This window comes from Pecten maximus, chromosome 11, assembly GCF_902652985.1.
Source record: "Pecten maximus chromosome 11, xPecMax1.1, whole genome shotgun sequence".
Lineage (NCBI taxonomy): Eukaryota > Metazoa > Mollusca > Bivalvia > Pectinida > Pectinidae > Pecten > Pecten maximus.
In genome coordinates, this window is record NC_047025.1 from 9,229,340 (window position 1) to 9,344,827 (window position 115,488).

General features: G+C 36.5%; 3 protein-coding genes across 3 annotated transcripts; 2 read left to right on the forward strand and 1 right to left on the reverse strand.

Moving 5' to 3' along the window:
* Positions 1-1,110: 1,110 nt before the first annotated feature.
* Positions 1,111-21,402, reverse strand: LOC117338420. The gene is made up of 8 exons (XM_033899774.1): positions 21,280-21,402; positions 20,835-20,912; positions 20,489-20,539; positions 19,726-19,823; positions 18,943-19,413; positions 2,755-2,862; positions 1,811-2,173; positions 1,111-1,251 (listed from the first exon to the last, which is right to left on the reverse strand). The coding sequence occupies exons 4-8, from the start codon at positions 19,813-19,815 to the stop codon at positions 1,111-1,113; spliced, it is 1,173 nt and encodes a 390-aa protein (XP_033755665.1). The 5' UTR covers positions 19,816-19,823; positions 20,489-20,539; positions 20,835-20,912; positions 21,280-21,402.
* Positions 21,403-24,648: 3,246 nt separating this feature from the next.
* Positions 24,649-26,364, forward strand: LOC117338667. Its single transcript, XM_033900038.1, has 2 exons — positions 24,649-25,319; positions 25,858-26,364. The coding sequence occupies exons 1-2, from the start codon at positions 24,716-24,718 to the stop codon at positions 26,280-26,282; spliced, it is 1,029 nt and encodes a 342-aa protein (XP_033755929.1). The 5' UTR covers positions 24,649-24,715; the 3' UTR covers positions 26,283-26,364.
* Positions 26,365-37,542: 11,178 nt separating this feature from the next.
* Positions 37,543-107,077, forward strand: LOC117337929 (sodium-dependent neutral amino acid transporter B(0)AT3-like). Its single transcript, XM_033899077.1, has 10 exons — positions 37,543-37,967; positions 88,998-89,302; positions 97,159-97,320; positions 98,149-98,259; positions 98,621-98,822; positions 99,989-100,110; positions 100,983-101,184; positions 102,401-102,560; positions 104,617-104,779; positions 104,991-107,077. Exons 1-10 carry the CDS (start codon positions 37,607-37,609, stop codon positions 105,222-105,224), a joined length of 2,022 nt encoding a protein of 673 aa, XP_033754968.1. The 5' UTR covers positions 37,543-37,606; the 3' UTR covers positions 105,225-107,077.
* The last annotated feature ends 8,411 nt before the right edge of the window (positions 107,078-115,488 follow it).

A 115,488-nucleotide genomic window follows, 5' to 3' on the forward strand; every position in this document is an offset into this window, starting at 1 on the left:
GTCCGCAGATCCCAGACTGTCCATGAACAGCACTCCACATATGGCATCTAAAATTGTGTAGTACAACAACTTGTATGCTCTATATGAGTTCTTTACCTTGCCCTTTACACTTCTGTGACCAAGAAGGTTTCTGTAGTAGTGTACTGTGCCCAAAGGGTCACCTGCCAAGTCGGTACTGTATGTCAACTTAAAAATTGCCTGAAATAGATTTACATTAATTGAAATAGAAAAAGATAACACTGAATCTGAGGTGATTAAATAATACACTTAAAGAAATGAAGGATATTGTTATATTTGCAGATAATGGCTAACTAATACCACCCTATCCCATCCTACCCCTTTACGCTCATGGATATGTATTACATTTTTTTTTTAAACACACTGCCAAATTGACCTTGCCTAACATTGCTGTGTACGTAGAGTTTTATTGCAATTGGTTCAGTTCACTAGTTCAGAAGGAGTTTTCAGGACAATTTTTATCTGTAGACTGACAGACAGATCGATAGATAGACAAGTTAATAAAGGAAGCTGTTAGACTTAGATACAAAGATATTGTACGACATTCTTTAGACAAGTTATATACACTACTCACTTCAAGAAATTCATCAGCCGATGAAAGTCTTCAGATTTGGAAAAATCCCTCCAGTCTCCCTTTTGATGTTTGCGGGTCTTTAAGTGCAACTTGTGCACACTGAACCCGCTCATCAGTCAAACGATCACCTGAAAATATGAAAGTATGCCTAGTAGCCATTTCCCCTACTGGGCCTCGCCCCTCTGGCCCCATAGAGTCACTATACCAAATCAGTTACTCTTTCCTCCAGGATGCTTCCGACTGAATTAGGTTCAAATCCACCAATAACTTATTTTATGACTAATATCAATTTAAAGAAATTGCCTCTATTTCCCCTATTGGGCCCCACCTAGATGTGTTTATATTTTATGTGAGCTGACATACACCTAAACATACATGCTTCTCTCAATAAAAGTAAAATTTATCTCTTAACTACTCCTTTTATGTCCTACCGATACATTATTTATTGTTTTTTTTTCATGTAATGAAAGTGTTACTATTTATAAAATCAAAACATTAATAAACTCAACTGTTTTTAATCAATAAAGTTTATCTCCAAAGAAAACCGCATCAATGACCTCTTCATTCCTTACTGGGACATATAGATCAGTTAGAGTTTTCAGGAGACGGATCACTTCATCAGTCTTGTTCTCATTTGTGTCATAGAGTCCAAGTGGATACTGCAAAACAATAATAATAATAACATATGAAAACTTTACAACTTTACATTGTATTAATAATTTTTGGAATGTGTATGCATCGGTTAATGAAAGAGTAAAAGAAGCTAGAAATGACATTTAACCACTTTCTGGAAATCTCCAGTTCTTGTGAATTAACATATAACTGTGTTCAATATCATACTCTCCTCTAGTGAACATGGTTAATGAGATATTATTTTTAACAAATTCGACACATGTGAAAATACTCTCAATTCAGTTACCTTTATATTACACTGTTTTTTTTTCTGAATAAAGGATCGAGTTTAAAGAATTTGCTATCAGGTTCCTGATGTGGACCCCATACACCTCCCCAACTTTAGGGGAGATGCATTGTACATGTATACAACATCAAATTTCCTTTCTCAATCAATGTTTTGACCATTTTATCAAAGTTATTTTTTGTGTGTTCAGGATTAGCAGTAATCTAAATGAAATTTTGCTGGTTGACGGACACACAGATGCTGCACTATGACATTTATAAGCTCATTGACTCTATCAGGGCTTTAAAAAAAACATGTACCTGTGTTGTTTTAATTCCTGCATATTTACTATGTTTATGGTCCAAATGCTGTGGGTATGTGTTATCCAAATACTTTGATACATCAGGGATGTTTCTGATGATGGCTGTTGCAAATATGAATGTAAGCTCATTCAGTAGTTGCTTCTGTTCTTGGACAGAAGGAATGTATACTAGGTTATTTTCAAATCCATTTGACCCCACTGGACTTGTCGGAGAAAATCTGTCAACAATGGCATACATTTGGAATAGGTGGAGGCTCTGTGTTTTCCGATCTGTAGTGCGATAGGATGGGAGAATATCCTTATCCCAATTGTCACCAACAAGCTGATATTTATGTGAAGACTCATTGTCTGTCCATTTGATCTACAAATAAACAACTTTTTAATTCATAAATCAATGCACCTGTATAGTTCATAATCAGATATATTGATCGATTTATCACCCTGTCAATAACCATGGCCATTTTGAGGCAGGGTCTCCATGTAGTATCTGGTGACTACCTCCCAGGGCTTTTCTCATTGGTTTGGGATGGGGCTTTTTTGTCTCATTTTGGAAGAAAATTTGAAATGGGGCCCATTAACGCCCTTGAAAAGCTTTGCTAACTGAACAACATTTGACAGGTCTACCAGATGCCATCCAAAGGGGGTCAGACAGGGCCAAAACTGCCATCCTACAGATGTATTGTTAATTCTTACCAATTTTGAATATTTCTAATTGCAACTCAAGAAAAGGTGCTCAAATATGTTATTTCACTTACATAAACTATGGTAAAAATACCCCTCCCCAGGGGATACCCAAGGGCCATGAAATTCAGTTTTTGTAAAGCTTCTTAAGCCACCTCTAAAAGTGAATAGTGAAAATATGTAACTCATCACGAGCCAGGGAATAAAACATCATATCTCCCTTGAGTGCGTGCCACCAAGTGGACAATAAATGTACAATACCTTTAGAGCCTTGAGTTCTTCATCTAACTTGTCTTTCCACCCTGCCAGTTTGTTGTGCAGTGTTTTGGGATGGATGCATATTCCAGCCTTGCAAAGTGATTCCATGGTCTAAGATGAGATATATACATGTACATGTACATTTTGTATATATACAAAGATACATTACAAAATGTATAATTTACCTAGGCTATTCATTATATATATGCTAAATGATTATATATATTTTGACACCGAGTCTCCAATGACCTTGAAAGTTGGTCAATAGTAACTTATAGGGCACTGACACTTTCTTTAATCAATAAAGATACCCTTTGCCACATGCAGGTTATAACACTTCAGCACTCTGTGCCAATAGTGCAAAGATACATTGTTGCAATGCAACATTATTTCGCTGACTGAAATATACATACACCATCTCAATGGCAGTTTTGAGAAATTAAGCTTTGTTTTGATTAATTTTTCTAAACCTAATTTTGAAAGTGAAATAGTTGTTTTAGACATTTTTAGTAAGTTACAATTATGTTCAGAATTTCTTAAATTTTAATTCTGTGCTATTTCTTTATAAAACCAACAAAACATAACCACGAAATCAGCTGTATACAAACAGAACAGAAAAATTTCAAAATATTTTGACAATGTAATTTATAGGCTAATTCATTGAATTCCTGTACATGAAATGATTCAACATTAACTCCCAAATGAAACAAACTGAATTTTCAAAGTTTTTCACAAGAATATTTCAACAGTTCAGGCTTAAGCCTAGAATATTTTATTCCGATGTCGCGACGAAGGAATGTGTATCCGACCATTTTGGGTCAAATCTACCTTCGTTTTTCAAATGCCAGCGAGCGTAGTTATTAGTGTGTCGAGCTATGGTGGAAAACTGATTCTCATTGAAGAAAGGTAGAAATAATCATGGGACTTGCAGTATCAACATCAAAGGTTTCTGGAAGTACTGGCCCCGTTCCCTAACAAAATCATTTACTGTGATCGCGCGAAAAATCTCGGTCAACATTACCTAAGGGCCACACTAAAATACGCCATAGGGAAATATACGCCATAGGAGTTTTTCGCACGCCATAGCAAAATGTAACCGATATATACACAAAATACTTGTTTTTTTTCATTGATATACCTATTTTACAGGTTCTGATAAAGTTTCATTTCAAACAAATGTGTACTTTGTAGAAAATCGGTCTTATTTGCGTAGTCAGTTTCAAGCACTACAGTGCAGACCGTAGGAATGAACACAAAGTCACATGGTGCCGGCGTTTGATTTTCTATTCAAGGGTAAATCACAGCGACCGATCACCCTAAATCCCTATCAGGATCATGAAACGCGTCATCGCGATCCCCGGTGGTAATGTGTTCATCAAATCCGCGGTGATCGTTTCTCCGCGAAACATCAAAGCAATTTGTCCGCCGCGAATCCTGATGATGCAGCCGGAGGGCCACGATTACATTCAGCCCTCGGTTTTACCTGTGGTGGTGTGGCTCTCAGTGACCATTATCGACCCTTATCGTTGTACGTGTACGATTTTTTACCGCTAGCAGTCGAGACGATGGTAGATTTTGTGACTTACATGCAAGTTGTCCTATCCCTAATGTAGACTCGAATTCGAAGAGTGAGTACGGGTTCTCCGTGACGATCATGGGTATAACTAAATAAAAAAAAACATCTGGATACCGTATAGTGAGTCTACGAAATTCCCTTAAACGTCTAATTGCTGCTGTTGATAATGATGGTTTAAATGACTGCAATTCAATACTGTATATAGGCCTATGCATTTAATCACTACTGATTTAGCTGACCTGTTTATAGATGGCGCTTTGTGCATGACCTCAGATGCCATGACCTCGGAGAGGCCACATAAGGGGCTCGTTATTTAGTGAAAGATCTCGGACTTATTTTTACGTGATCTAGCAAAGTCCTTAATTGCATAATTTAGTCATCACATATATCTGAAGTATATAGCTAGTAAGATGTCTGTTTGAGAAATGATCCATATACGTGTACGACCTGTGACGGATGAGAAGACGATAAACATTGATAAGATCATTACTGTCCTCGCGGGGACATAATGTATGTTTTTGGTTTCCTAATTGTTTGAAGAAAACCAATTTTATCCTGAATACTATAGCTTATAATTATTTCGTCTGACTTTTTGTAGCGGGTTTCATACATAGACTGTACAATTATTTAAACATTTCGTAGTTTAAATACACGACTTAAAGACGTTGTGTGTTTTTACTATCATTATTTATGTTGATATATATGCTACTTGCAGTTTACAGGGACGATTCCGGGGTGGCTAATAGCATAGACATACACTTGGGTGCATTCAAATTACCTGTAGATATAGAAATCCATGCTCATATTTTCCAAACTATATATATAGTGTTAATCAACTTCATTATTCATTAACAGCCAAATTGTCCACAGCAAATCATTATGCGAGGTCTCTTTTTTTTTACATGCATGATTGGAATCTATGTGTGTATACTATAATGTTGTTGTATATTGTTAAATTGGAATTGTCAATAAATATTGTTTGAAATACATAGACTACAGAATGATGTGATGTATAGTCTGATGTGCCCTCTTTATTGTGGAAAACAATACATTGGTGTATGTAATAAAGAAATCTATAAAATACATTTTAACATATTTCAATTAATTTAAGCATAACAGGGAATCTTTCCCGTCCCTTTTATTTTGGAAGCAAAACAAAATAAGTACTAACAATACAGACGTCACATTACGATAAAGACCTAACGTCCAAACAATGTGAACTATTTCGTCCTTTCTCTATCTACAGACCAGTCTATTTTACGTCCAACGACCTGATGATAGATCATGTAATTTGAAATTGTCCTTGAATGGTAGGTAACAAGGAGTTCCAGAAGAAACATTTTCACCTTCTGTGAAGAGAATGTCGGAGAAGAGTATAATAGATACTATTATATCATTATCGTGGTTTTGTTTTACCGCAATCATTGAAAATTCCGCTAGGAAATCATATATTCCAAATCGTTACCGTTTAAAACCAAATGAAATCAACTGAATGATCTATTAAACGGTCATACTTATAAATGAGTTATAAATGGTGTATCATTATTTTCTAGAAAAAAATCTCTATATCGCGTAATATAATCATAATTGAAGTTAGTGAAAGCGATATAGATTAATTTTCTATACACAGAACAATTACATGCCGTGTAATTACCGTTATAGAAATGTTTTCACCAACTGTTTAACACCTGTCAATCACATATCTTAATTACAATAGAGAGTATACCTTTTCGCAATGACCCCATCGGACCCCTATGGTTTTTTTTACCTGAGGGGAGTATATGTTGTATCCAAGAAGGATGTTAGGCTGTAGTTGGTCCATGTCTACTACCTGTATCTCACATCTTACCGTAGGATTTTTTTTTAAAATAAATAAATGAAATTACACGTTTTAAATCGCAACAATTAGTGTTCGTGTATTATCTCAATAATTAATAACAAAATACACGGGATAAACAGCTACCGTAATTATTTAATAAATATAAACTAATATTGGTGAAATTATACCTTAGTGTTTGGGCGACACTAACTCTAAATCCGTAGCGAGACTTTTTTTACAGAGAATTAATTCAATTTCAATTCAATTTCTTTATTGACTGTAGGCCATACGGCCCATAAGTACATAGTATAAACAAAACAATACATGATAATGGCATAGAACAGCAATGCTACAGTACAAAACAAAGTGGAGTACGGATTAAAGATATAAAGATCGGATTTTGTTTGCTTCAAATATAAATTTGCCTAAGCGACTTAATTCTTTGATATTTTGTACACTTAATAACTGTATTAATTTGTACATTGAAGGCTTTTGCCAATAGTATTTCTTAATGAGGCGTCTTCTTAAATTGGTATACTTATTACATATTAATACAAAATGGTATTCATCTTCTATCTCAATCGTTGATTTACAAATTAAACAGTGTCTCAAAATTCGATCAATATTGTTTTAAAGCGGCCAGTTTTCGATTGCTAAGGAATGCGCAGACATGCGTAGTTTTGATAAACATATTCTGAATTTCATAGGTATATACTTAGTTAAATAAAACTGAATAGAAAATTATCCACAATATGTTTATATAAAACACATTTCGAGGACTTTTCTAATGCATCTCTCAAATACTGTTGGGCTTGGTCAAAAATTCTTTGTCGTATACAAGGTAAAATAGTTTCAGAGTTATTTGGTGATTGACAGAACCATATTTCGCCGAAACCTAAAGAGCATAATAACTCCTTTACACCGTGTACCCAATTAAAACATAAACCAGTGTTTTTACTAATAAAAAAATCATATGCAGTATTCAAAATACAGTTTTTTGTGTCGAGTAGTTTGAACCAATATTTAATAATTCTATATCTGCGTGTATATTCTAAGGGCAAACGACCAAGTTCCCAGTAAACTGTTACATTATTTGTTGATTTTTTTACCTTAAGTAATTTCTTACAAAAAAGAACATGTACATTTTCAATATCTGGTCCTTTGGTCGAGCCCCACACTTCACATGCATAAAACAGAATACTACTTACATAAGTATCAAACAAACTCAACATGGTTTTACAATTTAAACTCATATTTGAACAATTAGAAAATAAAGCAAACATGGCTTTACGTCCTTGGTCCCCCAATTTTTTTTTGAAATTCGTGTTTTTATTGTTTATCAAGGTTCACAAGGGTAAAAAAATTCGTAAAACACTATAAAGTTTTTCCCCTGGTAAGTCCAGTTTCTTTTTTTCGAATTTTACCCCCCTTTCGGAAAACCACAACTTTTTTTTTTTCCTATACATTAATTTCCATTGTGAGCAATAATCGCCCGTTTCTATATTTTTCGGTAGACTTTGACAGATTCCGAAACAGGACAAATCATCAGCTTTAAAACATAAAAATAAATTAAAACTCTTAAAAATCAATTTGCTGTTGTTTTGAGTAAAAAAGATCAAAATCTTTAACTACATAGAAAATTAATTAACAAAATTTTGCGGGGATACCTGCATCGAATGGGGGGGACAGTTTTTACCTATGACACACAAAACCGGGCACGCCTCTATAGCCCGCCCACTACTCCAGTTTTGTTGAAATTGTGTTGACATGTCGATGATTTTTACAAAGGACATGTCGAAGTTTTAATCGTTTCGAGTCAGCACTTTAAATAAAAATTAAGAAAAGGTATAAACAGAATATAATTCGTTGTTACCGTACAGTACTTTTTGATAATTTAACAGAAGACGACCTGTACAATGCAAACTCGTAAGATCGGAAAAAAAATCAGACACCGAGATCTCAGTCCCGACCGCAGTGCAATTTAATTGGGGTGCATTGATTATTTTTTATTACCATATTGTTCAATTAACGCATTAAAACAACATTGTTATTGAACTTACAAAAGCAACCTGTCCCCGGCCGTATTTCATCTTTTACCATTTTCGTGGTCTTTTAAATTTGGCTACAAAAAATACGGTTATCAACAAAAAACATAATTGTCGTTACTAAAACCAAAGACATATTATTGTCTCTGCAAAACATAATCATTGGCATAAAACTTATTTTTGCTAGCCAATGTCTTCACATAAAAGTGGTACGCTTTCGATATTTTCATTTATATTTATACGTACCCTCTGGGAGCCCCAGGGCTTGCATAGAAAATATTATTTAATTTTTTTTTGAATGACGGGGTATGTTTAATCTGTTGCCCCTTGGTAGGCGTGATCAAAATTTTTCACTGCGTTCAAGAACCTTCAACGTACCTGTGATAAACGGTAGATACACAACTAAATTCACACATGTTCCAATATTTATTTGTGAAATTGTCTGCAGCAAATTTCAGGTACAAACCCCTTTTTTTCAGGGGTTTTATCAAAAATTAAAAGAAACCTTTTGGGGAACACAAAATGTCAAATTTTTTCAGAAAAAAAAAACCGAAAATAATATGCATGAAAAAAAAAATACTGGGAGAAAGTCCGGTCGGTTTTTTATTAAATGGGGAAATTTTTAAAATAACCACAAAAAAATCCAAGCAGGAAAAGTTCTTTTTTCGAGGTACGGAAAAAAAATTTTTCAGTTTGAATACCAAGTATACATCTATTAATTTTACTATACTTCATCCAATACCACACATGTATGAAAGGTGCTGTTCACGTCTATACATATACAACCGTATCATTCAAAGCAACTTAATCCAAAAGCTAATTTTTTTTATCCCTTTTTCTTTTCCTTTTTTGAATTGAATTTTTGTTTTTTTGTCCCATCTGGGATTGTTTTTTTTCATTGTTTTTTTAATTTTAGGGGAGAATCTTTTTAAAATTTTGGAAAAAATTTTTTACAAACCCTTGTCTTTCTGTTATCAAAAAAATATTTTTTAACAAAAACTCCCCAAACCGTTACTGGACCCGCATAACCCGGGCGCCGATACCCGGAAACTCCATCCGGAGGGAAATAGGAAACGATTTCCGTAACGTTATTTGTACTCACGAGTCCAAAAATTTTGGGATTCGTTTCCGGAAACCCTTTTTTGGGAAGGGAGCGTATTTTTCATTAAAAATTTTCCCTCAATATCCGGACGATTTTTCCCACGAGGAGAAAAAATGTGGGGCAAGCACCCTGTCGACACTGACAACTACCCTTGACCTGTCTATCATAGCCCCGTGCTGGTCTACCCCCGGGTTTTTCCCGTGTTAAAAGGTGTTTTTGTTTTTTATAACGGACATGTTTTTTCCCCTCACCTAATTTTACAGTAAAAAAGGGGTTTTTTTAAGTATAGCCGGGGTCTTGCTTTTAAAACTTCGTACAATACTTGATAGTTATTTTACAACGGATTTTTTATGGAACCATATTGCTTTTTCGTAGTTAGCAAAAATTTTGCAAAACTACATTGCGGATAATAATTTAAATCTAAAATTGTAAAAATTTATGATGGGTAATTAACATCAGAAAACTTTTTGGGGGAAAACAGGGTATCGGTTTTTGTACCCGTTACGGAAACTCTTTGAAAGAGCACTATTAAATTACAACCTTTACGTTTTAACAGGACACAAGAACGGGGTTTGATTACACAAAAATTATCATAGCGTTGATATTTAAAATTAATTATGTAAGCGTCACATTGTTAGTGAATAGGGTTTAATAATTTATCGGAATTTTGGGATTTCCGCTAGTGCCCCCGATTTTTAAATGATGCTTGGGGTTTCGGTTAAAAAAAATCATAAAAAAACGGGACTGGGGGTAATTTTAAAAACCGGACTTTATTTATACATAATACCCTCACATAGGAATGTGTAAGCTTAAATTACAATTTTTTACATTTACATCAAAACAATCCTATCATAATTTGTGCTGGAATTGCACAACAAAAATTTCAACTACTAAAAAAAAATAAAACAAATGTAGGGAAAAACTTTATAACTTAAATTATTGGTTTTAGCCTTTCTAATTTTCTTTTCCTTGCAAATTAATATTTTTAGAAAGTTTTGAATATTAATTTCTATTATTTTGTACAGCTCTTTAATTTGAACAGCTGGGTTTTATAAATTAGAGTTTAATGCATTTCTTTTCGAAAATTAATAAAAAAAAGGGACATTTAAAAGTGAATGAAATTGAATGGAGTGAAAACCTTCTTTCCGAAATTGATTTAATTACTGGTGGTCTTAAAGTTACCCGTACGATTTGCTATTTCAATTTTAAATTTTTTTTTGGATGAAACTAAAAATCGAAAGTCATTTTCACAGCGATTTTTAGTTTTAGAGTAATTGCGATTTTTCTCGAACCCAGCCGTTGACTACTTTTCGGTGACCTCACCTGTGACGTCGAGTTTAATGGGATCAGACCCGTCATATAGGAATATATTAAAAAAAATAACGTGCCTGAAATTAATCAATAGAAAAAAAAATAAAAGTACTGAAAAAATTTTTTGCTTTTTTTTTGTGAGTTGTTAAAAAAAAATGTTACCGAAACCAGGGGAAATAAAATTTTTCTATTATAAGCCAATACAAATGTAAATTTTATTAATTTTCTATTATACCGGGGCCAAATAAACTGTATCTCTTACTCTTTTTCATAAAAGGTCGTTTTAAAGAAAAATTTTTGAATAATTTTCTTTTTTAAGGGGTCGCTGAAACATGATGCTTTGAATAATGGGTTTTACAACGACTTCATATTACCTTTTTAGGGTTTTTCCCGGGTTTACATACCAATATTTTTCGTTTAATCTTCTATAATAAATTTTAAAAAAAAATTCATCCGATGTGAAATAAATTTAAAAAAATTGGGAAATTTTTTTTAAAAAAACGCAATATTTTTGTTGCAAATACCTTGAAATACCGGGTTTTGTGTTTTTGGGAAAAAAATTATAATAATTTTTCAAAAACGGGGGTTTTATAATGAGGAAAACTTGGGTTAATCTTTCTATAAAAAAACCCTTTTAAAGAACTTTTTTTTCGCTTAAAAGGAAACGAAACCCCTGTTCCAAAAAAAATTTTGATTTCAACAACTTAAAAAACCTTTCCCCCTTAACACCAATTTTTTAAAAATTCAGCCAAATTTCGTCAACAGTAAAAGTAAATTTTTTGGGAAATTTTTTGAATAAAAAACAAACGCGAAACTCACAGAATTATCGGCGGGGCCCATTAGAACACCCAAAACCTGTAGTCAGTGACAGGGGTGACGACTTGTGGACCATAATTCCACTTGTAATTGTTTAGGGTTATACAAGCCCCTCAATTTGAAATTTTCCGAACTGTTTCTAATCTTCTAAATCCTGTTTTTTAAATGAAGATAGACTTTGCACACGAATGGAAATAAAAACCCCAAGATCTCGCACTTCCAATAATGACACAAAAACAAAAAAAAATTTTAATGAAATAAAAAATAAAAAAATAAAAATTGAAAATTTTTCACAAAATATTTTCGGTTAAAAATTTTGTATTAATTTTGTTAATCACATGAACTAAATTTTATGTTTTCATATATATATAAAAAAACGGAAACGAAAAAATGGTTTTAGTAAGAAAAACCCATACTATTCCTTTCAAAAGTATCAATTTTATTTATGTTGCAATCCCTTTTTTTTAATTTTATGACAACGTCATATAAAAATTATACTTTCCCAAAAATGTAACGTCCTTATCCCCCAACCCAAATGTAAAAATACCCCCGGGATAAAATCTGTATTTAGAAGTTGTTTTCACTCCAACACTGGTATTCATACTGAGAGATTAGTCTTTGTAGATCTAGGGTTATAAAATATTACTTTCTAAATTTGTGTTCTTTAGACTTTTAAAGGGGGTTTTGAAGAATAAATGCTTAGATTTTATTCGGGACCGGCCAACCGATTTTGATGTGGTTCGCGAATCATTTATTGGTTTTTACAAAAAATAAATGTTTGAAATCGTTTTTTTTTTGGTACACTTTAACACCGATTTTCCCACTCGCATTTGAACCCCAAAATTTAACTCTGTACATGACCACTTGGTATTACTGAAATGACTAAAATTTTTTTTACAGTATGCTAAAAAAAAAACCCCCCATTTTTGTTAAAAAAATTTTTTTAAAAATTTTTTAGATAATGCAAAGAATTTCAAAATCATTCAAATACAAATTTAGTAATTCATATATTCTAAATATATAGTCTTGCAATATAGTCTTTTGGAAAAAAAATTTTATTTGGGGCCTGGATTTAAAAAAAAGAATGCTTTAACACTTAAAATTTAAATCACACGCTTCAAAAAAAATAAATTTTTTTTTTAAATTTTTTGTTATCACTAAAAATCAGCAAAAATGTTTTTATCTTCTAAAAACCACCGTACTGTCTTCTTTAAAAAGTTTAAAAAAATTAATTTTATTTTCAAAAAAACCAAAGAAACTGTTGATTTTACCATTCGACTTTTGTATGCGGAATATCACTACGAAATGGAGATATTTTACAAATCTGTGCTTTTTAAATGCATCTTATTGCCGTACCAAATCAAACAAACCCACAAAAACCGTACATGAATTAAAAAACTTCCACAATTTCCCAAGATCATGGTAAAATTTTTGATTATAAACATGTATTTTAATCGTTTGGCATAACTGATAAAAAACTTCGATAGCAAAACTTTTAAAGAATAGTTTCATTTTTTAAAAAATTTTTTCTTAAAGATTTAGCATATAAAAACAAGACATTTTTAACGTCTTGTAAATCTTCCGTGCACGGAGAAAGACTTGCAAACATTTTTATCAAACCATAAAAACGCGCAAAGCCTTTCCGCGGGTTTTATTACACAACAATGTCACTGAGGTTGACGAACTTGTGTATTCTTTGTTAAGGGGCTTGTAATCTAACCGATGAAAATTTGGGCCAAATATTTAAAATTTTATAAAAATCATTGAAATCACATTTTTGATAGAAACAGTAACCTAAAAAAGGCCAGATTAAAAAAAAAAAACCGTGACGGGAAATTAAAGTGAAAAGAAACTGCCGGTACTTTAAAACCCCTATTAATGGATGCCCCCAAAATACATTATTTCAGGTTTTTTTACTATGAACCCGTATCATTACCAAATTAGGTTATTCCCATTTTTTGATTTCATTGTGGGAAAAGCCAAGTTTCTATTGGCCTCGTCTGGCCACACTACGATATGAAAACGTGGAATTCTCCGACAAGCTGACAATAAAATCGGGAATGACATAACACTTACATATATGGATAAATGAGATAGTTATTTACCCCCAGTATACCCATTTAGTCCCATCTAGGTGTTTTATTCAGTCCTTATAGACCCTCGCTTTACGCTAGTCAATATTTCATTCTGGATTCGACGCCATGTTGCTAACTATACATTGTAGGTCGCGGTCGGCCTAATTACCTAACCATGTGCGATGATACAACTTTTATTTCTATAGATTTTACCGCTTATAATTAAGAAATTATGAATTTTTGAATTTAATATAACAGGTTTTGTGAAATAATAAGCTTAGTTTTCTTGATTCAAACTACTTTAGAAGAAAAACACAATAAATTATATATGGTCTTTTCGGTCCATTGCGTTCCGATTCGGGTTGTTAGTCGTACTGTCACTTACAAAATGGCAGGTCACCAGCGTGAAATTTTGACTAGCGTAAAGCAAGGGTCTATACTGACGGAAATAAAACACCTAGGTGGGGACTAAATGGGTGATCTGGGGTAAATAAATATCTCATTTATCCATATTGGTAAGATACGTGCGATTTCACACCGGTTTTATTGTATTTACACCTTATATCTTAGCGACACCAAACGGTGACGGCACATTCAATGTTTTCATATAGTAGGCTAGTGCGTTCTGGCCCTACACCCAGAAATGTATGCAAATTATATCCTTACTTGGATTAAAGTTGTTTGAAATGATAAATGATCATACACACAGTGATTCTTAGATCTACTACTCAAGAAATCACTTCCATCAAATCTACTTTCTTTTACCTGTCAGCGACACACAGCGGAATTTTTACAGTTCTTTATACGTGTATATCTAAATATACTAGACATTATTTATGTCCCCTCTAGACTACGACTAGTGGCAAAAAAAAAATCATCATATTTCAGGCTAAGTAAAACTGATGTTTAATTCTACGGCATTTATAAGAGATGGACACAATTAAAAACCAATGGCAAATGGTTATACCGTACGTCCCTGGTCACATCGATCATAGCGTTGATGGGTGTCAGTTATATACATGTAATTAATACTCCATACCGATTCATATTACAGGTAAATTTTATCGCATGAGTCGCACCGATGAGTCCTGCTGATCCTCTGTGATCCTCTGTGGTCCTCAGTGTCTCGATCGCGGAGGTTCACCGCGGCACGCTTGGTCACCGCGGATCTTTGATGATTTAACCCCGGTTGATCGATCGGCATAATTGGTCTATCACCAGGAAACACGGTGATTATGTCTCCATGTACACTCGTCACCATAAATCGCGGGGGAAAGGGTAAACGTATTAAAAGCTACGGTCCTTACTGTATACGCCATACGTGTTTATGCACGCCATAGCAAAGTTCAAGGGTTGTTTCTGCAAAATCAAAGAATTTTTCACATTGTATGTGTATTATACATGATTTAGTAAAGATTCATGAAATAAAAATGTGTACTTTGTAAGAAAATCGGTCTTATTTGCGTAGTCAGTTTCAAGCACTTTACACTACTAGATCCTCTACAGTACGCCATACGTGTTTATGCACGCCATAGCAAAGTTCAAGGGTTGTTTCTGCAAAATCAATGAATGTTTCACATTGTATGTGTATTATACATGATTTAGTAAATATTCGTGAAATAAAAAATGTGTATTTTGTAAGAAAATTGATGTTTTTGTCTATCGCAATTTCAGGTCGATTTCAAGGGAAGTAACTCTGCAAAATGATTAGAAGGACACTATTAATTGGTATATATATGAAACCAAAGATATATGTTGACATCTCTGAAATGATATATATATTATATATATATATAAATTATGTAATTTAATACAGAAAAATATTCTGAAATTTTCAGAAGATGAAAGATGGAAGCATGGAAGATATAATCTATATGTCTTAAATCATGTTTACTTATATATAATGAGCACTAAAAGATTTCAACTATTATGATTATGTTGCTCATCATTATTTTTCATGTCTTCCCTTTATGAAATTGTGTGTAAGTGAGTGTGAAAGGTGTGCTGTTTAGACTATGTATAATGTATTATACCTATCTGCAACCGGTCTATGGAAAAGACTTATATAGGGTAATCCTTTTGTCTGATCCTATTATTTCATATATATAAATATTTAAAATAAAACTTAACAACTGATAATAATAACATAAATAACATTTAAATTTCTAATATAATTATGTTTATTGATTGTATGTATATTGAACATGTATTTGTATATATTTGGAATAATAAAATAATTTTTGAATTGAAATGGAAGCATGTATTGTACAGACATTATTACACTACACCAGAGACATATATATATACATCTGTATATATGTCTCTGACTACACATAATATCATACATGTATTAAAACAACTTCAATTTCAAAAGGAATCACACATACAAGTTTTATTTTCAACATTTTATTTTGTGTTTTTTTTTTTTTTTTTCCATTGATTTCATAAAATCTTTTAATGTATACAACTTATTAAATAGTGACACACTTAAAGTATGCATGTTTCATAACATTGTAACAATTTTTCCACTGGCAGCATGTTTCCATCATCAAGGTACACTAGTATTTGTTGTTACAAGAATACTGAACACTTTTCATTACCTTTACCTGTACAGTTAACATCAGTCCAAATACTTAATTCATGTGTTAATGAACTTAGTGATTCAATGCTGTTCACCATATACACATAATTCCCAAACCATTAAACAATTGTGAACAGTGTTTTTCATTATTAATGAGAGTGGTCAAATAATGTGTTGTTTACTTAATGAATTAATATTTTCTAATAAGTGTTCACAATTACATCACATTGAATAGTGTGTAACATAGATACTCATAACAGGTTGATGAAGGATGTTGATAAATGAACTTAAAATCAGGACCTTCCATGAGCAATTAAAGAAAATAAGTTTTTAAAGGTAATTAAGCTGTCCCTGCATTGTGTCAGATGGTATAAATAAGACCCTTTTCAATTTCTGTTCATTCTATTACCTTCCCCCTACAAAGAAACATTCATACTCATCTATTACCCAGCAATGGCCAAGTTTGCAGTATTTGGGAGCAGCTATGTTACTCGTCTTGAGAGATATTGTCATGGTGATCTTAAGGTAAATAATGATAGCAAATGTGTTTGAGAATAGAATAAATATCAAAAAACTCTATTTGTTGGATAATTCCCAAAATGCAAGTAATATTAAAAAAAAAAAACAATAATAATAACTGTCAAAGTTGGTATTTGAATTTAATTTTTCAATCTTGTTCACTAATATGAAATATTATGCTTATTCATACTATTGTTTCTTATGCAGGTTCCTGGCACCGTCAGATTCTTCGGGAAGGGTGGCATGGCGTTCTGATTCGATTCCAAGACAACTACTTAGAGACCTGATAGAGTACAACCCTGATGTTGTACTCATCCAACTAGGAGGAAATGACATCTCAGCGACATCATCCCCCAACGACATTTTCCAGAGACTTCTGACACTGCAGGTGGACCTACATCATGCTGGAATTCAGGAGGTGTACTTTACAGAGATTGTGCGACGTGGTAACTTTGACAAGTCCCCAGGCCTGACAGCGACGTCTTTTGAGAAACAACGGAAGAAGATAAATCGACTACTGCTGACTAGACCGAGATACATCAAGATTAGAGTTAACTTTCCAGAGGACTATGACCGTGACCAAGTGCATTTCAAACGACTCAGGACTCAGGACCCAGTTCCATGCTTTGAGACGACCATTTTTTGCATAATTGATTGAAATTGATAAACACCTTTTATTATGTCATGTTACGCTTTGTAATTTTATAATATGTTTCAAGCATTAATCTTAAAAATGATTGATTTATTGATAATGGGTAAAAGAACAATGTTATAAAACATATACTTTAAGTGTGTCACTATCGCTAGATTTGAAAATTTATGACATTGTAAATAAATAAAAAGGTTGTATTAAATTTATGTAATTCATTTTGAAATAGAAGCTGTTTTGATATATATTATGTATATTGTTATAATGTATGTCATATGTTTCAATATTTAATCTGTTGAAAATGAAAATACACATGCATCATAATTCTATGTGTACAATAATGATTTCTTTAAATATATCATTTGTAGATTTGATAGTAACATGAATTTGAAAAATTAATATTTTTATTTTACTACAAAAAATAATAAGTTTTCAGTATTTAATTGCAACTGGTCATTTCTAATAATATATGATTATATCACAATTTATATTTGTTTATGTTATTTGTATTACTAAATACAAATTGTTTTACAAATGTTGTATATATTACATTATGATTTGTGTTTTCATAAATAAATAGGCCAGTGTTTCATAGTGAGTCAAATATTGTGTTGTTCATTTTGTAAGTGTAAGAGTTACTTCCCTTGGGATTGACTCGGAAAACGTGATGGACAAAATCATCGTTTTTCATACAAATACACATTTTTATTTAATGACACTTTTACATATCATGTATAATACATATACAATGTGAAAAATTCTTTGATTTGCAGAAACAACCCTTGAACTTTGCTATGGCGTGCATAAACACGTATGGCGTATAGTGCTTGAAACTGACTACGCAAATAAGACCGATTTTCTTACAAAGTACACATTTGTTGAAATGAAACTTTATCAGAACCTGTAAAATAGGTATATCAATGAAAAAAAACAAGTTATTTTGTGAATATATCGTTTACATTTTGCTATGGCGTGCGAAAAACCCCTATGGCGTACCTATGGCGTATAATTCCCTATGGCGTATTTTAGTGTGACCGTTACCTAATGGCGGCGGTACAACTAGTCGCCGTTCGTCCTCATTTTCGGACTCGTTATCTGTTGACAGTTCATTTAGAACATCGTTAAGATCAATATCTGACTAAATGTATTCAGGTCCAAAGCCATCGAACTCTAAATTATCATCATCGTCGTCAAAAATGTCGCGCAAAATCGTAGCCACAGCCGCCATCACGCCTCGTTGTTGTCACACTTTTCTACACTCATGACTCACACTTTCTAGGTTAATTTATTCAAAAACTTTCGTATGAATGACGTGTACAAATCTGATTGGTCGATGCATTGATATCTTCTTAAAATAGTATCAGGGATTTCCAGATAGGTGTCGCTCTCAATCACGGGATTTTCCATGTCTAAATTACCGAACCGGCATGGCGTCGAGAGGCGCTTACATTGAGATAACGTAGAGGCGTCGAGAAGCGCTTACATGGAGATAATGCAGAGGCGTCGAGAAGCGCTTTATATGTGGCAGAGACCTAGGTCTCTGCATGTGGCAAGGGGGTAAAGGCGTCCAGAGGCGCTTACATGTGGCAAAGGGGGTATATACTATAGGATTGAAAAAACAATATGACTATTCCCACATTATAAGATTAAGCATATCATGTTCAATTTTCATACATGTCCAGTGCTAGTATTACTTACTCGCTGAGTACATCCACCGCGGGCAAGGAAGAAAGCTATCATGTAATGGAGAACTGACATTTCTTGATTTCTTCCGTGTAAAACTGTAGCACTTGAAAACATAACATGAAAAAATGGTTTGCTAACAATATTTGGAGGTTGGCGCTGTACCGTTGATGTTATAATTGCCATGATATGAGGACATCTATCGAGGAGATCATCATATAAAGTCTTCCAATTAAAATTCTGGAAATGCTCAAATTTCTTGTTTTGTAAGCATGCGGCGGAACCTCGATAGCAGACATGGGTGCATTCATCTTCAATTAGTTTTGATACACCTTTAACTACAGCCATTGGATTTGTCTTGCATAATATATCAACGATAGTCTTTTCCATTTCACTTTTGTTGTCCACCATGGCTTTACAAATGACTTTATGGGAAGGAGAAGTAACAAGAACAGATTTCTTTCCACTGGGGTAATTGACTGACACCTACAAGGAATAAACAAAACAGCAATTATAAACTATCTTGCAACCAAACAAAACATTTATTGTACAAACTACATTTAAAAAAAAAAACCTAATAAATTCAGTATTGAAATCCATTGATATTTGTACTCTTTTATATAGTTGATCACTATAATCAAGAAAAAAAACACAGGAAAACATAGAATCAACAATCCAATATTGAATATAAGTTCATATCAATTAAAATGATAATGGTTTTACAATTAATACTGTATGGCCCTCATGATTTTTCAACTGTTACAGCATTTTTTAAAGAAGATAAAAACACAAACTTACAAAGTCTTTGATCTGGTACAGCCGAGACAATACTGAACACAGAATAACAGAAAATACATCTTTTTTAAATAACTCATGAACTCTGAACATGGAACTCTCTGGAAAAAAAAAAGGCAAAATTTCATTCGTAAACAAATACAAAATCTTGAACACTGTCAACCTTCTTATAAATAATGGAAATACATTTAGTATAATAAACATTGAAAACATTGAAAATCAACTTTTTTTTCGGACTTGCACAACTGAAAATAAGTCAATAAGCTGCTGTTTCACCTGACTGAACCAAGTTCCTAATAAAAATGTTTGCAGCTGTTTTCTTAAGAAATTAACATATGGAATAGATATTTCCTATTTCTGAGAATAAGCATGATTTCTTAGACTTGCAAAAAAATATGCACTCCTACAAAAAAAAAAAAAAAAAAAATGAAATATGTCTACAGGTGAAAAATGTGTGGTTGGGGTTCCCCAGTGTACTGTAAATGTCTGGATTACTGTCTTTTGAGTACCTGTTTGTTCTTATAATCCATAAAACCCATACAATAATATCATTTATCAGATAGGGAAAAATTCAAACTTTAATATGGTATAAATTTCACATCATTTGAAAATCAAATGAATGAATGAAGGAAGGGATGGTATCACTAGTAATAACATACGGTTGTAGTGTAGTAAGATATTTGATGTGCAGTCCTTAAAAAATCAAAATTCTTTTTGTCAATGAATATAAAACTGAAATATATGCATGCAAGTTCTTAGGACTCACCTTCACCTTGACCCAGAACATTGTTACTGAATTTTTTATCATGATGTAAATCTGTAAAATACATATAATACAAAATGAAACCTTGTTGTAGCACTCACCTGTAGATAACTACATCAGATATAAGTATACATGTAGCATCACACAATTTCCAATAAATAGAAATTTATAACATACCTGAAATATATTTCAAGAGTAATGATATTTTTCACAGGTGAAGAGCAATACATAATTTTATTACAGCTATATTATAATGATGGCTGTGAGTTATGATTATTTTTCAAATTTTCAAATTTGACAATATTCTAAACTTATTTTAAAAATAAATTCTAAACAATACAAGCAATACCTTCTAAGAGTCTTTGTTGAACAGTTGCATCAACAGAAGAAAATGTCTTTGACACAGGCGTGTGTTTGTCTTCATGGCCTGTAATGTCAATCAGGAAATGTACATATTCATACAGATAAAAGCTAAATTATACTGTCCTGTTAAATATATCAAAATAAGTTGGATAACAACATGTAGATTTAAGCATTTTAGTTATTTAATTATTGAAATTAGGCATCATGAAGATTCAATAATCAAAATATTAATTAATATTAGTTATAACTTGATTATCACTATAACAGACATTGAACAGTGACCTGACAGTACAAAAAAAGAAATTACATGAAATATCAATTAAAACTGATACATTGGTTTAATTCATCATGAACATATATAATATATATTTAATTAATCCAAGTTTTAGACATTGTATTTAACATATCTGTTAACTTATTCTATACAACACCTTCAGGGGTCCTTTGGTGAACAGTCCCATCACTAAAGGAAAATGTCTTTGCATGCACTGGTCTGTGTTTATCTTCAGGACCTGCAATGTAAATCAGGGCATTAAATGTTTACTATGTATATTTGGTATATGCTTTTAGACTTCAATTGTCTTAGATGTAAAATGTATAAATACCAATAATACTAACATTTTCACTTGTAACCATGGGGACTGGCCAGTGATAGGAAAATAAAAGACAGTATAATCATATGAAACCAATTAAAATGATACATTGTTTTTGACTTATTTCAAGTCTATTTTCAGCTTTTATTTTTTTTTAAATTTTTAAAATTCATTTTAAACAATACCTTCAGGGGGACTTGATAAACAGTTGAATCAGCAAAGAATAAAGACTTCCTCACTGATTTGTGTTTGTCTTCAGGGCCTGTAATGTAAATCAGGATAAATATAGATTATATATAATGCACATAACTTTGATTGATAATTATCCAGGATATAACCTATGCAAATTTACTATATCTAAGATAGTTCTAGGGTTATTATAGCACATGTGCAGAAATCACAAATTTAATTTAAATCAGATTGGTATTTTAAGACACACGGATTTGTTGCAAAAATATACTGATAAAAAAAAAGACAAAAAAACTCGGACTAGTATACCTTTGGACAGTGGTTAAAATATCTCTTTCTTTGAAATCAGCTAATTCCGTTGTTCCGCAAACATGTTTCGGTTCTGGAATAGACACCTGATTATAATTATTATAATAAATATGATTAAAATTACGTTATCTTAGCGTTAATATAATGTGTAATAGACCTATTAGATTATGAAACTCTTAGTATTCGTTCTGTTTTTGGTGGGTACGAACCAAAAAATCTTAGATATCTCCAGTATCCAGTGTTTTACAAACACTATAGGTCAACAAGTTTTTTTTTTTTATCCTTTTAACCATACTAAAAAAAGAATCTTTATATCTTTTTTAATCAGCGCCCCTGTGCACCCAAACTCCACGAAATCGTCATTATTGACGGAGGGGAGTAAACATAAGCAGAAGTAGGCTTAGATTATTACATTGTATTACTGAAGCAGCAATAAAAAGTTCACTATTCACCTGTGGGAACGAAGCACTCGCTTCCTGGTTGCCGATCTCGGGGATTTAGCTAAAAACCTCCTCCTACTTTCTTCAAACTTTGTTGTTATGATATTTATTTCATTTCGATATTTGATAACTTTTTCTACCTTAGCAAAACATTTCACGCATACACCGTCTGCACCTGAAGGTAACTCAATCACCTGTCGTACAACATTCACCTTTTCTTCCGAGAGTTTCACTTTCAATCTGAATAATTTTTTTACACAGCTGTTACCTTCATTGTCTATCTCTCGTACAATAAATGCAAAAACTGAATTTTCTTGTCTTTTCTTTTCTTTGTTATACACCGGGACGTTTTATAATTATAATACGAGGCAAAAGATGATATCACGGATCCAATCACAACACCGCGAAAACAACACGATATATTGTTAGCTTCGATTACTCACGCTATACAACGATGACGGAGACAAAATTGTATATTCCGATTAAGGGGCGACAACCTGTACTGAATAAAATTGTAAAATTATTATATGTGTTTACATAAATATATATATTTATATCACACATATATATGTATGTAACACCAGAAAAGATTAAAAACACAACATGGGGGGTCGAAACGACTAAGGGGCCGGAATGACTAAGGGGCCGGAACGACTAGGACGGACCGGTTAGGGGCCGGAACGACTAGGGGGCTGGTAGAGGCCGGAACGACTTGTACAACGGTACAAGTCGTTCCGGCCGGTGGTAGAGAATTTGTGTATCCCGAGCCGAGCCCGAGCTGAAGACCCGAGCCCGAGCTTTGGATATTTTCGTTTTTCTCCTTCATTACTGAATGGATTAAAGTGATTTTTTCTACAAAGATTTGATTTCAGGTTTTAAATCAATCCGTGAAATGTATTTTAACGTCCTAAATCGACGATTTTCATTTTTTAGGGGGAGAATTTGTGTAGCCCGCAATCAAGCGTGACTATTCATGTTTTTTGCTAATTATTTCCGATACATGCTATTATTGAGAAATATTACTAGATACAAACAACAAGTAAATATAGCTGATTCTAAAAATATAAATTTCAACATATATCTAATGTGACTTGATGTCAAATTTTGACATTTTTGTAACCGCGCCGACGATCAATGAACTCGCCGTGTTTACCGAGCTTTCACCGAGCCCGTGCTAAGGGCAGATAACTCTACCGATCCCGAGCTTTGTGACTGGTCATTAGTAAAGCCTTTAGTGATATATGTGAATTGATTGTGATTAAAACATAAAAATTGGCTTGAGATTAAACTTAATTCCAATTGAGTGTTATTGTTAAGACAAAAAAATAAATAAAAATATGTATAATTGAAATATCAAATTACAAAAATCATAGTATAGTGTAGTACTCTAGAGCTTATGTATCATTTAGAGGGTTATATTCATGAGTTAGCTATAGGTCCCGATCTTAGGTGTGTTTTAGGTATTCAGGAGTTATTGAATGAGTTTAATTTAGTGCTTCAAATAGAGTCTGACGAGAAGTTGTACATGTCTTACGACACAACATTTCAAGTAGGGGATTTTTATGTTTCTGCTTTAGTATGTAGGCATGTCTTATTTCATGGTTATAAAACCATCCCAGTAGCTTTTTTCATTCACGATAAGAAATCAACTAAGATTCACGATATATTTAAAATAATTAAAATAAAAGGATATGGGCTCTTTGTAGAACTGCGTCCTCGTCGCAGAGCCCGGAAACATTCTTATACCAGAATGGCTAAAAGTTCTACAAAGCTCGGGATCGGTAGAGTTATCTGCCCTTAGCACGGGCTCGGTGAAAGCTCGGTAAACACGACGAGTTCATTGATCGTCGGCGCGGTTACAAAAATGTCAAAATTTGACATCAAGTCACATTAGATATATGTTGAAATTTATATTTTTAGAATCAGCTATATTTACTTGTTGTTTGTATCTAGTAATATTTCTCAATAATAGCATGTATCGGAAATAATTAGCAAAAAACATGAATAGTCACGCTTGATTGCGGGCTACACAAATTCTCCCCCTGAAAAATGAAAATCGTCGATTTAGGACGTTAAAATACATTTCATGAAAATCCACTCACACGGATTGATTTAAAACCTGAAATCAAATCTTTGTAGAGAAAATCACTTTAATCCATTCAGTAATGAAGGAGAAAAACGAAAATATCCAAAGCTCGGGCTCGGGTCTTCAGCTCGGGCTCGGCTCGGGATACACAAATTCTCTACCACCGTTCCGGCCTCTACCATCGAGAAGTCAGCCATGTTTGCATATTTAATTCTGATCCTATGTGTGTGCGATTGTTTTGATTTTCTGGATGGGAAACAAATTGACCCCGGAAATCCGCCACGACCATTGCAGGACATTGACCCCGGAAATAAAACCGAAAAACTGGCAAGACCTCGTGAATTTCGTTAATCAGAAGATTGAAGGTATGGAACGTCTGCTGGCTGACAAGGACGAACGCGTTGACAAACTTGAATCGAAAGTCGCGTCCCAGGAAAGGTCAATTTTACAGAAAGATGTTATCATAGATAGTTTAGTAAGACGGGTATCGGACCTAGAGATGAGTGTGAAGTCGACGTCCTTTTCAGAAAAACAGCAAACGCGACACCATACGACATCAAATGTTGATGATTCTGTTCAGTCTCGATCAACAGTCAATGACACAGTCACCGTTCATAAAACTAGAGAACCTAGTATCTCCGTAAATAAACATCAAGGGGTTCAATCTAAAAGGATGCCATATTCTCAGTCAAATGTTGAAGCCATATCGGATACAAAGCCTCGCGTAACTGAAACCTCTTCCTCTCAATCAGATGAGCCCCACCAACAAAATGGAAACAACCACTGCCTTTGCCAGGCAGGTGGAAACAAAGAAGCCGAGACGTTCGTAGAGTTTTCGAGATCTCGACAAAATCGTAAGTAATTACAAATCATGACATAGTTTTGCTATAATACCAGTGGCCCTATTTTCTCTCAGGATTTGTCGACCAATCTAATCTCTCGGGGTAGCATGCGCAATAGCGTGTTTCCTGTTTTGTGTTTTTATACAACAGCTTAAGATTTAGAAATTTAGGTTCCTGCATAGAAAATCTGTATTTCTTCTTTAAAATCGATAAAAAAGGATAAAATAAATTATCCTTTGAGGCATTTGAAAAAAATACAGTGAGAATAATAAAGGGAACATTTTGTTCCAGGTGCATGCATGTGGTCATGGTGTGCTGGGGCTGAAAGCCTTAATAGCAAATTAAAATATCTAATATTTGCGGACCAGAAACATATATACGTTTTGTTGTTCTTTATTGAGTGAATTACTTCAGGGAAATATTCGTCGGAAGGATACTGTTTGTTGAAGGGCGTGAGGGTTCCTTCAGCCTATAGAACAAAATTTTAATTTACTGAATGGTTGTATAGAAACGACAGATCACTACCAGAAATATTTTCGTGTGATTTCAGGAGTCCCATTGATGCAACCAGTGGCGTTCCATGCGACTCTTTCTGACGGCAGATCTTTTAAAACTGATTCCGCTATAAATTTCGATCACGAGACAATTGACAACGGCAGCGGCTACAGCCCAGATGATGGTATATACATCGTCCCGGAATCTGGGACCTATGTCTTGACGTGGACAATGCTAGGCAGAGCACATCAAGAATTCAACACCCTTCTTGTAGTGAACGGTGCTGTTAAAGGAGCCGCTTTTTCAGATACATCAGAAAACGGCGATTTTTATCAATCTACATCAATCGTTGTTCTAACTTTGACTGAAGGGGATCACGTCCTTATACGCATGGGGTATACAGCACAACCGGTAGGGACCATTGAAAGTACAGATCATCGCTATGGGGTTTCTACTTTCTCAGGCTGGAAACTTGGCTGAAAAGGAATATGTTTTTACCTCGTGTGGTATATAATATTTTACCATTATATCTCGCATGGTAATAAATTTGTGCTACAGCGAACTTTGTTCAATTTGCAGTTCATTTATCAATACATCATTTCATTGTTTAGACATGAACTAGAATATTGAGTTTTGAACGAACATCTTCATCGTCGTCGTCGTTGTCGTCGCCAACATCGTAACCGCAATCAGAAGTTAGTACGAATATTCATACCCGGCCTTTAGCTTATACCTTTGCCGGGTATGAATTTGCCCCCATGTGCAACGCCGGAGTGAATCACTAAATCACTCCGGCACTATTTATCATACTTTATTGCTCTAAAATGCATTAATATAATAATATCTGTACTTCTAAAAACATCCATCAGTATGGTACATGTTTGACAGTGCAGTTTGTCCCAAACTACACTAAGATGTCATATCTTATCAGTTTTAAAGATTTATGGAAATGCATACCAGATATCCGTCATGTAAAAGTAAACTTGATTTATTTTACAATAATTGCGAAACAAGTTATATTAACTTATATTAATCACGCTTGTTGGCCAGGTTGGAAGCGCGTGATTCCCGTCATGTCCTGAAACGTAAATATATAAGGATTAAACTGTCTTTTTTTGGTGTCTATAGTCGATATAGATGCCAGAGCTTTGCAAACAAACGTCATATTGTGCGCTAGAACAATATGACATGTTTGTTTGCAAAGCTCTGGCATCCATATCGACCATAGACACCAAAAAAAGACAGTTTAATCCTTATATTTACATTCTCAACATATTCGTTTTGTTATATTTGAAAATTAGCATAAAAAATGCCAATATTCAGCGATTTCGTCAATGGAGTTCGACAAATAGAACAGCCTATTTTTTCAAAATTCATTTGTCACGTGCAGATTGGCAAACAAAAAAGTGCATTGAAATATCACGAAAAAAACACAGTCTGTTCAATGTTTTTTTTATTATTTGTGTAATAATATTGTATAAAATGTCTTTTTGATACTTTTTTTTATTAACATCAAAAACAATTTATGTTAGTTACAAGTAGTTCCAGTGGGTGAATATATTCGTGCGCGGCATGGATTGATGTCACGTTTTGGGTGTCAATTATGGTCACATAGACTGCAAATCTTTTTACTTAGTTTATATCGTGGCTTTGCCACCAAAATGTAAATATAAATGTATAGATAACGTCACGTGAAGGTCATTTATCAATGTATTGAACACTGTTAGCCTGATTTGATTATTTCTTATTACGGAAACAAACGTTTCAGAGAGAGAGATCGTCAATGATTGGGATCAAAAACCTTATAACAACAATCAGAATTACCAGATAAATTGTCCAGAATCAAAATTCCTGTCAAGCTGCCTTTCTCTGATTAAGATAATTGTGGAAACGGTATTTAAAGAGTCATCCGACCTATCTATTGTTGAGATCTTCTTAACGACAGACAACGGGAGTTCATCGCAGTGGTCTACACCGAAATTAGTCTCGTTAAGGCTGAACAACAATGGATACGGACATAACAAAGAAACCGTAATTATAACTACAAATCCATAAAATAAGGGGGGAAACGAACGAAAAATATAGATTCGAAATTCAATCCTACATCTTCGTTGTTGGTCTGAAACAGAACATGTATGTAACTGAACAGTGAAAACAAGCGGCTTTGAATTTGTCCGCTATTACAAGTGTTATTGTTCTTTTGGAAGCAGCCATTAACGCCAAACCGCTGTGACTAAACAGCGGTGATCATTCCTCAAGATTTTATCGTTAAACTAGGCTAATAAAACGAACACAAATCTAGTCACCATCGCAGTAATACTTGATTGATGTCATCTCGTTATTTCGTTCATTAAACACAGATACGGATGGAAAAGGCGATCGTCAAAATCCTCGTTAATTCATCGAGGAATTCAAGTATCGCCTCCCCCGCCCGTATCTGTATTAAATGAGCGAAATCCATATGCTCGAAATAAAGCTCGGACGAAAACTAAGACGCGTGTATTGCCATTTTCGGGCAAAACACACGAAATGAAACAAATGAAAAAATAAAAAATAAGATTACCGTACTCAGACCACATGGATAAACGTCTGACAGAAAGTAGCATTACGTTTGTGACTTATCAATGTACGAAATACAGAATGTAACAACCACTCACAATGTACTTGACACCGACGTATTCCAATGTGTCCTTATATCAGGTCATTCCACGTGTCCGTCAAGGTTTGACGGACGTTATATGACAGGCGTTGTCCATCCGTCTGCCTCGTCCAGCCGGCCGTCTTACGACCTTTTTATTTTTCCGAAAGTGATTTTTTGAGCAAAAATATCATATTTGGTTGAATCTTTAGTAGAAGTGATTTTTTCGATTTTTTTCTCTGTTTGTTTTGCAATGTATCAATATTTATACATGTCTATGATATAAGTAAGGTTCTTCAAGGCGAGACATGTACGTGTAATCACGTGTAATTCTCGATTAACTATATGTATTTTTTGTCAAACAATAAAGTCGAGTTTACACGTGGAACTGACTCATTTCAATTGTGGTTGATTGGTTTTCATGGTACAATGAGCGAGCGTCCTTGTAAATTCATATAACAATCTGTAATGTATATAAAATTACAAATTGTATAATTTGTGATATGGGAGGTAACTCTTACCAGCTTGTCATGAATTGACCAGCCAGATTTTAAAATTGTTTGATTTGGCGGAATTAGCTTTGTTTTCTTAATTATTTCCACTGCCACCTAACGGAGACACTTAATAATCGCTGTTAACTAGCAAAAATTTACAACTCTGGTCACTCATGTATTTCCCTTGGTTTCATTTACATTTAAGGGTTAACTGTAATATTTTTTTTACGTTATTGAGCAATAACACAAAAAACTGGGGTGTACTCTGAATAAACCGCGAAGCGGTTTATGAAAAGAGTACACCCCAGTTTTTTGTGTTATTGCTCAATAACGTAAAAAAATAATACAGTTAACCCTTATAATTTAATTAACAACGATAAGAAACATTTTCATTAAGTTTAACATGTTTATTTCGCTCCAGATATTTAAAAACACATCGAATACAAAATCCCGTGAACAACGATTACTCCGCTGACGTCACAGTCAACCAATTTTTATGTTATGAGGTGATAACATAATTTTTTGAGCCAATGAAAATGCTTGTTACAAGCAAAATTAAATTATTAAAATATATTCAATTATCTGTACGAACTGGTCATTTAAAGCAGACGTTTCTCAAATACAAATTCGACAAGGCGACTCGGTGCTTGGCGACGCCATTCCTGTTTACCTTACGAGGATTTGGCACGAACTTCAAACATACTGTCCATAAACAATAAATTATGGACCGTGCACGTGGACTGAAAATTCGTTCCTGTGTTTCACTGACTGACAATCCGTACGTAAGACACAATTTTATTGGACGCCCTTAAAACACCAAGGTACGATAATCCAAAATCTTAGAAAACGATTGTCAATCCACCAAGAGTGAATACGTGAATACGACATAAACCCTTGGATAGCGAAGATAGTGCGTCGAGTAACATCAATTTCACCGATTACTTTCTCGAATACCGACGCGTTGACGTGTTCCTGGCAGAGCACCGATACGACGTCATTTGCCAAATAATAAAACGCTGACGTGTTGTGTGTCCAAATTAATGTAATGTCTAGGTTAAGGTGAAATAAGGTGACACGACTCACGAGATGTAATTATACCCCATTGGTAGCAGACCACAGTAGGATAGCCTAGGTCTTTTTTTTTTTTTTTACTTTTTAGCAAATAACTCCTGTATTGTGATTTGCAGAAAAAAATAATTAAGGGAAAATATACAAGTTATTTGTCTAACATACACACATTATTTGTCTTACATACACACGTTATTCGTCTTACATACACACGTTATTTGTCCTACAAACACACGTTATTTGTCTAACATACACACGTTATTTGTCTAACACACGTTATTTGTCTTACATACATATACACGTTATTTGTCTTACATACACACGTTATTTGTCTAACATACACACTCTATTTGTCTAACATACACACGTTATTTGTCTTACATACACACGTTATTTGCCCTACATACACACGTTATTTGTCTAACATACACACGTTATTTGTCTTACATACACATGTTATTTGTCTAACATACACACGTTATTTGTCTAACATACACACGTTATTTGTCTTACATACACACGTTATTAGTCTACATACACACGTTATTTGTCTTACATACACACGTTATTTGTCTTACATACACACGTTATTTGTCTAACATACACACGTTATTTGTCTTACATACACACGTTATTTGTCTTACGTACACACGTTATTTGTCTTACATACACACGTTATTTGTCTTACATACACACGTTATTTGTCTTACGTACACACGTTATTTGTCTTACATACACACGTTATTTGTCTAACATACACACGTTATTTGTCTTACATACACACGTTATTTGTCTTACATACACACGTTATTTGTCTTACATACACACGTTATTTGTCTTACATACACACGTTATTTGTCTTACATACACACGTTATTTGTCTTACATACACACGTTATTTGTCTTACATACACACGTTATTTGTCTTACATACACACGTTATTTGTTTTACATACACACGTTATTTGTCTAAGATACACACGTTATTAGTCTACATACACACGTTATTAGTCTACATACACACGTTATTAGTCTACATACACACGTTATTAGTCTACATACACACGTTATTTGTCTTACATACACACGTTATTTGTCTAACAACCACACGTTACTTGTCTAACATACACACTTTATTTGTCTAACATACACACGTTATTTGTCTTACATACACACGTTATTTGTCTTACATACACACGTTATTTGTCTTACATACACACGTTATTTGTCTTACATACACACGTTATTTGTCTAACATACACACGTTATTTGTCTAACATACACACGTTACTTGTCTAACATACACACGTTATTTGTCTATAATACACACGTTATTTGTCTTACATACACACGTTATTTGTCTTACATACACACGTTATTTGTCTTACATACACACGTTATTTGTCTTACATACACACGTTATTTGTCTTACATACACACGTTATTTGTCTTACATACATACACAAGTTATTTGTCTTACATACACAAGTTATTTGTCTTACATACACACGTTATTTGTCTTACGTACACACGTTATTTGTCTTACATACACACGTTATTTGTCTAACATACACACGTTATTTGTCTTACATACACACGTTATTTGTCTTACATACACACGTTATTTGTCTTACATACACACGTTATTTGTCTTACATACACACGTTATTTGTCTTACATACACACGTTATTTGTCTTACATACACACGTTATTTGTCTTACATACACACGTTATTGTTTACATACACACGTTATTTGTCTTACATACACACGTTATTAGTCTACATACACACGTTATTAGTATACATACACACGTTATTAGTCTACATACACACGTTATTAGTCTACATACACACGTTATTTGTCTTACATACACACGTTATTTGTCTAACAACCACACGTTACTTGTCTAACATACACACTTTATTTGTCTAACATACACACGTTATTTGTCTTACATACACACGTTATCTGTCTTACATACACACGTTATTTGTCTTACATACACACGTTATTTGTCTTACATACACACGTTATTTGTCTAACATACACACGTTATTTGTCTAACATACACACGTTACTTGTCTAACATACACACGTTACTTGTCTAACATACACACGTTATTTGTCTAACATACACACGTTATTTGTCTTACATACACACGTTATTTGTCTTACATACACACGTTATTTGTCTTACATACACACGTTATTTGTCTTACATACACACGTTATTTGTCTTACATACACACGTTATTTGTCTTACATACATACACAAGTTATTTGTCTTACATACACAAGTTATTTGTCTTACATACACACGTTATTTGTCTTACGTACACACGTTATTTGTCTTACATACACACGTTATTTGTCTAACATACACACGTTATTTGTCTTACATACACACGTTATTTGTCTTACATACACACGTTATTTGTCTTACATACACACGTTATTTGTCTTACATACACACGTTATTTGTCTTACATACACACGTTATTTGTCTTACATACACACGTTATTTGTCTTACATACACACGTTATTTGTCTTACATACACACGTTATTTGTTTTACATACACACGTTATTTGTCTTACATACACACGTTATTAGTCTACATACACACGTTATTAGTCTACATACACACGTTATTAGTCTACATACACACGTTATTAGTCTACATACACACGTTATTTGTCTTACATACACACGTTATTTGTCTAACAACCACACGTTACTTGTCTAACATACACACTTTATTTGTCTAACATACACACGTTATTTGTCTTACATACACACGTTATCTGTCTTACATACACACGTTATTTGTCTTACATACACACGTTATTTGTCTTACATACACACGTTATTTGTCTAACATACACACGTTATTTGTCTAACATACACACGTTATTTGTCTAACATACACACGTTACTTGTCTAACATACACACGTTATTTGTCTAACATACACACGTTATTTGTCTTACATACATACGTTATTTGTCTTACATACACACGTTATTTGTCTTACATACACACGTTATTTGTCTTACATACACACGTTATTTGTCTTACATACATACACACGTTATTTGTCTTACATACATACACACGTTATTTGTCTTACATACATACACACGTTATTTGTCTAACACCCGTTATTTGTCTAACATACACATGTTATTTGTCTTACATACAGACGTTATTTGTCTAACATACACACGTTATTTGTCTTACATACATACACACGTTATTTGTCTAACACCCGTTATTTGTCTAACATACACATGTTATTTGTCTAACATACACACGTTATTTGTCTTACATACAGTTATTTGTCTAACATACACACGTTATTTGTCTAACACCCGTTATTTGTCTTACATACACACGTTATTTGTCTTACATACACATGTTATTTTTCTAACATACACACTTTATTTGTCTTACATACACACGTTATTTGTCTTACATACACACTTTATTTGTCTTACATACACACGTTATTTGTCTAACATACACATGTTATTTGTCTAACATACACACGTTATTTGTCTAACATACACACGTTATTTGTCTTAAATACACACGATACTTGTCTAACATACACACGTTATTTGTCTAACATAAACACGATACTTGTCTAACATACACACGTTATTTGTCTTACATACACACTTTATTTGTCTTACATACACACGTTATTTGTCTAACATACACATGTTATTTATCTTACATACACACGTTATTTGTCTAACATACACATGTTATTTATCTTACATACACACGTTATTTGTCCTACATACACACGTTATTTGTCTTACATACACACTTTATTTGTCTAACATACACACGTTATTTGTCTAACATACACACGTTATTTGTCTTACATACACACGTTATTTGTCTTACATACACACTTTATTTGTCTAACATACACACGTTATTTGTCTTACATACACACTTTATTTGTCTTACATACACACTTTATTTGTCTTACATACACTCGTTATTTGTCTAACATACACACGTTACTTGTCTAACATACACACGTTATTTGTCTAACATACACACGTTATTTGTCTTACATACACACGTTATTTGTCTAACATACACACGTTATTTGTCTGACATACACACGTTATTTGACTAATATACACACGTTGTTTTGGTCTAACGTAATACGTTATGTGGATACAATGTTATTTTCCAAATATAGATACATTGACTTTTTCTAGCATTTTATTTTGTTTGCCTTTTGCTGATTTCACGGAAACAGTTAACAGAATAACGTCCTTTTGTACATTCTAAACGAATATTTATTTTCGGTAGAGCTAATTGAATCTCTCCTTATTTAATACAACAGTTTATTGTATACAAACCTATATAGCGTGATGACGTCACTGTGACGTTTTTAGAGAACATGTATGCATTGATGAGGAAAAAATCAATTTCCCGTAAATCATTTATTTTACCTATCACAAAAGCGCGCCATATTAATAGAAAGTACAGTGTGGAAACTGCAATAGGAATACGTGGGTTGAGTATTTATACAGAAGTTTGAACGGCCCGGGATATGTTGTTTATGACGTAATGTCACGCCACATTTCAAGCGCGAGTTCCCCGGTGTGCACGTGTATTCTAAGAACAACATTTTATGGCAGACTTTGTTTCTCCGATATTGATTGCACTTCAAGCAAATCATCTCCTGTGATGTCCAGAGGGTCCCTCTGTAACAATTAAGAGTGTTCTTTGTTGAACAATATATTGAGCGGAGAATGTCATACAATATAGAGGCCCTTTACTAAGAGTAATGTAGTACGAAATTACTTATAAAGCATTTAGCCGGAATTCAAGTCGGTCCTTAAAGAACGTCTCCTTCAGGATATGACTACTTTTTAACCTTTAAAATGCATTTATATTTTTTGCATGATATGCGATGGGATTTATTGATTGTTTAATGTAGCTTGTCAATTGTTGCATTGATTTTTGTGAAAATGCTTTATTGTGTTTTTATGAAAATGTTTACATTTATTTGAATAGGGATGTTTACATGAATTTGAATGGGATTTTTTTTTTTTACAAAATTTACACACTGTTTAATTGAAATGATTTAGTTCATTTGGCGTTAAAAATGAATGCAAAACTCCCCACCGCAAAATGAATAATTATATCAACAAAAACAGGCAATATATTAGGAGGAAAATTAGACGAGTACCCATCCTAATCTTGGTAAACGCAAACGTAATAAAAATAGTATTAAGTCAATACTTATTGTACAAATAGTTATTATCATTAGTAAAAGTGTTTTTATTATTAATTAATTCATTAATTTTGCAAATAGGACGTTCCCAACACAATCTTTACGTAGACTGTTAAAGATACTGAGGTGTACAGAAGTTAAGTCTTTCACATAGACACAATTCAAACAAAACAATAAATACTTCACGGGGTAAAAGGCTCCAGCCATTCAGAAACCCAAATATGGTCCACGGTCGAAAATAGACGCACACCTACCAGACGCTGTGCAATATCTGGCGCGAAAACGGAACCCAGTATCCGGAATGTGGCGTTTCGTTAGAGGACTAATCGATCATGTAATTGGATTATGTATCGACCAGTTGGATAATGACATTTACAGTTATAAGGTACTGTATATCATGTCCTCTACCATGACCGGAAGGTGGCGGCACAGATCTACGTTTTTTTCCGCGTGTGTACGTGGACAGGCGTCTTATACACAATTCATCAAAGGCTATATGTTAAAGAATTTTTAAGGATAACTGCAATTTTGGAAATTATTTAGATATTTTACCTGATAAAGATAGAGTAATTTTTTGTACATTTCGTACTACTAGTCATAAATTTATTGTTGAAACTGGCAGATGGCACCAGATTGAGTATAAGGAAAGAAAATGTCCACATTGTAATGGTCAACAAATTGGTGATGAATTTCATTATTTACTTAAATGTACAGCGTTATCTGCTCACAGAATTTTATATATACATGTAGACAAATACTATTGGTTAAGACCAAATATTATAAAATTTAACAAACTTATGAATATAACTAATGTTAAAAAACTAATGAAAATGTGTATTTTTATCAGATGATTAATAACATGATTTGTCCTCCTTGATAATTAAGAATGAAAATATTTTGTTGTGAAACAGTGCCATGTATCAAATACGAACACTACTTGAATTGTATATATTATATTGTAAATATGTTTTTCTCTATACATCATGTCAATATGTGAAAAGAGAATAAAATGAATTTGAATATACATTGTACCTTACAAACGACGCCGTATATTTAAATACTAAAATATTCATTGAGAATTAAGATGTACACACGCCGTATTTTAATTGGACCATTAATCCACGTCGATGCCTTAACTACCTGGTATAATCTAATGGAGTTTCAACTAGTCGTACATGTAAAACATATATTTATATTGGGTCCGCCTGAAGACGCTTATGGAGGCAGCAAGGCGGTAAATCTTGGTTTTTGTATTATTTTTCTTACAATTATCCTTCGCAAGGACTTAACTTCACTTATTTAAATATTTGTATATACCTGTATAGTTTTAACTAACAAAAAAAAACATTCATCAAATGAGGTATTGTATGCTAACGAGGTTAACATTAATTAATTCATTTTACATCTGATGACGTTTACGTTTTTAAAAAACAAAAACCAAAACTGAGTTGTTGTTTTTTCAATTTGCTTTGACCGAAAACAAAAGTTTACGCATGACTGGGAAAAGTGGAGTTTTTTTTTAGATCAATGGAAACTATCGACCCTCATTTTATCAGGTGTGATAATGTGTATAATTCTTTACAGATATGAATCAAAGCGTGAAACATTAATGATGTTTACGATACGTTTTTAGTAATATAAACAACAACAACAACAACAACAACAACAACAACAACAACAACAAAACGAAAACGAAAACGCAAAAACAAAAACTAAATACGAAAAAAACAGATTCACACACCCACATATTCTCTCGCACCCTCTCACACACAAAACAAAGCACTAAGCCCATCATGTAGTCGATTTGTTTTCTTGATTTCACGCTAAAAGTCATAAGGGATACTATTATCGGCAACCCATCATCAAACAATTGCCGTATACCGTTAAATTCTATACTCGTCTTTGGCGTTATAAAACATTAAATGAATATAATAAACGTTCCCCACGTTAGGTTGAATTACATTATAAAATATCGAACCACTACAAAGTAAGCTTTCGTCCACCACACAACCGTCTAGTAGTTGCAGCTAACTCGTGCGTATACTCAAAGTCATACGGACAAAACATATCCATTGATTCATTTTTGCCCATTTTTCCCAAATACGTCACTGTGTAATATCAACGTCCAGATCTTGTCTGCAATACACACTATACGTTCATTATCATCATCAATTACGTTAAAATCTAGAAGTGATAGCGCCCTCTGTCGGTGAGCGGGAGAATCGGCCAAAGAGTGGCACTACAGATCGATAACCGACCAATCCGATACTACCGTGGATTCTTAACGTTTTCATTCCCACGGAAACTCTAGCTGCTTACTGCCTTTCACCGGGAACATGGCGAGTGATACGAGAGCAAATCGTGAAAAGATTGAGCTAGATAATTTGTTGGCCCCGCCCGGAGGGGTCGCGGGGGATGAGAACGGAACAACCCAGGAGGGTGAGGTCCGTGATGGAAGGGAATCGCTGGCATTGCCCAGCCCCGCTACCTCTTATGGAAGTACAATGAGTATTGGACCAGGAGCCTCCACCGCCAACCTGTTGAGGATAGATCTTGACAAGAAAATTTCCCGCCACACGGGGGAGGAGCGGGAAACGTGGGACAGTCGGGCGGAATTTATTTTGTCACTAATTGGTTATGCAGTTGGACTCGGAAATGTTTGGAGGTTTCCCTACCTGACGCAGAAAAACGGCGGAGGTAAGTTTTGTCACCTTTGGTAATTCATACAACCCCTTGACAAACCATAGTATGTACTGATATCCGCTTTAACAGTGATGAAACAGCATTAATTTAATATTGTATATCCCTCTCTATGTATCTTATTTTCAAAGGATTGTATAAAGGACATACAGGATATTAGAACATTTCTATACAAATTGAGTGTTTGGCACAGTAAAGCCAAAAGTGAATTAGACTGCATCACACAGCTGTGACGTCCTTCTGGGACTCGTCAGTGACGTTAAAGGTGTAAAAAGATCTTACCTAGAAGGCGAAATAGGAAACTCAGTAAAGGTAGAAAGGACAAACTCTAGAAGGGGAGGAACACTAGCCCCACCTTACATAGCAAAATACAATGCTATTGCATTGCCCAAAGAGACATGACCGTATATGATTTCAAAAACTTCCAAAGCGAGTTCAGCTTGAAAATCCCAAACGCGGCGGAACGTTCTACAATTTATAGGTAATAGGAAATGAACATTGCTGTAAGACGTTTAGTTTCCATGGTTACATTGGATACTTAACTGATTTTAATTATTGCTATATTAAGACACAGCTAAATGTTAAACATACGGAAAGTCTATAGCTTAACTGAATTGATTAGTAGCACTGCTTGCATTGTTTAGTGTAATTAGAATGTTCGCGATGACGGTCTGTCGGAACCCGTGGATGGACCTACCCCGGGTAAGGATTGCGTGTCTTACCACATTGATCGATATTAATCCAAATGCGTCATCTCTTCGCTAGCAATCCCACTGGCGTCAAAGGGTAATACAACTGAAAAAAGATGTCTCAAATGGTGCTACTATGAATGATTGCTCTTCTTTGCATGTGGAAAAAAAACATGTAAGAAAAAACAAGGCGGTTACATTTAAATGTAAATTTAGACTTTCAGGATATTTCTCGTTCAAATCTTAAAGCAGAACTATTATACGCTTTTATGTTAAAGCTGTATGGTATCATATCATAAAAGTTATTACATTATCAAATTGTATCTGATAACCAACGACCAAACACCCAAACTAGAAGTTAACACCCACTCACTCACTCATCCACCCCAATATACATCCACACTCACCCCCCACCCCCCACCCCCCCCCCCCCCCCCCCCACACACACACACACACACACTACACACACACCCACACACACCCACTCACCCACTCATCCATCCCATATACATCCACACTCACACCCTGTTTTCAATCGAAGTGTGAACCAAATCCAAACGTATGTAAACAATAACACGTGGACAGCGAATGACAGTTGTGATGATTTCACACAAAATAAAGTTCCGATTAGCTTTTCAAAAAGAACACCAAACACTCAGTAAACTCTGATAATTAATACACTTATTTTAATTTCTTTTGTGAATAATATTGATATTTAACATTCGAACGTTCCGGGTCAGGTCAAAGTGACGTCACCCTATCGAGAACAAGAGCACGTTCAAAGAGCACGTTTAGCTTGTCTTTTCCCTAGGGTGAGATAAGAAAATCTAAACATCTCACCCCGGTAAAACTGCGGATATCCCTGTCCAGGGTAAGAGAAAAGTCTGCCGTAGACTAGGTGACATCAAAGTGAAACACCAAAACCATTATTCCTTCATGACCACAACGCAACGGCCAGATATTACAGCGCTTTGCAATACAATGTATGAAGCTCCAACGTTAGATAAACATCCACTTCATATGCTTCACGACAAAAGTTATCCCTAGTGTAATGTGTGCGAGCGCGAGCGCGTGAAGTTTAAATATATTCTCTGTTTATCCAATACTTCCAGCTCTGTGAAGCCCTCTGTTTTTGCACCTGTTTACCTGTATTCGTAGTACACCATTATACCTGTTTACCTGTAGTACACCATTATACCCGTAGTACACCATTATACCTGTAGTACACCATTATACCTGTAGTACACCATTATACCTGTAGTACACCATTATACCCGTAGTACACCATTATACCCGTAGTACACCATTATACCCGTAGTACACCATTATACCTGTAGTACACCATTATACCTGTAGTACACCATTATACCTGTAGTACACCATTATACCTGTTTACCTGTAGTACACCATTATACCTGTTTACCTGTAATACACCATTATACCTGTAGTACACCATTATACCTGTAGTACACCATTATACCTGTTTACCTGTAGTACACCATTATACCTGTTTATCTGTAGTACCCCATTATACCTGTAGTACCCCATTATACCTGCTTACATGTAGTACACCATTATACCTGTTTACCTGTAGTACACCATTATACCTGTAGTACACCATTATACCTGTAGTACACCATTATACCTGTTTACCTGTAATACACCATTATACCTGTTTACCTGTAGTACACCATTAAACCTGTAGTACAACATTATACCTGTTTACCTGTAATACACCATTATACCTGTTTACCTGTAGTACATCATTATACCTGTAGTACACCATTATACCTGTAGTACACCATTATACCTGTTTACCTGTAGTACACCATTATACCTGTAGTACACCATTATACCTGTTTACCTGTAGTACACCATTATACCTGTAGTACACCATTATACCTGTTTACCTGTAGTACACCATTTTACCTGTAGTACACCATTATACCTGTTTACCTGTAGTACACCATTATACCTGTAGTACACCATTATACCTGTTTACATGTAGTACACCTATATACCTTTAGTACACCATTATACATGTTCACCTGTTTTACACCATTATACCTGTTTACCTGTAGTACACCATTATACCTGTTGTACACCATTATACCTGTTTACCTATAATACACCATTATACCTGTTCACCTGTAGTACACCATTAAACCTGTAGTACACCATTATACCTGTAGTACACCATTATACCTGTTTACCTGTAGTACACCATTATACCTGTAGTACACCATTATACCTGTTTACCTGTAGTACACCATTATACCTGTTTACCTGTAATACACCATTATACCGGTTTACATGTAGTACACCATTATACCTGTTTACCTGTAGTATATCATTATACCTGTTTACCTGTAGTACACCATTATACCTGTAGTACACCATTATACCTGTTTACCTGTAGTACACCATTATACCTGTTTACCTGTAGTACACCATTATACCTGTTTACCTGTAATACACCATTATACCTGTTTACCTGTAGTACACCATTATACCTGTAGTACACCATTATACCTGTTTACCTGTAGTACATCATTATACCTGTAGTACACCATTATACCTGTTTACCTGTAATACACCATTATACTTGTTTACCTGTAGTACATCATTATACCTGTAGTACACCATTATACCTGTTTACCTGTAGTACACCATTATACCTGTAGTACACCATTATACATGTTTACCTGTAATACACCATTATACCCGTAGTACACCATTATACCTGTTTACCTGTAATACACCATTAAACCTGTAGTACAACATTATACCTGTTGTACACCATTATACCCGTAGTACACCATTATACATGTAGTACACCATTATACATGTTTACCTGTAGTACACCATTATACCTGTTTACCTGTAGTACACCATTATACCTGTTTACCTGTAGTACACCATTATACATGTAGTACACCATTATACCTGTTTACCTGTAATACACCATTATACCTGTAGTACACCATTATACATGTTTACCTGTAGTACACCATTATACATGTAGTACACCATTATACCTGTTTACCTGTAATACACCATTATACCTGTAGTACATCATTATACCTATTTACCTGTAATACACCATTATACCTGTAGTACACCATTATACCTGTTTACCTGTAGTACATCATTGTACCTGTTTACCTGTAGTGCACCATTATACCTGTAGTACACCATTATACCTGTTTACCTGTAATACACCATTATACCTGTAGAACACCATTATACCTATTTACCTGTAATACACCATTAAACCTGTAGTACACCATTATACCTGTTTACCTGTAGTACATCATTACACCTGTATTACACCATTATACCTGTTTACCTGTAGTACACCATTATACCTGTTTACCTGTAGTACACCATTATACCTGTTTACCTGTAATACACCATTATACCTGTTTACGTGTAGTACATCATTATACCTGTAGTACACCATTATACCTGTTTACCTGTAGTACATCATTATACCTGTAGTACACCATTATACCTGTTTACCTGTAGTACATCATTAAACCTGTTTACCTGTAGTACACCATTATACCTGTAGTACACCATTATACCTGTTGTACACCATTATACCTGTTTACCTGTAGTACACCATTATACCCGTAGTACACCATTATACCTGTTTACCTATAGTACACCATTATACCTGTTGTACACCATTATACCTGTAGTACACCATTTTACCTGTAGTACACCATTATACCTGTAGTACACCATTATACCTGTAGTACACCATTTTACCTGTTTACCTGTAGTACACCATTATACCTGTTTACCTGTAATACACCATTATACCTGTTTACGTGTAGTACATCATTATACCTGTAGTACACCATTATACCTGTTTACCTGTAGTACATCATTATACCTGTAGTACACCATTATACCTGTTTACCTGTAGTACATCATTAAACCTGTTTACCTGTAGTACACCATTATACCTGTTTATCTGTAGTACACCATTATACCTGTAGTACACCATTATACCTGTAGTACACCATTATACCTGTTTACCTGTAGTACACCATTATACCCGTAGTACACCATTATACCTGTTTACCTATAGTACACCATTATACCTGTTGTACACCATTATACCTGTAGTACAACATTTTACCTGTAGTACACAATTATACCTGTAGTACACCATTATACCTGTTTACCTGTAGTACACCATTATACCTGTTTACCTGTAGTACACCATTATACCTGTTTACCTGTAGTACACCATTATACCTGTTTACCTGTAGTACACCATTATACCTGTAGTACACCATTATACCTAACAGTGCTCACCAGCCGGGTGTCAGATCATTGTTAGAATTACTTCAGTCCAAAAAACACAATTCCAAAGAGAATTTCCCAAAAACGAAGATACTGCTGCTACAATCGTTCTTCCATCATGTAGCTTGCCAAAAATTACAAGATAAAAATCACTAATATTGTCGAAAACAGCACTTGTTGATGGAGCTCCAAAAACACTGAACCACCCAGGTCTGTGTGACCTTGACCTTTCAACCTTTAAAAAAACATGCAAACATTCGTATTTTAAAAGGGTCTCCACACAAATAAATAGTTTGCATTATACCTGTTTACCTGTAGTATATCATTATACCTGTTTACCTGTAATACACCATTATACCTGTTTACCTGTAGTCACCATTATACCTGTAGTACACCATTATACCTGTAGTATACCATTATACCTGTAGTACACCATTATACCTGTTTACCTGTAGTACACCATTATACCTGTAGTACACCATTATACCTGTAGTACACCATTTTACCTGTAGTATACCATTATACCTGTAGTACACCATTATACCTGTAGTACACCATTTTACCTGTAGTACACCATTATACCTGTAGTACACCATTTTACCTGTAGTACACCATTATACCTGTTTACCTGTAGTACACCATTATACCTGTAGTACACCATTATACCTGTAGTACACCATTTTACCTGTAGTATACCATTATACCTGTAGTACACCATTATACCTGTAGTACACCATTTTACCTGTAGTACACCATTATACCTGTAGTACACCATTTTACCTGTAGTACACCATTATACCTGTAGTACACCATTATACCTGTAGTACACCATTATACCTGTTTACCTGTGGTACACAATTTAACTTTTACCGGTACTTGCACAACGTTTTATCTCACATGGTCACCATTCCCTTTTGGTCTCAATGTTCCGAGGTTAAAAATTGTTTTAAAGAAATTCACCAAAAATATAAATCAACTTTTCGAACATATTGTTGTTAAGTGGCGTTGACAGGATTATTAGTGGCGTTTCAGATACTAAATTGCAACATTTATCATTGTCGTGTTGAACACAAGAAATGAAATTTACTTAATATTTACATCAATATAAAGTAAAAAAAGTTAGACGTTTCTGTTAAAGAAATTCGATCTGAGCCAATGTTAAGTTAAAACGACCTGTGATTATTCACTAGTTATCAAATGTCTGTTGTCAGCAAAGGACACGCGAGGTCAGCTTCACCTTACTCAGATATTAATCCAACGATGACGTCATGATCATCCTTCGTTAAATGTGTCATCGATAAAAAAAAAATAAAGCTGCGTGCGGCTAGTCTTCTCAGGTAACATACAGGTGAGATGTTTGGTGATCAAAGAACTGACCATGCCTCTCGCGGAACAGATTTTCTTCCAATAATCAATACGATTCTCAGTCATATTACCTGTACGGGCTAGCTTAGGTATTATTTATAGCTGCGCGTGAGGGCCTATCGACAATCTGAACCCCGTGTTCATGCTACACACAGCTTTTCATCATGGCAACTCTCGGCTATTAAGGTAATGACATTGTTGGTACAATATTGGAGGTGTCTTGATGCCCAAAGTTAAGACGTTCGATGTTATTAGTTGAGAGCAGACGGTAGAAGGCGGTTAAGATATTTGTTTTGGATTATAAACATGCTCGGAACAACAAAGGTCAGAAATAGTGTTGACCTCTCAACGGGCCGGTTAATTTTAGGTCAGGCGTTGGAGGGGACAAAAACAGAAAAGTTAACATAGATAGACAGAAATTATGAAAGGTAAAAGTTAGATATCCCAAGTGTTGCTATGACGTCAGCAGATAAATTTTGGTCTTTTGTAGTGGAATCCACTAAGGACAACCCCGTCTTATCACCAAATCCCGATTATGCAAGAGGTGGAGGTAGGAAGGGGGTATATTTATTACTCTCCTATACAAGAGCGTGCGGTGATCATGCAACTGATATTCATTTCGGTCTGAGAGGCCCCTTAGCTCTTTGACAAATCAGTATCATGGTGGAAGGGAAAGGGCAATTTTAGACATCTTTTTCAACATACAGCGTCTTGCTGCAGGCATGTACGTATATATATGTCATGTTACTGGGATTGGGTCTTGCATCGAATGATTACAATCATTTAGATACAAGGAAATAAAAAAAAAAAAAGTAAAAAAAAAAAAGTACGTTGCTTTTTACTAGGCAAACATTGCACTGGCAGTGAATGTGGCATTAAATTTTACACTAGGCCGTCGGTATCCGGGCCATTCTATGAATATAATTTAAGGCATTAATACTGCGTAGCTGCGGGACGTAATTATCCTGCTAGGCAGCAGTTGATTGAAATATATTAAATAAATAGCTACTGTGTTATCATAAACCGGTAAGCACAATATATTTCAGCTTGATGAAATAATACAAGTGATATTTTATCGATACGTAAATATGCATAAATTACGATAACTGCTTTGGCACACGTGTGTGTACACAGCCAGACATACCATGATTGACTCGCATATGTAATAGCTCGACATACCCAAGTAGGGCGATTTGTGTGTTATATGTTTGCATCTGCGAAGATGATTATGTTGTGGTTCTATTGTGTTCTTTTGGACCCGGATATGAGGCGACAGGTGGCGTAACTGGTCAAGATGAAGTATGTGATTGGTCAATGTAGCGGTAAATGCAAAATGCAGTTAAAAACGAAACAAAGATAAGATTGGATGCAAGCTGTATAAGTAGGTTATCTTTTTAAATGACACATTAATAAAATCATATTCCTGATTCAAATGCAGTCTTATTATCACCAAAAATGATTCAAACTGATATAATTTTGTTATTCGTGCTAAAACGCTTTAGTTCGTGAATTTATTTCACCATCATTTTTACATTTATTATAACCACGGGCATTAAAACTATGCCGTTTATCTTTTTTAAAGATATTTCTTGTTGTTTGTAATAGGAGAACAATAAAGTTACGTTGATGCAAACTGTCCTCATGATAAATGTATATTTGTATACACAGTTATTAGACCTACGGTATGAATGATGTTTTATATTGTGCATGTCAGTAATCTCATAGATTGAAGTATCGACATTCTGAAACATGATACAGACATGTTATGTAATGCATGAGGACAATTCGGATGAGAAATCGAATTGTTCATCAAAATTCAAATTGTTTGATAACTTATCCGTATATGAAAGGAAATGATTGCTTGCAATTCTATCTTACTCTAAAATGGTGTCGTGTGTATTATCGATAAACATGTGTACTCATTGTGTCGGTGTATCTATTTACGTAATTAACATTCGGAGTCTTTCTGTACTTATCCTAAACAGCGCTCGTCTTGTTTTTCCGTCGTAATACCTCGCCTTCTCTACAATCGTCGGCGTGTCTATAGTTTCAAAGATAATGACGAGGGGTTCCAATTGCATCGTCGCATTAAATGTGTATCTGATTCGAAATTACCGTTATCTTCGGATTTTATACGTTATATTAGTTTGATATTATCTTAACAAATATATCCTGTTTGTGTCATGTTATTACATATAATTAGCTTGATAAACTTCTAAAAGGTTACTTATCATCAAATACTTTTTCATTGTTTCACAGCTCAATTTAATAGTGTTTATATATTCAGTTGCATACATATGACAGTCCTTCAGATCAAAAATGCCTTTAGAATAGCAACTGGCCAAATTATATATTTGTGACGTTATAGTGTATTTCATAATGAATTGGTCACGGCGTTCATTCATTTTTTTAAATTTTAACTGAACATGCAATTCTCGGAAGCTAACCCAAATTTCTGTATACAAAACAAAATACAAAATACTGGCAACAAGCGATACAAGAATGCAATACAACAAAGGAAAACATAACATTTGATTAAAAAACAAAGTATCCGGAACGAAGTTCTGATTCAAATGGCACCGTGACTTCAAGATTCATCTTAACTCGACATGCTTTCCGGCCCAATTCGACACTTTACCTAGAGACAATTTTCCTGGTGTTTAATATTCAGTTCCCCGGGGTCCTTCGGGTCCTAGGGGTCAGGACCCCCCCCCCCCCCCCCCCCCCCCCCCCCCTTTTTCGGAGGAGAAAAACAAATTTATAGCCTTAAAAATGAAAAAAAAAAAAAAAAAAAATCGGCTCGCGCCTACAGCGCTCGCATTATAACTAAATTGCTGGACCCCCCCTTTCGAAAATCCTGGATCCGCGCCTGCTCCCGAATAATTGCAAATTTGCTATATTCATTTTCCTCCGGGGGCTTCGCCTGGACCCGCGCCTGATAGGGATCGCTCTTGAGTGCATTTTTACTGAAACATCACGTCTCGGACACACGACATGTCTCCCATTAAACTATAACTACTTGTGTAGATGTCTTACTCATTTATAAGTCTTATAAATAATGCAATTAGTTTGATATATAGCCATGTACAAGCCTATACCTCTATGCCTCTAATTATGTTTGTAAACAAGGCTACACGGAGAAGGCCGAACAGAATCACGTGGGTTCGAGTGACGATTCGGCGCACGTTCTGCTAACGAGCGCTGGTAACACATACATTCTTGTACCTACCGAATGGTAATGTTTTTCTTTTGCAATGATTTGGGTATTTTAGAATAATGGTTTTAAACCCTTTCAGTTTTTGTTATAAAGGGAAAGTTATAGTTTTATATTTCCAACAGTGCTTTTATAGTAGCTTTAAAACAGGACTTATTTTCTTCTTGTATGACGTCATTAGACGACGAATAAGATTAATAGTCAAGTAACCGTCATCAAATGTACAGTCAGATACCAGAACAGATCGAACCAACACAAATAACAATATTGCTTGTAACAATCATTTTCATTGGTTAAAAATGTTATCAGCACATAACGTACAAACAATGTCGCCCTTTGTAACGTCGCTTTTGATTGGCTGATTAACAATAAAATCAAACAGTACAGACCAATACCAATATACCATGGACCAGTACAAAACAACATCTACATATCAGACGATTTATATCCGCTGTCCCTGTCTTAAATCTCGACAAGTTCCAATGCCATATGATTGGCACATGGAATGCACAGTTCTCTCGCCGTAGTTAAGTGTACATGTGTTAAATAGGTATACTCCGTGCAAAAACCGGGGAGCAGAATCCGTAGTGGTGAAACAACAGCGCGTCGTGACGGTTTGTCGCTTTATGGTTTTGTAGTTTTTGATATGTGAGCGTTTTCTAGGAAACTAAATTAGGCTGCATATGTGTGTATTGCGTGTAAAGAAACGTTACATAATTTCCCCCATGGCACATTTCTAGGAGATAAAATTTCAGGTCAATCGAATTATGTTGTGAAATACGGAATTGGATTAGCAATTCTCATGCAACACCATGTAAAACGTATAGGAAGTAAATGCCAAAACAAGCGAGCATGTAAAGAAGGGGACTTGACATTGGACAGAGGTCGTTGAAACAATAGCATATTGATCGCGTTTGCCTCTTGTGTTCCAACATCAGGCGCATCAACTTCCTACCGTCAAATTCTCCCAATTCCGGAAGATGGCTGTCTACAATGTCCGGTATAAAAAGACGGATCCCCGTATCCATGGAAACTGTTTATATGGCAACGACACTCATCTGTGAAATGATTCCTGACACAAATGAGACATAAGAGATGTGATGTTTTATATTGTCATTGAAAACTTCCTGAAGGTTGTTTTAACAGCCAATGACAAGACAAAGGCTAGGCGTGTGTAGTAGAACATGCATTGATAGAGCGGCCGTGTTGAACAACTCGGCATGGACATGCTAAACAGCAATTTCCTCTCGCCGGATAAATAAATCGCAGTTATGATAAATTAATGAAGCCTTTTTACTTCACAATGTCTGTGTATGCCACACGTTAATCAACTGACCAGGCGCTCCTTGCACGTCTGGCGTAGACAACCTACTGCCATTATGGAAATGACGTCAAATTCATTTCAGAACCATTGTCTTGATTGGCCGAGATTGTATAGGGTAGTTCATTTGTTTTATTGAGGAGAAATACACAAGATAATACAGTGTATATATATATATATATATAAGATATTGGTAATTGCAATGGGAGAAGCCCTTGTGTTGCAAAAAAATGTGGATGATGGGTCAATGTTTTTCTCTAATACAGCTGATAAGTATATGGGAGTGGTTCTGTGTACAAAGTATGTACAAGTTTGGGTGTATATATAAGTGTATGTGTGTATGTACAGGTCAATTTGACCTGGAAATGTTCACATGAATCTGACATGAATATATTTTCCCCATGTACCACTGATAACTGGACGTTAAGCTTGATGTCAGTCAGATATTAGTAAGTACGACTTTCATAAACTTTGGTTGTTTTGGCCAAAAGACATAGCCCAAAACCTTCCTCTCCTGAACAGTTGGGCTGGTCCGGCATTGTCATATGCCCTGTGTACATAAAATGAAGTCTTTCCCGAACGGCGCTTACTTGAATATAGCCAACTAGGGGTCACTTTACTATGCCATTGTATTCAAAAACATTTTGCAGACATATCGGCATACAATGTATCTCCCCTGGTATACAATTTTGACACTGGCTAGTTACGTTTTGACAGTGTCAAAGCAGTTAACGTGAAGATCCCAAATTTAGTTGCCTCTTACAAACTATTCAAATGGATTAGCAGGTACAGCTCTTACCCTCAATTAAAGGGCAGCTTCTTGTGACATTGGGAACGAAAAGAAACCATTTTGTACATCAATTAAATGCTGAGCAGTAACAACAGTAATTTCTAGCGTCTCTGGCATGTCAGTGTCTAGAAATGGACCACATGCTCAACTTTTACCATGTGAATTATCCAGGCTACACTACAATGTAGAAAAATGAAACCAAATTGAAATGCAAGCCACGAACCCCCATTTTGCTATTTGAACACTGAATTGGAGTCTTTGTTACAAGTCCTTGTGGCGCATTATAACACATTACTTTGAATATTTCATGAAACATGAATCTGATTTAGCTCTCACTTTATTTTAATAATCAATTGCATTTTAAAATACAATAAAATGCATTATGCATGGACTCAGAAACAAATACTTTAGCTCTTTATTGTTTCTTAAATGAAGGTAAGTCTGGTAATGCTTTATGTTGAATATAGGAAAGTGTGCAACAGTTTAGAATGTGCAGATAAAAATTCTTTTTAAAAAGCGCACAGGAAGTTGAATTAATAAAAGGAACAGCCGAACAGCTGTGATATGATTTATAACATCCGACTTCTAACTATTCCGACGTCCTACATAGTTCAATAATCACTACAGAGATATTTAATTAATAATACTATTTCCGAGATGGTTTCGTCCCGCAGTAAGACCCATCGCGCGCTTCAATCCAAATTAATATAAATTGTTTCATCATTGTTGTAAACAATTTTTTTTTAACTTGGCGATGCGTTAAACTATGGGCACACAATTCAATTTACAGTATACTAATACACAATATGTATCTGGTACGAAGATCAACAAACAAAATTACCGTCAATCATGTAATAAGTCAAATCATGTCACATTAGTGGTAGGATCAGGCAAGTCTTCAGTTCTTGTAGAGTTTGTTGACAAGATCATTTTATGTCATAAGATTGTATGCACTCAGCACATGATAGCAATATATATTGTTTGAGTAATACTGAAAGGAATGGTATCACACGAATCAAGGTACTAGATTCTTTAAATAGCTTGATAAAATACATTATTTTAAGATTATGAAGCTTGGTAAAATATCTAATTTCAAGATTATGAAGCTTGGTAAAATATCTAATTTCAAGATTATTATGAAGCTTGGTAAAATATCTAATTTCAAGATCATTATGAAGCTTGGTAAAATATCTAATTTCAAGATCATGAAGCTTGGTAAAATATCTAATTTCAAGATTATGAAGCTTGGTAAACTATCTAATTGCAATATTATGAAGCTTGGTAAAATATCTAATTTCAAGATTATGAAGCTTGGTAAAATATCTAATTTCAAGATCATGAAGCTTGGTAAAATATCTAATTTCAAGATTATGAAGCTTGGTAAAATATCTAATTTCAAGATCATGAAGCTTGGTAAAATATCTAATTTCAAGATCATGAAGCTTGGTAAAATATCTAATTTCAAGATGATAAGTAAACTGTGATTAGAAACATTCAGCGTTAAATTCTGATTTAATATTTACCAACACATATCTGACATCGATTATTTCTTAGCCATCGTAAGTATGTACAAGACGGACTTTTTTCCAACACAGCACCAATTTTGTATGATGTACATGCATGTATTGAACGTAGGACTCAACGCCCTATAACTAGTGTATTGGTATAATAAAAATTCTAGGGCTCAATGTAAAAAGTCAATAAAAACAGACAATGTCCCAGAATTCCACAGAGTAAATCTGACGTTGTTTGATAATGGCCGTAATAGGATTGGTGTTAGCCGTATTGACTACTGCAAAGATGGACTCCGGCCATTATAAATTAAGCATTATCAGTAATTTCCAAGACTAATATTGTCATCACTTTGTCCTAAGTGTTTAGTGTCGGTATGTTATCGTAATCAGAATGATCCAAACGAGTCATTAAAAAGCCTTTGGGACCATAGTATAGCACGTGTATATGACAATATTGTGAACGGAAATAACATCAGACAAACAAAAAGACAAACGACAAATGACAATAAAATATCAGATGTTTACTTACATAACATATAAGTATGTTATATGTACAGCTAAAGTAAATAGTATTCGGTGTAGAAATGATGCTTAATACACAAATAGAGAGAACATTCTGTTGTTGTTGGAAATATAGGACAGGCGATGGTTACAACATAAAGAAAGACGCAAACGGATGCATGATTCGTCCATCCGAATTTTCATTCTGGCCTTCCTCACATTACACAGTACTGACCACTAGCGGATGCATGGGGGTGGGGGTGGGGAGTGGGGGGGCCTTTAGGTCAGGAACCCCCCCCCCCCCCCCCCCCCCCCCCTTTCAGAGGAGGAAACATTTTTATAGCCTTAAACATAGGAAACAAAATCGGATATTACCGGTATGACGTCACAGTTGTACTGGACGAAACCGACGAAAATGGCTGACACTGACAGCCACCCGGTGGTGAGATATGAAATATTCAGTTGAATGTTGAAATCAAAAGAGTAAAATGAAGATGTGATGTTCTAAAGTTATGAGGCACTATGGTATGAAAGTGTTGTCAAGGGATAGTAATGTCATAGTAACCCAGCCGGGAGCAATAATATCGGGCAAAAGTGCTCTCAAAAGAAGACATTGCTAATATATACTGTATAGTGCATGGCAGTGTTACTGTCAGAAAGACGTTAATGAAAATAGGAATATGTTGATGAACAGAATAAAAATGAAGATAGTACTGTTTATCTTTGAGTACTTTAGTTATTCACTACGCCATATAATAGAACACTTCGATTACATAATTCGACATTAGATGTACCCCCTATATAATTAAAATCACATAGTTCTACCGGAAATCTTCAATCGTGATCTGTTTCAATATCGACCAGTAAAAAAAACCTCGTAGCTTTGGCATATACGTACATTGTAAAAAGGTTGATGTGATATACGTGTATACTCCAGCTACGTCATCAGCGATAGATCTTATGACTGTTTCCTTAATCTCAATCGAATCCGCTCTGCGTTTGATCTGATTACAGAGAAACACAGGTTCTACATTGATTTATTCTAATGTTTTGTCTCGAAGCTTATGCTTAGGACAGCTGAAGTCATTTCGGACAAAGTATTTTACAAAAGACGGACAAGTCAACAGCATATTTAAATTTGAAATAAGTCGGTGATACTGTATATAATCCAATTAATAAATATCTAACTGCACATAGGCATCTTTGCTTCTTCAATGACTTCCCAGTTATGTTAAGGACTAAATTAGCAGAACACCAGAACAAAACTGGAAAAGAAAAATTAAAATTGGAAAAAAAAAAAAAAATCTTAACAGATTTTAAGCTTGAAAAAGAGAGACACTCGCTCACCAAATGTACATCAAATACATTTTAATTTAAAATGTTTAAAATAAAAAAAAAATACAGCCATTGCTGAATCATATACAATAACCAAGTAACACGACCGTATTCGGTTTCAGTAAAACCAACGAATACCAACTAATGTTAAGAGCTACCACTCTGTTTCGGTTTTCGCAAAAACTTTGCATATCAATGGCTCAGTGGTCTAGTGGTAGGGCGCAAGACCACGACACCGAGGGTCACTAATTTGAGTCCCGGCACGGGCGCTGTGTTGTATCCTTGAACAAGATACTTACTTCATTGTATATTCCAGTCGACTCAGCTATAAATGAGTATGTGGCCGAGCAGTGCAGGAAATGTTGTGTTTAAGCTGTTAGCGCCGAAATGGCAGCTCCGGCTGTGTGCTCCCCAGTGATCTGAGAAAAACATTGGCTTGCTGCTAAAGGCTCAATAACCATATTGATAATTGATTGTTGTTTGTTTTTGATAGGCTGTGTTGATGCGATACAAATTATTATTATATTATCATATTATTTATTATCTAGGGTATTGATCGTGCACAACTTTACGGCAAAAGTCATTTTTATAACAACGGTCTTTTGCGGTACGTCCATTGTAGGTATAATAATACCGATTTGGGTATTACAATGCTATTCCCGAGTGTGGCAGTTCAGTATGACTACACTATGTAAGTACCCATCGGTGCTCCCGTTATCTATGGACATCGTCGTGATATGACCTTATTGTGTTAACAGGAACTAACACAATATCAAACCAGTGTCTCACAAAGAAGAAACGTGCTAACATTGTAATAGTCAATTATATTATAAAATCATCGTATATTTACTAGAGCTGTGAATTGAAGGGCGGGTAGCAATACAATTCGTGTCACGATACAGGGGTCACGATACAGGGGTCACGATACGATACATGTTTTTGTATATTTTTGGTATTTCCGGAATATTTGAGTCTTTGTCTACATTCATTACAAAAACATACGTTTTGTCTGTTTTTCCACAAAGCGTTCTTGAATTTAGATAAGTTGGATTAGAAAGAGCTCAAAAAGGCAGCTTTATAAGCCGCTTGAACGGCCTTGTTAGCCTTGTTGTTAACAACAAAACGTAAGCTAACGTTGGTCAAGGGAGATAACTACATTCAGGTATCGCGATACAAATCAAGGTTCGACGATGCATCGGTACTCGTTACACTACTAGTATTATTTAATATAATGCTCAGATATCCCAAGGTTATGTAAGAATGAAATATGTATTAAAAAGTAATCCTATTTACCCTTTAATAAAAAAAAAATGAAATCTCTGAAATCATTTCTCTATATTTATTTACTTAACACTCGTTCCTTAGAAGTCTTTTGATAGGCGTCAATGGTACTTTAAAAAGGGATTGAACGATAATCTTGTTGCGTTTACGATTGAATGAACGCAATGATATACCGACATATTCTTTATAGCACGTTGTGAAAACATCGTTCAATTATATATTTTCATAAAACAAATCGTTGAAATACTGCTAGAATAATATAAATGTTGAGATTTGTTGCGACGTTGGTAAATACGGAAGCTGGGGTTGCTAGGATAATATAATTCCAGTGATTCAGTATATAGCGTTAACGCGCTACATAGAATATGTATGTATCCCATTGCGATCATACCACCGTAAACGCAATAAAAACTTCATACAATCCATATTTAAATGCTATGGGTATTATAAAATACCCATGCTGGTTATTTTCTCGCTCTCTTGACCAAACTTAAAATAATTGTATTTTTTTTTTATTTCACCAACATACATATTTGATGTGATATGTTTGCTTACACAGCCCACGTAATGGAATATAGGCAACTTATGAATTGCACATAAATATGTTTTGCCCTTAGGTGTCCATTCCCACTTTATTTGAGTTCATTGAATGCTCTAGTGTACAGCTTTGACCATGAAAGTAGTTGTCTAAAATAGCCATTTCTACAAGCATTCTTTAGAAGAGTGACACTATCTATCGAAAACGAGGCGATATCACAAAACGTAGAATACATGTACTTCTTTGACATCATTCCATCCGTTGCACTTTTCTCTCAGATATATCTCTTTGGATGCTGTCCATTTCATAACCGTTTTCGCACTGCATCATGGCATTCAGGACTTAATCTGGCAGACTCATTTGCATATTAAGATGTCAGACTGACAAGTTGGATCGGAAGATTTCGATTAATATAAGTGTAAATACACTTTATTTGAAACCAAAAGTAAATTTGAATTTAGTTAAGGATATAGAAAGTCTTACTTTCTCAAATTTTATCGGAAAATTGTCATTTGATTCATCAGTGACCATATTAAACTTAATAACTTACAATCTCGGTATTATGGTGTTGCATTGGAACATGATTTACCAGTAAAGTGCTAGCACTATCTCTGACCGTAGAGAGATGGTCCAAATACAATGTCACTGGTATGTCACCACTATCTTATTGATCGGTATTTTTTTCTAGCTATTTGATTGACTTGTCTCCCGGATGAACTGAATCAATTGACAATGCTCTGTTAATGCAATGCAACTCGATAGCGCGTTATGGCATTTCACGCGCACTGGAAACGACCGTAAAACGCCTACATACACGGGAATAACTACCCTATTGTGTCTGAACTTGTCCTTTTATATAAAAAGCCAAAAAAGTTCCGAAACATAACAAGGGATGATACAATTATAACCTTTTCAAAGGGTCGATACATGGTTGTACATGTATTAACCTTGAAAAACTATCGACTTCACCGAGAACGTACAAGAGATGGCTGAAAGTATACAAGTTTCAGGACAATCGGATCCTTAATCAAGGTTGGTCGAGCGAGGTCATCAAAATCTATTTATGATAAGAGTGTTTGACCCAAAGTTATTGAATGCAAACTCGTACAAGAAATACTGATAATGAGAGTATGGAAACCAAGTATACATTCCAAAAACAATAAGTGGCTGAACATTATATATTTGTGTATATTGAAGACTACGTCATCAAAACAGTCAATGTCATATACTGGCGGTGTTTACGGAAGATGGGGCCAGCCACTTTTATCTACGGTGGTTGCCTTTCGGAATATATATATATACATATACGCTAACCAAGGTTTTATATCCGGCTATAACTTATTCTGACGATTATATGTGCAGACATGTGTTCTGACGAGAAGTTTGTTCCCGACAATCACATTACTGGGGACATCTTCAATTCTAGTCCCATGGCCGCCATTTTATTCGATATCTACTGCACGCCAGCGGCCTGCGCAGTACCGCATACAATTTTGATTGAATTGGAAAGCAAAATTTGCGAACAACTAGACTTCTTTAGCCTCTGTCTACTCTGCTGATTGCAAGCACCTGATGTTGTCGTCTGTCGCAAGGGGGTTACCAATGACACAAGTCACATGGCCAACCTGCCGTTTTGCTTCCATGAATGTATGGGGGTTCTAAATGCTTAGCTAAATGATTTCCGGAACGCCAATGCCGTATGATAGACAAACGTTACATTATCAAATGTTGTTAGATCTTAGATTGGAATGTGGTTCCACTACGGTGACATTTATCTTATTTTGCCATCCTTAATGGATGGAATACACGATATATCTATGGATGCTGCACACACTATAAAAAAGTATCGGGGCATTATCGACTTAGATTCACTACTTTGGACGTGATCGCAATTTAAATACAAGTGTATTTGAACAAATCAATAACACGTTAGATTTAAATGTTAAATATATCCACACCTTCATACCAGAGAAATACCATTATATTTTATCCGTACACACGGATGATAGTGACATTATGAAAAAGTCGAACTTTATCAATGTTGAAATTAGATATTCCCACTTACACGGATTTTCCCTTATTTTAATGAAAATGAAATTGTAACCTCAGCAGTATATTTTCATAACAACAATCATTAACTGATTAAAGGATTATATGGCACTGTGTGTATTCAAACTTCAATACATCAGCTCCATTTCCCCTCGGCTGCAAGGGTTGAAGTGCTATTTGAATTTCTAGCAGGGTTCGCTCATTTTCCCAATTGCACGATTTAACAGTTACATGCTCATATATTCCTATACGCTCCTGAGGACATTAGGAATCTGTCAACGAATGTCATGCTACCTAGATGAGCCTAAGGTTGGGGATAGAGCTCTCGGTGTAAGCCTCGGCAACAGTGGTGCTACTTTCTGAAGAGAAGGCGCTTCAGATACAAATTGACATGCTGAGCACGGACAAAAAAGGGACATCCGCACATTATAAGTTCGAAATCAATTACAGTTTCCGGATTCCACTACAGTTCTATATACACGCCCAGAGAATGGGAGTTTGTAATTAAATATCGGCGAAGTGAATGATTTACACGTGCGTCTGGCTAAATATAAAACGCAATAAGTCAGACATTGGGAATGACATTTATCAACAAATCAAATCATTTGTTACACGATTGCGTGGTAGTTTATTCTTAGCAACACCAAGACCTTTCCTGATCTCGGAGAAACTATGAATGAAGCCATCCTTAATATCAAAGAGACTAACAGAATGTTACGTTTTCTCGTTCGATACCGCTGATCTGCTTGATGCATTAGTTAACAAATCTATTTACAAAGCAAGGAGAACTTGGCACCTAACCAGGTCCTCTATAATTAGATTTGCTTGTCGCTCTGTTAAGCGCTCCCGGTAACCTGTTGCATCAAATCCTTACAAATGCTAGTTTTTCCCCCTCTCGTTTTTTGACAATATCTTAACATTTTGTTTGATCTAAACACAGATAGCTTGCTTTAGATTTAAGTTTAAAATATATATAACGTCACCGAATTAACATTGAAATAAGCAATGACATCACAAAGAATAGAAATTGGTGAGATATTTAGATTAAAAAGCAATTTTTTTGTTCAAACGACAGATATGAGTGGCACAGTTACCTATCAAATTGACAAATACATGATGCTTACAATCATATTTGTGCCTAATTTTATGGAATAAATCTCGTATTTGTACAGAAAATCCGAATATTACATTAAAACATTGTCGCTGTGAGTCCGAACTTAAGTATTCTAACACTCTTTCTCCGGCTTCATTTTGATTTCACGTTGCAGCACGGACGACCGTAAACCAAGCAGACTATGACACGAGGTGTACATGCAGGTGTTTAGCTAATTGTTGTGAGGATTAGCACTATATTTAGCTGGTTTTCCTCGAGTATGTTATGAAAACATGCAAAGCTAAAAAAGAAATACAAACATTATATGGCCCCCGTATGTCACAAACACCTTTGTCATGTAAACAAAACAATTGTCATACATGTAAATGAAGCGAATGGTCAAAGATTTATAACAAAAACAAGCCAATATACTTGTAAAATCATTCATTGCGGTTCGATGAGGTAATATTTAGTTCTAATGGCAGCAAGCTTAAGGTAGCAGGTGTATCTTCGAGCATAACATCATTACGGACCTGTCAGGCTGTCGAGCGTCGAGCGGGAGCAAGGCGTTTTCCTCCATCGACTTGCTCTCCGTTTTTCCATGTTACCGATATTAATACGACTGTAACCGACATTCACTGTCCTGTTGCGTCTTCCCACTTCTCGGTGATTACGTTTACTGTGACACATTTAGCTACCTAAGCTTACCATGGAGAGCCGTCCGTCTTTTTGGTGAACTATAGCAACTTGTCTGCGCATGCTCGAACTGATTGTCGTCGGCGGCGATTAATGTTCGTACTTTGGGTCGAAGTAAGATTTTCAAATAATTTAGTTTTTAATAACTTTAGGTTATTTTTGGACTTGAAGTGTCTTATTAAGGTAAATCTGAAAGCTAATTTAGAAAAAATACAAGATTCCCGTTTACTTTTATCATAGCATTAATTCATTTCAACGAAAAGACACCTCCTTTAAATGATATAATGCTTGGAAAAATACAAAAAGATCATTTGACCACAATCATTACGGAAAGATAATATTTCCCTAATATCGTACTCGCAGGTTCTTGCGGGTATGACGCAAGAATACCAATTACGTGATAAGTGAAGAGGTGACTAACGTGTGTTCTTCCTCTCTTCTTTTTCCAATGTTTTCTTGCTTTTGTTTTATACTACTTGAATGTGACAATGACAATATTTTATTCTCATAGACATATAAAGTGTAGAGAATTATATACATACAAAATTGTACAGGACATATGATATAATACATGGATACATTTGTTAAGCAAGAGATTATCTTAAATATTGTTGAGTCGTATACTTATTTGTTTAATTAATTTCACAAGTGATTTCAATTCGTCGTCTACTACAAAATTAAAAAGGGTATTAAATTTGAATGTACTTGGTCTTTCATAATAGTATCTAGATATATGTTTTTTTTCTGTTTAATGCTATTTCGTTGATCGTTAGAATTAAATAAATAATGGAACTCGTCTCCTATTTCGTTCAGGTTGCAAAGACTACAGATTCTATTTTCTCTTGGGATGTTATTCCATCTTCCGTATTAAATTGGTAATTTAATGTTACAATTTCGAAATTTACAATAGGAATTAGCTAGCTTAGGAGGGAGGTCAAGTAGATATTTTTCTAAAATTAAATCATGTTTATAAATTCTGTAATTGGTCCCTTTCGGAGAATTGAAAACATAATTTTTCCAATTACAAATGAACATGTTTTTTAGGGTATGAAAAACAGTATTTTTTAAGCAACGTATACTAGTAAATTCATGTTTTTCAAAAATATCTAATAGATTACATTCTTCAAATATATTTTTGATATAGTTTAACCATTGTGTATTATAATGTCTTAATATTTGGAAAAGTTTGTTACTCAATTTATTATGAGTTGAATCTATCATTTTGGCCCCAAATCCAATCATACGAACTTTTATATCTATACTTAATGGAAACCTTCCTAATTCTCCATATGTCATAAAGTTTGGTGTGGATGTTTTCAATTTGAGGATATGTTTACAGAATTTCATATGTAGTCGTTTTAAGAGTTTGGTGTCACAAAACCCCCAAACCTCACAGCCATATAGTATAATCGGTTTGATTGCTTTATCAAAAATATCCATTTTACAATCGATGGACAGATTATGATTTCTGCATTTTGAAATAGCACCATACATGGCCCTAAGGCCTTTTCATATAATTGGTTGATATTTAAATGTGTAAATCCATTTCTAGTGAAATAAACCCCGAGATACACTATATTTAATTTTTTTCACAATTTCTAGATTATTGCCATTATAGGTGAAATGTATATTTTGGGACACCGACCCTCTCCCAAAAACCATTACCTTAGTCTTGTCAATGTTAACTTTAAGATGCCACAATTTTGAGTAGGTGTGAAATACGTTAAGTTGTGTTTGTAAATCTTCGACTGACTCTACAAGTAGAATGGTATCACCGGCATACATTACATACAACTTGAGATACACTTGTAGCTCTGTCTCTAGTTTTCCCGCCAAATTAGATAAACCTCTACAGTCATGTGATATTAAGAAATGTTCTAGATCATTTAAAAAGATTGAAAACAAGAAAGGGGACAAATTTTCCCCTTGTCTTACACCGGAATTACAATTAAAAATATTAGAGACAGAACCGCCTTTAATTACTTTGGCCTTAATTCCATTGTACATATTAGGTAGCACACCACAGTAAGACAGCCTGGCCATGGGCAATTTTTTTGTTAAGCAAATAACTCCTGTATTATGATATGTATAAAAAATGAAAAAATAAATGTACACTATAATTGGTATATCCAGTATGAAGTAGTACATACAGGCTTCACATTTATTAAAACAAAAATCAATAAATTGGTTCCGGATTTTAAATATCCGGATTTTCCGAACGTGTGTTTACACAGGAAATTTAGTTTGGCCTACAGCGCAAAATGGAAGCCCACAGAAAAGGTAAGATAGCGGAAAAACTTAATTTACAACATATGTCCAAACAAGATTAATTCTGTCTTTGGGATAGAGATATTTAATTTTAAATAGGTTTCAGAAAAAAAATTGTGTAGAGAATTGTGCCATTTTGGGTCAAATATCATAATATTTTGCAATTTTTGAGAATTTTTTAAGCTGTTACCATGGTATTCACAGCTCTAAAAATCACAGAAAATATCAGTTTACTTATCCTTCAGAGCTCTATTAAAATTGCAAATGTTGTACAGATTTCAAATATATATACTTTATTAGAGGTTATATGTAAGGTTAACTGGCAATGTTTACATATATAAAGCATGTGCCATATTTTTCAGAATTTGGCATTTTTACTGTACACTGCTACCTTAATTATGACTTTAAAACATTTCCCTCCTATATTACTTGTAATTAGTTTGTTCCACAGTCCTAATCTCCAGACACTGTCGAAAGCTTTCTCAAAATCTATATGTCTATGTCTGTGTAATAATTTCGGTTTTCGTTCGCCTCTGAGGAAAGTAACGGAAAATTCCCCCATGTCGTTAGATACCAAGGCCATTCGACACCAATGTCTGACCGGAAGAGGTGTTTTGGTTCATTGTCGAGGTGTGGCATTTTTATATTCGTATTTGATTACTATATTACATGATCAGTATAAAATTTCTGTAACTGACAGGTTAAAATAATGCAATGAGTGTCTTGATGTTTATTTAATTATACTGCCACTGTTTCTCTTGAAAACATAATTTGCATTGGGAGTGTTGACATTTATTAGGTTATATCGCGACACTTAAATTGTACAGCCGATACAACATCAGGGTTGGTAAAATTGCAGCTTTGATTAATAATTATGATTTTCGACGAGGAAATAATACAAAACAACAAATCTTGTATGACCACGACTGAACACTATTAATGGGAAGTATAACATACATTCAAACCTGTCTATAAAGACACGCAAAGGACAAATCAAAAGTGTCCTTTATAGACAGGTGTACTTTATACAGGGGTAAAATCTATAGTGAATTGTAATGAGTTGGTCTGACGAGTCTGTCCTTTATAGAAAAGTGTCCTTTATATAGAGGTGTACTTTATAACAGGTTTGACTGTAGTTTATTTGGAAAGATGTTTAATTTCCCTATTGATATTTAAATGAAGCACAGAATACAAAATTACTCTGGGGATAAGAAAACCATCGACATTTACAACTGACACTCTCCAGACAATGTTGGCATTTTCCGTAAGACCAACTATCGTCAAATCACTGATGACATTTAAAAACTATTGTTCTGAAACGGTCTTAAACAGCTTACGAATGAACAAATCGACAAGAATTACTTTTATAAAGACTTTTGGTGACATTTACCTTAGGACGGCATCGTCATTTTCAAATAATGTTTCTGGAAGAATACAATTGCCATATATTATCCCATTCGGCTAACCTCGGCTGATTCCGGTACCCTCCGTCAATGTTTAATGTAGGCACGAACATTACCGCGATGTGACGAGTGATCATATACAAGTATTAGCCCAATAATGTCTTTGCCATCTACAACTGTTTCCGGCAGAGTATACCATTGGCAATTTCAACTCATATTATAACCATTGTGATAAAAAAAAAATGTTTCAATTGTGTGCCATTTTGAACTCCAGTCTTCATAACTCCATTTTCATTTAACTGTTTTCCGTTTAATACATTTGCCAATTTCAACTGCTTTCCTCACACCGCTATTTCATCAACGTTTCCGGTAAAATATACTTGTCAATTTCAACTGCTGTCTTTCGAACGCCGTTGCCGATTACAGCATTTCCCAATAGATTACAGTTGCCATATATAATTGTTATCCTCGGCATTCCAATGCTGTTTTCGAAACGTGTTTGTATAGTACCATTTCAATTTATTACAACAACCTTATCAGCCATAACTACCTACACTAACAGCACCATTAACATTACGACTGAATCCGTAAGGTTATCCTATCGCTGATACCACTGCAGTTTATGCTAGAGAACCACCAGTTGCTGGGACCTCTGTCAGATCGATGAAAAGGCTGTCGGTGATTTGATCTAATATAAATCGCACTTGAAACCTACTAATCACTTACGATCATTCACGGGCTCTATGATGGTGGTCCACGTGTCGAGGTCAATTACAAAACAATAAAGGACTTATCTTAACCAGACCCCAACGCACTCATTTCATTAAGCCGATTCTTTTATTGGTAACAAATTAGCCGTCGGTACCGATACTGAATCAAGATGATATATGGGGATGGATCGACTACCGTGAAATCGTTACAGCCAGTAAGGCAACTCCGAAGTAGGATTACATATGTCTGTGTATGGCAAAAATCATTGGGACACCGTGTATAATGGTCTGTTTGACTGGCCAGGTATATCATTGGACCCATACAATGGTCTGTTTGATTGGCCAGGTATAACATTGGACCCCTACAATGGTCTGTTTGACTGGTCAGGTATATCATTGGACCCCTACAATGGTCTGTGTCTGATTGGCCAGGTATATCATTGGACCCCTACAATGGTCTGTCTGACTGGCCAGGTATATCATTGGACCCCTACAATGGTCTGTTTGACTGGCCAGGTATATCATTAGACCCCTACAATGGTCTGTCTGACTGGCCAGGTATATCATTGGACCCCTACAATGGTCCGTTTGACTGGCCAGGAATATCATTGGACCCCTACAATGGTCTGTTTGACTGGCCAGGTATAACATTGGACCCCTACAATGGTCTGTTTGACTGGCCAGGTATATCATTGGACCCCTACAATGGTCCGTTTGACTGGCCAGGAATATCATTGGACCCCTACAATGGTCTGTCTGACTGGCCAGGTATAACATTGGACCCCTACAATTGTCTGTTTGACAGGCCAGGTATATCATTGGACCCCTACAATGGTCTGTTTGACTGGCCAGGTATAACATTGGACCCCTACAATGGTCTGTTTGACTGGCCAGGTATATCATTGGACCCCTACAATGGTCTGTTTGATTGGCCAGGTATATCATTGGACCCCTACAATGGTCTGTTTGACTGGCCAGGTATATCATTGGACCCCTACAATGGTCTGTTTGATTGGCCAGGTATAACATTGGACACCTACAATGGTCTGTGTCTGACTGGCCAGGTATATCATTAGACCCATACAATGGTCTGTTTGACTGGCCAGGTATAACATTGGACCCCTACAATGGTCTGTTTGACTGGTCAGGTATATCATTGGACCCCTACAATGGTCTGTGTCTGATTGGCCAGGTATATCATTGGACCCCTACAATGGTCTGTCTGACAGGCCAGGTATATCATTGGACCCCTACAATGGTCTGTTTGACTGGCCAGGTATATCATTGGACCCCTACAATGGTCTGTCTGACTGGCCAGGTATATCATTAGACCCCTACAATGGTCTGTTTGACTGGCCAGGTATATCATTGGACCCCTACAATGGTCTGTTTGACTGGCCAGGTATAACATTGGACCCCTACAATGGTCTGTTTGACTGGCCAGGTATATCATTGGACCCCTACAATGGTCCGTTTGACTGGCCAGGAATATCATTGGACCCCTACAATGGTCTGTCTGACTGGCCAGGTATAACATTGGACCCCTACAATTGTCTGTTTGACAGGCCAGGTATATCATTGGACCCCTACAATGGTCTGTTTGACTGGCCAGGTATAACATTGGACCCCTACAATGGTCTGTTTGACTGGCCAGGTATATCATTGGACCCCTACAATGGTCTGTTTGATTGGCCAGGTATATCATTGGACCCCTACAATGGTCTGTTTGACTGGCCAGGTATATCATTGGACCCCTACAATGGTCTGTTTGACTGGCCAGGTATATCATTGGACCCCCTACAATGGTCTGTTTGACTGGCCAGGTATAACATTGGACCCATACAATGGTCTGTTTAACTGGCCAGGTATATCATTGGACCCCTACACTGGTCTGTTTGACTGGCCAGGTATATCATTGGACCCCTACACTGGTCTGTTTGATTGGCCAGGTATATCATTGGACCCCTACAATGGTCTGTTTGATTGGCCAGGTATATCATTGGACCCCTACAATGGTCTGTTTGACTGGCCAGGTATATCATTGGACCCCTACACTGGTCTGTTTGACTGGCCAGGTATATCATTGGACCCCTACAATGGTCTGTTTGACTGGCCAGGTATATCATTGGACCCCTACAATGGTCTGTGTTTGACTGGCCAGGTATATCATTGGACCCCTACAATGGTCTGTGTCTGATTGGCCAGGTATATCATTTGACCCCTACAATGGTCTGTTTGACTGGCCAGGTATATCATTGGACCCCTACAATGGTCTGTTTGACTGGCCAGATATATCATTGGACCCCTACAATTGTCTGTTTGACTGGCAAGGTATAACATTGGACCCCTACAATGGTCTGTTTGACTGGCCAGGTATATCATTGGACCCCTACAATGGTCTGTGTCTGACTGGCCAGGTATATCATTGGACCCCTACAATGGTCTGTTTGACTGGCCAGATATATCATTGGACCCCTACAATGGTCTGTTTGACTGGCCAGGTATATCATTGGACCCCTACAATGGTCTGTTTGACTGGCCAGGTATATCATTGGACCCCTACAATTGTCTGTTTGACTGGCCAGGTATAACATTGGACCCCTACAATGGTCTGTTTGACTGGCCAGGTATAACATTGGACCCCTACAATGGTCTGTTTGACTGGCCAGGTATAACATTGGACCCCTACAATGGTCTGTTTGACAGGCCAGGTATATCATTGGACCCCTACAATGGTCTGTCTGACTGGCCAGGTATATCATTGGACCCCTACAATGGTCTGTTTGACTGGTTAGGTATAACATTGGACCCCTACAATGGTCTGTTTGACTGGCCATGTATAACATTGGACCCCTACAATGGTCTGTTTGACTGGCCAGGTATAACATTGGACCCCTACAATGGTCTGTTTGACTGGCAAGGTATATCATTGGACCCCTACAATGGTCTGTTTGACTGGTCAGGTATATCATTGGACCCCTACAATGGTCTGTTTGACTGGCCAGGTATATCATTGGACCCCTACAATGGTCTGTTTGATTGGCCAGGTATAACATTGGACACCTACAATGGTCTGTGTCTGACTGGCCAGGTATATCATTAGACCCATACAATGGTCTGTGTCTGATTGGCTAGGTATAACATTGGACCCCTACAATGGTCTGTTTGACTGGTCAGGTATATCATTGGACCCCTACAATGGTCTGTGTCTGATTGGCCAGGTATATCATTGGACCCCTACAATGGTCTGTCTGACTGGCCAGGTATATCATTAGACCCCTACAATGGTCTGTTTGACTGGCCAGGTATATCATTGGACCCCTACAATGGTCTGTTTGACTGGCCAGGTATAACATTGGACCCCTACAATGGTCTGTTTGACTGGCCAGGTATATCATTGGACCCCTACAATGGTCCGTTTGACTGGCCAGGAATATCATTGGACCCCTACAATGGTCTGTCTGACTGGCCAGGTATAACATTGGACCCCTACAATTGTCTGTTTGACAGGCCAGGTATATCATTGGACCCCTACAATGGTCTGTTTGACTGGCCAGGTATAACATTGGACCCCTACAATGGTCTGTTTGACTGGCCAGGTATATCATTGGACCCCTACAATGGTCTGTTTGATTGGCCAGGTATATCATTGGACCCCTACAATGGTCTGTTTGACTGGCCAGGTATATCATTGGACCCCTACAATGGTCTGTTTGACTGGCCAGGTATATCATTGGACCCCCTACAATGGTCTGTTTGACTGGCCAGGTATAACATTGGACCCCTACAATGGTCTGTTTAACTGGCCAGGTATATCATTGGACCCCTACACTGGTCTGTTTGACTGGCCAGGTATATCATTGGACCCCTACACTGGTCTGTTTGATTGGCCAGGTATATCATTGGACCCCTACAATGGTCTGTTTGACTGGCCAGGTATATCATTGGACCCCTACAATGGTCTGTGTCTGACTGGCCAGGTATATCATTGGACCCCTACAATGGTCTGTTTGACTGGCCAGATATATCATTGGACCCCTACAATGGTCTGTTTGACTGGCCAGGTATATCATTGGACCCCTACAATGGTCTGTTTGACTGGCCAGGTATATCATTGGACCCCTACAATTGTCTGTTTGACTGGCCAGGTATAACATTGGACCCCTACAATGGTCTGTTTGACTGGCCAGGTATAACATTGGACCCCTACAATGGTCTGTTTGACTGGCCAGGTATAACATTGGACCCCTACAATGGTCTGTTTGACAGGCCAGGTATATCATTGGACCCCTACAATGGTCTGTCTGACTGGCCAGGTATATCATTGGACCCCTACAATGGTCTGTTTGACTGGTTAGGTATAACATTGGACCCCTACAATGGTCTGTTTGACTGGCCATGTATAACATTGGACCCCTACAATGGTCTGTTTGACTGGCCAGGTATAACATTGGACCCCTACAATGGTCTGTTTGACTGGCAAGGTATATCATTGGACCCCTACAATGGTCTGTTTGACTGGTCAGGTATATCATTGGACCCCTACAATGGTCTGTTTGACTGGCCAGGTATATCATTGGACCCCTACAATGGTCTGTTTGATTGGCCAGGTATAACATTGGACCCCTACACTGGTCTGTTTGACTGGCCAGGTATAACATTGGACCCCTACAATGGTCTGTGTCTGATTGGCTAGGTATATCATTGGACCCCTACAATGGTCTGTTTGACTGGCCAGGTATAACATTGGACCCCTACAATGGTCTGTTTGACTGGCCAGGTATATCATTGGACCCCTACAATGGTCTGTTTGATTGGCCAGGTATATCATTGGACCCCTACAATGGTCTGTTTGACTGGCCAGGTATATCATTGGACCCCTACAATGGTCTGTTTGATTGGCCAGGTATAACATTGGACACCTACAATGGTCTGTGTCTGACTGGCCAGGTATATCATTAGACCCATACAATGGTCTGTTTGACTGGCCAGGTATAACATTGGACCCCTACAATGGTCTGTTTGACTGGTCAGGTATATCATTGGACCCCTACAATGGTCTGTGTCTGATTGGCCAGGTATATCATTGGACCCCTACAATGGTCTGTCTGACTGGCCAGGTATATCATTAGACCCCTACAATGGTCTGTTTGACTGGCCAGGTATATCATTGGACCCCTACAATGGTCTGTTTGACTGGCCAGGTATAACATTGGACCCCTACAATGGTCTGTTTGACTGGCCAGGTATATCATTGGACCCCTACAATGGTCCGTTTGACTGGCCAGGAATATCATTGGACCCCTACAATGGTCTGTCTGACTGGCCAGGTATAACATTGGACCCCTACAATTGTCTGTTTGACAGGCCAGGTATATCATTGGACCCCTACAATGGTCTGTTTGACTGGCCAGGTATAACATTGGACCCCTACAATGGTCTGTTTGACTGGCCAGGTATATCATTGGACCCCTACAATGGTCTGTTTGATTGGCCAGGTATATCATTGGACCCCTACAATGGTCTGTTTGACTGGCCAGGTATATCATTAGACCCCTACAATGGTCTGTTTGACTGGCCAGGTATATCATTGGACCCCCTACAATGGTCTGTTTGACTGGCCAGGTATAACATTGGACCCCTACAATGGTCTGTTTAACTGGCCAGGTATATCATTGGACCCCTACACTGGTCTGTTTGACTGGCCAGGTATATCATTGGACCCCTACACTGGTCTGTTTGATTGGCCAGGTATATCATTGGACCCCTACAATGGTCTGTTTGATTGGCCAGGTATATCATTGGACCCCTACAATGGTCTGTTTGACTGGCCAGGTATATCATTGGACCCCTACACTGGTCTGTTTGACTGGCCAGGTATATCATTGGACCCCTACAATGGTCTGTTTGACTGGCCAGGTATATCATTGGACCCCTACAATGGTCTGTGTTTGACTGGCCAGGTATATCATTGGACCCCTACAATGGTCTGTGTCTGATTGGCCAGGTATATCATTTGACCCCTACAATGGTCTGTTTGACTGGCCAGGTATATCATTGGACCCCTACAATGGTCTGTTTGACTGGCCAGATATATCATTGGACCCCTACAATTGTCTGTTTGACTGGCAAGGTATAACATTGGACCCCTACAATGGTCTGTTTGACTGGCCAGGTATATCATTGGACCCCTACAATGGTCTGTGTCTGACTGGCCAGGTATATCATTGGACCCCTACAATTGTCTGTTTGACTGGCCAGGTATAACATTGGACCCCTACAATGGTCTGTTTGACTGGCCAGGTATAACATTGGACCCCTACAATGGTCTGTTTGACTGGCCAGGTATAACATTGGACCCCTACAATGGTCTGTTTGACAGGCCAGGTATATCATTGGACCCCTACAATGGTCTGTCTGACTGGCCAGGTATATCATTGGACCCCTACAATGGTCTGTTTGACTGGTTAGGTATAACATTGGACCCCTACAATGGTCTGTTTGACTGGCCAGGTATAACATTGGACCCCTACAATGGTCTGTTTGACTGGCCAGGTATAACATTGGACCCCTACAATGGTCTGTTTGACTGGCAAGGTATATCATTGGACCCCTACAATGGTCTGTTTGACTGGTCAGGTATATCATTGGACCCCTACAATGGTCTGTTTGACTGGCCAGGTATATCATTGGACCCCTACAATGGTCTGTTTGATTGGCCAGGTATAACATTGGACCCCTACACTGGTCTGTTTGACTGGCCAGGTATAACATTGGACCCCTACAATGGTCTGTGTCTGATTGGCTAGGTATATCATTGGACCCCTACAATGGTCTGTTTGACTGGCCAGGTATATCATTGGACCCCTACATTGGTCTGTTTGACTGGCCAGGTATAACATTGGACCCCTACACTGGTCTGTTTGACTGGCCAGGTATAACATTGGACCCCTACAATGGTCTGTTTGACTGACCAGGTAAAGCATTTTGATTACCACACAATGGTCTGTGTCTGATTGGCCAGGTATAACATTGGTATTACTACACACTGGTCCGTGTCTGACCGGCCAGGTATATCATTGGTATTACTACACAATGGTCTGTGTCTGATTGGCCAGGTATAACATTGGTATTACTACACAATGGACTGTGTCTGACTGGCCAGGTATAACATTGGTATTACCACACAATGGACTGTGTCTGACTGGCCCGGTATATCATTGGTCTATCCTATTCCTACCATATCTTTAAAACCCCCCAAAACACAACACCTGTATTTGGATACGGCCTTGTGGACGTTTAGAATATTACCACACAATGGTCTGTGTTTGACATGCCTGCTATATAACTATATAACTAGGATTACTGCAAATTGTTCTGTGTATGACTAGCAAGGTATTCATTTGGGATTACTGCACATTGTTATGTATCAGACTGGCCAGATATTTGTCTACGACATAAAGATACTGATCTCTGTTACAATTTTTACTTATAACATACAATATATGATTTGGCATCAACGAAACGGAGGGAAATAGTTGAAAAGCAAGACTGACCCAAGGTGTCACATTAGCCGGTCCCAGGGGTTCACATCAGCCGATTTGTTTACTTTGGGGTCATATATTTACAAACACTGACCAGACAGAATGCTTAGTGACGCAGAAATTAGCTCATCTGACAACGCAAAACACAATTACACTCTTGACGAGGTCCAACGCAGTGCGCATAATTTCTCCATGTCATACCAATAAAATACATCTAGCCAGTAAAGCGTTATGTAACAAAACCATACGAACTATCCAAATATGGTTTTGATCCAATAAAGTTTTTATATATCGGCGCCAAGCTTTGCATTGACGCAAAAAAGGGTATGGTGGAGCTAACGTATTGACCTCACAATTTCAATGTTGCTATTTCAGACTTGTGAAAACGAGCTGACAAATTCTTAAAATAAAATGAGTTGCGCTATCAATATTTTTTATCAGAGCAATGTGTTATATCTTTGTTTATTGTTGCTGGACTGGGTTGTTTGGTTGCTGGGTTGTTCTGTTGTTTGATTGCTCGGTTATTTCGTTGCTCGGTAAGTTGTTTGGTTGGGATTTTAAGTCCTTGCAATGGAATTAAGGTGTAAACAAATTTAGTTTTGTTTATAGTGTTATCATTCTGAAATGCCATATCCTGTATACCGTAGCTTGATATTCCAGCCATTCACAGTATGGTGACATCTTGTAAGTCATTTATTGCCCACTCATTTAAAAGCTGAAAATGAAGCTAAGATCGTACCAATTTTATGGTGTGTCGCTGTACTGCTTTAAGGCTACAACCTAGGTTTGATATGACCGCTGCTTCCTTTGTCACTCTTCCATTTCAGAGATTGAGGATAAAATAGTACCTATATTTAACCCTTGACGTTTGGCTTTGATTTGACATTTGACCCTGATATTCAAGTAAGTTGTCATCGATGACGCAATAGACGCTAACTCTTCAGGGACATCTGAACCACGTCTTTATGATCTCAATATTTGTTCATCGAATGTTCTGCAATATTTGAATGACGACTTAAGACTTGACATATATATATATATTGACTGACTACAACTCAAAACGTTCCATGATTAAATTACTGATACAGCCATGTATAGAGAGGGAAAATGTCATCATTTCAACAAGTTGTGACAAGACACATCATGCTGAGAAATCCCACAGAGACCTTGCTCCAGCGTTTCCTTTAATACGCGAAGTAACAATTATAAAATCAATTTGTATTCAGAGTGACAGATCAGCGAATTACACGTGACAGTATGTGTTATACTTAGGGCATGCTGAGGGACTTCCGCTACAAAAAAATATTATGGATGTGAGTCAATAACAATACTTATTGTTTATTTGTTTGTTGTTCTTAAGTCTTCATACAATATCACATAAACAAATAACGGAAGATAAGTTTGGGTGGGGGGGGGGGGGGGGGGGGGGGGTAGAAAATCAATATTTTTTGGAACCACAATGGACATAATGCTTCCATTGCAATACGTCTATCTTTTCCATTTTGGTTTCTCAATGTCCTCTGTACAGAACAGCTACGATAAACTACCATGTAGAGATGATTTTTCCCCATTATTTAGAGAAAATAATTCAGAATAACTGATAAACGGCCAATTCGATTGTATGTCGCTTTCCTCCTGATGCTTGATACCTTAAAGTCGAAAGCAGTAGGTGCCTCCTATCACCAATAGAATACATTATTCAGTTATGTTATTCTCTGATGAAGAGGCAAGGGTACGATATTAATTTGGTCACCAACACTCCGTGCGCGCTCCAGGGGACAGGCCACTCGTACCGTATGTAAATAAAGTCCGGTCTCTAAGATCGATATTGACATCATTGGAAGAGACAATTTACAATGCAACGCATTGATGTTTACGACTAAACATCGTTTGATGACGCTATGGGGCCAAATCAAATAAAAACAGCTAAATCAGCGAAGAGTGCTCTCCTGTGGATCCCTTTATTCCTTTATTCAAACTTTATTTCATTTTTCTTCACAAAATAAGATGTACAGAGAAAAACATTTACAACAATTTAAAAACAAAGCAAATTTGATGCATGCGGAGGACAGATCATGGGACTTTTTGAAACATTATTTTTATGAATCTACATACATTTCTTAACTTTTTGACATTTTTTCTGTTCATTATTTCTCAAAATTTAATAACATTTGGTAATTCGTTTACATACTTATCTAGATATATTTTTTCTGTCTGAATTCAAATAAGGCCATTTCAATAAATAGTGGAATCCATCTCCGATTTCATATGTTTTGCAATAATGACAAATTCTATTTTGCTATTCAATATTTTGTCATCTCCAAGTTCTAAATTTACACAATAACCTTGGTTAATTGTCATTTAAGAATTCTAAATAATTTTCAAAATCACAATTAATTTTATATATTCTTATAACAAACAGATTTATAGGAATTAAAAACTTCACTGCCAAATTCTTGGAAAAAACTGGTCAAGTAGTATTTGTTTTATAGATTGTTTCATCCATTCTGGGTTACCTAATCCCAAAAATTGGGAATTCAAAACATTCGCCACATTCATTTAAAACACCAATGATAAAGAAAAACAGTCTTGAAAGATTGACATTCATATTTTATATTGTCAATATCTCATGCAGTTTCAGAAAACTGTATAGAAACCAAGCCCCGAGACAATCCCGATATATAGGCAATCCATTGTAAATTAGGAAACGACAAATATACTATATTTCACGACAAATGTCATCGATTCTGAACAGTTACTGTAGTAACGTTCTAAAATTAAACGAGACAGAATAAGCTGCTTTACACGTAAACATATACGTATATTTGTTTAGCACACTCAAAATTTAGTGCATCACTGACCTTATTTAGTGCGATCTTCATTTGACGGATGTATTCAGCGTGAAAACAACTAAATATGATTACCACTAAAATATTACATTTAATCTTAAGCAGCAGCCGAGGCAGTACCACGAAACATGCTATTAACAATATCAATCGCTATTTTTCGATATGTACACATTATTGAAATTAAATCTGATAGACCGTCGCGTCCCAAAGGCCACATAGTCTAGTAGACTCGGATCGACGTGGATTTGGACTAGAACAATCTTATCTACGTATGAATATATCGTAATAGTATGGAATAAATCGGGGTTCGGAAGCTGAATCTTTATAAGTGTTAATCATTTAAAATATACTAGGATGTGACCGCGGGGATTGTTTTAAGATGTATAACGTCTTTGTCAAAAATGTTTGTGACTTCCGGGATGTACTAAGTAGTGTTTAGTTCCGGGTCTTTATTCTTATAGAACAGTGTTTTCAATAAACGTGTGTGTAAATTCAGGGCTTCATTTTCATTTCAGATAAGCAATGTTTTCTACAGACTGGAACATTATTTCGGGTTTCTCATCAGACTGTTTTAATTATTTTTTCGAGGACGATGGGGTATTGTATAGATGTATAATGTTTCAAAAGCCTTGTGTGTGCTTTTGAGCTTTGTGTTTGCAGATAGTGTAAATGCACTTCTTTCGGCGAACTCAAATTTTAGCGAGTAAACTGATAAGCGCAGCAAAAACCGCTAAAATGTCATGACCACTAAAATAGGCAAGCTAACAGTACATTATTTTCAACAGAATTGTTTGTGATTTTGGATAAGGTATATTTAATATGTTTTTATCAGAAATTGATGATGTGTTAAGTGGCCATGGTAGCACACTCCTCAATCGATTGTGACGATTTGTGATGATGACAGTGATGGCGGTGTAGAATCTTGGGGAGGCCTTTGGGACCCGAAGTCTGCTACTCCTCAATATACGATCGATGTAAACGACGCATGTTTTGAACGCAGAATTAATAAGAGACAGAAATAGAATGCAGAATGAATGGTTTGCCTTCGCTGTCAATGACACAGAGGATTACGTGGATTTGGAGTGCATCATGTTTTTGACGCGTATTTAGACAATTACAGCTATAAACTTCCATATAACATTTCTTTCACGCCATTTTTTCTTTTCTTTCCTTACATCTGCTTTCATTATAAAGAGAAATTATCATAACATCGAATAAATATGATTCAGCAGTTTATTCGAATTCTTCCATTTTTACTCTCTCTAAGTGTCGTGATCTATAATAAATCAGTGAAACCTGATTAGACTGACACCTGCTTTACACGCATACACGAATATCAACCATGACTATATCAAGCATATATATTTCTCCGTATCAGTCTATCTTTGTTACATTTAGCACTAGCTCGCCTGTTGTCAGTTTCATCTGACCAAGTGGGCTGTCATTTACAAATTTCATTGTGATTTCAATATGAATAAGTACTAATTGTAATGGGAGCCGCTAACAGAAGTCCCCAAACGCCCCCGCAATCGTACCATTATGTTCGGCATCCCTCAATATCTCTATATACCAAATTTCATTGAAATCGAACAACCTCTAAATTTCGACCGATCAGAAGCCTCCGTATGGTTGCTATGGCTTTAGCGGCCATTTTGTTTACTCGATTTCGAAAAAAGGCTCTTGCACCCCTCCTAACCCTACCCTATACTCGTGCAAAGTTTTATTAGAATCCGACAAATAGTTTTCGAGAAAAAGTCCGGACAAAACGGGCGCCCCACAAGTTGCATTCTGAACGTTAAGCAGGAGTAGAAACTACCTCTTTATAAACTCTGGCTTGTCTCGGACAGGGAACAGAACCCAAAGTATTCTTTGTGTGGGCAAACGCTCGATTAAAAGTGAGGCGGTGTAACTGGAAACATTTAAAAGAAAACAGTTGTTTAGAAAGTAGTAACCTTTTGTAATCATGCGAAGGGGGCAATAGGTACAATTCGTAAGCCCTAGCTGCCTGCAGGGCATTTTACCGGCTGTGTCTGTGTGAGGTTTTACGTCATCTAAGTCATTGACGTCATCGGTCATATATGTGGTATACGGTAGCAAACCGAACCAAGGACGATGAGGCTAAAATAGCAAGGTGTTACATCACTGAAATGTCCTCTCATGGGGAGGTTGACACTCGACACTGTACGTTATACTGACAACAGCCTAATCAGCCGACGTTTATCTAATTAAAGCCGAATGCCAAGCGATGTCAGCGCAAAACATTCTGGAGTTTTCTGAGCAATGTAAAATAGAGCCGTACACGTAAATCACCCAAATACATCATCTTTTGCAGTGCAAGGAACATGACTATGTTTACCGTGCTTGGTGTATTGTGCCTTATACCAATTACAAAGACAATCTCCAAGATAACGAAACAGTATACAGGAATTACACACACGCGTGATAGACTGGATATTATGTATTCAGCTTACTCTAGCTCACACCAGACACACGATATAAAACTGGGGTATGATTAAGTTAAACGTGCATAACGTTACTAGGTAGAGCCTAGCAGCGTGTGTGCTTTAGTGCATGCCAATACTAAGGAGATCATCAAAAGCTATATATGGAGCGCTTTATCGTCATTGGATCGCTAATGAATCAATGAAGGAATTTCCGTACAAATAGAAAATGCCAAACAACCATTCATCAGAAACAAACAATTCCATTCTGTGTGATAATGTAGACATTTATATCCACTTTATATCTTTATATTTTTATAATTTGATACAATTGACATATTATTATCATAGAGAAAAAAATAAATCGATATGCTACGGTAGCATGAACTGAACCCGGTCCCTTTATACCAGACAAACAAGTCCTTACGGTACCGCCAACAATGTAGTTGGAACATTGTGACATAACTCTTTCTTAGTCAACAATATAGTACCTTATCGGTAAGCATTACTTTGTTTTGGAAATTGAAATATGATTTAGGCAAGCAGTGAGGACCAAGCTGCTGACAATTAAGTTTGTCAACGAGTGTTACTCTGTAGTTTGTTTTAGTTCGACAAAACTGGTAATCTGTTATTTGCTTCAGTTCGGCAAAGCTCCTAGTCTGTAGTTGGTTTTAGTTCGGCAAACCTGTTAGTCTGTGGTTTGTTTTCAGTTCGGCAAACCCAAAAACCTGTGGTTTGTTTCAGTTAGACAGAACTGCTTGTCTGTGGTTTGTTTCAGTTTAGACAGAACTGCTTGTCTGAAGTTTGTTTCAGTTAGACAGAACTGATTGTCTGAAGTTTGTTTCAGTTAGACAGAACTGCTTATCTGTGGTTTGTTTTCAGTTCTGCAAACCCAAAATCCTGTGGTTTGTTTCAGTTAGACAGAACTGCTTGTCTGTGGTTTGTTTCAGTTAGACAGAACTTTGTTTCAGTTAGGCAGTGCTGCATGTCTGTGGTTTGTTTCAGTTAGACAGAACTGCTTGTCTGTGGTTTGTTTCAGTTTGACAGAACTGGTAGTTTTCTTTATGTTTAGTTTGATATCGAGTGTTTCTCAATTGTCCGATAGGTTCGACATTGAATGAAAGTCTGCTGTCCTCCCAGTGAAGCAGTAACTGTCAGTTAAGTGTCTTAGTTCGTCAGTGATAGCAAGTCTGATGCCTAACGAGTCTGGTATTGAATGCTACTCTATGTTTTATCAGTTTGGCAGTGATAGCAAGTATACTGCCTGCTAATGTCAATAATGATTGCTGGTCTGTTTACCAATTAGTTAGGTAGAGATAGCAAATATACTGCCTGCTAATTACGATAATGATTGCTGGTCTGTTTTCCAATTAGTTAGGTAGAGATAGCAAGTATACTGCCTGCTAATGACGATAATGATTGCTGGTCTGTTTTCCTATTAGTTAGGTAGAGATAGCAAGTATACTGCCTGCTAATGTCGATATTGATTGCTAGTCTGTTTTCCAATTAGTTAGGTAGAGATAGCAAGTATACTGCCTGCTAATGTCGATAATGATTGCTGGTCTGTTTTCCTATTAGTTAGGTAGAGATAGCAAGTATACTGCCTGCTAATGTCGATAGTGATTGCTAGTCTTTTTCCAATTAGTTAGGTAGATATACTGTAGCAAGTATACTGCCTGCTAATGTCGATAATGATTGCTAGTCTGTTTTCCAATTAGTTAGGTAGATATACTGTAACAAGTATACTGCCTACTAATGTCGATAATGATTGCTAGTCTGTTTTCCAATTAGTTAGGTAGAGATAGCAAGTATACTGCCTGCTAATGTCGATAATGATTGCTGGTCTGTTTTCCTATTAGTTAGGTAGAGATAGCAAGTATACTGCCTGCTAATGTCGATAATGATTGCTAGTCTGTTTTCTTATTAGTTCGTTAGATATAGCAAGTCTGATGCCGGATAATGTCAGTAATGAATGTATGTCTGTTTTCAGATTAGTTCTGCAATATTGTTGCTATGTTCGACAGTAACTGTAAGTTTCATTGTGAGTTTTAGAAAGTATACAGTGGTCAACTTAATCAAATTCACAATATTTGACCCACAAGTTGCATCAATATATATATTAATCATTTTTGCTGACCTGGAAGTAAGCACGCAATGAGGGTTACTGTGGGATACATAGTGTACCCGGATGAAACAAATGTTGTCAGACTAGTCACCCCATACTTCTTCGCGTCTAGTCGGGGAATCGAACCATGGTCGCCTAAATGAAATACAAGTGTCTTTCTATCTCGTCATCCGAATTCCTAATTTTAAATGCAGTTTTCCTTAATGGCCTTGTTTTGCAGTTTAACTGGAACCTGATTTGGTTATGCAGTGCCCGTTTGTAACTCAGTTATCGTTTAAGACGGTTTAGTCAGTTCTGACTCTATTTAAGAGGGTGTCTTTCCAAGCCTTTCAAAGATATAGCTGTAATAATAATTTAGACATTTCAAGAAAATCAATATGGCGTCGTCCGCTAATTGCTGTACTTCTACCAAAACTGGTATACGAGGTGTTGAGTGGTCTTGCCGGTGTAACACGAAGGAAGGGTGAGGAATTTCCACGATTCCCCGGAGTATAATTACCTCGGAACACTCACGGGACGTCGCGCACTGTCCCCAACAGTAGTGTTTGATTAACTAGAACTGGGGGATGGCACCGCGCGGGAACAAATATCGATACAATATAATTTGATATTGCTTATAAATTGTTGTTGGTAGAAATAGGACGCCTATGATATCCGTTAATGATGTGTATTTTTATCATGGAGTTTCCTTTACTGTACGAAGTGTCACTTGATTATGGAACGTCTATAAAATAGCATTGAGTCAAAACATCTTATTACCCTATCGAGTTAGATATGTGTCGAAGCAGTAAGGCTTCACCGGAAACATGGCAGGTTAAACTATTGTGGTTTTTTTTTCTCATGCACCACATGACTTTCTGTGTGGCTTATTAAGATCAAATGTGTTTACTAGAGGTAGAATTAAAGCGTTATATTAATAAAAAAAATGTTGTTACCATGGCCTATATGCATACTTCAGTAAAGACATCCAAGGAATGAAACATCAGGTACAATTTTAGTGACTTTGATTTGGAAATATTGCAAATGGTACCGCAGTCTTCAATGTCAAGTAGGCAGAACAAAGAACGGAGACTTTTGGGACATAGGCCATGACCTTCTTTACAGGACAGAAGAACAAAAGAAACGCAGTGCCAAAAGCGACTTAAGCGAGAAAGATATTCGCTCGTCTCGCAAATGTTTGTCAATAAATAATTAAAATACATTAATTGGAATGGTTCCGCAAATTGCATTAATAATATTTATATTGTTTACTTGATCAGATTATGCTTTGTGAATACATGCAATTTTCAAAACCATACCAATTTATATATACAGAATTATTTATTGACAAACATTCGGGAGACAAGCTATGCTGTTGTAGATTAAATGAATATATTAAATACAAATGTAATTGCTTTTGGACATATTTCTTCAATTTTTTGACAAAATATTATCCTAATGAGAGTTGTCTCCCTTGAAAAATGTGGACCGGTATAAATTGTCTATTGTGAGCATTTTCACATTGTTTTATTTTCAGTTTCACCACAAGAAGCGATAGTGTAACTCCATAGGGACTCTTTTACCAAATATCAGCACCCAAGTACAATCATAAAGTGATGTGTTAAATAGCTTTCAACATTTGCACAATTTTTTTTAAATGTGTTTTTTCCCCAAAAAATATTTCAGTTTAACTCCGGCAAGGGATAGTTTAACCCCCACAGGGAACCTAATACCATGTATTACTATGCCTTTCAACACTCACAATATAAACTTAAAACAAAGTCCAAAGATTTAAAGACAAAAACAAAAAAAACACAGATTTAAAAAGAAAAAATCCAATTTTTTTTTTAAAGTTTTACTCCAGGAAGGGATTGTGTTACTCAATAGGGACTCTATTGCCAAATATCAGCACCCTAGTACAATTATAAAGTGATGTATTAAAACCTCTTAACACTTAACGCAGAAATATTCTAAGTCCAAAAATTTGAAAATTCTGTTTTTTTTCCCAAAAAAATCTTTTAGTTTAACTCCGGCAGGGGATAGTTTAACCCCCACAGGGACCATACTACCATAAATTACGATGCCTTTCAACACTTGCACCAAAAATTTAACATTTGGAAAACCAAAGCCGACGCCAACGCCGGAGTGACGACATAAGCTCTCACTCTTCTTCGAAGAGACGAGCTAAAAACTCGACTTTAGTTGCCTCCCGATGTCATAGCGCTCTGTCTACCAACGCAGTGTTGTGACGCCACAAAGCAAGTCAGATACCTACATCTTGTGTGTCCTTTATGTTTCCTTACGAAATATGAGGACACATGGGCGATCCTCAGATTCCCTAATCGAAGTATGGCCGATAAAGTTACTAATGCGTTTTGTCGGCACATATTGATACGTACTGCTTTAGAGCAGAAACTAATCACGAAATCAAATTTTAATTTCAATTTCGAAAATCTGATTCAATATCACCATGATACTATCTGCAAGTTACCGCTGTTCCAACTAGATCAATAGGCATTTTCTATCCCCTCTCTTTGGAAATAGTAGCACACATCAACGATCATATAACCAGGCGGTCTTCTGAACTGTCCAAATGGAGAATTTGGACCAGAAGGTTTGTACTCAGTTGATCTAACACACTCGCAACAAAATCTCACTCTTGAGTTGAACAACGATTTATTGATGGAAGGTCAACCAATCTTCGGGCTCAGGACAATATGATAGTCGACAAGTCGATCTAACACACTCGCAACAAAATCTCACTCTTGAGTTGAACAACGATTTATTGATGGAAGGTCAACCAATCTTCGGGCTCAGGACAATATGATATTGATTTTTGTTTGAAATATATAAATAAGAAGCACGGTTAATGCCCAAAGCAGTGTTTTATTGACATCATGAACTTTATATCTGAAAGGCCTCCTACACATCTTGATAAACGAGATTTATTTGTTTGGCTTTGTTTGTTTAAGGCGCTCAGACTTGAGCGTCCTCGCAAACATCTCCAGCCATACATCAGTAGTGTCTGGAGATGATTAGGACATACATAGGGGACATCCCATTGAGGTGTCACAGTCATCTAGGCACGATAGCCAGACACGACACACAATCGTATTAGGCTATGATGTTTACATGCCCATGATGATTGGATGTTAAAGGAAATTGTTCCCATAATCACAATATCCGTGACAGATGTCGGCTACTGAGGGATAACATAAGACATGGTTTCTATAGATGCAGTTTGATGAAGATTATGAGAAAGTCGTATGGTCGACATCACGATATCATTTGAAATAATCTTTTTCTTGTTGTGCAATATGAGGTTTCTATGATCGGTAATATGCCGGGTAGTTCAGTTGTCACCACCCTAGTACTTGTTTGAAGATGTATGAAGAGGAAGAGGCTTAACGTCCCGAAACACCTGTTTTCCTCCTGTACTTTTGCATGGGTCTATATGCATATTGATATTTGTGCTCATATTCTGTCCCTTTTAATCGATTTCGACTTAGAATTACGGGGTGGTTGGCGGTTTGATATTCTCTCTTGATTTTCTGACAATAAGCTGTCATGACATCGTTCGGCTGACACCATCAGAGCATTGCTGGTCCCTCTAGCACCCCCTTACATCCCGAAACACACAAGGAAAATGACGTTCCACATAAGTACATTTCACGGATCATCTTTGAAATTACGTAATAAGGCCTTTATAAGACAGAGACGATGTGATATAGACCAGTCAGTACAACAATGGACCGATGGATGGCTCCCTACTCGCGGCGGTTTGTGTCTCTCATGGAAACTCAGATCACGAACCGTCCTGGGCTTTCGCGCTTATGCCCTTAGGGTTATACAATTTATCCCTTTTGCTCTGATAGCATTTGAAGAGACGACTGTCTTGCGTTCAAATTCAATTCAGTGTGGTAGTCACAAGCTTCTACAATACGACTATGTCTCAATATGGCCATAGTTGTACGAACCCAGCACACAGCTATATACGAACGACATCACCGAGGATTGAGAAATGAGTGTAACGACAGGAGAAATAAACCAAACGATAACAAATCTTGCATTATTTTCTCTTCATTCTAAGTGATTTGTTTTTTGCTATATATTTCCCGTTCTTTCCCGTCAAATCTTGCTTCCGCTGTTTTGTTGTAATGGTGTCTCCTACTCCAACTAGACAGCCGTTTCATATGACCTTGACTCTTACTAGGCGTTAAAACCGAGGCAAAGATCGCTTGTTATTTGATTTACGTGCGTATGTAAATAAGTTTGTTCTCACGGAATGACAGAAAATATATTAAAAATTCAAATGGGACACCGGTCTATCTCACATTGCACTGATTTCCGGATTACTGGCGTCGCTTCTGAGCGGCAGAGATAGACAATAAATCTCCGGAGATTTCCATGTTTTGCATCAAATGCAAACAAAGTCGTATTAGTTATTCTCATCGATTGCTGTAACATATTGGAAATTAATCAAGAGAGTGGGGCGTCGGCACACAAACTTACTCATTATCACACAATCACTTCCGGCAAGCCATCTCTCTTCATATCACGTGACTTCCACAAAACATTACCTCACATACGAATGCAATCAATGTAACATTTTGATTTTTACGTTGAGTTTGTATAGAAAATTCAGTTCAATCTCGAATGCGCCATAAAAAACGTAATGTACGTTTAACATACAAGCGATATTATGGTACGAGGAAGCCGTTTTTCTATATATGGCGTTGCTGCGTTGGGAGATTGCTAAATATCTAACTAAAATGTAATTATGTAGCACTATAAAATCGCATTCTGGATTTGAATCGATGTTGTATGTTCGTTGATGGAGTGATTGGCCAGCGGTGATGCAGCCTCGATACGCTCTCATTAGTAGCCTTACAAACACCCCCGCATCACAGGTATATTCAAACAGAAACATCAGCTTTCGGTTACTGATCAAGAGGAGTGTTTCTCCAGGCAACATGCACACGCACATTCAGCACGCCAACACTACCAGCCAAAGGCATGTAACACGTGGAAAGCATTTATCGACACTCCTAGTGTTTATATCAAAACGAATTTTAAGTATACTGGGTAAACAAAAAGACGCTGTAGGCCAAACATTACAAGACTATACCGTCATCGGTACAAAGATTGTTTTACATTGTGTCATGATACCTAAAACTAGAATTAGAGGAGAGTTCACTGTCGGTAAAAACTCGCCGCCTCACATTGCATCACCGTATCACACACTAGCTATATAGATTTAAGGGCCGAGTTCACCATCGGTACAAAGCTCGCCTCAAATTGTATATCACTATACCCCACACAAGAATTAGAGGAGAGTTCAATGTCGATACAAAGCTCGCCGCCTCACATGTGATACCATACCACACACTAGATTTAGGAGCCGAGTTCACCATCGGTACAAAGCTCGCCTCAAATTGTATATCACTATACCTCACACTAGAATTAGAGGAGAGCTCAACATGCAATGCAATATTTAAAAGTAATCTAGACTTAGTTTCAAGATGGCTTTGTATTGAAGTAAGCATTGCAATTGTCATTATAATGAAACATGTTTGATTCCGGGAAATAATAGGTAATCCCCACAGCAACCCTGAAACCATATATTAGCAATCTAGTACACTTATAAAGGAGTTTACTGATCCCGTTCAACACATGCACCAAAAACATAACAGTTGGTAACCAACACTGATGCCGACGCCGGGATGACAACAGAAGCTCCCCTCCCTCTTCCAGAGGCGAGCTTATTCTTTTTCTTATTTCTAGTTTTACTGTGCAAAATCTTGGAGGAATTGAAGAAAACACAGACAAGTTCTTGCATATTCTATAAAATGCCAATATTTGGCTATAAAAGGGGCATAACTCTGGTGAAAATAATTGTAAAATCTTCCAAGAAGAACGTGTTTGAGCTATTAGGCTATAGAAAACTTGTAATAAGTTTCATAATAATCCGTTGATAAATAAGGTTAAGAGAATGCTATTAAGAAATGCTAATGAACGGGCCTTCTTCTGGAAAATATACAATGCTGTTACACAAAATGTTGAAACAGTGCCCAAAACCCGTTATATATGTTAAACATAATTGCTCCCGGTTTTACTCTGCAAACTCTTAGAGGAATAGAAGAAAAAATAGAAAACGTTTTGCATTTTCTACACAATGCCGATATTTGAGAATAAAAGGGGCATAACTCTAAAAAAAACAATCGTGGAATTCCGTAAAACTTACTCGTTCGAGCTTTTGGGCTATAGAATATTTGTAGCAAGTTTCATAAAAATATGTTGATAAATAAAGGTGAGAGAGCGCTAACAAGGAAAAGTTAACTGACGGACGGCCAGAGGCGACTAGTGGGGTGTAGTGTTTTGTCTATAAACTTGTGGGGTGCACGAAGCAAGTCGGACAGAATTTCAAAATCTGTTTTTATTTCCGTTCATTCCGTCGCTAAAAAAGCACATGCGCAGTGAGATTTAATATTGATTTATGGTTAAAAAAGGAAAATACTTTAAAAATCGTCTCCTATAGGCGACGAAGATATTTTGACGCAATGGATCTGTGAATGCATCCCACAAGGATGTTAAGTGAATACGGACAGACGGACGGACGTACCGTCAGTGCAGGGTATATCATAATACGACCCGTCGTTGACGGGCTTATAAAATATATGTTTTACTTCCTAACAATATGGAATGAACATCTCAGGGACTAGAAAACACATACATCGGTTTGTTTTGCCTAGTGTACCTTAACGTGCTGTGTGACTTCCCGACACGTTATTGTTACAATTTAATACGGGATCAATATTCTATATACCAGATGTATTACTGTATGAACTTTCTCATATTGATTGAAGGGCGCTGGCTTGAATTTTATATTCTTATAAGGATCTCAGGATCTTAGGCAATAACACAAAATGAATTGTTGTGAATGCAATTTTGCACTTATGATAATTTTATCATGTTTGCCAAAAGCATTTCGATTCGCTAAAATTTATAGGAAATGACGTCAATATGTATTACGTCACTTGTATTTGGCTAGAGGAACTCAAAAGTGATTTATCAGAGCAAATAGTCCGTTAGAAAATGTTCTTTAATCATATTAATATATGTATGTCTATAAATTTGAGCTTTAAAAAAATGAAACTGTATTAGTTGTCCCTGTTTTGGCCTGATTTTCCGTTTCAAGATTGCATACCGTCATATTTATAAAATCAAATAAACAAACAGTTTTTATTGGCATACTAATATGAAATACTTTATGTTGATAGTGAAGTGTATTTTCGAGTTTCAATCCTTTGAAATATTTCCCGTAATGGAATAGTCTGTATATTCCACCTGGTGGATATGGAAGAGGCCATGGCTTATATGTTGGCCCAATTGCGACAAAGATTTTTTTTTCGTGTAGTATTTTTTTTTTATTCTTACCGGTATATTATTATACAACGTATAACACTTTTGATACATGGCGCACAACCTCACCTAGACCAGCCAATGACCTATCATGAAGTTCCAGTCACAAGCAGTTTTAGGAGATAAAGCTCAGGAAAAAGCTTAAGTGCGCAAATACGAGAGGTACGGCCCGACGGATAAAACGCAATACTATATTGACCAGTCAAATCTAGAATGAATAAATAAGGCTGTCACCACAGAGATGCCTTTTTTCCTGACTCTAAAAGGCGGAATATATTACTTTCTGGAGACCTGCCATTAAATAACAATTATATTCTTCTATCAACACTGAAGGATCATTTGGACCAACTTGTAAAAAATAAAATAAAATAAAATAAAATAAAGGTAACAGAAATGGCCATTGCTTTCTTTATCTTGTACAACAGATTGACATATTCCTAAAATATATCTTTACTGTTTCAAATTGAAGATAGACTTGTTGTATTCTTTAAAAAATATCTCGTGTGTGCTACATGTCAATGAAATCTAATAAAATGTGTTTCATTGTAAATATATGATGCATAAAACCTTGTCTTCGCGCTTTAGCATACATCGGTAGTAAGTCTATCCAAGGATAGACAAAAAGAGCATTGTCACAGAGTTTGTCTCTCTACCCAGGAGGGCATCAACGGGACGTTAAAGTTTAATCTTGTGTGATTTAAATGCATGTAAAATAGAGACTGTTCTTGAAGTGTTCTCTTTCCACAAGGTGAGTTAACTCCCTAAACCCATCACACTGCCATTCGCAAATCGAAAAGTTAACTTAACTGTTTCCTAACACAACAGGCAGCATTAACAGCCGCCTTGCTATGTTACTGAAATAAAACCGAAACTCTTGAAAAAGGAGATCGAACGGAAAATTACTTTTCCCGATTAGTTACACAATAATCAATTCTTAATTTCATTTTTCCTGCTTTTACTTCCCCGGTCTCTTGATTAAGTCTAATATCGCAAGGAGATGTGCACCGTTGGCATGTCAGCGGCAGGTGGCATCGACTGTCATTAAGGCACAAATTGTCAGCATCGATTTCCTGATGGGTTAGGCTCAAGAGTCATAAAAACGCACTATTCTCGTTTGTTTTTGTGGTTATTGGTGTTTGGATTCGGATCATTATATTAAACTATTATCAAATTAACGTTAATTGTATTTAATCCTGATCACCATGTCAGCCCCTGGAGAGCTGAACTGTAAAGTAAAAAACATTAGCGGTGTAATATGTTATCATTGGTAACAACTGTTCCGGAAATTACCGTTGTTTAGATACCCACTCCCATATCCGGTAAACATAAGGTAAACATATGAGAAAGTGTATTTGTTTTCATGAGTGAACAAGTCTCTGAATGAAATGTTTATTAAAGCTGAACCACCTCGGTTGGGAGGGTTTATGAAGTAAACTATCAGCCGGTTTTCTGGCAAGAAACAATTTATGTTTTTCTCAACACCCTTCGAGAAAAGAACATGTAGTCTTTATAAAGTAATTTTTTAAATCTTTAGTTTTTATTTTGTTACTGCATGTAGGAATCCGAATGCGTGTAATCTTTAAAATATGGTGTAGTTCTGCAGGGTGTTATTTATATTTCTTCTGCTAAGAGGAAAGGGAGTTAAAGAGACTAAAGTTGGTCTGCCCTCTTTTCCACATTTCATCCTCTTACATATGAACTCTGTATATCTCTCTTGGTCGACTGGAACACAGATGAGAATGATAACTTGTTGATGGACATAACACATTACCCGTGCCGGGATTCGAACTAACGACCTTTCGGTCACGTAGTCCTGCGTCCTACAACTATGCCACTGTTCCTCCAACAGAAGGGAATCACAGTCTAATATTAGTCTCCTATTAAACAAACATGTTGTAGGATAAGACAGGGCTGGTGTTTTTCCTGATGTTGCACGGCTTAGATCATGCAAGACACTGGTTTGTCCTCGAGCGGGATAAATCGAAGTCTAGACTAGAATGTGGAGGTGTAGGTACTAGTTATCGCCAGACTAAATAAGTAATAATACAGTTTGGAGAGATTCCAAAAACATACACCACTTGCAAAGTCGTAATGCATCTACTGTTGCAAAGCAGACAATGGATAATCTAACGTGATTGAATTAGTAATAAGCGGAAAGGTTATTCGGCTAATTAAAAAATATCGTATGCGCTGCGTAGTTGCAATTCTTGAATATTTGAATATTTCAGTGAATGTTACCTGCTAGATTTATCCGTGTTTGACTTTGGGCTAGTTTTATAGCTTTAAAGATACTGGAGACATCGTTTATGCCGGGGTTCACGTCAGAGCATCAGGCAGCGACATAGGAAAACGGTTTTTTCTTATGTAAAATTCCTTTTTATTCTTTATGTTTATTCGCATAATTCTAGTGACAGTAAAGATTTTTCTTCCAATAAACTCCAATATTTCTCCGTATATGTTGAAAATTCATTGATGCGTTTCAATACCAATTGATGTTTTTGTGAAACAGCTTCTTCGTATCTGGCTTTCACAGCCAAAAATACAATTGAAAATATTGCATCCCATCGTATCAGAGAATGGTAACAACATTTGTTGGAAATCTATATATAGACATACTTGTTATGAATGCTCAAAGCTGCTGTTGTGAACACATTGTCTTCATTATGGTGAACTACGTCACTATCACATAATGCAGACAATAGCATAGTCATTAACATTAGACAAGGGAGTAGTAAGAATGGCCACTAGACAGTTTGTAATTATATAGAGGTTCATATCTAATGAATTACCTCACACCATGAACCGCAGTACGTATAGACGTGGTCTTTGAGGATGACTTGATAGTACAAAAGGTACTAGTCGACAACTTTTTTACTAGATTTCTCTTACCGAATACGATAAACAACTGTTCACTTCACGGAGGAAGCCTTTATAAATATGGGACTAATACGACATACATCGAAATATTCATATATGTATCTCAAAATGTCCACGACTGTTTACATAACATGTTTACATGATGTAATAGGAAAGAGTAAAGAAAAATACACTTCCCGCCCTAGAGTTCGACCTAGCGACCTATCGCTCTCGAGGCAAACTTCCTACCACTAGGCTAAAGGGAATATATGTTAGCCTGAGCTATATACTCTCCATTTAACACTACTTCCTCCTAAACTTTGAAAGTCTTAGGCCCTGAAGACAACCTAAAACTAATTTCTTAAGCTTCAAGGAAGCCTCTCAACCTCCTGCAACTTTCAGTCGGAGTGGTCAAAGGCACCAAATCTGTAATAGGAAGGAGTAAAGAAAAATACCCCGCCCGTGCCGGGCTTCGAACTAGCGACCTATCGCTTTTGAACATCCTACGACTGGGCTAAATGAGAAATTACAGCTAGACTGAGCTATTAAGGTGACCAATACTCTCCACTTTGCTCAAAACGCTATTATTTGTTTAACAGAAACGAGTTCAACGTAGACAAGAATTGCGAAGTAGGACTTTCCAATGCTTGTCGGTTTGGAACGTCTCCCAATATTGTACTTTGAACACTTAAATCAGTAAATAAAATATATTTTTCTTCCTCTTCAGGTGCGTTCCTCATCCCTTACGCCATCATGTTAGTAATTGAGGGTATCCCCTTGTTCTACCTCGAGTTAGCCATTGGTCAGCGCCTCCGGAAGGGGGCAGTCGGGGCCTGGAATCAAGTCTCGCCACTTCTACAGGGTCTAGGTTTGGCATCCGCCGGAGTGTCCATCAACCTTGCCCTGTACTACAACACCATAATGGCGTGGTGTTGTATCTACCTAGTACAGAGTTTTCAAAGCCCCCTCCCCTGGTCAGTTTGTCCATCCACAACTGAAGGCAACGTCACTGTGATAAACGCTGAATGTCAGGTATGTATCCGAATTTCTAGGTGTGTATCCGAATTTCCAGGCATGTATCCAAATTTTCAGGTGTGCATCCGAATTTCCAGGTGTGTATCCAAATTTTCAGGTGTGTATCTGAATTTCAAGGTGTATATCCGAATTTCTAGGTGTATCGGAAATTCCAGGTGTGTATCTGAATTTTCAGGTGTGTATCCGAATTTTCAGGTGTGTATCCGAATTTCTAGATGTGTATCCGAATTTCCAGGAGTGTATCCAAATTTTCAGGTGTGTATCCGAATTTTCAGGTGTGTATCCGAATTTTCAGGTGTGTATCCGAATTTCTAGGTGTGTATACGAATTTCTAGGTATGTATCCGAATTTCTAGGTGTGTATCCGAATCCCTATATGGGGTCTCCTACATTCTGTAAAGATTTTATTTCTAATTTGTTTAATTTTTGTTCTTTCGCGGAAAAGTAAAATCTCGTTGTTGATTATATCGAAATGCAATCAAATGGAAAAAAATAGGCATTTTCATAACTTCATGAAAAAAATAACTATTTTTCTTTTTATTTTGTAATTAATATTATCATTATTTTACGAAATTAAGAAAACTCGAAAGCACAAACAGTCCTTTATTGTAATTTTATAATAAAATATAAAAAATAACGTAAAATTATAATTGTGCCTTTGAATATTGTAGTCCCTCAGATTGATTTTGCTATTATTGCAATAACGACATATCTTGATAACATTGATTTTCATTTATTTGACCTGTTATTTCTTCACTCATCACAATATTTTAACACAAATGGAGTCCTTCGCCTTTAACGATCAGAATATTAGATCGTATAAAAAGCGAAAGAATGTAATCAAAATGTAATTTGAAATGAAACCTAAGGGTAACGGTGGCGATACTTATTACTCATTTTTCTGTTATGCAAGATAAAACTGATGTGTTATATTTTCCTTGGAAAGAACAAGTTGTTAACTTCCCGTCAATACCACACCCATGGCATGGAAACTAGCAAAGATTAAAAAGAGGATCCAATTCTTTTTTCGTTTGAGCTGATTGAAAAAATAAAGGTTCAGCTATGCTATTATTCATAAAATTGTCCAACTATACATTTGTGACAGTTTGACAAAAATTGTTTTGTACGCCTTCTCAAAATATCATTTCTTTCATTCCCTGACTTATTCTGTTCGGAATAGACAACTTCTTTTTTTAATCTTCGTCGATTATATTTTCTTTCAACGGTGTTTGCAACAATTTACCTGTATGACAGGTAAAAGCTTGTGTGTTTTTGTACGAAATTTTGCTCGAACCGACCTAAAACTTGAAAAGTCAATTCAATTAATAACAAACACTGTCTAACAAAATATGATATTGAATTGTCAAAAATGGACATGTAAAAATAATACTGAACGGGATAAATTGCCTATACAGTGGACCCGCAATAATCCGGACGCCGATAGTCCGGAAAACTCGCAGTCCGGACGGAATAGCACGGGAACGGATTTCCGTAACGTTATTTGTACTCACCAGTCCGGAAATTCGGTTTCCGATTCCGGAAGCCCATTTTGGGAACGGAAAGTACTTTTCATTAGTAAATTTCCCCCGATAATCCGGACGATTTTTTCACCACGAGGAGAGAAAAATGTCGGGCAAGTCACCCGTGTCGACAGCTGTACAGACTATCGCTTGACATTGTGCGTAGTCATAGCGACCGCTGCCAGGTCATAGCCCCGGGTGTTTACCTGTGTTACAATGTAGCTCTTTTATAACGGTACATTGCTTTTCTTTACGATCGACCTAAATGCTTCAGTATTAAAGGGTTTTATAGTGTAGACTGGTCTTGCTTTTATCAACTTGACGTACAATATCTATTATAGTTATTTTACATAGTGCTATTTCGTAGTTAGCAATAATTAATTCACTAACATACAGTATGTGATACGATACTTAATCAATCACAAATGCATGTAATAAATTTATTATCGGTAATTAACATCACTAACAATTGTATTGGGTAAACAAGGATATCGGCTTGTAACACCGTTACGTGTAATGACGACTCATTGAAAGATGCATGTTATTAATTACACACATGGTACATTTACCGGGTCTTTCATTTCAGGTTCATAATTTACGTAAAAAACGTACATTGTACATAGTGGGTCTTTCATTTCAGGTATTTAACGTATGTAATTTCTACTCGTTTGTGAACCTCTGGGACGTAACCCATGTGTGTTGTTTGTAGGTCACATATGTCCGCTATAAATAAAACAACTTTCACTTCACATGTTCTTTTAAAAACATTGTTTATTTTTTAGTTTCTACAAAATAAAAGAAAACAAGAATCATATCAAGAACATAAGTATATTTATTTTTTAAAAAGACTGACAATTAGACGTGTTTATGAAACGTCATTAAAACGTCCCGTATTGTATAGAGTCAAGGGAGATAACTCTTACACAACAATTTTTTTTGACCTGGTAGACGAAATTCGGTAGTCCGGAAAACTCGTAATCCGGACGGTTTGGGCTGGGAACGAAGGTGTTCGGATTATCGAGGGTCCACTGTACATATTAATTAGGACAGTAACATAATTTCAAACATCTTAAGGACCTTTAAGCTTACAGAATTACGGACAAGCGCTTACGAGTGTGTATGGTATGTACTAGATAAGTAGTTCTTAAAAAAGGTGAACGCCAAAAGTCACTGGTCGATCATAGTCCTCATTCGTCAGATTCTGCTTACAACACACACACACACACCCTTTCCACCCTCTGCAGGTGGTTCCTTTGTCTACTCTTCATTGGACAATAATTATTTTTTCTTTGTTTTCATTAAATACTCAAATGTGATTGGTCGAAAAATTCTTTTCCTTCTTCTATGAAAGAAATTCCGAGAATGGCGCAAACATGTGACGTCTATGTCTATTTAGGGGACATTGCAGAAACCAAAACAGATCTTCCCCCCCCCACCCCCTAACAACACCCGATATCTGAAATATTTCCTTTCTCAATATGCCATCAATTTGGTTTTTAATTTACACTTGGAGTCTCTTAGACGCCCATCCTTATATGACCATGGCTGTTGTGAGGACGTTTAACCCAAAACAACATCTTTGTCTTCAAATACAAGAGTTATAAATGAAGTGCTAATTGATAAAGAAGTTTTCATTGTGATCATTCAATAGCATTACCAGGATAGGAATTTAGCGTTTTTTGTAAATGTGTAATGAATAATAAAAAAGTATCATTCCCCATCAGCAATTTAATTTTGTGTCATCACTTCATTATCCCCAGATGGGGATCCGGCCGATTGAAGTGCAAGTGCGGAATACACAGAATTTAATATCGTAAAGGATCCGCTGTAAAAAAAAACGGAATTAGCTATCGAATTAAACTTTTTTTTACCACAAGTCCTACTTCAGGAAAGTGATGTTAGTGTCAATTCTGATATTTTATTAAAAAGTCGATCTACTTGTCAATGTCTATAGAGACTACTGTTGAACATGCAGTTTCTATTTCAATTTATGAGTCAAAAGAATGTAGGAAACTCAGATAGTGGTTTAATTATCACAATGTTAAATATTTTTCAACAAGGCATCGCAAACGATACAAATCCCCTCGCGTGCTAACACATAAACTCTGACGCAAAATGGGGGGGGGGGGGGGGGTTATTGCAGGACATTGAAATAACATCAGTTGCCATTTGCACTGAACTGCAATAGACATGGATGGGCTTATTATCAGGCATGGGCTCATTGCCAGATAAATTGGTATATATTGTTATGCATTCAACAGTATCTGGTTACGCATCACACTAGCAACTTCATTTCCTGATAGTTATTATAATTAATAATTAATTCGAGGTATTCCCATGCTGGACCCATATATCGCAAGAGCGCTGACAAAGATTTTCTATAAATAGTAACGCTGACCTTGCCCCTTGACCTTGGCACCCTGAAACAGGAACTCTTTCGAGGTGTTCCCATGCTGGACCCATATATGAAGTTTGGTCAGGATCCGTTCAGAAATGAAGTTGCAAGAGTGCTGACAAAGATTTTCTATAAATAGTAACGGTGACCTTGACCGTAACCTTGGCACCCTGAAACACAAACTCGTTCGAGGTATTCCCATGCTGGACCCATATATGAAGTTTGGTCAGAATCCGTTCAAAAATGAAGTCGCAAGAGTACTGACAAAAAGTGAACATACGTACGTACGTACGAACGGAACGCTATATCCCCTCCCCGACTTTCGTCGCGAGGGGATAATAAATAGCATTCTTAATCTGACGGTTTGTTATTTAAAAGCATTACATTTCTGTACTGGTTAGTTAAGGATATATTTAACACTAAGAAAGCGTTTCGGTTTAGTTTTTATTTTCCGTTTGCATTAAAACCTCGCAATTACAAGTTGTAGTTCATTACAAATGCTATAAAGTAGTTAAAATGAGGATTCACGAGTGGATCTGTCATGACTATTGTAAGAATATGTTATCACATTAATTATATTTATTTTGATTATGAATAATTTTAATTATATTATATATAGCTGAAAACTGACTGAGGAGCGGGGGGATATACCTGCTGTATCTCACAGCACGTTGTAAGAAGTGACTGATCGTGACGCCTCTCTGCTTGGCCGGAAGTGGTTCTGCCTATGTCACCTGTTCAGTGGACATTGGCGAGCCCTATATTAAGGCCATCTGTATCACACTGTATGTTGATCCTAACAGCCGACTAAAAGTGGGACCCCTGAGTAATCGGGGACTATCTTTCATGTCTTTTATAAAGTGGACATTGAAATGACGTAATATATCATCATCCCCCATCGTGCCGATCTAAATTCTGTCCTGTTTCCTCAATACTGTTTCTGTACTTTGTTTTATTTTATAGGTGTACCTTTGACACCTATCCTTGTATGACCCTGGCTGATTCGAGGACGTTAATCACCAAAAATAATTGTATACACTGTAAAATATATCGCAATCAAATGAGATATACAGGGTGTATGCCCGGAGAATGAGTCAGGTGGAATAGATTTATTCTCTACTGCATTAAATATTGTATAAAACATAATTTAATGCATTTCGCTTTATAAACACTGCATCAAATACTAAACTTAGATTGTCCTGCAGATTTTGATGTCAGCAAAAATTGTTAAATGCCATTTCTGCTCCATAGCATACCGATGAACCATGTTGAAATTTATAAATAACTATTCTTGTACGAGCTATAAAGATACGTTCGGGGCTAGTTTGATGTTATGATTTTACAAAACAACATTTTAGAAAATGCTATAAACAAGTTATACTTGACATATATAGTACATGAAACATCCACAACATCACGCTTGTGTTAATAATGTTGCCGTATATGTAGTCACATCCTCCGAAATAATTGTTTTCGTGCGGATGGGGGAGTTACAATAAATCATTCTGTGAAATCGCCCGAATCGATTTTCTAAAACGTGGTGAACAAAATCATTCAGTACACTTGGTGTGCCTTTCCGATTCATAGTTTTGCATTTTGATGATTTTCTAGAGTTGTGGCCCTTTAATTATGTCCTCCAATAAAACTTGTCCGGAGTAACGCTACTTACTCTTTATTTCATAAAAAGGACAAAAGTTACTTTGAATTTGACCTTTTCATACAATTTTTTTCCCATTTCTTTGGAGCCATGCCCCTTTAATGAAACACTTCTGTTTAAACCTATTGTCATTGATCAGCACGTGTTAATTCATTCTGTTATTTTTTATTATTCTTTTAGGAGCAACTTATCAAATCAACTTCTAATTTGTGATATCACCTGTGAGGACAATATAACAATTGTGATACCCTAATTTAAACTTTCAACCGGATATTTTGAAACTTGTTGCATACTTTTCTTAGAGAACAAATGAGCTTTAAGGTTTGTTTGTTTTTTTTGTTTTTTTGTTTTAATTATTATGTGTTCCTTTTAAAATACCATACATGGGCATTAGGATGTGTGTCGGAATGTTGCTTGCCTTTTTTTATGGAACTTGGGTCTCCATGAAAATTTAGATTTCTGGTTGTATTTTGCCCACGTTTCATTGCTATTTTTAGTCAGAATTTGTAATCTATTGTTTTTGTTTGTTACAATTAATACCGTTATAAAGAATTATATCATTCAGGTTATTAATGAAATCTTCTTTCAAGAGCGATTACGTGGTGGAATGGTGTAAGATGAAGATATTACGTGAAAAAATAAAATGAGAAAATTATAATCACGTGCAATAATGTGACTTTTTGTTGAATCTTGTGACATGAAGTGTTATTTGTTGAAATCAAAGTATGTTGATATCGTTGCAAGGCTTTTTGAGGTATTCGATACGTGTTCATGAAATTGTGTATAATTCATTATATGATGAAAGTGTTTGGCCTTCATTTTGTGATGAGATTATGTGGCATTCATTATATGATGAGATTATGTTGCATTTGTTATATGATGAAATTGTGTGGCATTGAATATACAATTTATGATGAAATGTGTGGCATTCATTATGTGATGAAATTGTGTGGCATTCATTATGTGATGAAATTGTGCGACAATTGTCTATACAATTAAATTATGAAACACTTTCGTATCTCGTGAAATGATGGAGGAAATCCAATTTGAAAGAATTACTTTTGACATTTTATACTATTGTATTCATTGAACTTTTGTGACAAAATGTTGATTTATGCGATGATATTTTGAAATTGGACATTTGACATATATCGTATATGACTATTGGTAATGGTTTTGTGATGAGTTCCAAGATTGATTATTTATGAAATGTTTGTAGTTAAATGACCGTCGATAACAAGGCAATGTAGAACCAAGACGTTCTGATAGTGCTCCAATAGCACTGATCAATAAATACATGTATTTGTTGGATGTCAAGGTCGTATATTGTTTGCCTCGTTAAAACAATGTGACGTCAATTTCTTAGTGCATGGAGATATGATCTGTTGTCAACATTTCTATATAATATCTACACTGCTTTTTCTGGTGAAATCCAACTAATGGGTCAGATAACTTTAAACGATACTTGGCAAACAACTTTATTGATCAGATGACTTTTTGTTCTTTCTTCGTTAACCTGCGAAAAAAATGCATTTTATGATTTTCTTTCGTTAACTACGAATCGGATGATCTTTTTTTTCTTCGTTCCTGGCGCTTAGGAAAGGTCATTTTGAATTAATACTTTAACTCATATTTAAATTTTATAATATAAAAAACAGTGGCGTGCTGATGTTTGATATCATGGTTAATATTGAACTTTACCGAATTATATTTAAAGTATTGTATTGGTATGAAAGATATTTCCATATTATTAATGTGATTATAATAAAGCGAAATTGACGAAAACAAACGATGAAAATGGGAGGAATTCAATTCTAAGTAACATGTCGTTAGCGAATTTGATGTTTGGGGCATAAATCTGAGAAAATACAATGTACACAAGACTACTGAATAAACACATAGTTCCAATCCTGGTAATATGTCCTAGAGATACAAAATTAAAATACAATGTTTGACCTTTATCATTTGGTTACATCACATTTTTTGAAGACTCAATCTCGCTATGGTGTTCTAACAGTTAAATAACATTTTAACAATAAATATATATTAGATATCATTAATTCTTATATCTTACTGTATGTTTCGCAAAAATTCTACACCTCGCGTATCACAAAATTCTAAATCAATTTTACTGGACTAAATTGACTACTTTTTTGTTTCAGTGTATCCCTATGTTGAATGACATGTATTGCCTTCAATGTCCTTTTGTACCATGTTCAACATGTACCACTCTGTAACAAGCTTTCTTTGTATCAGTTTATATTGTTTCTTTCTCTCCTAAGAAAAGTGGGTCCACCTCCTATTTTTGGTACAGACAAACATTAGACATAGCGCCCTCTGTAGAATCACCTAGCGTCATCAACTGGAAGCTGGCCTTGTCACTGTTGGTATGCTGGACCATTGTTTACCTGTGTCTCATCAAAGGAATCAAATCATCAGGAAAGGTAAGTACTATGGAAACAATATAAATGCCAAAAACAAGGTTTGTTTTAATGATTTTCGCAGTTCAGTAATTTATATTATTTCAGTTAATGCTAACAATGCTCTGGTCCCGTTGTTTTGTTATTCTCAGGGGCGGAATTGTATCAAATTTCGTTATCATGGTTGACTGTGGTCGTCTCATCATGCCCAGGAATTTATTTGATATACGTGGCTAGTATCAGTTTATATGCTTTGACGTAAGGACCTAGGTATCAAGGGACTGTACTTCGTTCTGTGGACGGCAGGGGTTGATTTGTTACTTTACCACTATTATTTATTTATATCTTGCATTAGATATCGCACAATACGCATTTATCAATATCTCTAAAAAAATTAATACTAAGAACCTTCATTTTTTTTTTATCTATATTAATATATATTGCATTGTGGTTTCACATTAACTATGTATTAATCAAGATTGTTTTCATATAAATATACATACATTCTAGTCACATGTCAATGATATGATATCATTTTTGCGTCTATTGATCTATGTCAAGTTGGCGCTTTAAAATGTCACCTCAGATAGTTTATGCTTTATGTCATTCATTCAGATGATTCTGATTTTCATGAAATCCTTCAGGCTATAAACATACAAGAAATCATTTTATTATTTTGATGAAATTGACGACACAAGGATATTCCAGGAAGTATGATTGCTTTCATATTGACAATTACTACAATATGACGACCATTCAATGAATATGTAACCCTGATCATTTATTAAGAGACCCCTTGACGGTTCGTCTCAAAGATGAAATTAAATGATAAACCCCGACCTCTACTTTCAGGTGGTGTACGTCACAGCAACATTTCCATATTTGGTGCTCGTTATATTTTTCTTCAGAGGTATCACACTTCGCGGATTTGAGCGAGGTTTGTGGCATCTCTTCGTCCCAGAGGTATGTAGTTTATTTTTAAACCTGAATATTCACCTTTTTCATTAGTAATTATTAGTGTATTTCCATATTATTAGTGTATTTCCATATTTATTTTTATGTTATCAAATCACGTAAGAATTCTGATCTATACGTATCTCAGATTTTTCGGGGAAAATTGAAAGCAAATCACGATTGCAATCGATCTTCTTGGTTTAAATAATATTTAATTTTTCTATCAAGTACATACTACAGTTTTTTAATATATATAAAATGAGGATTGGAAAACAAGCTGAAAGCTTATATTAATCCCTGTCCTCTTGATAAAGTATATAATGTATCCCCTGTTTCACATAGCTAGAGTGTTGAATATAATATTTTTCAGTGGAAGTCTCTTCTCGACCCCAAGGTTTGGCTAGACGCTGCCACTCAAATCTTCTATTCGTTCGGTCTGGCATTTGGCTGCCTGATCGCCCTTTCCTCCTATAACCCTGTCAGAAACAACTTCGCAAAACAGGCCTATTTTGTAACCATCTGCGATTTCTTCACTTCAATATTCACTGCAACCGTCGTGTTCTCCATACTCGGTAAGTCATTGACATTATTGATATAATAATTGCGAGTATGGCTAATACTCAAACAACGCTTGTTGATTTATATAGCTGTGGTTTTCCCAAAAAAAATTTGCTGTCGTCTGTTAAACGTACATGATACATATACATTTAAAAATACATAGTTTATTGCTAGTAATTTTCTCTGAAATACTAGTACTGTCATAGGGGATTTCATTGAGTGGCTTATAAGTATACAGTATCACATAAATTTAATTGTCACCCTTGCTAAATAACGTATTTCCGTTTAATTCACCTTTCCCTACTTTTCATACAAAAGAGTTCCAACTATTTGTAGTACTATTCACAACATATGATATATGGATAGAGTAATTAAGCGACAAGACAAAATAATCTATTAACTCATATATCATATACATTACGCTTTGGCGACTAGTACGAAATGTACTGTCCCCTTTAACAGACAAATGGCTAGTAAACAGGATACACTATCGTATCTCTATGATAAAGATATACATGTAGTTGTGCTTCTTGTTCTGCCTTAATTCGTGATCACATAGTATGTACACGCTACTCGAGAATGAATTTTAATACTTCCATACTCTAGGTATGACAGGCCTGTAAAGTGGTTCTTGCTGTTAAGCAGCATTGATATTCAACTGTACAATTTTTTGTGTCTTCATTTAAATGAGACACCTATTAAAACTAGCAATTAGTAAATAATTATACAAACTCATCGACTACTGTTTATGTCTAGAATCCATAGCAGGATAATGTTGGTATTATGAAATAGACAATAAAAACAGGAAATGGATTTACCGTTCGATTGCAAAGCGCGGGGCCCCTAGGTGTGAATGGATAAATACAAGACAATATATATAAAGAAATATGATCGAGATTATTGAGTTAGAATTCGATGAATTCTGCTAATGCATTAATATATGTTATGATGAATTATATATCTAAAGCAAAAGACGCTTATCCTTCCGGGACATATGGTCGATATGGTACATATGTAATCTATTTAAGGGTCTCCTTGCAAATCTGTTTAGTTTTGATATTTTGACCCGTTGTTTTATTACATTGGTTTAAAACGGATTTAAAACGATTTTTTTTCAAAAGGAAATGAATAAATAGACGGATTCGGTGAATATATCACCCTCGACTGCTTTTTGTTCCAGGATTCAAGGCTACAATAGCATATGAGGAATGTCTCGAAAAGTATGGCAACGGTACTGACGTTATCACCAATGGACACTCCCACGTCAATCATACTTGTGACTTCAAAACTATTCTTGTTGAGGTGAGCACTACATAAAATGTACGTCAACGGTTCATTTAATGTTATTTAACAGTTATAAATGATGTGAAACCCTGGCAAATACTAGCCGCACTATACCGATTGGCTCGAGAGATCTCTTAAGCTCGATCAGTTGAGCGAAAGACTAGTAAGCCAGAGGTCCCGGGTTCTACCCTAGTGGAGGCAGTGATTTAGATAAGATTGATGAGGCGCTCTGTTACAGATATAAAAGCATATTTTTGAAAATTGAAAAAACAATTCTTATAGACGATTGTCCTAAAGACATAAGATATCACCTTTCAAAACAAATTTAGAGTTAGAATATCGAAACATTATAATTTAGAAATACGATATGCAAGACGTCTGTTGTAAGGGAAGTAAGTCCTAAAAAGATGCCAACTGTAAAAGAAGTTGTAATTATCTCTCTTTACAGTTACGATTAAAGCTCTACCAATATTCGTGTTGCTGAATAAAATATGCCGAACTTATTCCGGGCCCATAGTCCGTAGTCCTGTAATGAAGGACGTTGTTTTTTTCTCTGCTGATAAAGTAAAACAAACTCATTTTAAATGGTAACTATCATTCTTTACGTGATTTTTCATTTTCAAAATGAGTGGCGGTGAAGAGGGATAATCCAGAATGATGTGTACAGATTTACTGTCTTATTATCGTGGTGAAGAAATAATACCTATTAAATGACCGTTGGAAATGCTTCATTATTAATGAATTATCTATTAATTCCCTCACTCCGTGGGATTGCGACATCATTAATTAGTAGTGTCTTATGGCTTAAGCTTTTGATAAAATGTTATTAATATGCCTATCTTTATCCTTCATCGTCTGAAAATAATCATTCGTACTTGATTTCTTTACAGTCCGGTTCTGGGACAGGTCTGGCGTTCATAGCCTTTACAGAAGCAATCAACCAGTTTCCAGTGGCACAGCTTTGGTCTATCCTCTTTTTTCTTATGCTTTTCACGCTCGGTCTGGACAGCATGTTCGGAACACTAGAGGGCGCTCTAACCTCCATTAACGACATGATGCTTTTCCCAGGAGTTCGCAGGGAAATTATGTGTGGTATGATCAGTCTAATATTATCTTGTATTAGATATTGATTTGTAAAATTCACTTCATCTACCGTAAACTTATTCTTGTTTACTCAAATGATTGATTCAAGTCGATAATTTGAACTTTTTCAGGGTTCCTTCACCTAAGCAGATTTTTCTTTTCTTTTCTAGCCTCCTTTCTGTGAACAATTATAAGATATAAGATAGTAAACATATCAGAAATAACAGCGAAATACATCAGAATAATATAATTTTTGTACCGAATATTTTACATATTTTGATGAAGATTTACACTAAAACATACACGTTCTAACACTTTCTGATGCCAAAACACACATATATCACAGCCGCATCTATTTAAAAACATATTAAAAAAATAATTTTGTATTTGTTTTTGTTTTGTTTTTTGTTGAACGGTAAATAGTTTCTGTACGCGAGCCCTGCAGGTAGGGCGTAAGAATTGTACCTGCTGCCCCCATTGCATGATCGTAAGAGGCGACTAAATTTGGGATCTTATTTTTTCTCTTCTTTCTCAAGAACTGTATTCTTCCTAACGTCTCCCTAGACACTGCCTCACTTTTGGCCTTTAGTTGAGCGTTCGCCCCTGTGAGGAAGGCTTTGGGTTCTGTCCCCTGGCCGAGACATACCAGAGTCTTTAAAAATGGTAGTTGCTGCTCCTGCTTAGCGCTCAGCATACAAGGTGTGGGACGACTGGTTCGCCCGTTGTCAGTATAATGTGACCGGGTGTGGTGTCCTGCTGGGTGTCTTCGGCAGTATGCTTCAGTGAGGTAGCACTATAAATCGGCTAACGTTCCGGCCTATCACAAGGAGACTTAACACGAACATACCGCAGCCTCCCAAAACACACATACAAACTCACCACACGCATGCATGTCGCACGCACGGGAGGCCGTCCTTAAATGACCTTAACTGTTAATAGGACGTTAAACAAAACAAACCAAACCAAACCAAAGTTTCTGTACGTTCGAATGACTTGGTAGATACGATGGTAGATATACACAAAATTGAAATAGTCGGTTATATACGGAATTTGTTACAGAATTTTAAAATGAATCAGGTTGAGCCAAATACATAGATTTTAATATACTGTGTTTTTACAATCAATTCTTATAACGTTATTTCGTGTTAGTAATGTTTTCACTGTAGTAATTGGTATGTTCCTTGACTTTATTACGTATTGATTTGTACACCTTTTGTTTTTACAGGTGTGGTGTGTCTTATATCATTCGTCATTGCGCTGTGCTTCTCCACATCTACGGGCTCATATGTATTCTACCTATTCGATTCATTCTCAGCAAACATTCCCCTTCTTATCATTGCCTTTATCGAGTGTGTAGCTGTCTCCCATATATACGGGCTCGATCAGTAAGTATGACCCATTTATCGTTGTGTTGCCCTATTTGTATCAATTGTGTACACTTCAGCGTGTTTTGATTGGCTGCGCCCGTCGTAAATCGATTATGACGTCATATTATTGACAATGACGTACTTCATTTATCGAAAATTGGCGTAACAAAATGACTACTTCTGTTTTATTTGTCTTCGCATTTTTACTTTTAAACCCACCAAAGTCTTTTTTCTGGGTTATGAGATAAAACCTTTATATGAAAGACAAGGCTCCCAAAAATATAAGCAGCTTAGATTCGTTTCATAAAATATCATTTAAGCATTTATGTCATTTTTTTAGTCTCATCGGGATATGAAGCAAATTTTGTTTGCAAACTGTATGAATCCGCGAAGCAGATTGTTACAGAAGTTTGCAACCAAAATTTGTTTCATACCCCGATGAAACTAAAAAATAATTGACATCAACGCTTATAATCAATTTTTGAAAATGATTTTCTAATTTAAAACATGATTTATGTACAATTTTACTGGTTTTAAATGGGATTCTTTTTCTCAAATCAATACGCAACGTCAGTTGTCGTATTGTGACGTCACAATTTTCGCGCCATTCTCGGAATTTCTTTCATAGAAGAATGAAAAGAATTTTTCGACCAATCACATTTGAGTATTTACCATGAAAACAAAGAAAAAATAATTATTTGAAATTGAAACTCATTCAAGATCCTTTAAACAGTACGACCTCGATCATTAGGTATATACCTATACATACGGCCTTGACCAGTAAATATATCACATACATGCTGGCCCAACAGATGAATACATAGCAAATGAATGCTTAATACTGTTGAGCAGTACCTATGAAAATTACGAATCTTTTAAAGCATTTTTCGCAGTTGTCCCTGTTGAACAGAATTCACGATGATAAATTACAGTAGTAAACACTTATATACAGTTATGTGTATACAAAGCATATCAATATTCGCTGGGTATATTTAGAGCTAATACAGAATATAACTATACCATTACTCCTCGTTTTGTTAAAGTTTTATTTTTCGACGGTTAAAATGAAGCGGTTCTTGAATTAATTCGAAGCACAAACAAACAATGAAAACCATAATCTTTTGAGAAAAACATCCTGTACGGTTTTCCTGTAATGTGACACGATCTTGTAGTCTTTGGAATTATAGTTTTATGAAATGATGGGATCGCGTACAATATCACAATGAACGTTTGTAATACAAGTATGGACATTTAGGCCCAAGTAAATAATCAGAATTTCTTTATTTGGACCCCATTGTGTTACTTTTATTGTGTCACTGTCTGTTTCTTCATATCCCTAGACAACAGCAAAAATTATTAACCTTTCCTAGAAAGGTGATAGGCATTATCAATCAAGCCACAGACAAGGACCCCGATTATCTATTGACGGTAAAATTCTGAGATGATTGTTGAAATTTAAACATGTCAATAACAATATAATGACAAATTTTCTTTTCCATTAGTGCCTGTCTCTCTTTTTTTCTTTTTTTTATCTTAGGCCATTCTACTGTTTATATATAAATATTTCATATCATTTATATAAAAATGAATAATATAATTTATATATAAATGTATCATATAATCTATATTATAGAATTTATATATAAATTTATGATTTATATATGAATATATAATATAATCTATATATAAATATATAATATAATTTGTATATAAACATAAAATATTTGGCACAGGAAGAAAAGAAACACACCTGTTTAGTATTCTGTAAGATATCAAAGGTTATGACCTTTTGCCTTGTAATCTTTCTATTTATCTCAAATTCATTTGTAGCAACTGCTCTCTAATGCTGTTTAAAGGGACTAAATGGCTAGATTTTCTCTTAAATAATATATCAAAAAGGGTATAAGATTTAAAATGATGTAAAAAGTTATGCACTTTATGTTAATTATAAATTTCAAAAGTGCACAATGCATGAAGAAATTATTGAAATCTAACCATTTAGTCCCTTTAACAATATATATCTTTATCATATTTAAACAATATTTTTATTTATTTGCTTATTTTTATTTTTCAGGATGTCATACGATATTGAGATGATGATTGGCACAAGACCTAATTATTTCTTTTTGATATGCTGGAAGTATATAGGTCCACTAGCTATGATTGTCATATTCCTTGCCAGCATCGTAGAGATGTTTTCGACTGGATTATCATACGATATATGGGACGCTGGGAAGGTATTTCTAAAAATGGACATTCGACGTATTTTAAAATATAGATGATATTATTGAAGATCAAACTAACTGAAGTATCACTAACATAATGAGAACTACTAACCTGTTAAATGTTGTAGTATTATATCATTTTTATAGCGTTAACTACAGTGGTCATCAATTTGTGATGAAATCGTTTATCCTATAAATTCACATATTTTGATGTATTTTGTAGGGTTTCACAGTGACCGTACCGTTGCCATGGTGGTGCTTGCTTGTTGCCTTTTTGCTGGTCATGTCCTCTGTTCTTTGGATTCCATTAGTCGCCATTGTAAAGTACTTCCATATTATAGACTGGAAACCGGAAGTTCCGGCATTCTTCCCGGAAGAGGAACTAGTAGAAGAAAAAAATATTAAGCCTCACGTTACCACAAATTTCGAGAAACATGTTTTAGGCTTTAAACAATAACCAACGTAAATAGATGGCAAATGAACGGAAAGCAACAGTGAATATCGCTGGGTCGGGGCGGGTTATACACCATGATTGATGGATGAAGATGGATTATTTTCAAGGGAGACAACTCAAATAACACATAAATACAAAATATATCTCTATCAACCTATTAGAGCTCCTACAATGGTGTTATTAGAACTGGAAAAGACATTAGTGCACAAGGCGAAAATTAATATAGGGAAAAAGTGTACAGAGACAAAAAGAATATCGGAACGTCCGGACTGGTGGAAAATATGCATTAACAAGTATGCGACTCGGTAACGATGTGTTACGCAAAAGAAAATGCAAAAAGAACGAAGAATTTTACTAATTTTTAAGATCAGAGACTTTCTTCTGTCTAAGAATAGAGGATTAACGCTTGACATGTGTATTATCATGTATATAAATATGTCGGAAAACAAACCAATTACATATCAAAGCATATGGTATGCAGAGGAAAGACATCGCGTATTGACAACTGTCATGCAAATGAGAGTGTACAGGTTATCTACAGTTGTCTGGGCAATGGGCGTGTCCATGGGAATGAGTGTTAGATTTGGACAGCCGTCATGGAAATGTTGTGTCCATACCAATGGCAGGGTACAATGTATTGACATTTGTCTGGGCAATGGGCGTGTCCGTGGGAATGAGAGAGTGTTAGATTTGGACAGCCGTCAGGGAAATGTGTCCATACCAATGGCAGGGTACAAGTTATTGACAGTAGTCATGGTAATGGACATGGGAGTGAGAACAGCCTCAGGGCAATGGTGTGTCCAGGTCAATGGCAGATACAAGTTGTTGACAGTTGTCATGGTAATGGACATGGGAATGAAATAATAGCCGTCAGGGCTTAATGGTGTCTCCATACGAATGGAAGGGTATAAGGTATCGACAGTTGCCTTGGCAATTGTGTGTCTATGGCAATGGGATTGTATAAGATATCAAGGTCATGGGAATGGGAGAATATAAGATATGGACATTTGTCATGAAAACGGGCGGTCATCAGGCTGTTAAGATAATAATGACAAGTTTTTCAGGGTATTTATAAGGAACGGCTTGAATGTGTAAGACTACAAAAGAAAGAATTCATCAAATCAAGGTCATGTATTACATTGTTAACGGCAGGGAAGGTCTCACGAGGTACAAATGGGATATATGTCCTTCAATGTGTTCTTATTTTATCATTACTAACAATCAATTATTAACATTTTATTTTTCAGAATTCTGAGTGAAACTTTACACAAATTTATATCTTGCACTACAGTCGGTGTAAACTATTAGATTTGAGTTAATAATTAATTTGGAAGAAAGTCGAAAATTAATTAAATACTGCATATAATATCAAAAATATTTTCATATGAAAAAAATTATATAAACCAGTATCAACATAAACATATGCATATTTCTGTTACTGATATCAGCGATAATCTTAAATTCACGGTCAAATATCGCAAACATACATCTTTCATCAACACACAAGTTATGTAACAATTTAGATTTAAACGATCTCTGACGGGTTTGCCAAGAGTGTTATTTCAGTTTTAGATAGATGTTGAGAAGGTGAGAGAGACTAGTGTTTGTTGAGAGCGACACGAACCATGGAAGATGGTAGTTGGCAGATTAGGGTCTTCTTTGTTGCCATGGGACTGTGTAGGAAAGCGATGGAGTAGTCTTATGCAGTAGATTAGTTTGCATTAGTTTGTGTGTCATAGTCATAATCAACTATGTGTTAATATAGCGTATATATATATATACTTATAGAGTATAACAGTAAAACTTGATATAGTTTTGTTAAACAAAATGATAATAAAGGTGTTATATATCAATTGTCTTTAATGTTTTGTGGATTTATTCTTTAATTTCCGTTTTTTTATTTATTTATTTTTTTTTTTTTATCATAACCTTTATTTGTTTTAAGAACCAAAAATGGCAGAGAAAATGGCTTACATCTGATTAAAACCACATTTTGTTTTATTAATAGCAATTTTAAAAAGAGTTGCATTGACAATACATCATACACTAAATCGAATATTTCATATTTCATCTATCGTTTAGACGGATTTAGGATTGCTTTTTACATGTCATTGATTTCCACTAATGTCATTTCATTTAATACCAGGGATAAGAACCTATAGCAAAATCCCAAGGAGCAAAACTCAACAAAAAAGCAAAAAGTGAAGTGAAGTGAAATTACGATCCCAAATTTAGTCACCTCGTACGAATCATGCAAAGGGAAAGCATATAGAACTTCTTGCAAGGCACTGGTCCTACATCAGGCAACATTTAACTTACTCTAATTATAAACATTTAAGACCAAGGACACGTTGTGATGTAGGAGGGTGTCGATAATCAAATCCACCAACACCTTCATCTAATCCTGCTTTCTGGTAGTTTTTCTTTTACCGCAGGGCCCGGGTTATCGAGGTTCGACTGCTACATTGTATATAGAATAATCCTCAAATGCTATAACAGAAATGGTGTTAAATGACAAAAAATTCAAACGACTGGTTACAATGGCTATAAATAGATCAAAGCTTTCTTTAAGGTCATGACAGTGAATTATATTAGTACCTTCGTGAATGTTGCAGACAGGCATCATCTATATCACATCAGTTTTATTGTTCAGCCCTGTTGTTTTCTGTAAATTCCGAATGACTTGATAATCCGTATTTCCGCATGTACCTACCGATCCATTATAGTTTTGCATACCAAAACCAAAATATATGACGCAAGAAAAAAAAAAAAACGACAGCGCAGCAAGGCATAGAGAAAATTCTCTGACTTTTTTATTTTTAATTTTTAATTAATTAATTTATTTATTTATTTTTGCTTTTTGAAATATATTATTTGTATGTTCTATCAATTTTTGCAGTCTTTCTTGAATAGCCATACAACAGTAATATAGTACTTTCCCACGGCAATCATGAAATTTCAAACAAGAGGATAAGTCTGAGATAGGTCATTATCTCGCAACTTATAATAAACACTGATTAGAGGGTCACTATGGTCTTTCCATCCTCATTTGCATATATGAAGGACACCAGTCTACGTCATCAGCAGGCTGTCGTGCGCAATATGTTTTATTAGGAGGTGGCCGTTTTACCACCTCGCCGTGAAGTTGTTATAATCACATTGATCATGTATATTGTAAAGGAAATTCTCACAAAACCCAGACAAAAACAGAGTTTTCTTGACACTAAATTCCAAAGCCCACGTAAATAACTTAGTATTATTCCTCCCCTGGACTCTTATTATGACGTCATCTTTCACTTCACCTGTGACGTCATCAAATGTACCATTCACAATACCAGCCGAATAATTCATTTTTACCACGTTATGCTTGTATTAGTATTAACAGTTAACATAACAAACCGAAAAAGATGACAGGAACCGGAAATGTTATTTACAACAGGAAGTGGGCAGTGGGACGCATGCTGGGTACTTACTGTGATCTTCTCTGCGTTTTCTTACACTGTGCCATGTGAAAATATTACGCTTCAACTGAGACGTCATACACACAGATTTTTTCTATATATTTATTATCTCATGTCAAATCGTACAGAGGTTCACATAAATCGGCCATACTTACACATACATACCTTTCAGCAATCTTCTCTTTGTATTTCGCCAATCAAAACCCGCTTTAATTTAGAAAAATAAAGTAAAGAAAAGATGAGAAATAGACAACATTAACCAAATATGTACATGTGTCCGTTACACGTAAACATTCAACATTCTGGTCAATTAAAGAGTCAAATAAACTTATCGGAACAATTCGCCTCCTGCTTCGCACAGTATCGCACACACTCAAAATCTATGGTCATGGTTCACATTTACAACGTCAAAAATATCATAACGGGAGGCATTACAGTTTGCTAACGTGATACCTGTGTGTTTGTAAACTTTATTACAAAAGCATTAATTTGTCATGTGACAATGCTCATTACAAGCAATAGTCGAAAATGCCAAAATGATGTTTTCCGTTTACACGAGTTACGGACAGGTGTACATGTTTCGTGGGACAGTGGGGACATGCAGGGGGACTCACGGTATTTTTTTCTGTCTTGATCTCAGCATTTTTATCTTCATCTGTAAAAGTAAAGAGATCCATGTATATATAATGTATTTTTAATCTGAGAATCAACTACCACGTAAGACCTGCAAAAGGTTTCTGTCAAAACTGCTCAGCTGTATCAGTTGAATATCTTATATTTCTACCACAATACGCTGTGTTATTCCACTCTCAAGCCATTGTATAAATGTGCCGACTGTTGGATAAATATATGTTATATACCACTAGTGGTATATGACCTTCCGATCTTTTGATTGGTCAAGAATTCGAACTTTGACCCAAGCTGCAAATTGTTATTGATGTCATCAATAATCGAATGACGTCACATCACCGGGTCACGGACGTACCCGGTACACTTTATTTGCATACGCGAAATTATACTTGGTCATGATTCCCTTTTTTATTGTGGTAGAAACAGGTCACAAGCTCGTGTCTTTTGTAACTTTTAAAAAATAACTTGCTCGTGTGAAGTAAATTCCATATCCAACAACCACTCGTTGTGTAACCTCTATATCTTATACATAGCACTAGATACTAGAAACAAGTATGCAAACGTACAATGTGTACCTGTTCTCCACCGAACCCCCAATACACTGACACACGACACCTATCATCGTCTACCATCATTTTAACATTTTTTATGACCTTTTTCTAAAATATTTACCTCTTCAAAAAAGTGTCCAAGAGATTGGTGTTGTAACATGCGTTGAAGTCCTGTTGGGTGTCTTCGATGATAAGCACAGATATCAAGGAGTGGGACGACTGGTATGCCCGTTTTCAATATAATATGACCGGGCGGGGAGTCCTGGTTGGTGTCTTCGAAAGAAAGCTAGCCATTTTTGAAGTGGAACGACTGGTTTGCTCTTTGTCAATATAATGTGACCGGTTGGGGAGTCCTGTTTGGTGTCTAGATTCTAGCCATTTTTGAAGTGGAACGACTGGTTTGCTCTTTGTCAATATAATGTGACCGGGTGGGGAGTCCTGTTTGGTGTCTAGATTCTAGCCATTTTTGAAGTGGAACGACTGGTTCGCCCTTTGTCAATATAATGTGACCGGGTGGGGAGTCCTGGTTGGAGTCTCCGACTAGGAGCTCGGCATTTTGGGAGTAGGACGCCTGGTTCGCCTGTTTTCAATATAATGTGAGGGGATAGTCCTGTTGGGTGTCTTCGACAGTATCCAACTACACAACACAAAATCACTCAAAGGCACAATAAAGTAGCCTGTTAATCGAGTACATCTTCAAATGAGCACGTGACCTTAGCTGTTGCGATCATACGCAATCCGAAACAACCTCGCAACAAACTGGGAGACGCAAACACTCAGGGAGACACAAACACCCAGGGAAACACCACAACCACGGGAAACACAAACACCCAGGGAGACACAATCACCCAGGGAAACAAAAACACTCAGGGAGACACAAACACCCAGGGAGACACCACAACCACGAGAAACACCAATACCCAGAGAGACACAATCACCCAGGGAGACACCACAACCATGGGAAACACCATTACCAAGAAAGACACAATCACCCAGGGAAACACCGGATCCAAGGGAGACACAAGCACCCAGGGAGACACAATCACCCAGGGAAACACCACAACCACGGGAAACACCGATACCCAGGGAGACAAAAACACCCAGGGAGACACAATCACCCAGGGAGACACCACAACCACGGGAAACACCGATACCCAGGGAGACACAAACACCCAGGGAAACACAATCACCCAGGGAGACACCACAACCACGGGAAACACCGATACCCAGGGAGACACAAGCACCCAGGGAGACACAATCACCCAGGGAAACACCACACGGGAAACACCGATACCCAGGGAGACAAAAACACCCAGGGAGACACAATCACCCAGGGAGACACCACAACCACGGGAAACACCGATACCCAGGGAGACAAAAACACCCAGGGAAACACAATCACCCAGGGAGACACCACAACCACGGGAAACACCGATACCCAGGGAGACACAAGCACCCAGGGAGACACAATCACCCAGGGAAACACCACAACCACGGGAAACACCGATACCCAGGGAGACAAAAACACCCAGGGAGACACAAACACCAAGGGAGACACAAACACCCAGGGAGACACAAAGTCCCAGGGAGACACACAAACCCAGGGAGACACAAACATTCAGGGAGACACACAAACCCAGGGAGACACAAACATCGAGGGAGACACAAACACCAAGGGAGAAACAACACCAAGGGAGACACAAACGCCAAGGGAGACACAAACGCCAAGGGAGACACAAAGTCCCAGGGAGACACAAACACTTATGGAGACACAAACACCCAGGGAGACACAAACATCCAGGGAGACACAAACAACCAGGGAGACACAAACACCCAGGGAGACACAAACACTCATGGAGACACGAACACCCAGGGAGACACAATCATCCAGGGAGACACAAACACCCAGGGAGATACAATCACCAAGAGATCACAAACACCAAGGGAGACACAAACACCCAGGGAGACACAAAAACACAGGGAGACACAAACACCCAGGGAGACACAAACACCCAGGGAGACACAAACACCCAGGGAGACACCAATACCCAGGGAGACACAAACACCAAGGGAGACACAAAAACCCAGGGAGACACAAACACCCAGGGAGACACAAACACCCATGGAGACACAAACACCCAGGGAGACACCAATACCCAGGGAGACACAAACACCAAGGGAGACACAAAAACCCAGGAAGACACAAACACCCAGGGAGACACAAACACCAAGGGAGACACCAACACTTATGGAGACACAAACACCCAGGGAGACACAAACACCAAGGGAGACACAAACACCCAGGGAGACACAAACACCCAGGGAGACACAAACACTAAGGGAGACACAAACACTAAGGGAGACACAAACACTTATGGAGACACAAACACCCAGGGAGACACAAACACCAAGGGAGACACAAACACCCAGAGAGACACAAACACCAAGGAGACACCAACACTTATGGAGACACAAACACCCAGGGAGACACAAACACCAAGGGAGACACAAACACCCAGGGAGACACAAACACTTATGGAGACACAAACACCCAGGGAGACACAAACACTTATGGAGACACAAACACCCAGGGAGACACAAACACCAAGGGAGACACAAACACTTATGGAGACACAAACACACAGGGAGACACAAACAGCAAGGGAGACACAAACAGCAAGGGAGACACAAACACCCAGGGAGACACAAACACTTATGGAGACACAAACACACAGGGAGACACAAACACCCAAGGAGACACAAACATCCAGGGAGACACAAACACTTATGGAGACACAAACACAAAGGGAGACACAAACACACAGGGAGACACAAACACACAGGGAGACACAAACACACAGGGAGACACAAACACCCAGGGAGACACAAACACTAATGGAGACACAAACACCCAGGCAGACACAAACACCAAGGTAGACACAAACACCAAGGGAGACACAAATACCCAGGGAGACACAATAACCCAGGGAGACACAAACACTAAGGGAGACACAAACACTCATGGAGACACGAACACCCAGGGAGACACAAACACCCAGGGAGACACAAAAACCCAGGCTGACACAAACACCCAGGAAGACACACAAACACCAAGGGAGACACAAACATCGAGGGAGACACAAACACCAAGGGAGACACCACACCAAGGGAGACACAAACGCCAAGGGAGACACAAAGTCCCAGGGAGACACAAAGACTTATGGAGACACAAACACCCAGGGAGACACAAACATCCAGGGAGACACAAACAACCAGGGAGACACAAACAACCAGGGAGACACAATCACCAAGAGATCACAGACACCAAGGGAGACACAAACACCCAGGGAGACACAAGAACCCAGGGAGACACAAAAACCCAGGAAGACACAAACACCCAGGGAGACACAAACACCCAGGGAGATACAAACATCAAGGGAGACACAAACACCAAGGGAGACACAAACACTTATGGAGACACAAACACCCAGGGAGACACAAACACGCAGGGAGACACAAAAACCCAGGAAGACACAAAAACCCAGGAAGACACAAACACCCAGGGAGACTGAAACACCAAGGGAGACACAAACACCCAGGGAGACACAAACACCAAGGGAGACACAAACACCCAGGGAGACACAAACACCCAGGGAGACACAAACACCAAGGGAGACACAAACACCAAGGGAGATACCAACACTTATGGAGACACAAACACCCAGGGAGACACAAACACCAAGGGAGACACAAACACCAAGGGAGACACAAACACCCAGGGAGACACAAACACCAAGGGAGACACCAACACTTATGGAGACACAAACACCCAGGGAGACACAAAAACCAAGGGAGACACAAACACCCAGGGAGACACAAACACCCAGGGAGACACCAATACCTAGGGAGACACAAACACCAAGGGAGACACAAAAACCCAAAAAAGACACAAACACCCAGGGAGACACAAACACCAAGGGAGACACCAACACTTATGGAGACACAAACACCCAGGGAGACACAAACACCCAGGGAGACACAAACACTTATGGAGACACAAACACCCAGGGAGACACAACACCACAGGGAGACACAAACACCCAGGGAGACACAACACCCAGGGAGACACAAACACCAAGGGAGACACAAACACTAATGGAGACACAAACACCCAGGCAGACACAAACACCCAGGGAGACACAAACACCCAGGGAGACACAAACACCAAGGGAGACACAAACACCCAGAGAAACAATACAACTAAGGGAGACACAAACACCAAGGGAGACACAACACCAGGGAGACATAAACACCCAGGGAGACACAAACACCAAGGGAGACACAAACACCCAGGGAGACACAAACACCCAGAGAAACAATACAACTAAGGGAGACACAATCACCCAGGGAGACACAATAACCCAGGGAGACACAAACACTAAGGGAGACACAAACACCCAGGGAGACACAAACACCCAGAGAAACAATACAACTAAGGGAGACACAACACCAAGGGAGACACAAACATCCAGGGAGACACAAACACCCAGGGAGACACAAAAACCCAGGCAGACACAAACACCCAGGGAGACACAAAAACCCAGGCTGACACAAACACCCAGGGAGACACAAACACACAGGGAGACACAAACACCCAGGGAGACACAAACACCCAGGGAGACACAAACACCCAGGGAGACACAAACACTAAGGGAGACACAAACACCCAGGGATACACAAAAACCCAGGCAGACATAAACACCCAGGGAGACACAAAAACCCAGGCTGACACAAACACCCAGGGAGACACAAAAACACCAAGGGAGACACAAACATCGAGGGAGACACAAACACCAAGGGAGACACAACACCAAGGGAGACACAAACGCCAAGGGAGACACAAAGTCCCAGGGAGATACAAAGACTTATGGAGACACAAACACCCAGGGAGACACAAACATCCAGGGAGACACAAACAACCAGGGAGACACAAACACCCAGGGAGACACAAACACTCATGGAGACACGAACACCCAGGGAGACACAATCACCCAGGGAGACACAAACACCCAGGGAGACACAAACACCAAGGGAGACACAAAAACCCAGGAAGACACAAACACCAAGGGAGACACAAACACCAAGGGAGACACAAACACCAAGGAGACACAATCACCCAGGGAGACACAAACACCCAGGGAGACACAAACACCCAGGGAGACACAAACACCCAGGGAGACACAAACACCAAGGGAGACACAAACACCCAGGGAGACACAAACACCCAGGGAGACACAAACACCCAGGGAGACACAAACACCCAGGGAGACACAAACACCCAGGGAGACACAATCACCAAGGGAGACACAAACACCCAGGGAGACACAATCACCAAGGGAGACACAAACACCCAGGGAGACACAAACAGTAAGGGACACATTAACACTTATGGAGACTAAAAAACCAAGGAAGACACAAACAGAAGAATGCGTAGCATTATACTGAGAGGAATGTAAAGGATCGGAGAAAGTGTATGATAACCGTTTCTTACTGCATGTCATAAGAGGAAATTGATTGTGTTCCCGAGCAGGTCTTTTATTTTTCTTTCTCGTTTAAAAATTAATC

What these genes read in the sequence shown, in the direction of transcription:
- LOC117338420 (XM_033899774.1), bottom strand. Translation starts at nt 19,815, where the DNA reads ATGTTCAGAGTTCATGAGTTATTTAAAAAAGATGTATTTTCTGTTATT. An exon ending in TGTACCAGATCAAAGACTTT is followed by an intron (nt 19,414 to 19,725) that starts GTAAGTTTGTGT and finishes TATTCCTTGTAG; the next exon opens with GTGTCAGTCAATTACCCCAG. An exon ending in CAGGAATTAAAACAACACAG is followed by an intron (nt 1,252 to 1,810) that starts GTACATGTTTTT and finishes ATTGTTTTGCAG; the next exon opens with TATCCACTTGGACTCTATGA.
- LOC117338667 (XM_033900038.1), top strand. Translation starts at nt 24,716, where the DNA reads ATGGGAAACAAATTGACCCCGGAAATCCGCCACGACCATTGCAGGACA. An exon ending in TTCGAGATCTCGACAAAATC is followed by an intron (nt 25,320 to 25,857) that starts GTAAGTAATTAC and finishes GTGTGATTTCAG; the next exon opens with GAGTCCCATTGATGCAACCA.
- LOC117337929 (XM_033899077.1), top strand. Translation starts at nt 37,607, where the DNA reads ATGGCGAGTGATACGAGAGCAAATCGTGAAAAGATTGAGCTAGATAAT. An exon ending in GAATCAAATCATCAGGAAAG is followed by an intron (nt 97,321 to 98,148) that starts GTAAGTACTATG and finishes CTCTACTTTCAG; the next exon opens with GTGGTGTACGTCACAGCAAC. An exon ending in ATATATGGGACGCTGGGAAG is followed by an intron (nt 104,780 to 104,990) that starts GTATTTCTAAAA and finishes TGTATTTTGTAG; the next exon opens with GGTTTCACAGTGACCGTACC.